This window comes from Carassius gibelio, chromosome A1 (genome assembly GCF_023724105.1).
Source record: "Carassius gibelio isolate Cgi1373 ecotype wild population from Czech Republic chromosome A1, carGib1.2-hapl.c, whole genome shotgun sequence".
NCBI classification, from domain to species: Eukaryota; Metazoa; Chordata; class Actinopteri; order Cypriniformes; family Cyprinidae; genus Carassius; species Carassius gibelio.
In genome coordinates this window covers 4,895,552-5,010,581 of record NC_068371.1, presented here as the reverse complement: position 1 = coordinate 5,010,581, position 115,030 = coordinate 4,895,552, and the positions used below count along the sequence as shown (strand labels likewise).

At 36.0% G+C, this 115,030-nt stretch overlaps 5 protein-coding genes and 1 non-coding gene across 13 annotated transcripts; 2 read left to right on the top strand and 4 right to left on the bottom strand.

Annotated features, from left to right (window-relative positions):
- Positions 1-4,803: 4,803 nt before the first annotated feature.
- si:dkey-192k22.2 (uncharacterized) lies at positions 4,804-11,534 on the top strand. 2 transcript variants are annotated; one of them, XM_052566339.1, is made up of 12 exons: positions 4,804-5,026; positions 6,382-6,579; positions 6,759-7,163; positions 8,125-8,232; positions 8,387-8,467; positions 8,549-8,596; positions 9,576-9,623; positions 9,786-9,821; positions 10,395-10,421; positions 10,646-10,720; positions 11,244-11,294; positions 11,390-11,534. In XM_052566339.1, exons 1-12 carry the CDS (start codon positions 4,948-4,950, stop codon positions 11,446-11,448), a joined length of 1,215 nt encoding a protein of 404 aa, XP_052422299.1. In that variant the 5' UTR covers positions 4,804-4,947; the 3' UTR covers positions 11,449-11,534. The 2 variants fall into 2 exon arrangements, with proteins under 2 accessions (XP_052422299.1, XP_052422360.1); XM_052566400.1 differs by having other exon boundaries at positions 4,811-5,026; positions 6,447-6,579.
- Positions 11,535-12,459: 925 nt separating this feature from the next.
- fam114a1 (family with sequence similarity 114 member A1) lies at positions 12,460-20,183 on the bottom strand. Of its 3 annotated transcripts, none has more exons than XM_052566162.1 (13): positions 20,060-20,183; positions 18,835-19,125; positions 18,645-18,735; positions 17,259-17,440; positions 16,968-17,102; positions 16,658-16,810; positions 15,753-15,918; positions 15,291-15,376; positions 14,976-15,185; positions 14,327-14,466; positions 14,173-14,245; positions 13,154-13,204; positions 12,460-12,999 (listed from the first exon to the last, which is right to left on the bottom strand). In XM_052566162.1, the coding sequence occupies exons 2-13, from the start codon at positions 19,117-19,119 to the stop codon at positions 12,874-12,876; spliced, it is 1,698 nt and encodes a 565-aa protein (XP_052422122.1). In that variant the 5' UTR covers positions 19,120-19,125; positions 20,060-20,183; the 3' UTR covers positions 12,460-12,873. The 3 variants fall into 3 exon arrangements, with proteins under 3 accessions (XP_052422122.1, XP_052422050.1, XP_052422197.1); XM_052566090.1 differs by having other exon boundaries at positions 19,999-20,157; XM_052566237.1 differs by having other exon boundaries at positions 15,792-15,918; positions 19,999-20,157.
- Positions 20,184-20,486: 303 nt separating this feature from the next.
- On the top strand, positions 20,487-20,558 carry trnap-ugg (transfer RNA proline (anticodon UGG)). The gene has a single exon. It is a non-coding gene; the product is annotated as a tRNA-Pro (tRNA).
- A 2,062-nt stretch (positions 20,559-22,620) lies between these two features.
- On the bottom strand, positions 22,621-35,673 carry klf3 (Kruppel-like factor 3 (basic)). The gene is made up of 7 exons (XM_052565962.1): positions 35,464-35,673; positions 29,759-29,798; positions 28,314-28,682; positions 27,100-27,223; positions 26,779-26,920; positions 24,116-24,264; positions 22,621-23,396 (listed from the first exon to the last, which is right to left on the bottom strand). Exons 2-7 carry the CDS (start codon positions 29,786-29,788, stop codon positions 23,215-23,217), a joined length of 996 nt encoding a protein of 331 aa, XP_052421922.1. The 5' UTR covers positions 29,789-29,798; positions 35,464-35,673; the 3' UTR covers positions 22,621-23,214.
- A 12,940-nt stretch (positions 35,674-48,613) lies between these two features.
- On the bottom strand, positions 48,614-95,643 carry LOC127964766 (TBC1 domain family member 1). 5 transcript variants are annotated; one of them, XM_052565471.1, is made up of 24 exons: positions 94,809-95,069; positions 93,144-93,447; positions 91,784-92,020; positions 79,342-79,629; positions 77,279-77,473; positions 74,834-74,923; positions 73,955-74,059; positions 73,645-73,777; positions 71,967-72,058; positions 71,292-71,408; positions 71,096-71,206; positions 70,798-70,884; positions 69,079-69,356; positions 68,629-68,727; positions 67,469-67,588; positions 66,490-66,626; positions 61,384-61,572; positions 59,457-59,618; positions 58,556-58,717; positions 55,095-55,339; positions 54,101-54,260; positions 52,012-52,181; positions 50,762-50,938; positions 48,614-50,235 (listed from the first exon to the last, which is right to left on the bottom strand). In XM_052565471.1, exons 2-24 carry the CDS (start codon positions 93,423-93,425, stop codon positions 50,023-50,025), a joined length of 3,849 nt encoding a protein of 1,282 aa, XP_052421431.1. In that variant the 5' UTR covers positions 93,426-93,447; positions 94,809-95,069; the 3' UTR covers positions 48,614-50,022. The 5 variants fall into 5 exon arrangements, with proteins under 5 accessions (XP_052421431.1, XP_052421089.1, XP_052421174.1 ...); XM_052565129.1 differs by lacking the exons at positions 67,469-67,588; positions 68,629-68,727 and adding an exon at positions 95,584-95,643 and having other exon boundaries at positions 94,809-95,047; XM_052565214.1 differs by lacking the exons at positions 67,469-67,588; positions 68,629-68,727; positions 91,784-92,020; positions 93,144-93,447; positions 94,809-95,069 and adding an exon at positions 89,252-89,419.
- Positions 95,644-97,037: 1,394 nt separating this feature from the next.
- LOC127965111 (phosphopentomutase) lies at positions 97,038-106,847 on the bottom strand. The gene is made up of 13 exons (XM_052565721.1): positions 106,612-106,847; positions 104,662-104,829; positions 104,031-104,222; positions 102,638-102,721; positions 102,356-102,549; positions 100,961-101,150; positions 100,756-100,853; positions 100,498-100,681; positions 100,312-100,405; positions 99,437-99,566; positions 99,150-99,339; positions 98,921-99,054; positions 97,038-97,885 (listed from the first exon to the last, which is right to left on the bottom strand). Exons 1-13 carry the CDS (start codon positions 106,684-106,686, stop codon positions 97,783-97,785), a joined length of 1,836 nt encoding a protein of 611 aa, XP_052421681.1. The 5' UTR covers positions 106,687-106,847; the 3' UTR covers positions 97,038-97,782.
- Positions 106,848-115,030: the final 8,183 nt, after the last annotated feature.

Here is a 115,030-nt window from a genome sequence, read left to right as displayed (position 1 = left end):
TGCAAAATTAGAAAATGGTTATAAAAAAGTGACTTCAATTGACTTTTCCTTTAAAAAAAAAAACTATTTTCATGACATTTAGATGCATAAATCTTACTAGATGCAGCAGTCGAGATCATTAGATGGGTAACAGAGGGAGTATCATCATTCATCCATTTGAAAGAGAAAACAAATGAGTAAAAACCCTTCATGAGTACATTTCTCAGACTTCTCTTATATAGGTCACAAGAGCTGAACTCAAAGACCTGCATGTGACAGTGAGCAAGACACACAAACTCTTCTTTTACGGAGTGTGTAGAGCTCCTGAGTGGCAGATTTAAAACATCTGATTCCCATTTTGAGAATGATGTAATTTCTATAATAATTGGTGTTTTCATACATAAAATATTGAATATTAGTTTCACATGCTGTATTGGTTGTCAGTAAAAATAACCACTGCTTTAATACAACTCTGATATTAACGGGTTTAATCCTGGTCTTTTAACATGTTGCCATGCATTAATTTATTCTTTCCTTGTGAAAAGACCCCTATAATTTGGGTTTTGTTTTTTAAAAGGGATGCATTAAATTAATTATTAGTTTAATTAGTTATTTCTTGAGCTCCAGATCAGCAAAATAAATTCTGAAGGATCATGCACTGAATGTGATACTGAAAAATAGGCTTTGCCATTACAGGAATAAATGTAATTTAAAGGAGCATTGCGTAAGTTCTGAAATTTCTAACCGTTACTGACGGCCGTTAGAGGAACTGCAGCCAGTCTCATGCTCATTCTCAGTGCGCAGAGGAGCACGCTCTTTTTTTTTTTCTTTTTTTTTACGTCGAGGAGTGTCCGTGGGTGTCTGAATTGTGCTGGAGGCTGGCAGGGGGCAAGGAACTCGACCGGAAGTTGAAGTCGGGTGGGGGCTGCCATCTTTTAGCAGAACTTCACTTGCGTTAGCATTCCCATTGACTCCCATTCATTTTGGCGACACTTTGACAGCGAATAACTTTACATCTGAGGCGTTTAAAGACTCCGTTTGTCCATTATTTATTTCTAAAGATACACGACAATGTATAAAGGGCTCCATTACCTTCTATGTTACATTATGGCTTCGTAGAAACAGTTTTTGTAAAAAATAGGCAAACGATTGCGTCATAACCACTCGACTCTCTGTCGCATTACCGTACAGACAGGAGGAGAAGCTCGCAGGCAATTAACTTAATATGGCGTACTGGCGTTACATTTTAAAATACTATACAAAATAATTAATCAGAATACTTACTCCTGCTCACTCACGCCAAAGAACTCCCCGCTCAAGCTCGCCGTCTCTGCAAGATTAACGATGGCAGTTTTCACGCACAGCCACTTAGAAGATTTACATCTGTCAGACAGGTTGCTGACGTCGTCAAGCTTCGTTTGAGTCTGCGCGTCAGAAACGGAAGTGCTAAAAAACGCTAAAAATGGGCTTCACTTGTCTCAATTGAGTTCCAATGGGGTCGCTGTGTCCATTTCTTTTACTGTCTATGGAGGCTGGTCGTTTCTTTCCATCAGCAGAGACCATTTGAAAACACTATTGCCGCTGCTTACTATTGAGATTGAGGAGTCACGTGCCGATTTGGGTTGATTTGGGAGGGGTCTGAGCCGGTCGGCCCTGATGGCAGGATACGCTATCTGTTGCCAGGGGCAATGCCTTCAGAACTTCACAGAGGCGCGACTAAACTTTTCAGAGCGCTTTAATTTTTGCGCATTTATTTTGTCGTCGGAACAGATCGAGACGGATCTACGAATATGTGAAAGAAAAGGAAGAAAGTAAAGCAATGCAAAAACATATGGCGAAAGAAAGGGGACTTTACAGGAACAAGCTCACACCAAGCGCAAAACAGCGGTGTTTGGAGAAGCTCTCAGGCAGCTCCCTGCAGCGACACACAGACCTGAACAATTTACCTCAGTGCACATACCTCAAATGGACATTGGGAATTATATTGTTTACAATGTAAGTCACTTTGCATTCACGCTGTTAATGGCTTTAATCTAACCAGGACATTTACATCTTGCAATCACACATTTAACTACCCTAGCTAACCAAGAACTGGTTTGTCCACTTTGCAGCCCCCCCCAAAAAAAACCTGGTACAGTATGTGTCATTGGGTTAAAATCAAATTATAACTAAACATACACAGCTTTAGCCTACATCAAAACATGTTGGAAACGTTCGTATACATTGAACATCTCGTTACAATCTAGTGTTCAGTCGCAGTTAAGTACTTTGTCATTTTGGTCAAGAAGTGCATTCTAAATGCAATGTAATTAAAATACGCTAAAACGCATGTGAATAAACTTACTTTGGCCAGTACAACACTGTTTTCATCACCTGCTGTAGATGGACCCATGCAAAAAGCCTCGTAACTTTCCAAAGACTTGTGGCTTTTAAACTCCTGCATTGTGTAGTAACTTAAACCAAAAAATAAATAATTCCCATTAATGTCCATATGTGTGCATAGAGGTAAATGGTCCAGGTCTCTGTGCCGCTTGAGACCTTCTCCAAATACCACTGTTTTGCGCTTGGTGTAACCTAAAAAAAACTATATCATTGTTCCTATGTTTTCCATATGTATCGTGTGAGGTACTGCAGCAGTAACTTCCAGGCATGGTAAAACAGTGCAGAATTGCGAGAACCTCCTCTTAACAACACATGTAAACAATCCTGTTTCCGCTTCTGCTGTTTCTGCTTCCAACATGGAGGAGACCGTGATATCGAGGGAGGGGCTTTGTACTATGACGACAACTTCTCATTCTCAATAATGGCTGGCGTGCCGTACGGTTGTAACATAGACAGTAAAAGAAATGGACACAGCGACCCCATTGGAACTCAACTGAGACAATAGACCCTTTTACAGTTGGTAAACAAGGTGACGTATTTGTGTGGGTGGGGCTTAGCTGGAGGCAGAAAGATTCCCCTCAACACTTGAACAAACGGTAACTAGCGAGTTTTCTTAGCTTGTTTTTTTTTTACAGTGGCTGGAGAAAATCTGAATATATCTGCTTTATCTGAATATTTAAGGTCGCTGACTGTCCGGGACCGCGATAATTATTTGAAAAAGTTAACTTTAACGGACGGAACCAGATTGGTCGACCCGTACACAATCACTCATTGGATGGACGATCTGACAGGATTAACGTTACCTCCGATTGAGTGGCCTGACATCCACACTTACCTGATAGAGAAACCGAGCGTGTATAGTAAAGAGAAACTGAGGGTGTATAAATCCTTAGATTAAATAAAGAGTGACATTACAGTAAAATTATTATTAAGATGTAAATATTTTCTAGAAATAAAAATTCCGAAGACTGCAAATTAATTATAAACTTTCTGTATTTATTCTTTCTTACCATGTTCTTAAATTCCGGTCACAATTAATCACAACAATGTATATAAAATGTTCTGCGTCGATTCTGGCAACCAAAAACACAACAAGATGACTTTTTAAGCTCCTTGAGTAGCCGACCCTGTGTTGGTTTGTATTAGCCGCCTCCAGTTTTCCGTTTGTTTTGCCTCCAGCTAGCGCCGTGATGTACCTGTGACGTCCGCGCAAAAGGGGTCTATTGAAGACCATTTTTAGCGTTTTTTAGCACTTCCGTTTCTGACGCGCAGACTCAAACGAAGCTTGACGACGGCAGCAACCTGTCTGACAGATGTAAATCTTCTAGTAGCTGTGCGTGCAAACTGCCATGTTAATCTTGCAGAGACGGCGAGCTTGAGCGGGGAGTTCTTTGGCGTGAGTGAGCAGGAGTAAGTATTCTGATTAATTATTTTGTATAGTATTTTAAAATGTAACGCCAGTACGCCATATTAAGTTAATTGCCTGCGAGCTTCTCCTCCTGTCTGTACGGTAATGCGACAGAGAGTCGAGTGGTTATGACGCAATCGTTAGCCTATTTTTTACAAAAACTGTTTCTACGTGGCCATAATGTAACATAGAAGACAATGGAGCCCTTTATACATTGTCGTGTATCTTTAGAAATAAATAATGGACAAACGGAGTCTTTAAACGCCTCAGATGTAAAGTTATTTGCTGTCAAAGTGACGCCAAAATGAATGGGAGTCAATGGGAATGCTAACGCAAGTGAAGTTCTGCTACAAGATGGCAGCACGCAGCCGACTTCAACTTCCGGTCGCTTTCCTTGCCGCCCGGGTTGTAAGCCCAAGTAGACGAGAACGTGCATGACGTCACATTTTGTGAATATTTCACAATATTACTATTTTTTATCAAATAAACACAGATTTTGTGAGCATTGAGAGTTCCAAAAGCATAAAAAAATGTATAGTGTTTTCCTCATGTTATGGTGTGAGTTTTAACAGTAAAGCTCAAGGGGTTTAAATGCAGCAGTAGTCCACAGCTGGCTCGCTGGATGATGCTGATAAAGTGTTTGGTGCTGAGAGCTCTCCTAATGCCAGTGTGGGTCCTGATGAGAACCTTCCTCCTGGCCTGCCATGATAACTGGATCCTCCTGTCCCTGATCAAATCTGTTTGCTTTGCTCTATGACACACAGCCTTACACACTCATTCTGCCAAGAGTTTATATATGTGTGCTGCAGAGGGTACCTGGAAAGAGAAGCATTTTTTTATTTACTTACCTCCTTGACCACACTTGATGTCAATAATGTACTACTTCAGCAACAATAGTAGTAGTGCTGAAGACAAAACAGGATGGGAAACACTAATATTATAGTAAAATATAATAAGGTCTTTCTGTGTTCAGAATGGCACAAAACAGGAAGACAGAGAGGAAGTGGTAAAGTATTTCATCATGTAATCAAGGCGGTATTAGTTGTGAAGGAGTGACACTAAAAAGTCTATAAAATAAATACGTATGATTATTTCAAACTACGTGAAACATCTGGAAAAGCCAAAGGGTGAGGTGTGAGGTTGTGTTCAGAGGTTGGCTGACCTTACAGTCTTTTACCATGACAAGATCAGGCGCTTTCAAACTCAGCATTGTCTTCTTTCTCACCTTAATCCTGTGTCTACCAGAGTTTTTTCCAGGTAAGTAAAAAAAAACAGAGTGGAAAGATGGCTTGGTGTGTTTAAGCAAGCGTGAGGGAGGGAAATGTGGTAGTAAGTGTGGGTTTGTGTGAGCACATGGACTCAGAGCAAAGATTGTTAAATGTTCCTATGATTGACCACATGAAACTTCAGGGTCTTTTTAGAGGTACACTATGAGGTATGTGCATCCTTACCTTCTGTATGTCTTTTTTCCAACAATATTAAAGCTCAAAACTGGATTAAAACATCTGTCACAGGTGACTACATCATTGTGGTCTGGACATGGTATGGTAAGGGGTGTTAAAAACCACTGAGAGTGTGTGTGTGTTGGATTCTGTGCACAAACACGCACTTAGCCTATACAGTATGAGTATATACTGATGTACTCATGGTTTTAGACTGCCTGTGAGCAAATTACTCATTCATCCTCACTCTGTCCTTTCCAAACAACTACATTAGGTTTGGTTTCTAAGACAGGAAATGTCACTCTAACTTACGAAAAGTAACAGAAAAGAGAAAACAGGAAGAACAACATCGCAAAATATTAAATACAGTTTTAAAATATGTGATAATGGGGTCAGATAATTGTGGAAGTAGCACAATTAGCAAGATATAATAACTTACACTTTTGCTGAAAACTATTAAAACCTGTTCTTTTTGTGTTTAGTGTCTGTGTAAATGATGTTGGATGATAGATAGGTCAATGATCTATTGATTAAACAGAATAATTAAAAAATATATTCATACATATGGTGGCTTGAATACACATGTTCTCTGACAACTTTGTTTTTCATTAAAATTTAATTTTGATGTTTTTTTAAATGATAATGGGCTCTGGTCACTCCGCCTCTCGCATTACCATTAAACACAAAACTAATCCACTGTGTCCTCAAACACCTGCATTGCTTACGAGACATATAGTTGTCACTAGGACATCTCAAACATGAAGGAAACGGCAGACAGCATACAGGTGGCTGAGGATTGAAATATGCTAATACAGAACAGTCCCCCAATGGTCCTGGGCGGGGCCTGAACTGTATGACTTAATACTTCTCAGAACATCAAAACGTTGATAGTTGAGACTGTTTTTTGAGGTTTTAAAGAATAGCACGAATAGATTTTTATCATTGTAGGGTGGCTTGTGTCCAACCGCTTAGACGCATTTATATGCAAACACCACGTAAAAGTGAATTTTGCATCTGATGTCCCCTTTAAGAACTTAAATGTTGGGAACATGGGTTTAAGAACTTTTCATTTCCTTTACTGTAGACACAGAATGTAATGCATTTTAAACAAAATGTGTGTTAAATTACTCAAATCTGAAGAGCGTCTTGATTTTTTCTTTTGGTTCTCAGAAATATCTCAAATTAAGTTTATCTGTGAGCTGTTTGACCCTTGCACTCCTGAAAAAGATGCACAGGTGTGTACACCAGATGACCCTCCATGTGCGACAGAAAAGATAAATGGCAGCAGTCAACACACACATGAAGACTGGTATCTGTGTAAGACTGAAATAGATCTGCAGCTTCTCTACAACAATACCTCAGAGTCAGGTGGAGTGCTTTTTTCTTATATTATATTATATTATATTATATTATATTATATTATATTATATTATATTATATTATATTATATTATATTATATTATATTATATTATATTATATTATATTATATTATTGTCTATAGTAATAACAAATAATAGTAACTGTGTGCATGTTGTAAATTTCATAGGAATGGATGTGAAAGTGGTACTGGCAATGAAGTCAGGCAATCTCTCTGGGTGGAACATTAGTGTGTTTGCTTTTCTCAACAACACTGATCTGTACACTGGACCCCAAAACGACCAGAGACTCTTCTCCTGCTACCTCCCACCAGACGACAGCAAATGTCCAGATCTGAACATAACTCTGCATGAAAACACCAGCACTCCAACACAAGACACCTCGATTTTGAAAACCATTACTCCTGCAAACCCAGCCACCTCTTCGCCCAAAACAACTACACTATCTTTCCAAGCAACAGCTTCTACAGATGAGCTGAAGTGCCAACCGAACAGCAGCAGTTTCCTCTTTTACTACCAACAGCAAAATGAAACAGCAAGATCAGCTGCATTATCAGCGACAAAAACAAGAAAAGGTGAGAAACTGTCAGAAAACTGTTGTCTGCAACAATTCTATGCTACACAGAAGACAAAAGACAATAAACCTGACCTTGACCTTAAGTCTAAGTCTATCTTTTCAACTTCGCAAGCAACATTGCATTTTTAGCATTTCCGATTTTTATTTTTACTTTTTTTATGTAATGATTTAGTTTCAGGAAAAAGGTTCAGACAGAAAGTATGTGAGGAACAGGAAGAAGATGTACATGCATACAGACATTTAGATCCATTATACTGAATTACAGTATTGTATTTTATATGTTTGATATATTGATATATGATATATATTCATTCTGAAATTAAAATGTACAACAACAATAATAATTTATAAAAATTTTTTCTGTTGTTGTGTATTTTAAAATCAGTATACACACACACACACACACACACACACATATATATATATATATATATATATATATATATATATATATAAACAACAATAATAAATTAGTATAAAAAATTTGGAACATATATTTGCAATATGTATCAAACACATATATTTTTCCTAAAACGTACTTGACTCCTTCTCAGCCAAGTCTCTCTACCTCCCTCATATATTCCTTCTGAAGGAGAGCTGAGACTGTCTTTTATCCTGTCTATTGATTCGGGCATGGAAAGAGACAGCAGGACTTCATAATTCAACCTAACGTTTGATAAATATATTATAGCCATACATCAAGCCAGTCTACTCACAGTGTTTGACTCATCCAAAACCACAAATCCTTTCAGACAGCACACTGCCAGACTCATACAAGGTTATCTGTATGAGGAACTTGGCAAGACTTAGAAGTCATGGGAATGGTGTAAACGTCTGATGTTTAAGTATTGCATTGTTATATGCTTTATTATTTCTTCATGTCTTATTCATGTTATGCTGTACTTGTTCTCGCTTTTAAGTTTTCTGTTGCGGTTGTACTTCATTTTCCTTGTTGTCAGCTGGCCGCTGGTGTGTGATCACGTCGGTGTGGTTTGCTCTGGTACTGACTGTGGTTGTGGTGACACTAGTGAGTGTGGGCAGTCTGATCTTCAAGAGCAGAAAACAGAGTGAGTATCACTTCAACCAAACAAATCTAGTCAGGCCCAACAGCCCATCATTGGGCACATCATGAACGTTTCAACCTGGAATCCATAATTCACAATGCATTTGGACATAAGCATATCTAAACAGATCTATCTCGTTTTGGTCTTCTCTCTTCAGGAAAGTCCCATTTGGCCACATCTGTGCCTGATCCAGCCAGTGGACATCAGTTCAAAGAGCTCAGGAAACAAAAAGGAAATTGTGAGTGACACTTTAAAAGTTTATAGAGTCGCAAATATTTTCAATGATTGCGCTGATGAATTCTTTTATTTTTACTTTCAGTAATGAGAGATGCCCCTGATGTGTCCATAGCAATATGCAGCATAAGTGGTAGGCATGTGTTTATGTTTAATGATTACTAGGCTAATGTGTCCTTGTTAAAGCAACTATTATTTGTTTGTGTAAATAAATAAAAAAAGTACTAGTGCCGTGTCACAGAAATGATATCAGAAGGTGCTTTGATACCATAGCATTGAGTTAATGCCATGTCCAAGGAACTTGGAGGACTACCATGAAGGCTACCATTGTATTAGCATAAAAACTATGTTAAAAAATATACTAATGCATACTTTTTGTGTATTTGTGATTATGTTTTTGTTAGTACTATTTTTAGTTGTAGTAGTTTCAGTGTCCAGTAAAGAAAGTGGTGATAAAAGCTGCAGTTGGTAACTTTTGACGCTCTAGTGGTTAATAAACAGAACTGCTTGCGTCTTGCGGAAGGACATCATAGCCGGAACTACTTCTCTCTGTTTATGTCTATGAAGAATCACAAAGGTACTGGGTTACTCCGCCGCAGTACCCCCGAAGCAATCTAAAATAGTCCGAATATAAACACTTATTATAGGTGCACCCTAGTGATTCAGGAAAAGCTAAAAACACGGTTTGGAAAATGGATTCATGGTGTACTCGCTTATTATATACATTTTTCTACATTTTGAACACAAACAAAGTTACGGAGCGCAGCTCCGATTGGTTGTTTTCTTACCTGGAGCGGATGGCTTTCTGCAAATGGCAATAGGACACTGGGAGGAGCCAGAGGAGCTTGATTTTTTTCACAGATTATCTGTCTCATATTCTACTGTCAGGACATAATGACAGGTTTAACAAATATGTAAAAAATATATTTTTACAAAAGTTACCTACTTTAAGTGAACTGGATATAGGAAACTGGAAATATTGACAAGGCATTATACATGTAGATTGCTAATAACCGGGAATTGTGCGTCCTATTTTTATATCGTTTTTATATTTCCAATTATTTCATAAGTTATTAAAGGCTGATAAATTTCAGTCTCTTTCATCTCTGCAGATGGTGGTGTTTTCTCTCAGATCTCTTCGGTGGAGAACAGAACAAACGGTAAACAAACAACCTGTTCTATCATTCTGCACTCTTTTTACCCAGAAGAGATCTGTGCTTTATCACAACTCTGAAGTAACCTTACATCTTTAACCAGCACTGAGTTTCCTTACCTGAATAGAAATTCTCCAGACCACTAATTCTCAATCTATACTTTACCAGAACACCTTCTGAAGGTAGATGACATCAACAAGAGAAGTAAGTTTTGGGATATTTTTATGCAGTGTGACAGAGCACAATAATTACAGGCGAAGTGTCCCTGAATTGATTTAGTAATGAAAATTCTGTTATCATTTATTCACCTCACGCTGTTCCAACCAGGTGACTTTATTTTCTGTGGAATATAAATAAAGCTGTTTTGAGAATGTCCGTGCTGTTCATTTCCATGTAATGAAAGTGAATGAGGTTCAGGGGACGGCAAGCTCTATAGTGACACAAAAGCACATATGTGACTCTTCTGGAGCAATAAGATAACTTTATGTGCCATGGGCTATGGTCATCATTCGCTTTAATTGCATGTGATAGCAGACATTCTGCTAACTGTATTTTTTGGTTTCCTTTAAGAAACTTTAAATTTTGGTTGAAATATTTCGCACACACAGACACACACACGTACACAACAATGTATGGAAAGTATGTTTGTAGATAGTCACATCCAGTATATACTGGATGAGACTGTATTAATTGTTTCTGTATTTAGTCTCCAGTATATTCCCTTATAGAGTCACGGTCTGTGTATTTAATATTTTATAATTGTCTCTCATCTTTTAGGATTGTCGCCAATCTATGAGATTACAGGTATGAATGGGAGGCACAATACATTTACATATTCTTTAAATCAACAAATCAAAATAACAGTACTTTCAGAGGCCTATAGCATTATATATATTAAATTGCATAATAAATGCAACCATGTTAATGCCTTACAAGGCACTATTTTTATCTGTAAAGTTGCTTTAAATATATACGTATTGAAAAAATAAATAAAATTATTTTAAAAACTGCTTAAAATTTGTTTCCAGATTCCTCATTAGATGAAGAAGAGAAAAATGAAGATGAGGAAGAGGGGCACTGTAACGTCTCAATAACAAAGGAAGGTAAACAAAACAAAACAAACTGTGCGCTTCATGAAAATGAAAATTATAAATCAAAGATGTGTATTGATTCGTCTCTGTAATGGTGATAATTTATTAGTTTGGATAAAAAAAGCCTCAAAAGCCAAAACCCTTAAGTATTTCATGTTTTTATTATTATTATTTTTTTAACATAGCATTTGTATGCTTTAAATTCAATGTAAGTAGAGACTTTACAAAGCAAAATGATACTTCAAAAAGTTATCCTCACTGATTTCTTCATCCATCAGCTGATGTAACACTAGACTGATGTCTGATGCTGTACCCTTAGCATTTTGATGTCACTCCAGTGTAGCCTGAAACAGTTTTTGAATCTTGCATAATGTCTCATCCGGTCACATTGATGATCACACGAGCTGATGATTTGATGCCAGTATGTTGCTCAGGGCAGAATAAATCACACTAGAGATGGCCTTCTGGCTGTCTGATGTTGCCATGGTTATAGAATTCTACAAGATAAGTTTTAAAATAAATATTCTTTTTACAGAGTTTAAAAACTCAAACCAGCTCCAACATCAGGGCAACTGTGAACCACCTAGTAAGTGACTGTTTCCAGTTTCTAAATGAATTATGTAGAAGCAACCAGTATTCATTTGATATGTTTGCATTCCATTCTGTTTTTTCCATCTCCAGCTTATCTGCATCATCGAAGCTTTTCTTGTTCCTGTCATGAAGACGATGTGGAGCTTTAACTATTTAAATCTAAGAGAAACAGCAGAGGCACTTTATTAAATAGATGTATTTATTTACAAAACGACAGGGACCAGTTAACTTGAGCATGCTTTCTTCATTCTAACATCAAACATCAGTTCTAGTACTGCCACCAAATTAGACAAGTATCCCGTTATACTCTTTCTTGACTGGTATCTGCACTTTGTTGTTTATAATGAGAGAAGTCAGCAAGCACGCGCGCTGCACAAAACACCGGCGTTTCAGCGATGACTCACCTGAAAACTGCTGATTGGCCACTGCATTCATAAAAACAACGGAATCGTGTGTGATTGGTTATAATGCGCACCGCTGTAAAACACGTAATATTATTAAACATAAGCGGTTCAAAATTTAATGTCACAACAAACACTTCTCTTTAACTTTCAATCACTACAGGCGTAATGGATTTAGTTAAATAGTGTTGTTGGACCATTTGGGTCCCATACCCCTGTTAATTTCTGCTCTGTGGTCCGCCTTACACACGTACGCTCTCAGTGCCCACCGTTTTGATATAACCAGAGTGACCAAGCAATATACCGTATTTTCCAGACTATAAGTAGCACTTTTTTTCATAGTTTGGCTGGTCCTGTGACTTATAGTCAGGTGCAACTTATCAAAATTAATTTGACATGAAGAGATTACCATCTACAGCTATGCTGCTCAGTGCTCCTGTAGTATACCACAGAGCAGCATAGAGCGCCCTCTCGTGGCTGTAGACGGTAATGATTTCTCTTGGTGCTTGGTTCTAAATAAATGCGACTTATAGTCCAGTGCGACTAAATATGTTTTTTTTCCTCGCCATGACGTATTTTTGGACTGATGCGACTTATATTCCGAAAAATACGGTATTTAACAAAGCAAAAACAAAGCAAGTTCAGCATACATTTTTAAGCACTTTCCCTTTTTATAAAATTTTATAAAAATATCTGAAACCACAAACAGTGAGAACTGAATGTTTCCACAAGAGACGCTGAATAAAAACCACACAGTACTGAGAATATCAGTCTTTAGTTTCCTGTTATTGAAATTACAGATTATGTTCTTGGATCGTTTTATTCAAAACAAAAACTGGTAATGGTGTATGAGTGATTGCTATTATTAGGTGAATGGCAGATGCAGGTGGACCTCCAATCTTCTCAGACAGTACAACACAAGATTAATCATCTTCATTTTTTGTAAAGTAACTTTGAATGGACATAGTATCAAGAAGTATGATAGACAAGCAGCTTCCTAAATAAGTTAGGAGTTTCAGTATCTTATTTTCCCAATTATCTCAGTGTAAGAGTCTATATATAGACTAGAATTGCACTTTTTTGATGTAAGCTCTCATACTGAAGCAACATACACAAACACAAAACATAAATACAGACAAATACAGACAGAAACACACAAACAGAATGAGGGCACTATTCTGTGGATGCTAGTTCTGGGGCTGGCTTGAGCGTCGTTCTGAAGGTCTGGATGTGTGAGACCTGAAGTACAGGCAACAGCAGCTGGAATGCATTGTGAACGTATGTAATGCTATTACAACCCTAGGGAAACAAGACACGGTGTAGTGATGAATGATCATCATTATCTTAACTACAGTCATTGTAATCATCAACATCAAGGCCCCTAATGCAGTCTCCTCATTTGTTAGATGTGCATTATGAAAAAAATAATAATAATCATCACAATCAGTTTTACCTCTAGCATCACTCTATCCACTAGAAGAGTTACTTCTGCTTTTCTCTGACTCTATAGGGACAAAAAATAGAGAATAAAAAAACAAATAGATGTTAAATCTAAACTTCAGAACAAAAAATTACATCATTAATACATTTCAGCAAAACCCATTTAATTTCAGTATATATACATATATATTACCAAAAGCAACAGTTCACACATTTTATTTATCACATTTTCTTTGGGGTGGGGGGGGGCTTGGCAATTCCATGGAGTAAACTAACTGGGGTTAAGTTTGGAGTTGTTGCAACCCAGTGTTATTTTATCATTATTCATATACTATATAAAAAATATACCATATTAGTACATACTATACCCCTATACTTTTTTATTTTCGTTTTAGTAATTTTGCTTTTGTCTTTTTTATTTTTATTTTTTTTATTAATTTCAGCTAGTTGCCAAAGTGGAAAATTAGCACAAAAAAAAGGTGTGGACAGTTATATTTGTGGTTCACCTTTCTGCATATGCATTTTTAGGAGTTTCCTTTTCAGAGGAGAGTGAGTGAATCATGCAAGATCTTTTACTACAGTTTGCAGCAGTCAGATTACCTTCATTTGCGACATTATATAATGCCTAATAAAGCATATATATTTATATGTCATTTTGGCAAAGAGCATTTCTCTTATGTTCTGACTTAATTTTGTTTTGACATCGGTTTTGTTTGTTCGTTTACATTTTTTATGTGTTATGCCAGAGTAGACATCATTGGTTCATGAAATGTCTCTGTATGGCAGGTGGTTGGAGAGTCAAAAAAAATGAAAAGGCTTGGTGGTTTCATCTAAATAATGAAAGTTATTTCAGAGGCTGAGCTATTAGTTATCGCATTTTGTTAAAGACAAATGATTGTTTTCTTGGCAAGAACATCAACTGATGAATCGTTCACAATAAAACTAGGAACATCCATTAAGAAATTAAAAAGGGTCAGTTATGTCATGGATAATGTTTTCAGAATGAACTGAGCTCAGGTCAGTTAGACTCACCCCTACAGCCATTAATGTGTCCGTGAACTTTCGGGCCAGGCATTTGACTTCCTTACACATGGCACTGGTTAACCTGAGCACACACAACCGTCACGAAACAGCTAACAAAATGACTTGTCAAATAACATCTTACGGAAATGTCTGAGGAACTCACCTGACCAGTATACTGGCCTGTTGACAGGCTGGCCTCTCCAGCTCTTGTGCGTGTAAAATCAGCTCGGCCACTTTGTGTAGCTGTTCTATACTACGAGCGGTCACCTCAGCAAGACTGCCCACTGATGACATATACACCTTCTACACACACACACACACATACACAGTTAACTACATAATGATACACAGATTATTAGAATGATTTCTGAACGATCACGTGACACTGAAGCCTGAAGTAATGGCTGCTAAAAATTCAACATTTCTATCACAAGAATAGAAATGTTACATTTTTAAATGAATTAAAATAGACAGCAGTTATGTTAGGCATTCATATTATTTCACAATATTACTGTTTTACTCAAATAAATGCACATAAGAGACTTCTTTCAGAAACATATAAAAATAATGTTATTATTGCAAATTGTATTTTTTTAAGAAGAAAGAAATTAATAATTTTATCCAGCAAGGATCAAATTAAACTGATCAGTAAAGACATTTATACATCAAATAAATGCTATTCATAAATGCTATATTCATCAAAGAAACAAATGCATCACAGTTTCCAATTATTAAGCAGCGAAACGTTTTCAAAATTGATAGTAATAAGAAATGTCTCTTGAGCAGCACACCGTTCAGACTTGATAACGCACCTCAACAGCGTCTGAGTTTCCATCCTTTGCATTACTTTCCTCATTCTCTCCTTCTTCTCCCTTCTCTATCTTTTCTTTGTCTTTCTGTTCCTCCTTTTCTGGTTCAGGGCCAGCAGTGGAGCTCTCTTCTATTAATTCCTCCGTTACATTCTTGATACGGTGGCGGGATTGCTCCACTTCTCGCACCCAATCATGAGCTTTTATACGGGCCTGCAAGACACAGGGTGTGATTAGTGTTTGTGTTTGTGTGCTGGAGAGATCAGGTCCACATTTGTGTTGCATGTGGATATGCAGTGTGTGTATGTGTGGCTGTACTTTGTTCAGTTTGTCTGGAGTTGCAGCCACATGAAGCTCAAAGAGTAGCTCAGTAAGAACTCTGACAAACTCCTCTCCATCAGCCGCTGAAACACACGGATCACGTAAGTTTAATCCCCGAGGGCAGAACGGAGGAGGACTGAAATATTTATAGTGCTCTGACATTGTCGCCTGTCGTATCAAATCAATGTTAGTTCATTGAGATTTGCTAATATTGGGTTTTCAGATACTTGGTGATTTCAATCAGAATTATAGCCTACAAAATCATTTCATAGTTACGTAGATTATAAAACTAATCAAAATCTGTGATTGCATCTTAAAATTAAAATTGCGAATGTGACCATCTACATTAATGCACAAATTGTAATATAGATTTATCAAGCACAGGATCTTGATTGTTGTCCGGGTTTGACTGAGATGATCTGGATTTGTCTTATTATGTTTTGCCATTTGAAGCCTCACAGAGTGGACTGGAACACTGAATTAGTGAATAAAGATCACTGCTTTCCCCTGAGGCAGCATCAGCTTCCTCCTCCTCAGGAGTGATGAAGATCTCTTTAATTGCAAGCAGCTCCTTCTTCAGAACTTCCAAATCTTCCTCCTCCAAAGAGGACAAGTATTCCTGCACCTGAAGTGAGGAGAGAAACAGGATGAAAAGAGGAAAGGAGTCTAACTTATTAGATACGCTGCATTTATTTGATCACAAATCCAGTAGAACAGTAATATTGTAAAATATTATTGCACTTTATTATTACAGTTTGTTTACTATTTTTATATATTTTACAAGGTTATTTATTCCTGGGATGGCAAAGCTGGATTTTCAGCATCATTGCTCCAGGCTTCAGTGTCACATGATCCTTCAGAAATCATTCTAATGTGCTGATTTGCTGCTCGAGAAACATTTCTGATTACTACCATCAATGCAGAAAACAAATTGATCTTTGCTGTGACTTATGATGAATTTAACCCATCTTTGCTGAAAAAAAAACATGTTATAATCTCTAAAAAAATACCTGACCAAACTAAGGCTTGTTTGTGAATGCTAGTTTATGTCAAAAGTACCACTCAGCCGTCTCTTTCTTCATGAGTAATACTGTACAATCATTTAAATTCATATTCATATTTCATGTCCATTTACTTATGTATTTGATAAGTAGCTGTGTAAAAGTGGTTAAACTGTACAGTTTTACAATTAGTGCAAAATAAAGTTTCATTGGTTTATTTTGCAATACGGAAAAAAAAACAACTATGAAAAAAATATCATATTATGTAGGACATAGTCTTGGAAGGAAATGTATTTCTGTTGACATTAATATTTGAGCTTGTTTTTAAATTAGTAACAGGTATTACAGGTGTGTGTTACTAACCCTTCCTTCACTCTCATTGGAAAGTATCTCCAGTGCCTCAAGATGAGACAAGCCTTGGTAATCATCAAACAAGATCCCGTAGTGGGCGGTTGGTTCTGTGACCATCTGACTGCTCAGTCTCTCTCTCTCCTTCTCCTTTGCTTCTTTTAACATCTGCAGACACACACAGCAGCAGCTAAGTGACACACAAGCATACACTGAAAACACGGCAGGATTTTCCAACAAAACCACCGTGTCTAAGGTAAGATGGTTGAAGGCACCCAATAATCGTGGGGAGAAATGTTAATTGAGCATTTGTTGACCATCTAACCTGAGACAGAGAGACAGTTCTCTGCATCAGTATTTTGGTCTTTTTAAAACCTGGGTCACTCTCTGCCAAGACATTCATGGTCTTCTTTCCAATGAACTCCAAAGCATCAAGGCCTCCTGTTATTACTGACTTTCCCTGAAAAGGGAAAGGAGAAAACATTTGTATGAACGTGACAATTGTTCTGTCTCAGCCGAGACTCATTAATATCTCAGAAACATCTTCAGATTTGAAGTAATGGCTACATTTCAGTGACGTGGTAAATCCTTGTGTTCCACACATGTGCAGACTCACAGTGTTCTGAACAGCGCTGCTGATGGTTGACAGGACTCCTCTGTGCACCTGCTCTGAATGAACGTCTTCTGTCGTCTCTGTCCCAGAATGCTCGTGGACCTCTTCTGCCTCCTCACATGATGAGCTCTGCCGGATCCGTAATGCCACACCTGCTTTCTCTTTTACAGAGCTTAACCCTTGACCTAGGGACAACCAAAGGATGGAAAAACATTCAGCTTTAGGGTTGCATTTACCCTGTATAGCCTAACACACAGAACAGATACTGACTGAATCTGATTTATCGTCCAGATAGATTATATTCACACAACTGTGACAATAACATCTACTAAGACACACTGAGCTGACAATAGACTTTCTGCATTTAGAAGTTAACCATTTCGTATTAAATATCTAACTTGTTTTTTTTTTATGAATCCCATCTAATATGATATTTTTTGTAAGTAATTGCTCTGTATGCTGTAAATTGAAGTAATACAACTTATGTGCTGTCAATAACCAGAAACCTTTCTTATTTTATATAAAATAAGAAAAAGGAAAATGTGCATACAGTAATGCACCTTAAATCACTTTACCTTGGTCCCACCGATGACATGAATGATAAAACAGATCATTTGAGATCATTGCAAAATTAAAAAAAATTAAAAATAAAAAAGTTAAAAGGTTTGGGGTAAGTAAGTTTTAATTATTGATTTTTATTCTGCAAAGACGCATTAAATTGATAAAAAATAACAGTTAAGAGTTTGTTTGTTTTCCAAAATAAATGCTAAACTTTCTATATATAAAATATTCTTTAAAAAAAAAAAGCATCAAGACTTCCACAAATATATTAAGCAGCACAGCTAATTTCAATATTCATAATAATGAGCATCAAATCAGCATATTAGAATTATTTCTGAACAAAAGACTGGAGTGATTCTTTTTTGCCATCACAGGAATAAGTTACTTTTTTTTAATATATTCAAATAGAAAACCCTTATATATATATATATATATATATATATATATATATATATATATATATATATATATATATATATATATATATATATATATATATTTTTTTTTTTTTTTTTTTTTTTTTTTCATTATTTCATAATTGTTTTTACTGTGTTCAAATGATTTAAAAAATTGCATCGACCTTAAACTTTTGAACAGTATTGCGTTTTTATTCTGAATTTAGAAAAACCTTTTAGTTGCCACGAATTGGATAGCAAAACATTAAATCTCATATGTATTTTTGTTGTTTGCATGCATGCAACAGAATCTGATCTGTGCTAGATCAACAACCCAAATGCTCAAATACTCTCTGTGACGATGTTATTAAACAGTTAACTGTGGAAGCATCTACTGTATGGTTTACTACGGCAGCCTCATATGGTGACTTACCCACAGTGGACGTAGCATTGGTCAGAAGTGACTTTCCCCAAGAACCCCAACTACTCCAGCCTTTAGATTTAGACTCATCCTCATCCACGCACTGATAACATGCATCCACACAGCCGAAAAATACACACAAAAGATGGATTTATGGATTTTGTAACATGACACAAACATAGATCAATCCTATTAAATGTACCTCTGTTCCCTGCACTTCTTCCTGTGTAACATCTGGATCCACACATTCAGTCACCTGTCCCTCAGGTTTTTCTTCTGATGGATGTACATGCATCATTTCAACTCTTTTAGTTGTACCGTGCTCTTCCACAGCATCACTGGTTGAGCCAGGGCTCGATGTGTCTCGTGAGAGTTGTGATATCGCTGGGATCTCATCTGTATTTGCTGCAGTTTCATCAGAGACAGTTGTCTGGAGGGAAGGGGGAGATTTTGTAGCGAGGTCTTCCAAGGTCTCGTCTTGCGACATGGTTCTCTGTTAAAAAAAAAAAAAGAGAGATAAACAAACAAAGTGAAGCAGCTGGCCATGACAGGTTGTGACTGACAACTAATTAACTGGTGACGAAACACAGAGACAGCTGAGCTCTGACTAAGGTTTGCAAATTACAACTGGAATTTAACGATTAGCAAAACACACCACAAGCACAGTGAATAGAAAAATGATGTTGCTCTTCTGAAATATTAAGTCACATTTTAAAATATGTTGCGCTGAGACTCGTTTCTCAAAAATGCAGATATAAGTTGACGTGCATGCAGAACATACTGGGTGTTAATATACCTTGAATATAATATGAATACAGTGACACCAATTGTATATGTACGTGTGTGAACAGAAAAGCACAGACACATCAAGCAGCAGAGCTGTCTCTGAATGGTGCAGCACTGTCAAGTGCCTTTGTTTATGCGGATTGCAGCGCCATCTACTGGTTGTTTTATACACGTACAAGCCACTTTAAACTCCAGTTTGTAAATACACGTTCTGTAAATGAATGAATACGCTGTAAATAAAGCAGATTCTAAACGTCAAGTTACACGTTACAGTTTCTATACAATAGTTTTATGATTTTAAAGACTGTATTTTTTCTAATTGAGATCAAACGCCAATGTTTGATTACAAATCGTTTATTCGTTTCACAGTTATTTATGTCATTTTTTATTGGAACTTATTTATTTGAATAATTATATTATATATACACTCTGCGTGCACTTGAAAAGCAACAATAAAAACAAATTTAACTTTAAAAAAACGACAGGCAAAATAATAACAACAAACGCGACAAATGCAAGTACGCTATATAAAGAGGCATAACGCTAAAATATAAAATAAACACATGCAAACCTAACATACGTGTTATTTCTTGCTTCTGAAATACAGTTTATTCATGGGCTCGTCCTTGGTCCTTTCTCACCAATTCTGCTGATGACAGTCGCGCTCGCGCAACCCTTCCGCTCGAGCTCGCGCCACGTCGGCAGCAGGGTCGCGTGCGGCTGTGGACGGTGACGTCACTTGAACTTTTGGCACACGGGAAAATAAATAAGTGCACAAATTCCAATCACACCTCGCGTTAAATTGCAGCTAAATGCTACACCCAACTATAATTGTGCTAAAAACAGTGAGGTGCTATTAAGGTGGCTTTGCGTTTCAGAGTTGTTTTTGTAAGTGGGAAAACTGGAAGTAATGAAATAACTGATCTATTGCAAAATGAGACAAAAAAAAAATTCCTAACGCTGCAATAAATAATAAAATTAATCATATTAATGAAATGATGATAAAAAGAATATCACATTCCACCTTAAACGTTTGTCACTTGATACACACATCGAACGTTTACAGGTGGCTCGTTGGTCTAGGGGTATGATTCTCGCTTTGGGTGCGAGAGGTCCCGGGTTCAAATCCCGGACGAGCCCTGGCTTTTGATGTAGCCTAATGCAACGGGTCAGAAATTGATATTTACTATTTACTATCTAGCTATTGAGTCTGTGTCTTCAAAACTATTCTGAGCAGTTGTTCAAAAGTAAGTCTTAGCTTTTGGATTCAGATTAGACCAGTCTACGTTTTTATGTAAACAACTTAAACACAGTTATGACCTCATAGAAAAAAAACAAATAAACACAGATGACTAACCTGTAAGACTAGTCAAAGATTGTTTGCTGCTGGTCGCACAGAATCTGAATTTGTCGAGCAATTTGGTAAAATGAAAACCCAATGACAACACATTTAAACAAAATATTCACCATAAAAAGTTTATTGAATGATACATATTGAAATCTATATAATACAAAAATTGTCTGAACAATATGCATATAATTCACAGTTTGATATGATGACAGCATAATATTCCCTTTGAACTGCAAAAAATATAAGTCATTTAGAAAAGACAGAAGATTCACATCTTTACAAAAAGTTTTGGATTAAGAATGTATCATAATCATGCTTTCTATAAATTGCCCATTCAGTCACATAAAATATATATCCATTATCCTATCCGATTAGTTAATTTCTGTTATGTGTAGGTTTATACATTAGACCAAGAAACATACGCTTCCTCCTTTTTCTCTGTAATTCTTTCTTTGACTCATCTCAACTTCTTTCCTTTCTCATGGAAGCTCCCCTTGTTCTTTTCCTCCTTCAAAATTGTCCTTCAGTTAAGAAGAAAAAAACAGGAACCGGTCTGTTACAAACTGTTAAACTACATAAAAAAATAAAAATAGAAAAAGAGAAAAACTGAGATACTGTACAGCACAAAGCTCAAAGCGATTCATGGACCCCCATTTACAGATATTTGCCATTTCAAATCAATTTTTAAAGTGCACTTTTTCCATTTACACATTGCCCTTAACATCGGTTTGTGTCAAAAAGATTTGCAAAACCAACAAACAGAAAAACAAGAGTACACTCGACTCGTCCCTGCATATATCTCACACGTTTAACAAATATCTCACAAACAAAGTGTTAACCGTAAGACAATGTTACCCATAACCTAGATGAACACACTCGAATTAAATAATGCCCCTTATTGAATGGTTCACATTTCTCCACCTAAACATCCCTCAGTGAAATAACAGTTTACCCTTTTGAGCCTCTGACACTGGATTTGATAAAATACAACAAGACACAACAAAATATTTGGGATTATATGGATATTCATGATTACAGAAATTATTCAAATATGAATAATGGTGAGATTAAGCAAAATAAAGCTTGCTATAAGTCCTTGCAACTAACATCTATGTGTTGGACGACCAAGCGTTCAATTTTTCGACCTGCCTTTTAGCATCATTTTGAACTTTCACACTTTCTTTCTACTTGTATTTTGAACATGTATGTAGGGTAAAATCATGATTATAATTTCATAACTAAATCTCAAATTGTGCATGTGCAAAGTTGCAAGAACTTACACAGTACATAGTACTTACTGTACAGTAATAAACTACACTATTAATTCATGATTGCAATTAATAAAACATGCCACTGTTTCACCAAGTACATTATAGGTCAGGTGCTCGGTAGCTACTTTTGGAACCAAAAACGTCTTGTCAAAACTCAACTCTTTAGAGTCACAGTATAAAGGCCCATTCACGCCAATGATGATAACTATAACAATATAATTTACAACTCTATAACTAGAGTCCACAATTACACAGATAAGGACACTTTACATATCTTTGGAACTGTTTTCATGATTTCTTCCAGCTTATGAATGATAAAAGCATTGACAGCCAAACACAATCCTTTCTGTTTAAAAGCGTATGAGCATTTAAAGTGGCTGATGACAAAACTGCAGCGCGTGCTTATAATAAACAGAATGTTATCGTGGGTTGGTGTAGTTATCATTCTTAATGTGAACGGGCCTTAACGACTGACTGAGCCAATCAAACGATCTCAGGAAACATATGAAGGTGTAAGACAATCAGCCTTGGTCCTTACACTGAAACATGAAACACACATGCTGAATACATATACAGGACCTGTGTATACACATTCGTTTATTCTGAATAATATAAAACAAGAGAAAAATTCACATTGTGCAGGTTTGACCCGAGTTGCATCTTAAAACAACATTTAAAGTGTGAAACTGTCCGAGGTGTGTGTGTGATTGTATATGTATTTGACTAGCTACTGATATACTGTAAATGTATTTTGCTTGTTTGTGTAGTGCTGTGACTGGCACAATGAACCCTCTGACCAGCAGAGGGGTAAAACAGAATGGTAGAGAGACATGAATATAGAGACAAGGGAGAGAGAGAGAGAGAGAGTGCTTGGTATCAAGGAAAGACATAAAGGTGCCTATTGTTCTGAATTTTGTCTATATAAGGGTCTTTCCACAGCACTATTAACATTTGTCCAAATCCATAGAAATGGTGACAAAATCCACTTGGATAATAATAATTTTCAAGAAGTACGAGCTAGCCATCATATTATCCATTAACTCTGTTTCCTGAACAGAAAAGGGGACGGGAAACACAAAACGGCCCTTAACATCACTGAAGATGACACTCCTGTTGAGCAAAGGTTTAATCAAAGGTGCAGTTTCTGCTCCGTTCACATGTTGCAGTATTGAGTTCACATCAGCTGGTGGCGTTTCTTGTGCAGGGCGAGGTGATCGGAGCGGGAGAAGGTTCGATCACAGTCAGGGCACTGGAAAGGCTTTACACCCGTGTGCTTCCGAAAGTGACGGGTCAGTTCATCAGAGCGGGCGAACTTCCACGTACAGCCTTCCCACATGCACTTGTAAGGCTTCTCTCCTAAACAGACACACAAAGAGTAGGGAAGGAACATTTAGAAGAGTCTTTATTTATCTGTATGAATAGTAAATGAGCATTTTCATCCGTATATCAATAACAATCTCTAAGATGATTAAAAACTATTTGATGATTTAAAAAAATGCATGAATCAAGTGATTAATTAAAACGTTGGAAAATCGTTGGTAACATCATAAATGCCTTTACTCCTTGCTGAACAAAATCATTCATTTCTTTCTTAAATACATACATACATAAATCTCCCCAAAACTTTTGAATGTTAGCATATCAGGGTTTTAAACTATGATAATAAAACCTTTTCTTGAGCAGGAAATCAGCATATTAGAATGATTTCTGAAGGATCATGTGACACTGAAAACTGGAGTAATGATGCTGAAAATACTGCTTTGACTCACAGGAATAAATTCAGTTTGAAAATAGATTCAAATATAAAACCTTTTTTTTAATTATAATAATAATTAACAACATACTGTTTTAGATCAAATAAATGCAGCTTTGGTGAGCATAAATGACTTAAAAAAATCTCAACAAAAAGATCAAGACCCATACAATGCAGAAGTGTACTTTATGCCGTTTTTGTGTGAATTGAATTTGTATTATATTTTTGAACTTACATCCAGGAAAAAATAAAATAAAATGAGCGTCACATTAATTGTGCATGGATGAACAAAGTCTTTGCACATATAGCCTATGTACTGTACCTGTATGTGTGCGTCTGTGAGCTTTCAGGTGGGAGCTTTTGGTATAGACTTTATTGCAGCCGTTGAAGTCACAGCGATGAATTCGACGCTTCTTCAGTGGATCTGGAGACTCTACCTTTCGACGTACAATCACAGAGTGTGTGTTTTCCCTGTTAATGACAAAAAGAGAGATAAATGTATTTGTGGTCTCCACAACCACTCAGTTTGAAGTGCACCTCTTGCTTTAACCACCAGGGGTCAGATCCATAACATACAGTCCACCTCAAAGCAAAAGCCAGTCCTTTGTGTTAAGTTACATACAAGTGGATTAATGACCTTAGAACTTGTCCATAGTGCCCCTATTATAAGTTCCTAATATTGTTTTGGGAGTCTCCTACAACAGGTTTACATGCATGCAAGATCAAAAAACACAAAGTTTTCAAATTCACCTCAGTTGATTCAATGATAAGTCTGAAGAAGTTCTAAGAATAAGTCTCTCTAAACCCCTCCTTTCCGTGAGTTAACACTGCTCTGATTGGTTAGATGGCCTAGTCTTTTGTAATTGGTCTACCGTGTACAGAGCATGCTAAAGTGTTTGGGGGTGGGGGGGGGGGGGTTGTTCACAGGCAGACAAAGTAGAGCTTGGGAAGGCATTAAGCAAATGGGTTACCCTTATTACTGCTCACATGTAGGCCTTAACCACAAGGAACTAATGTGGGTAACTTGTTCCATGCCGTTTGAGCTACACACATGAATAATGCATTAAATTGTGCGGCTTTGAGGAAAGGCTGTTACTTTTCTAAGTGAACCGACTCACGGTTTCCAACTTAAAGACAATAAACCAGTTAAAAAAACTGGTATCATTTACTTGGAACAGCTCTTACTGTAAGTCCCTGCCTAAATACACCCTGTAATTAAATACATCCTTATCTCTCTCCATTAAACCTCTCCATACACTTTACCCTCCCTGTACATATTTTCAATCTTAGATTACAATGTCACGTTCTGACATTTATTACAAAAAGAAGCTGTTTTCTGGCACCGCATCCAATATAAAATTAACATTCTACCTTCCTCCTCCCTGCCTCATCGCTTCTTTCTCTGTATTTCACCACTTTTTTTTTCTGTCACACAGTATGTCCGTAACTGATGACACCAGACCCACTGGAAGACATCCCACACATACATCCACTGTGAACCACGTACAAATAAGAATCCCTTAACGTCTAGTATGCACTTATATGTGCTCAAGCATGACCCCATGAGGGTTTGAAGAATACGGGGAGACACACTGTCTCTGAAACGCATACTAGGGGATTTTTATCAGACCCACAGCAAGAAACATCAGATACAGAAATATATGCATTACACCACACATACATACACACATGGATGAAAGAGAACTGTAGGCCAAATGTACTATAAATGAGATCCATAATAGACAGACAGACATATATAAAGAGAGAGAGCGAGAGAGAGAGAGAGAGAGAGAGAGAGAGAGTACATGTATGTGTACCATTTGTTTGTTTCTGTGTCTAATTACAGGTTTCTGTATAGAATCCAGTAGGCTGTTTTAACAAGCAGATGTACAGTGTTGACTGGGGATGAACCGCTGTAAATGTGTAAAAACATGCAACAAAACTCCTTAAAGTGACAAGCTGTGACCTGTGTCACAAAAGACATTCACAATCGCTTAGAAATACACAAACTTATTTAATTTAACCACAAGATTTTATATATATATATATACATATATATATTAGGGATGCACGATAATATCGGCACAACATCGGTATCGGCCGATAAAAGCTTAAAATGACCATTATCGGTATCGGCCGATATGAATATTTCTGCCGATGAGCCAAACCGATATTCTCCAAGTGAAATAATTGACCTGTTTTTCAGATGTGAATGTCTGTCTACATTTGTAAAATAATACATTTATGGTAGAATCAGTACAGAAGAGATACATGGATTTCTCTTCAGTAAAATTAAAGTTTAAATATATCAGTATATATTTGTAAATATATCAGTATATATATCGATATCGGTATCGGCATCGGCCAAAATTATTTAGAAAATATCGGCATATCGAATATCGGCCAAAATCCAATATCGTGCATCCCTAATATATATATATATATATATATATATATATATATATATATATATATATGAATAGGGTTGGAGCTAAACAGTGCACTGGACCTCCAGGGCAAGATTTGAGGAAGGGGGCTGTAGATTGTGCAGGGCTATCTGACATAATCCCATTATTATTCACATGATTGGTTTCTTTTCACATCAATAGCCAATGAGCTTGCTGCTCAACATTAAGTAGTGCTTCACAAACCCTCCACCTTCCCCAGCTCCACCTGTATAGATCTGCCGCAGGGTTATTTCATATGTATTATATGTGACGCAGCAGTATTTCTCACATGCTCACAGCAGCACATCTGTGGATGTCTTGGCAGTAGCAAATCTTTATATCAAATATTTGCTCTGAAACAGCAGCAGTGCTTAGCAGATCTATTCCACCAAGACCCAACTCAATAACATTGGCAGGTATATTATCATGCTGAAGAGTTGGCATGACAGAAATGCATGTCATGAGAGTATTATCCGTGATCATACAAAATAAATAATAATAATGAGCGTATGTGTGTTTTTGAGGACTCAGTACTCACTCATTATTCGGTGGGACAGTCCTGACGGGTGAGGTTAATTCCTGGTTGTGGGAATCCTGGGGGTGTTCAGGGTAGGGATCGGATTTGATTGGCTTGAGGAGCTCTTGGTTGTCTGAAGGATTCTCTAACTTCATTATAGGAACTGAAGACAAGAAACGGGAGACAAATCAGTCAGCCAAATAAAAGTATGTAATGCTATATTACTACAACTGTCACCCACTACAACTCATGAGAAGAGAGTGAGAGCATGGTTTTGGAAATGTCTTGCTTACTTTAAAAGTGAATATGGGTGTGTGTGATGGAGCATGTCATCCCACTTACACTGTTTGTGGTTAGGATCCTCAGGTGTGACGGGTGATATCATGATGGAGGAAGACAGGTGTAGGGCAGGAGGGTAGATCACAGAAAACGGCATAGGAAGTACTGGTACAATAGGTGTTAAAACCTGAAAAACAAGCACAGATGGATTATGACAAAAGAAATGTCTGTTAGTCATCACAGAGGTTCTTTCTACAATATACACTTTTGTTCAAATGTTCAGGCTCAATATTTAAGTTTTTTATTATGCAAGTATGCATTAAATTTATCAAAAGTAACAGTAATGATTTTTCATACATTTTCTATTTCAAATAAATACTATTTTGAACTATTGCAGCATAACTGTTTTCTAACATGATAATAATAAGAAAATTTTCACGAGCACCAAATCAGCATGTAAGAATGATATTAAAAGGATCATGTGACACCGAAGACTGAAAATGCTGCTTGGCCATTACAGGAATAAACTAAATTAAAAAATATATTGAAATAGAAAAAATATTTTAAATTGTAATAATATTTCACAATATTACTATTTTGCTGTATTTTTGATTAAATATTTGCAGCCTCGGTGAGCATAAGTGACTTGTTTCAAAAACGTTAAAAATCTTGTGACCCCGAATAGTATTTTCATCCATGTTAGTCACGTAACAAAACCATTTTTTGGTGGACAAAAAAATATTAACAAGCATTATAATTAAACTATTAATACAACATTTTAATATGTTTTGTTAAAAAGATTGTTTTCTATTAAAAAAAAAAATAATAATAATAATAATCTATTTTAAATTTGTAAAAAAAATATTCGTATAAAAAGACAATGTATTCTCTAATCTTTACACGTATAAATTGCATTTTTTATGTATTTTTGAAATTGTCAAATCATACGGACATATTTGACAGAGCTAATAAAATTAGAAAAGTATACAGCAGTCAACATTTGAAGTGGATCAAAATAGTTTATCAAAGTTGTCCAAAGACAAGAATGCATTTTTGTTTTAGGTTTTAGGACAACTTTGATGAAAGGTTTTGATCTACTTCAAATGTTAACTACTGTAGATATAGACCATGTGGTTTTTTTCTTTTTCTTTTTTGCACATGTAAATTAGATTACCATGTTGATACCATTGCAGAGGAATACAGTAATCATTCAGTATCACGGAATCACCACAGTGCTTTTTAACACAGCCCTACCAAGCCATCGTCACTATTCTTACCGGAGGAATGGGAAGGGCCAGTGGTGGGGTCAGCTGCCTTCTCTGAGGGCTTCCTGTTACAAAACCGGAGCCGGAGCCAGGGCGGGGATGTGACACTGGACTGGGGTAATCAAAAGGGGATGGGGGAGTGGCTCTGGGTGATGATGATGATGCCACAGACGAGGAAGGAGATGAAACGGAGGATCTTTTGATGGTCAAGTCGACAGGTTCAGTCTGGGACTGATGGACATCCTGGGACTGAGGGTGTGTGTGATGGGGGCTATATAGGTGAGGGTATAGTGGAGCTGTGGAAGTAGGGACCATGGAAGGTGACCATACGACTCCAAATGCCTCAGGTGTATGTTTAATCAGGTAAGTCGAGTAAAATGACTGAGAGAGAAAGAGAGAGAAAGAGACATTGAACATGCTGAACTCGCTAGCATAATTACACATTCACATGAACATAATTACACAAGCACTCATATAAAGCAGCTGCGCTGAGCAGCAGTCGAGTCTGGGGAGTATAAACCAACAAATAAGACTAACTTTGAATGACTGAGTATGAGCCAAATTCAACTTCCCACCCCATATAAACTCCTAACCTAATAAGAAAGGAATGCATGTCCATCTGTAACCAGAGGAAGAAAGAAAAAAGGGCAAGTAGGAGATGAGTTTTAGAGATACATTTGTTAAGATTTTAATGATATATTCTTATTAGTCTCTATCAATGAGTCTTGTGCTATTACTGAGAATTCAAAGCCTGTACATGGATACTGCACAAGAACAAGCACACCAGGGTGTTCAGATGGCCAAGTGCCAGGCAGCACATCGTGTGTACGTTGGTAAGGCAGGTTTGTTATTGGAAACGGAAAGAAAAGCATTGTTTTCTTTAAAATCACATAAACCGGATACAAAGAACTAGAAAAGCATCAGGAAGGTGGAGGACCAGTTCAGATTAGCCCCAAACCATTTCTTCTTGCTAATAGATTTTAATCAGGTTAGGTGTCATTTACAGCAAATGAAAATGAGTGTTTACAATGGCATGCACTGTACAAAGGTTCTATTTTTGGGGGGGATTTCCTTTTTTTTTTTTTCAGATGAACAATCGGTTAAACGACAGTACAACCCTCATTTTCATTCCTGTCAAAAATTAAATATGGCGCTACTCTGACTAAGGTATATACACTAGACAAAAAAAGGTGCTGTAAAAAAAAAAAAAAAAAAAAAACATTCACTCAAAAATTGTTTATATATTTCACAAATAATTACAAAGAACACCTTGAATTAAACTTTTTAAGCAGAAAAACTGAAAGTATGTTCTCATAAACTTTGAAACTTAAAAAAAAAAAAAAACATTTTTACCATGTAGAAGGGGTGTCTACAAAACCTTTCAGGAATTATTTCTACCATCATACCAACCATTTCTAACTTTATTTGAGAATATTTACCCTTAAACCCGTACTCACCATATCTGGCTTTATTGGGCCACTTATCATGGCTGGAATTCTGGAAAATACAGAGAACAAACAGTCGTATATCAGATAGAGACCAAAAATCTCTTATTAGAGACATGTCCAGAGTCATCAGGAAGTCATTCTTCATTCCAAGCACACAGAAGCAGAGAAGCATGAAACACTAACCACTTAAAGTACAGGGGAAGTCAGAAAGCCCAGGGCTATGAACGCTGTTAGTGTGTGGTTGTACATAAGATTGCAACACTAAGGAGTTTTTCCACCTGACCCACATGTCTTGGGAACAGAGAGGCCACATCCTACTACTGCTACTAAATACTAGCATTTCATCTGTAGATAATGATTCATTGATCTTACCACATCTTAGGGTGTTTCTTTAACTTGCCGGCACTTTTTGTCCAGGATGTTTTTTTTTACTAACTGATAACTTTCCTCCTTTGTGTTAAATGGCAGTTAGATGAAAACTTCTTTGGAAGTTTTTTTTTTTTTTTTTTTGAAAGAAATCTCTTAAAAACACAGTCAAAACAATAATATTTAGAAAAGTTTTGTCCTTTATAATATATGTTACATTTTTATTAGATCATAAATGTCTTAATGTCACTTTTGATTAGTTTAATGTGTCTTTGCTGAACAAAAGTATTGAACATTTGAAAGGTACTGTTTATAAATAAATACAATTTTAATTTGACCAAATAACATAAATGAATTGATTTTAAATACGATATCCTGATCAAAGAGTTGAATGCAAGTTCATCGATTTTACAAACGAGTCAAAATAAAATAAATAATTTCACACAACTTTTACTGTCCCCTGGATTTAAAAAGAAATTTCCACCATAATCCAAAGTTTATGTATTCAACAAAGCATGCTTGAAAAGAAATATGAGAGTATAACAAAGCAAAATAAATCTAGGAAATGAATTTTAGCAAAGACAACTATTTTATACAAAAAATAAAAAATCTCATTTCAACCACAGAATGCTATTAAACACAATACATCGTATGTGATGGAAATGTTTATATCAGAAAAATGTGATTGCAGTATTGTTTGATATTATTGGCAGACAGATTAAATTAACTAGTGATAGTTTGAAAAGTGTATTATAAGAGAGTTTACTTTGTAAAAGCACACTGGGTCAAAAGTAGAAAAATAACACACCTAACAAGTCTACAATCCACAAAGGAAGCTAAATGCTAAATATGAAAGGTCTACAGCGCTACCAGCTCATCAGATATCTTAGATATTGTCATGTTGTATTGCGAACACAAAAGAGTCAAATATGTTTTGTGCTTTACTCTATCTGTGTGTTTTGTGTGAGCGCACAAAGCCTGACACAAAGATGCAGGTACTACAGACTATACAGGTGATATAGGTGCTGATCAATTTCTATATCCAACAGTTAAAGTAAAAATGATCCAAGACTTGTTTCATTCAGGAACGAGATGTGGGACTTCATGATGTGTGAGTGCATTTACAGTCCAAAGTCTGAGAGAGAGAGGAAGAAAGAGAGAAAGAAAGAGAGAGAGAGAGGGGTGAATGTAAAGTCTCTTTTTACAATCATTAACCCAGGGTGGTGCTTTTAACACACACACACACACACACACAGAACAATCCATACTAGGTCCACTGAGTCCAGATCCACTCCCAGCAAACTGAACACTCCTCAGTCCTCAGACACACATATATAAACAGCACTACTATCGCAAGAGACAATGCCGATCACACACACACACACACACATACACACACTTGCGAAACACTCCCTTTGGCCCCAGGGTCAGGTGTGGGTTAACAAAACAATGTATTGAAGCGTACACACAAACACAGACATACTCATCCCAACCTGAAACCAACAGTATAGAATTCCATACAGATAAAGACACTCATCAAAACACAAGACAAGTCACAACATATGAATTAAACACCTCAGTTTGAATCCTTCACTAAGAGGAACTAGACTCTGTTTTCTTCTCCGTAGAATTTTAAATGAATAGTTCAGCCAGCACTTAAAGTTCTACCATCATTTAACCATTATCATGTCAAGCCTGTATGACTTTCTTTCTTCAATTAAAAACAAAAGGAAAAGTTTAGGAGTTCTTATTCATACAATGAGAGTGAATACTGTGATCGCAGGTCTACATGTGCAACTTTGTAGGACACCTCATTTATCCCAGCAAAAATAAAAGTGTTTAGAAAAATGGATGGATGAATCTTATTCTGTGTTCCATGGAGAAAGAAAATGAAAGTTACATGGGATTGGAATGACACGAGAGCGAGTAAATAATGACAGACTTTTATTATTGGTTGAATCAACCTCACATTTAGAAAACTGCACGTGCTGAACTCTCTTAATTATTTTGATGAAAATACGGGATGTACGGGGTTGTAAGGCCTCTATGTGCACTACAATTGAAAAGTTTGGGGTTAGGAAGATTTGCACTAGCACAGGTTTTCTCCTTAACTTGTCTGCAGAAGCATCAAGCTCTGCTAAGCTCCCTCTTGGGAAATCTTAGTCAAACAAACAGTCCTTTTCCAAATAAGAGACAGATTTTTTTTTTATATCGCCATCATGTCTGTTGCACTCGGACAGACTTCGCTAAGGAAAAATAAACACTGTTTTGATACATACATAGCTAGCTAGCTAGATGATAGAGGTGTTCAAAACTGTCCTCCGGGCTTGGCAAAGTTCAAGTGAACCTGTTATATTAATCATGAAGCCTTTTACCGTTAACAACGACAAGCACACACTCACATACACACACAAATAAACACACAAGACCTTCAATTAAACTTTACAGTCTCATAAAATAAAGAGAGTTTAGTACACACTCCACCAGAGGCGGTTAGTACGGAGAGATTGGAGTGCTGACTAACTTCATAACACATAAAACACCAATAATCATCGTTTTCTGCAAGCAATTAAATTAAGATGTTTAAATGCTTAATTTTAGTGTAATTATAGTCTTTGTGTGTTGATAACACAATCTCTTTCAACCCTCTATTTTAGGGTATCCATATCTGATCATCACTTCAATGTTAAGATGTAATGGTAATGATGAGGGCCCTATAAATCAGCTGAAAAATCTAATGTTTTAAAAGATCTTTTGAATCACACATTAACATCTTTATACTGTATGTTAACAAAGTTAGGCTCAGTTTAATATTTTTCTTGAATGCTGTGGTGTGTGTTCAACCGGTGTTGAGACTCGTCGAAAAACTCTTTCTGCCAAATCCACTATGTGTGATACCTTATAAATTACACATACTCGTCAATCAACACTGCAGACCAGTGAAGTAGCTAAATCTATTAAGACATACACACACACACACACACACACACACATACTCAAAACCACAGAATGCCAGTGTTACGCTCTAATGCAGTTTCCTAGTGGAGAGAAATGGTCTGGCTTCCTGACATGAAGAAAATGCAAAGACCAAAATAACAAAGTACAGAATCTAATAGCAAACCCATGTAAAGTCCAAAACCAAACTAAATGGCTCCGGTTCTGTGCATCCAACCCATCAATAACCGCCGTCGCTCTCAGATAAAAGGTTTTCAGCCAGGTGCCAGGTGTCTGAGAGATGCGTGAGATCTGAGTTTGATCAGGTGATAAACGGGATGATCGCAATGTGAACAACTTTACAGATAGGCTTCTATCTGACTGAAAGATTTAGACTGAAGACCAAATTTGGCAAGAGGGCCGCAATGTGTCTGTTATTGTTTCCATAGTGAGACCAACACATAGAGAAGCTCTGCTACATGGGGGCCATAGATTCCCTTCTGGCCTTTCCTCAAACTAAAGAAAAAAAGAAAGGCAGACGGAGAGCGAGAGAGAGGCTGAGCATTTTAACAATGGTATGCGGCTCTGAAAATGATCCTCTTTTGGTTGTAGTGGACTGTTTGTGTGTGTATTGTGATAACATCAGAGTATTGATCCAAGGATAGAGTCGTGTAAGTGGGTGGAGGGTCTAGGCATGTGTGTGTGAGTGTATGTGTGTGTGTATGTGTGTGTGTGTGTGTGTGTGTGTGTTCACTCCCCTCAGTTAGCCTCCCCTCAAATGCTGAAAACAGGAAAAGAGGCTCCATGTTCCAGATGGAATGTCTGACGCAAACCTCAGCCTTGAAACAAAGCTCAGAATACAACAGCTTTACTGACCCTGGGACTTTGACTATTAGTTTTATTGTATTTGAGTTGTACACCAATAATGCTTTGTCCACCATGCGCATATATGTACTCTACAAATAATCTTCATACAGTGCAAAATGTAGGGGCAGGATGTTCAAATTTGGATTTTTCATAATAAATGCAGGTCAAGCTGATTACACACCAAACCAATTACTGCAGAAGCCTACATAATTGGGCTTGGAGCCATATTAAATAATATTTTTGATTTTAAAAGTTAGAATTTTGTTTGTTATTCAACAAAAACTATGTATGCACTATCTTGGCAAAATTTTATTTGAATAATTTCAGTGAATAATCCAAGTAGCCTAATGATTAAAAGATCAGTAGTTCATGCCCACTCAGTAAATAAAATATATGAATCATGGTGACATGACATTTCTAACTGCTTTTAATATAGATTAACTGAAGACCTGTCAAGTATTTTAATGCAATACTGTTTTTGTTAACATTTAAACTTCTTATAAAGAGTTACAGGTCCAAACTCAGCAATGTGACAAATTAAATGTTAAGTTATAAAATGCAACGGAGCCAACATGATCCTGCACGCATGTTCAGTGCGTATAATTAACCTGAAAATTATATTTGCATATAAGCTCTAGGACTGATCATATGACTGAGAGACTGTAAATCATGACAATTATTCATGCTGATACAGAACAAGATTCAAGTTTAAGTCCAGCTAAGAACACAGTATCAGTACAACAATAAAAAAGGTAAGTGCAAAAAGAGAATTATTAATACAACTCACAATAATAAGAAAAAATACATGGCGATGACAGATCGTCAATGTTTTTAAGTTGTTCAAAAATAAAATAAAAATGCAATTCATGCAGGTAAATTACTTGAATTCATCTCTCATTTGATAAACATGTTTCTTAATTCAAATAATTTAGATTTTGTGTATACATTGACTGTAAAAAAATATTTTTTTTTGTATAATATAGAAATGACTCCTTTAGATGCCCTTGATTGCATGTCAAGGACATTAAATGTTTGTACAATCACGTATAAAAAATGTTTTTACAAAACTTTTAGACACTTTAGATCCATTAAATTCATGTTTGTATATAAAAAAAAGAAAATCCTACAAAATTGTTTAACTTTTTTTTCCGTTTAAACATTAAATACATAGATGACACTTCTGAAAACTTGGCACATGTTTTAAACTAGATTGTTAAAAAATTTCTCGTTGTCATCATCTCAAACATCCTTATTTGACACTGGTCCATGTCTGTCAAAACTACTGTAGAACTAGTTACTGCACTACACTACACTACACTGTGTAAAATAAAACATTCTAAAACGGACAAAAGATTAAAAAAAAAATATTCTATATAGGCTACACGATTCATACGTGTGTATTTTGTTTTGTTTAATTGAATATCAAATATTATTTTATTGAAATAAACAAATTAAAGATGGACTAAATTGTTTATATCTATAGCAGGACGGTTTGATTTTGACTGTTTGAAGTCAGACTATGGTGTTTAATGAATATAGCAACTTACTTGTCAGTAAATATTCCTCAAGTTAAAAGTGCGCTGTTATGAAGGACCGCAGACGACAGCAACAACCCGGATCACAATGGCATGAAACACATCCAGATGACACACTTTAGGCTGACGCCGAAAAAAAAACTTCACCGAGAGTTACGAAACAACAGCTTGTCCAAGTGTTTAAAGTGTCCTGAGTGAATTGAGCGTCTATCACATGATTAGGGCCGGGCGGGCGGGCACGCGCTCGCGGGAGGTGAGGGTGGGGCGCGCTCTTGGCTCCAGATACGCGCAACCGGAGACAGGAGGGGCAGAAGAGAAGAGAAGAGAAAGGGCTGGGTGTGTTTGTGCCTGCCTGCCTCTCCCTCTCCACCCTTTCCTTCCTTCTCTGTTTGTCTCTCTCTATCTCTCCTTCTTTCCCTTCCTGACAAGACACGCCTCACAGTTTCAAAGATCTAACAAGTATGGATAAAGGTCGCCTGGTTCTTTAACAATGGGTGAAGACAAATTACTTACATCGTTTACAAATTATACATTTTTATTTAAATGGGTCATATGATGCAATTTCAAATTTTCCTTTCTTTTTGGAGTGTTACAAGTTCTTGGTGCATAAAAAAGGTCTGAAAAAGTAGTAAAAGACTAAAGTCTCAAACCCAAAGAGTATTCTTTATAAAAGTTAAGACTTGTGCACGCCCCCCTAAAACTTCTCGTTTAAACACGTCCACATGTCTATGTCACTGTGTGGGAAGATTTGCATAACACCATCCGAATGTTCACGCAGAGAAAGTAGGCGTAACTTTTATTCTTGCTGTATTGTTGTTGTTGTATATATATATATATATATATATATATATATATATATATATATATATATATATATATATATATGACACTATAATAACACATAATAATTATATTAACACATTAAGATTATGCACCGAACCTGTCAGTCACGCAAAGATGTGTATGTATAGACTGGTTGCTGAAGTTAATGTACACTGGCGTTATGCCAAGTCATCAGTAACAATAACATATCGCATACCTGATGATGCCAGTGCACGCAAATGCATGCAGTGTCTATTTACCCGGAATAATAAATCAAACCATTCAGATTTACCAGACCTTTACTAGAACTACACCCGCCCCCAACACTCTCACTCTCTCACCCACCCACATCTCTCGATTTGCGCAAACCCGCAAAACCAATACTGCACAACTGTGAATTTATTATCTTTTGGCAGTTAGGGGCGTGGAAGTGGAAATGATGAAACTCCACGCTCTCAAGTTTGTTTTTATGCATGTATACATATTGTAGAAACCCACTTTGCATGTGTGCGTGGATTGCAGAGGGTGACAAATTATCTAACTGTTATACCTATCATTTTATGACTATAATGTTGTGTGTATGTGTGTGTGTGTGTGGGTGGGTGTATATACATGTATAGGCAGGATTTTTAGACAGCCTGTTTTTCAGTGATTGATCAGTGAAACAATAGCAGATGGTGTCATTTTGCTTGTAAATGAACAATAGAAAGAGCCTTTGCCAAAATATTTTCAGGTAAATCAAGTTGGGCAAAAATCGGTAATGAAAAAGATGCCAAATATCCGGAAACGTGCTTTCATTTGGTTGACGCTGTCAAATAAAAACTAACTACTATTGATAAATTCTAGATACTAAAAGAAACAGCAAACTTTACACCTTTTATGAGCCCAAAATAGAATGTTAAAATATTTTTAGAATGTTAGATAAAGCATGATCTCATGAGAGTCATGATGTCATCATAGACTCATTCTCTCAGCCAATGAGAATTATCTCAGGATGTCATGGAGGATGAAACATTTGCACTTATCTTATCTCATTCATTCAGAGCTTTGCAAACAATAAAACACAGTGTGTCAAGAACCAATAACAAACACACATTCTTAGAAAGATCCCAAAAACATTCAATAATCGCTAATTCTTGAAAAGTAACAAGCATGTGTAGCACACATATGAAACCAAACACCTACAGTACTTTATTTTTACTGCTAAACAGGCACACAGCGGAATTTTCTATTGAAATGAATACAAAAACCCCAAGGCAGTGATGAGGTTGGAAAATATGAAAGAAGAGATTAAAAGATTAGATGAAAAGAAGAAAATGAGAATGAGAAGATTTTCAACACTGAAATACATACGAAGCATGACGGTCTGAATTTTAACAGCACTATATTAACTTATGCCTACTATATTGATATTTACTTACTCAAATGCACATTTTTAAATACAGTTTGATTAAATATTACAAGGTTTTTAAATATTATTATTTTTAATGAAATAGACATAGGATAAATAGTTAATTAACACAATTAACAGATTCCAAACAAAACACTAACAATCAATATGAATAATGTAAAGTTCATAATACACAGCCAACGAATGTGTACTCAATTCTTATGTCATTTATGATGACCACACGTATTTTGGAGCATATATAAAAGATGAATCACAAACAAAACACCATATTACAAAATAATGAGGAAAACATTTTCTTCATCGGTTCAAAGTATTGTTTAAATATGGTGATTCTGATATGACTCTGATATGATGATATACACATTCTACAATTGTGGTGGCATATACTATCACTTTCACAGAGCAAGAAAGTTGAAAAAGTATATATGGTTATGAATAAAATAATTAATAGAATATGAATCAAGGACAGACTAGGTAAATGGACGGACTGATAAATAGCACTTCTAATTTGGTGGTCTGATTTTTTTTTTTACTTCAGGGAATGTCATTTGTATAAAAGGCATCCACCCATCTACAGTGACTTAATAGTTCCACAGAAACACATGGTTTATTAGAATGATGAATTGAGCTGGGTGGCAAAGTGATGCCCTCAGGAGAGAACGACATTGTCTAGAGTTTGTTTATAAGCCTGCCAAGTAACTTCATCTCACCTCTGCACTTTTAGTTTGTCAGGTGTGGAATTTATGGGGATCAATAACAATGTGTCATAAAAATTGAATTAGATACATAATGCTTTCAATTGTCCTCAACTGATTCAGTTCAGAGTAAGGGAATTAAGTCTGGTTGGGTGTGACAAACGCTGTTATATAGTAACTTGCAGGACTATTTTTTTTTTCTTTTTTGTCTCACAATTCTGATTTTCTTGCAATTCTGAGGAAAAAATTCTGAATAGTGAGATACAAACTTGAGATTTTAACTCACAAATGTGAACTTAAATGGTTTATATTCTGAGAAAAAAGTTGTAATTGTGAGATATAAACTAGCTATTGCTAAACTGTGAGATAAAAAAAAATCTGAACTGCAAGAATTCAGAATTCTGAGTTCATATCTTGAAATGTGTTTTTTTTCTCTCAGAATTGTAAGTTATATTGTCATTCTGACTTCATACCTCACAGTTCAATGTTTCCCCCTCAGAATTTTAAGAAAAAATTCAGAATTGTGAGAAAGCAATTTATTTTCCACCCGTGGTGAAACCGGCTTCCATAGTTTTGTGTAAATGGGTATTTGTTTATTCATTATATTGTTTTTCTATTGCGGTTAATAGTAAAAAAAAAATGGGTTAAGCAAACATTATAGGTGCTTTGCAAACTTTCCTCTTGGTTGAACATGTTCTACAAGTATTCTATTTCTGTTCTGCTGAACTTCTCAACTTTAAGGTTCTCTTTAGGATAGATCCAACTTCAGAGGGCAAAATAGAGGTTAACATGTTCGCTCTGTCACATTCAGGCATGTACACAAGAGGTTAAACAGGCAGTCAAGACAGGGAAAGCACTGCATGACAGCTGATATTTATTAGTTTCAAATCCTTCACAAACACAGCTCTTATTTCATGTCTATTGCTACACGTGGCCAAGACCTGACCAAAACCCATCCCTCGAGCAATGCTTACCCTTTAAAAGGTTATTGAAAACACCTACGATAAAGCCAGGACCGCACCCAAAACCATTTCTGAAGAATAAGAACCTCCTGGGAAGAGAAGCGGGGGGCTGGATCTATCTCATGTCTATTACCTCTCCTGGGTAACATATTTTTTGCCTGACAAACTCATGGAAATAGATTTGTTACTCATCGTAAAGAGAAGAAAAAGGATGAGTCATTCCGTGAAACAACCACAAAAAAAAAAAAAAAAAAAAAAAAACGTGCACACACATATACATATATATATATATATATATATATATATATATATAAAAGATTAATTATATTTTAAATATCACATCATGTGCTGATGACACATAAAAAAACGACATTTTTCAACTTTTAAAATACATACATAAAAATATTTAATTTGAAAACCAAGTCAGATAAATTATTTAAAAAAAATTATATCAACATCAAAACTTGTATATAATACATATTTTCAAAAAAATGAAGAGAATGGAGTATTAGTATGAAGAGTAAGCTACACAAGGTGTACACACACACACACACACACACACACAGATAGCCTTGTAGTCCGTTCATAATATATCTAACAAGTCATTCATATGTCTTGTGTATGTGCATAAAAACAATATACTACTTGACATCATCTTCTCCAAAACATTTTATTCAACATTATCCAAACTCTTTAACATTAATTGTGCCACAAGTAATTTGGAGCATATATAGAACATAAAATAATTCTGAGTTTATATCTCGCAATTCTGACTTTTTTTTTCTAGCATGTGAAATAAAAATTCAGATTTCCGGGAATTGCAAGAATTGTGAGGAAATAAGTCAGAATTTGGACAAAGAGTCACTATTACCTTTAGTTTTGCATCTGATATTTTGTGACAGAATTAAGATTTCATACAATGAATGGCATATACTGTAATGCAGTTTATCATTAAATAAAACCAGACTGCTCAAAATTCCATGTAATATAACAGGTTTACTGTAGTAAAAGGTTTTTTATGCACTTGTTCGAAAATTTAATGATTCATTTTTTTTTTTAAATATGTAAGTGTATGAATTTCCAAATTACCATGGCAGGGTTAAACTAATATACTGCTTTTGAGTTTGCTGTTTTGAGGGGTTATAGTTTAAAAATCAACCATTGGGAAAATAAACAATTAAGCAAACAAACAAACAAACATTACCATCAAATTACTGCAAAAAAATATATTCATTCTTTCATGTACAGATAACACCATCCCTGAGATTCTCCACTGTCATGTTCTTTATTTTAAAACCCTTTGTTTGAACACACTCCAGTCCCTGATGGGCAAAGTAAATTCCTGAGGTGTGATTGGAAACCAATCTCTTAGTACACAGATATTGCACAAACAGACACACACGCATCACTGTGAACTGTATCTACACTGTGTGTACACATTAAGTTCAAATTCATCACTGTCCGCAGGCTATAGCACAAACATTTAATGAAGCACACAGCAAAAAGTATCATCTGGTTGCTAAGGCCAATCACAATAACACAGCAATAACAATAGGAAAGTGTGTGAGGGAGGCAGACAGAAATGGTGACAGTGGTTAAAGATCTAAGCAGTTACCCAAAGTGACCATAGACGCTCCTGTAGTAAAAATCTGTAAGTCACTTTGGATTGGTCAGAGTCTGTAAATAAAGAGATTCCAACTTTAAACCACTTACATGGCATAAAACTGATTTCTATAGTGTTACTAGAAATATGCCAACATTAATCCTAATTTTTATTCGTACCTGCTATTCAACTTATATCGGGATGTGTTAATTTCACTCAAGGCATGAAGGTTACTGTGGGAATAATGTGAACTAAACATAGTTAGTGAGTCCAATCAATCAGAGAGACCTTACACTGATTGGAAATGAAAAAAGTTATCTTTTATTTTTCCACAATCTTAAAGTTTAGCAATGAAAGAAAATTAAACGTGTTGCAAAGAATATGGCTTCCAAATGTGTTCTTTTATTTAATAAAGGTATAAAGCTCACCCAAAATTAAATATGATGCAAACAAATACATACTATCATTCCAAAGCTTGGGGCCAGTAAGTTAATTTATTATTATTATTTTAAAAGAAACATACTTTTATCAGCAAAAGTGCTTTAAAACTGATCAAAAGTAATAAAGATTTATAAGAACTTTATTTTTTTATATATGCGTTTAGCAGACGCTTAAGCGACTTACAGTGCATTCAGGCTAACATTTTTTACCTAACATGTGTTCCCGTGGAATCAAACCCACAACCTTCCTGATCCACCGGAACACTGCATAATGAACTTTATATTCATCAAAGAATACTGAAAAATACAGTTTTCACAAAAAAACATTAAGCAGCGGAGCAGTTTTCAACACTGATAATAATGAAAAATGTCTGATGAGCAGCAAATCACCATATCAGAAATATTTCTGAAGGATCATGTGACATGAGAACTGCAGTAAAGATGCTGAAAATTCAGCTCTGCCATCAAAGGAATAAATTACATTTTACAATATTTAGAAAAGTTGTGTTACAGGGTTAGTTCACCCAAAAATGAAAATTACCCTGTGTTTTACTAAGTTTATGTAACTGCTAATTTTGAAATTTCTGGACAACACCCAGCATTTTTCCTGTAATATGCAAATTAGGCACATGGGTGTGGCTGCAGCTGGAAATTACGCAATCTGTGAATTCACCTACCAAAACAACTGTAAAATTTAACGCGGAAATTTCATACGCGGAAGCCATTAGCGGCGTGATTAGTGATGAATGTGTAAAGAAAACAAAACAAAACGCTGGTCATGAACTAGAAGCAAAAAATCAAAAAATATTTTTTTTTGGATGATTGCAGTATAAGCCAAGAGGAGACTGGTTTTTCTTTGTTAAAGTAAGGAAACTTTGGCACCTTAAACAAATTTGTTAGATTCATTAAATCGCGAGCGCGACGCATAAATCTTATTCTATCATCTGCCGGAACACTTTCAGCACAAGTGATAGAAAAGTGTTTATTACATTTGAAATATGGATATTTTTCTGACAAAAAGCATTGATTCATTATATGAGGCCTTTATTCACCACCGGAGTCATGTGTGGCACGTTTTACTACGGATGCGCAATACTTTATTTAAAGTGTTTTGGACTGTTGAACAGAAACACCCACTCACTAAAATGATACAGCTTAGAAGTGCAGCGCAAGGACAATTTTTTTTATAACTCTGAAAGGATTCATCTGAAGGCAGAGTCATATACACTTAGGATGCTTTGAGGGTGAGTAAAACACAAGCTAATCTTCATTTATGGGTGAACCAACCTTTTAAATTGTATATACAGTATATAATGGTTTTAGATTTTACAGTTGTTTTGGTAGGTGTCTTCACAGATTGCATCATTTCCAGCTGCAGCTCCACCCATGTGCCTAATTTGCATATTACAGGAAAAATGCAGGGTGTTGTCCAGAAATCTCACAAATAGCAGTTACATAAACTCAATGGCATCTATCCAAGACAACGGTTGTTTGTTTCCTTGTGCATATATCTTATCTGTGTTATGCGCTCAGAGGCTTATTCAGTTCTTTATTTAGTGATTACAATAGGTGTTACATAAGACCGACATGATGTCTCATCAACAAACAATATAATTTATTTACTAAATCTTTAAAACTAAATCACTGCCAAATGCAATATATGACCTGTTCTAGTTTTAGGTTTTTGGTTGTGACAAGAAATTCTACATTCCAGCTCAAACAGAGACTTAGAAAACGTGCCCATTTCCTCCGAGAGCTGAAGAAATAGACTTTTTTTCAGGGTGACTTCCACAGAGATGGTTTCAGATTCTAATTAGTTCTGAGTCACATTAGAGACATTCAGTTTAGCTGGTCCAACAGAGAAAGCAACAAAACTGGAAATGTGCCATTACTAATCGAGGCATTTATTATTATTAAACCAGACATCACTCTGAAAATCATAAATCATAAAAGACAGTTCCAAAACACTTATTTAAACTTACATAATGGAATGCGTGAAACAAACGCTTCCACAAACAGTTGTTATTAAAGGTGTCAATCTGTAATTCATAAAGAGATGCTTTGCAATCAAATAGTATTTGATAGTAGCAGTGTATATATGTATAAGAAATATAGAATCTTTAAAACGTTTAATATTCAGTTTCATTCATTCACCCAGCTGAGCCTACGATTTGATTGTTTTTATTTGTTTGTTGAAGTTATTCTAAAAAAAATGGTATCTTCCGTTTTGAAGTTATAATTCTAAATAACTATTCGAATTTATGCAAAGTTTATGACTTAAGAACTGTGACTTTGAACTGCTTTTATGATTTAGAAATGCTTATCTTGATCAAAACCAAAATGCAAAGCTACTTTCTGTCTAATTGAAAGGAATCAAATACAACTAGATGAACAGTGTCTATTGTGACACCACACCCTGAGATTTTTGCATAAACTAGAGGTGGTGTCTGATAACATAGGACGACAAACTGAGGCGATGTGCACTAACTAGTTCTAAATGCATTCCATACAACTCCTACTATCAAAAAGAAGACATTTGCCTGTGCTCGTTGTACTTCATTTACTTGCATTTTTAGTGTTGTGTCTTTTTAAGCTCTACACATAAATCTGATTTAAGGAAGCACTAAGAATGAACAACCTATATAATGAGGAAAAAGTTTTATGAGGCATTTGGAACAATATGTATATATAATGGTAAAATTTTAACATTTGTAGATCATTAGGCCTTTCATACATCTTTTGCCAGGAAACATTTGTGTCATTGTTGCAGATGAGCATGAACATTTGGGGTTGGAACCAATGAAAGTTGTATTACATCACACACAGGAGTATAGAAAAAACAGAGAAAGACAGACAAAAAGAAGGAAATTAGAGAGGGATGGGTCACTTGCCACATTTTGGATGTGGCCTCAATGTCCTGATCAGACATGCAGTGTTTTGGTTTTTTTTTTTTTTTTTTTTACTACGGGTCCTTCTCAGGATATGCTGACCAGGGAGGGTTGGGTGTGTCTCTAAGAGCAAAGCTATGTGTGTGTGTGTGTGTTCCGATGCTGTCCCAGGCTACATTTCCTCTGTGCACATAGAACTTAGGCAAGGCAGATTGTTTCCTGTCATAACCATCCTATATGAACGTATTTTTGCTCTCTGTGCTACTAAAATAAACTTTTACAGGTTAAATTACTGATTCTAATGGAATTATTACGGTATATTAATTAAAAACCTTACATTGAACATTTAACTACAGTAAATTAATTTAAACTGGTAAAAGTGTTGTCTTTTTTCATATCAAAATATCATAGAAATTTTAAATGGAAATCAGAAGCGCTGCTAAAATTGTATGATATGGACTAAAACAATGAGTAGGCTAGTCTTCGCTGTGCAAATTAAATGAACACTCATTTCTATTAAAGTTACAAAAGTGATTCAGCCGAAATCAAGATTTTGTTGTTTGATTAACATTGACACAATCAGCACCAAGTTTATAAGAATGCTGTCACTTTAAGACAGAATGCATGGATCAAGTATACTAATACACATTTTCTTTCTCAACTGTTTACTTTCACTTTTACTAACATAAACTGGTATTTTGACACGTAAGTGTGTGTATTTGACTGTTCAAGCCCAGTAAGATATCAAAAGATATCAGTTCCATACTAATGTGCTGTGTGAGAAGCAGCTTTATGTGCGCACACTCAAACTGTCTCTCAGACGGTCCCTCACAAAAATTAACTATGCTTTTATTATAGTAAAAGCAGAGTCAATTTTTTTTGTAGGATTGATTAAAATTTGTATAACCACAGTTTTACTATAAACTATGGTTAGTGTAGCAAACCATGGTTAAGTTGTGGTTTTTATGGTTTAACTACATAATCATGTTTTTCTTTTCCCTGCTCAAATGATTTAGCCTGTTAGCGTTCCACTGTACTTCCTGTGATACACTGCGTGTTTGTGATGGTTATAACTTCATTACATACAATAACTCAAAAACTAAACTAAAAAAAAAAAAAAAAACAAAGCTTACATTTGTAATTTGAATAATGCAAACCATTTTAAGATACAATCAACATCAGTCCTAGTCAGACCACCACCAAGGCTTCATGTTGAGATCACATTTGTGTTTTCCAGCTAACAGTTACCAGACATAGTCATCAGTGTAAAAAAAAAAAAAAAAAAAAAAAAACATTCATACATTTTCAGCGTGTTCAAAGTTCTATTACTCAATACCATTAAGACTTTTACAGTGATCCTGGGGTTTGTTGTGTTTGGTCTCCTTTCAAAAGACACCAATACCATGCATAAGCACCAAATGGTTCAAGAACAGCATGCAATTTACTTTGGGAAAGCCATTTTTAGGGTTTTTAGGCAAATTTTACAGGATTGCTAATTTGAAAATACCGTTTTTTTTAAACTGCAGAACTTAAAACACATTCAAATGACAGGGTTTCATGACAGCGGCACACGGAATAAACCAAAGTCTACACCGGTTGACAAATTTCTACCACATTTCTTTTCTGCCAGTAGAGTAGACTGGCCAAATATCGCTAATCATGCAAATAGTGTGCAAATAATGACATGCCTGAGGGCAGTACACTCTTAGAAGAGATTGAACCTTTAGAGTTCAAAAAAGAACCTTTAAGTGCAAAACTGAACTTCTAGCTATCAGAAAGGTTCAAAGTTGAACTTAAAGGTTCTATAATGATCCACTGGTTATTGGGCAGTTATTTTAAGAACTTTTGTTGTGGTAAAAGGTTAATATTAGAACCTAGCATAGTTAAGGTTCTTTCATGAACCTTTTCTAAGATGTACTATAAAGACTTTACAGAGTACACACTCAGTATTAATTAATTTACTCTTATTCAGTTACTAATTGGGATGTCAGATGCAGTTGTGGCAACATTGTTGATACTGTGTGTTTTGCCTTTACTCATGACCACCTCACATATCTCTAAAATGCACAATAATCTTTAGTGCACCATGTTGTTGTCAATTTTTAGAACACAAATTAAAAATCACACAAAAACAAAATTCAGTTTTATGTTCATAAATGAACCAGAAGCTATTCTGTGTTAAATGGAGAGGGTGAAGTGAAATTATTACCCCCTAAAAAATAAACTTTTTTGTTCAATAGGCTATCTTCATATTTTACAGCCGTACATCCTTTAAATTTTCCCCATACCACATTCAACCTTCAAATCTCAGATAGCCTACTAATTCAGCTCAGAACATGACAAGTGACAAAAGTTCATTATTTTAAATGAATCTGGTTGCAAAACACCTTTTAGACATGATCAGATCAGATGGCACCGTGATGTTCAGCAAGTTCCATTTTTGACTGGATTCCGCGATTCGATCACGGTCACTTCGCAAACACAGACGGGTAAATTTATGAGTGAAAGTTCTGACACAAAACAAAGTAGTTACGTATCCTCACGCTTTTTTAAGTGGGTATACGGAAATCCTTGGCCTTTTCTAGTGGGAATACGGCGTATCACAAAAGTTATACTACACCTCTTAGCAGAAGCATTTTCATGCGAGTTTAGGTTCGACACTAGGTTACATAGTTTTGCTTAAGGTAGAATGATATGGCTAATTATATGTGCATGCCACTTTCTGAAACAACCTTACACAGTTTTGATAGCGTTAATAATGAACACAATGTTAACGTAGCCTGCCTGTGATGAAATGCCGACTGTACACATACAGATCTTGGGGTTCCAAGACTTCCCTTGATCATCCTCACAACTTATTGCTTGTAGCCATTTTGTCATCCTTTCCTGTTCTGTATGTTTATTACGAAGTTTGTAGAACTTTAATTCATAATTTGGTAGTTTATTGGAGGTACAGAAAACGACACAGCAACTCTTCGGCATGATTGTCCCGTGTATTTCAATTTGCGCCAAGCCACTAACCCCTACGGGCTAAATCAATTCACCTGTCGGGGCATTTTCAGACCAACTGTCTTTATGTATGATGCAATGATGTCGTCATGAATATGCAAATTAGCGTGTGACGTCGTATAGCGACATTTAGTGACTTTTCAAGCTGACTTTAGCTACCTGCTGGTAATTTCTCGTTCCCACTCTCAGGGAACCAAGGTTATGGCAGTAACCGAAGACGTTATTGCACAAAAACAACGGAGCAAGATGAGAAAGCGTTATTGGGAGGATGTGTGCGTACGTGCAAGCAGACTTTGTTTTGAATGTATGATAAATGGTTAAACTGAGCTTAACTGGCAACTTGGCAAGTAAACTGGCTCTTTACAGTTCACGAGAAGATGAGGAACAGGCTCTAAAGCAATTAATCAGAGAAAGACTTCAAATACATGATTGTGAAATATATTTTAACATATAATGTTAAACTCATATTACACATAATAGAGCGGTGTTATTAATCAACGGTCCAGATAAGTCACTTCCGTGTTTTTGGAAGACATATCTAAACATGCACCTGTTAAGTAATGTGTGTCTACGGTCTTCTGACTTTGATCATAGTAAATGGATTTAAATGTTGGGATCTATTACACATCACACAGATTCCACTGATTCCTGGGCTTAAGTAAAAACACACTGTATTTGCACATGGTTTAAGAAATGTTTGTTTCCATGCATTAATATCTGTTCAGAAGAAGCTTTTATGGAATGGGTTTCCATGACTGAGCAGCTGCATACAAGCCTCACATCAGCAACTAGTGTTGGATGGAAATCGAATTCAAAATACTAAAACATTTTGGACAATAAGGTCCATAAAGACATTAAGTTGGATGAGTTTGGAGCAGAAGAACTTGACTGGCCTGTAAAGAGTCTCGACTTCAACCCCATCCAACACCTTTGGGATGAATTGGAATGGCGATGGAGAGCCAGGATTTGTCCAACATCAGTGCTTGACAGCACAAATGCTCTACTGGATGAAACTCCCACAGAAATACTCCAAAATATTGTGGAAAGCCTTCCAAGAAGAGGTGGAGTCTATTACAGCTGCAAAAGGGACCGAATCCACATTAATGTCTATTATATTTAGAATGCAATTAAAGTACCTGTCGGTGTAATGGCCAGGTGTCCCAATTTAGATCCAGGCAAAACCAGGTGCAATGTTGTATAACGAAACTTGTGAGTCTGATTCAACAGAGCATTACATGAAACTGCTCTTTGATACGACACAAAAGCAAACAAACACACACAACCAAAGTGAAACTAACCCTGTTTATCAAGTAAATCAACTTAACTAGCATCTCTTGAAAACATTTTTAATGCATATAATAAGAACTGTTCTCCCAATAAAAAATAAAACATTTAATCAATAATAATGTTTTAACAGTGTCCCTGTCTTTACAACACTGAGAAACACAAATGGAATTCTCCAGAAAAGCACAAGGTCAAAGGGTAAGTACATATCGTTATGGAAATGATGCAAGATGATCCGTTTTCTTTGATTGTTCACACACACACCTTTCCCAATGCATTTCCATCAGTCAAAATATAGAAGTCAAATACAGAGGTGACAACTCTTGAAAGTGCATTTAAAACAGACACTCGTGTACAGTGTACTCAGCCGACACACACATTTAAGCACCAGACACATGCGGTTTGTGACAGAAAAAGTCTTGAAATAAAAACATTAAGATCTTTGGTTCATTGGGTATCATATCAACAGCAGTGCAGCAAAGTAGCCAAAAATTCCATCATTAGGAGACCTCATAATCCAAATTATCCAAAATACACCAACTGGTGGATACTGTGCTTATATGTGCACTTTTGCATTTGTGTGTAATAATGAAAGTGAATGAATTGTGTCTGAATAGTGCTAATGTTATTTCGGGAAAATGTAAGTGCATAAGTGCAGATTTTCTGTTGAGAGCAAGTGATTTTTTGGTGATCGGAGTAAATCAGTAGCATTCAATCTCAGATGAAAAGAATTATGAAACAAGTATTTCTTGGTTTATAGAAACACACTCAGATTTGAACTCTTTGGTTTTTGTTAGAACAGAAGATTGTGCAGGTTTACAGTGTACTGGAGGGATGTCTTTTTTCTTTGTTTATATTGCACTGGAATATAATGGTAGATTTCCACATACTGTACATATATACACTCACATACAAAAATAAGAACCGGGTGCAAACAATACGGTGCACAACAAGAGTGCATTTATCCATAGCGGGCTGTCCAGTGCTTACTGGAGAACTGTTAATCTGATGTCTGAGGGGACAATCAAATCTACCGAAGAGGCTTTGTTGGGGTCAATGCCAAATTGACATCAGGGAGTGTAAAAGGGAGAGTATATTAAAAATGGTGACCTAAAACGTCTCTGTCCAGAAAGAAAACATCAGTCACAAAAGATGTAAGAACCAGAAAGCGTTAGCAATCTCAGCTATTCTTTTGAGCTGTTTTAATCTTTTAGGTTGTTTGATCAATTCAGGCAAGATCTGACTCTAAAAGACACCCGTTCAGCCCTTCAAGAAAATCTCCACTGAAGGAACGTCAGTGCCCTGAAAACCTACCTGTCCATCTCCACTAAGATAGCTTGTCTAGAGGACGACAGAGCCAGTAGGATGACGACAGAGGTGATGCCTACAGGAGGAGCTTGAAAGCAGATCAGGTGAAGTCAGTTGAGTGTTTAGAAAGACACTCCTCACTGGCACAGTTACTGGTTGTAGCTTGTGTTGGTGAGATTTTCCTGGTCAGGGCAGGGGCTGTTCACACCCAGACTGCTGAGGAGATCTCGGAGACTGGATACAGTCTGCTGCAGCTCTGTCCGTTCCTGTTGGAGAGTCTTTACCTCCGACTGAAGCTCAACCTCTCGATTCACCAGGCCGTCCACACGAGTCTCCAGCCATCTGATCTTAGCGTGAGCAACCTGATGGAAGACAATATTGACTTGTTCACTCAAAGTATAAAATATTCGGACACAAAATCTGCCAGGAAACAATTCACACTGTATATGATGCTAAATTTAAATAGTAGAAAATCAAACTGAATTTAAATAACTCATAAACAAAAAAAAAAAAAAACGAGCACACAGATCAAACCAAAAAAAAAAAACAAAAAAAAAGGGGATGCACCATTTCAATTTGAAATCTTATGTATAATCTTATGTTTGCAAGGAAACTATTTACACTACATCTTATGCTAAATCTAATAGGTGAATAATTAATACGTGAAAAAAACAAAGAACACAGGAAAAAAAACATAGCAATGAAAAACTAAAACAAAGTTGTTGTTTTTTGCAATTTTTGCTGGGTGGTGTTTATAAAGATGCACCATTTCGCTTTGAAATCTTTTTGTTTACATTAACATAGAAATTCAAATACAGTGTGAATAAGCCTTTAATCTACGTAAAGGCAAACATATAAAAGGAGTCTGCTTGTGTTAGGATGGGCCACCTGAACTTCCTCTAGGAGGTCTAAGTTTTGCTGTCGGAGGCTTCCATTGGTCTTCTCCAACTGGGCCACCCGCTGTGATTGGCTGAGAGTGGAGGGACCATCCAAGAGCTCGTCCTGAAACACATGATATTCCACCTCATAGGCCTGCAGCTGCTTACTGATATCCATCTCAGACACCTACACAGGGACATGTACAAATATACAAGAGAATGTCAAAACTGGACAAGTCAAAGCTTGTCTCTTTGTGCATACAAACTTCAATTTGTAAGACTGCCCTTTGTGTGCGTGTTCTTCACAACCTGCTTTTTATATAAAATACAAATAAAGTCTAACATATTTTTTTAAAATGTAATTTTACATGGTCTTGTAAGTTTTTATAATAGGTGATAGTACACAAATTAAAATTCACCATAAAACCATTATGCACTCAACAGGGCAAGATATTCATTGAATAGCAGCGTACATTTCAGCATGTTCCTCACACAAGTCACATTAACCACTTTCAAAGAGCTTGAATTTTCATTTGTGTGTCTACCCTAATATGTTTTAACCAATCCCTTACCAAAAATATAAAAATGTGTTCCTCTAGCCATTTCTTTATACCAAAATATCTTTTGGTACGTTTTACTTTTGTACTTTTCCCAAAAGTATTTTTGTTTATTGACCCCCCTTGTGAGATTTTCTAATTCTGACTTCTTGATTTCAATTGTGTTATAAAGACAGAAAATAAAATCAATAAAGGTCGCAATTACCTTTTTTATTTTTATTCAGTGGTGGAGACAAGCTTTCATACACTTGTTTTGTTGTTACTCTTTATTTCATTTCTTCTCTTGCTGCTAAATCTATTAATTGTACACGGTTGAGAATTATTTAAAATATTCAAGAGAACTTGTTGTGAATTTCTTGCACGAAACCCTTTTCATCGCTTTAGACATAAAACACATACATGCACAGACACACACTGAGCAACACCCATACTTTACTATTATTTGTGCCGAGTTCATGATGAAACTAGTACTTATGAAAACCACATATGAAGATGAACACAAGACACACCCGAGCGTGAGTATGTGTTGATTGTGTAGGGAAAGATACACATATTGCTGTTACCACAAAAGCACAAATAGAATCCACACCCAAATGTGTTACTGCCTTGACATTCAGCACAAGTGAAAGTGCGTATGTGTATATGTGAATCATATTTGCAGGTATGGTGCAGGCATGCACACGAACACTGATATATGTATTACCTGATTGATTGTTTTTTCCATTTGCACAAGGCCGAGATTGGGTAAGGTTGTTTTGATGAACTCCACAATTGACTCAAGATTTTCGTGCTGAAGAATCAGTGGCTTGTGGCTACCGAGAAGACTCAAAGCCACCTTGAAGATGACCTCCGATCCCTGAAGAAACAGCATGTCTGGAAGATATCAAATCAATAATTATTTTTATAATATTGCATGGTGATATAATACAAATATAATTTATATTCACAAATAAGGTTCAGTAGTCTATTAGCATCATGCCTGACAACAAATCAGTTATGGATAACCGACAAAAAATGCTTGCAGATAACAAAATTATAATTATTTCAAGTTATGCCACTAAATATGCAATATTAAAATTCTTTAAAATTGTCTAATTTATTTTACTTAAAATTGCCTAAAAAAACTAAATTAATAATTTAATTAGCTTTAGAGATTTGTTAAATATATTATTTATTTTATTATTTTTATTTATTTATTATTTTATTGTTTTTATAAAATAACTTACAACTAAGGAGCATTAGAGGGCAAAAAACTAAGAAGCATTTTGCCTCAAAATCATGCATTAAAATATTTTAATGCACACCAAGCTGTGGATTGTTTAATAAATATTAAAAATTAAAAAAAAAATTCCAATATGCATTAAAATAATTTCATATTTATTATATATATATATATATATATATATATATATATATACACACTTTTTTTATTACAATTTCAACGTGTAAAATGGCAGAAATAAATATGCAATTAAAAAATCCAAAGAAAAATTGTTGAGAGTCGTGTGTTTGTTTTTAAATGTATGCGAATGTGCAAAGATAAAAGACTGTCAATAGAAATGTGTATGTGTGTTAGTCAGTGTAAAATGAGATGGTTCAAGATGGTACACGATAGTTTGAGCGATTATCCTTGGAAAAAGATGTGAGTTTGTGTGTCACAAGGTCAATGACATTCTCCCTTATAATCATACCGCACACAGTCACGGTACAGTGATGAAGCAAAACAAAGTTAGCGCCAGTCGTTAAGCTTCAATGATTTTGAATAACATGCATAACTAACTTTAGCTTACGCATAGGAGATAAAGTGAGATGCAAGAAGGATAAAGAGAAGCAGAAAATTATAAATGGCGAAGGACATACTGTTAATAATAAAACCTTATCAGATTCCTTTTTCAGCAACATATCACAGAATGAATACACACACACACACACACACGTTTGTCATCTAATATTTCGATTTTGTTTAATTTCAGATTAATTTCAATTAATTAAATTTTTTATCATTTTAGTTAACAGTAACATTTTGGAAATCATAACTTATTTAAAATTAAGAGCACACCTCTCATTAATAAGCCGAATGATTTCATTTATCATCAATGTCTCTAATAAGGTGCAGGGCGAATAACGCACCAAAGACTTAGTGTAAGGCATTTTAAGAAAGAATGTGCATTAGCAAGCGTCACTTAGAAGACACAAATAATAAAGAAAGTCAAAAACCCAGGTGCAAAAATTCTTCCCCAACCTGTAACACCGCCCCCCAAGATAAAAATTAGTGCCCGCTTGCAACATATAATTAATCTCTCTGCAGACAGGGTGTGTCTGTATACATGCAGATATATGTGCACCTGACTGTATTTGGTAACGACAAAAGAAAGAGAATGCGCTGTTATGTGTGTGTGTGTGTGTGTTCCACAGTATCCTTTCAGATGAAAGAATGTCAAACATGTAGCCCATCTTCATAAACACTTCTGAGGAAATTAAGAGAATGGCAATCCATCACTATCTACCACACTGGCATCTGATCTATTAACATGGTTTTGATCTTTTAGTTCAGTAGAAGATGCTTTTAATCTGTGGCTTGGTGGTTAAACCTCAGAGCTGATAACAAAACCCAAGGATTGTAGGTAGTATGCAATTCAAGAGCTGTGACTATTGTGCCCTTCTGTGCCTGCTTTAAAGAAATGTCTCTGTTAAATGCATAATTACAAAAAGCAATAGGCAATCTTAGGAGCTTATTTTGATTGGGAATGGGTGTATTGTGAGTGTCAGAGAGTAGTAAAGTGTGCATTTACCAAACACTCGTGCCACGAATCCAAGCGGGAAGTGTGAGGCAAAGGCGGTGAGGAACCAGGGAGCAGCATAGAGACTGGGGCCGATCTCATACTGCTCCAGATGAGTGTAGAGCTCCCTGTGATAGTCATGAAGCAGACGAGACAGCTGATACATCTGAATCTGAGAAAGGAGAGAAAAACGGTTACTAACAATATCAGTCAGTAGAATACAAAACTTGCTAATCATTTAATTCAAATGTATATACACAAAAACCATCTCTCTCATCTTATGAACCAGGGATTGTCCACTTTCCTGCAGATATGAGCTCCAACCTGGATTAAACACACCTACCTGCAACTTTATAGTAATCCCGGAGATCTTGATTAGCTTGTTCAACAGTGTTTGATAGGGGTTGGAGATAAACTCTGCAGGAAGGTGGATGAGAAACTTGGCCCACAGTATTGGTTTAAATTCTTCATGCATGCTTAGCTGTAGAATGTTTTTTGCTTGATTTTTATCAGGGCTGTCAAAGTGTACGCATAATGTGATAAATTGTTAACCTGTTTTTTTATATGAAATTTAAAATTCAATTTAAAGGAACTCAATGCACTTCTGAGCAGGAAGTGAATTGCAAAAAAATATATATACACATACACACACGAGTTGTGACGGAAATTTAGTTTATAGAACAATGAACTGTACTCCGACATGTTTGTCTCAACCATGCTCAGATTCAGAGAAAACAAAGAAAACACATTTGGCTGGACAATCAAACAAACAAATGTTTTACATTTTGGTTTTGTAGGGCAGAATATAATTGATATTAATATCAATGTTGAAAACAGTCGTTTAAAAATTCTTCTTCCATTTTTGTGGGAACATTTTTAGGAATTCGAAATAGAAATCTGTTGCAAAAGCACCACTGAGATGGAAAACATTAGGTGGAAAACAAAGCGACTATATAATGTCATTGTCAATGTCATACTGTATGTGACAATGTCAATGTTACTGTACCTGCAGTATGATCATATCAGGCCTGTACTGTTTCCGCAGCCCCATGTCGTACATCAGGAATCTGAGCATGTGGAATGCATCCTCCTCACACAAATGGAGCAGCAACACGCCGGCCACGAAACTCAAGCCCTGGCAGTAACCCACCTCCGGGTCGAGCAGAGAATATGCCTTCAGTAGATTATAGAGAGACAGCTGGCCGGCACCCAGCTGAGCGCTGAAATACGGATGAGTGGGAAATGTACGTCCTGGGAGAGGAAGAAGAATAATCATTCAAGTGTACTTTTCTTCTTTTTTTCAGTGCAGACGGAGTAAAACAATGCTGCTGTTGTTGTTGATGTTGGAAGAGACACACATGACCCCCTCCTTTCAGCTCAATCTCCTCCTCTAGTGTTCAGACTCATTCAGAGGGTAACTCTCATGGGTGTGCGGCGCTTTAGCCACATGTAGAAAGAAATAACAGAGGAGGACAGAACAGACCAGGGCTCATTTATTTGACACAATATCATCAAACAAAATCTGGTGCAGGTTTTAACTTTTGAGGCACATCTACAGTATACTCCCACAATGCTTCTCTCATATAGGTTTAAACAGAGGCCAAGTATCTGGATACTTAAGACACACTTCAGTGTTTGAATATCATTGCATAACACGTAAATATCTGCAAAGAACTGATGCAAGACTTTTTTTCCCCCAGAACTTCACTTTAACTTTTTTTTTTTTAGTAATTCCTTTTTCAGCGTTGGTTGGAAGATGTTTTAATGCCATGCCAGCTTCCTTTGCTATTTCCATGGCAAGTAACAAGTTAAAATAATAGAAAAGAGCAATTTAAAATATTGTATAAAAGGTAAAAAAAAAAAAAAAAAAAAAATGAAGTCAGGGTTTACTCTTTTAAAAAATATATATTTTTTGTCTCAAGTTCTAGTTTCCAAAGTGAACTTAAACTATCACAATAAAAAATATAAAAAAATAAACTTTAAAAGAAACTGGAAACTGGCATGAAGACCATATCAGTGGATCTTCCTTTGTTATTGCTTGATTACTAAATGTCCAATTTGGCACTGTGTATCTATGTTTAATCCCATCAATTATTTAAAATAAAGATGCAATTTTAACCACCAATCGGGTTAATTTCATACAGCTTGTTGTTCGTACACAGACCCTATTCATTTTGTCTATTTGACGATGTTAATACGGTAGTTTTGAGATCAGTGCGTGGTATGGGACACTTTTCAAAATTTGTGGAAAATGCTTCTTTAGCAGCAGCATCCACTTGTTCATTTCCTGGGATTCCACAGTGTCCAAGTGGCCAACAAAAATACATATTCAATTTCAGTGCTTCGAGTTCTGACTATTGGAAAAATATTTTTACTTGAAAATGGAAAAAAAAAAAGACATTAACTAAAAGTAGACTGTGTGCATCTGAAGTGGCATGGGATGAAATGAAAACTAGCAAACGGTGTCACTCAATTGGTTGGAAAGCTGTAGAACATAAATGCATAAAATGAAGCACGCAAGCATCTCACGATAGGAATTTAAAGTATTGCATTGAATTAGAGCTTTTATGTTCCTATCTGAGAGGGCATCTTCCGAGAAACAATTTACATTCCTATAAGATTAGGTTTCTTCCAGTGTTGTAAAGCTATCCATCTCTCTTCCTTCCCACCGTCACTGTGCTGAGAGCCAACGACACTTCCCCTTTCTTCGTCTGAGCCTCCCCATTAATCTCTCCATCTTCAGATCTGTCCATCTCCGCTAGTGTCTCAACCATTCATGCAGCCTGAGGTTCTGCAGAAGTTTGTTCTCTATAATAATGCAGCTAATGATCGTTTTGCAAAGAATGGAGACTTGTGTGTATACTCTGATGACAATTTTTTAAAAAAAAAATCAGGGCAAGCGTGAGCATGTACAAGTTAGTGTGTATTTTTAAGATAGAAAAGCTGAATAGCTGTTTTTCAACATGCTAGAACGCAACATTAAGCAAGCCCACCAAATAAGTGTCAGGTTGAGCTCATCAGCTGAACATGTTTCTGTTCCTCAAGACAGATTTCTGAGGGGCAAAACAATTGCTGTTGACTACAAGAAGTCTACTAGACATTCAACAACCTTTAAAGGGGTGGTGAAATGATATTTCATGCATACTGAGTTTTTTACACTGTTAAAGAGTTGGATTCCCATGATAAACATGGACAAAGTTTCAAAAATTAAGTTGTACGTTTGAAGGAGTATTTCTGTTCCAAAAATACTCCTTCCGGTTTGTCACAAGTTTCGGAAAGTTTTTTCGAGTATGGCTCTGTGTGACGTTAGATGGAGCGGAATTTCCTTATATGGGTCCTGAGGGACTTCTGCCGAAAGAGCGCGCGCTCCCGTATAGCAGAGCACTGAGAGCACAACAGACTTCACTGATCAGAGCGAGAGCGTCGCGAAATGTCACAAAAGGAGTGTGTTTTTGGTTGCCAGGGCAGGACAACCCTGCACAGATTACCAAAAGAGAAACAGCATTAAGGGACCAGTGGATGGAGTTTATTTTTACAGAGCATCAACGGAGTTGTGCAAGTGTTTTTGTTTGTTCCCTGCATTTCGAAGATGCTTGTTTTACAAACAAGGCCCAGTTTGACGACGGATTTGCACATCGTTTATTTCTTAAGGATAATGCAATCCCAACGAAAAAGGGTCACGATCTTGTGTTGGAACCGCAGGCGGTGAGTAAAACTGCTTCGAATATCTCTGTGTTGTTAACTTAACTATCGGCGCATAAGCACATCAAGTAAACAACATGCGATGTTGTCATCAAACTGCACTTTCCACATGTAGCCTACAGCTTAAAAAAAAATAAAAAATTAAAAAAAGACGACAAAGTGGAACTTAGTCATTTTCCAAAACTGCTAAGCAAAAATATATACAGTTTCAGTACATACCACAGAGACGTTGTTGCTGATGCTGCTCTTGTTAAATTTCAGCCTCTGGATCTGATTCTGGATCATAAATATACGCTGAATCTGACTGTTAGCCATGGTTTGTTTTGGTTGGTTTTGTCCTCACGGTGTCACAGCTTCCAAACGCTCTCAACGCAAAAGCCTACTGGCGCTCGTGATTCTTTAGCTCCGCCCACACGTCACACCTCCAACCGGTCGTGTTTTTCCGGGAAAAATTGGTACAAACTATCTTTCTCTTATGAATATAATAAAACTAAAGACTTTTTGGCGTTATGAAGGATGCAGTACTACTCTATAGGTACTCAAGATTAACAGGATATTGAGTGAAAATGAGCATTTCACCCCCCCCTTTAAGTGTGTGATGCCCAGTATTTCCTCTTTGACTGTTTACAAAGTCGGTAAGTGTATGATGCCTAGTGTTTTAATATCTGCTCCGATTTTAAAAGTAATTTCCAGCCTTTTGTTCGATTTAGGAAGCAATGCATACCACTAGGTTTTGGGACAGACCATTGTGCTTGTAATACTAACCCAAGTCTATGAGGATGGCATGCTGCTGGGATGTGAGCTGCTTCAGAAGCTCTTTGTAAGGAGTGTCAATGTTGGGAGGTTTGGCGCTGGGCACCTCCTGCCTCAGCAAATACTGCTCTGAGAGAAACTTCCAAATCTCTCCTCGATGCTGCCGAGGAACGCCTGAGAGCGAGAGAAAAACAGAAAGGGGAGCATTTCATTTGATGGATCTTTTGAATATCTTGAACAGAACACTACAGTTTTCAGTGCTTTTTCAGTAGTGCGTGATCTCATCTGACTTGTAGATTGATGTCCATAAAATCACTTCAAGAAGACTAAGTCCCAAAAAACAGATCTTTGTGTAATTTCTGTGACACCAAACAGAACTGCAAATACTCCGCAGTTTGTCCCCACTGCAGTTTATGAAGCATTAATCATGCAAAGTGCAAAGAACTGGCCCAGATTCATCACGATAATGAACTCTATAATGAACATATCACATATTCATGCCACAGTTGCGCTGAACTCGAACAGGTGTGTGCTTGTGTGCATAGCTGTGTGCAATCTCACCAATCATTCCACAGAACTACCTCTATACAAACCTGACTATCAAAGAGACAGCTCCTGTATCTATATTAAACACTCCCACACACACTCTCTCCATAAACATCAAATATGAAAAACATACCCCCCTTTTTTTTCTCAGGAAAAGCAAATTAAAAGCTTCAAAATAAATGCACACAGTTAACTCAGTTTACACTCCTCTAAAAAACTGACATCTGATACATAAGCGATCTAAAACAGCCAATTATATACTCCTCACTCAATGTACAGTTCTAGTTCAGTTAATCCAGGTATCAAAAACTGACAAACCTCATACAACTCATCAGCTTCTACGTGTGATTGTGCGTGTGTAATTCACCTTGTCCCACAGCTGTGTGGATCTCCTCGGTCTCAAACATGACCTTTGACCTCCCAGTGGCGTTGAGCATTCTCTCCCAGACCAGAGTGACATCTTTCAGACATGGCGTGATCTCTTCATAGTCCAGCTTCAGTCGTCTGCACTGCAGATCACTCTCTGATGCTGTACACACATTGAATGAAAGATTATTTTTTTATTTCTATTCTATTTCTGTGGTAGCAAAGTAAAATGCTAACATTTACATTTAATCATTTAGCAGATGCTTTTATCCAAAGCTACTTTCAAATGAAGAGAACAATAGAATTCTATTAAGTCGCACTTATTGTACCAGCGGGAAATCCCCTTCAGACAAACACACAAACACAGCAAGAGGGGAAATAATACCCTCCCCAATCACCCTTACCCATGGGACAAAAATAAATAAATGCATAAATAGAAATTGAAGTCTCCAAAGTGTCAAACATTAATAAAAACTGTGATTGAAAAGTGGTAATATATACACAGGCTAGATGTAGGGCAGACAGTCTTCCCAGTCCACATCTTCTGACCCACTTCTTTACATCCACACCCTATTCAATAGGTCACGCTGCTTCTTTTCAAGCTTCTGTTCTTTCTTTTCAGGTCATGAGAAACATGACGGGGCATGGCAGGCCAGGCACGACACTGTCAATCATGAGCACACCCAAATTAGAGCGCATCTGTGCCAGAAAAACTCTTCACCTGTCACGATCATCTCATAACCTGCAGCAGTCACTTCCAGCTAAGGCAACGCATGGGTGTTTCAGGTTGTACAGAAATGTGTGTGTGTGTGTGTGTACTGTGTACGCCAGGCAAATCACCCGTTTGACAGCTGCACATGACCTTAAAACAGCTCTGAATTTCCAAGAACCACAAAAGGAAGTATTAATGCTGAATACCCATTCATTGAATAAATCCTAAAGGCAAGAACAAACTTAGCTTTATAATTACATAATACCTAATAAACTGGATGTTGTGATTTTAAGATCTTGTACAAGAAGAAAAACACTAACATTAACAAAAAGTAATAATCATAATAATAATAATAAACTTAAATAAGTTGACAAAGTATGGCCAATATTTTACGGCCCAAAGCCTTATAAAGGAAAACAACTAACGATTCCTAACACCGTGTGAACTGTGTTCCCATTGACATGGTCCCTACACAGTGTTCATTGCTCCCTACTCCCCGAGCAGGGGAAATCTGTTGAAGTTTACCTCACTACAGAACATTCATTCATGGATTCGCGCTGCACAACGTCTTCACACACGGACAAGTGTGAGATCATATACCTCTGTAAATTAATACAATTTGAATTCACATCTCGCACACTTCATTGCACTTTGAATGGAACATATACGTTCACTTCGAACTGAAATCATGGCGGAATATCCTGTAATGTCCACTTCGCAGGGCACTTAGGGCAGGGGGGGGGGGGGGGGGGGGTAGGGGCGTGAGGACTGGAATTGAGAAACAATGGAATAAATAGTATACGTGAGATCGTGGATCTCGAAAGTGATAGTGGAACTAAAAAGCGATCGTGTATTCAAAATGGGGGGGGGGGGCCCCGATACCAGCGCGACATTGTGATGTCCATCATCCAAAAGGATTATATTTTGTTGAATAAAATGAGTGCTTCACGTTTCAAAATTAAAATGCACCTTACAATCTTGTACCTTACAATAAAAAATTTCTCAAACTCAATTTTACGAAATGAATGGGGAGAAAAAACTAAATTGGCCAAACATATTAACCAACAAAATCAATATTATATATCGACCATCAGCTGCCCTGATTTCTAAATATCTGCATCGGCCAGTCAAAAACCTGTATCAACCTCTACTCATTTGTATGCTGAACTGACGGTATTCACAGTGATAATAGTTACTGCACGTGAACGTGTTTCACCTTGTAATTTCTGGTTCTCTCTCTCCATCCGCAGCAGGAGAATCTGTTGAAGAACTGCTTTCCTCCATAGCTCTCTTAGCTCCACCCCATTCCTTTTTCTTCTCTCCTCTGGGACCGCCCCCAGGGTGCTGTCCCCGCCCCCAACTCCACCTCCCAGCGCCATTCTGCTGCCAACCTCTAAGGTGGATTCTGAAAAACAATATAGTTTGTCACAACAGAACAAAATTAACATCACTTACATGAACTACATAAATTACCAGCAATAGCTGCAAACATCTATATAATCAACCAAGATGTTTGTCATTATATCATGACTTCGGCAATCAATACTAATACAAACTAAGTTTTGTAATTCTGAATTGTGGTATGTTTCTATTTTTTTGAAACCACATCATTACACTTCCAACATAAAGTGGAAAACTGTAAATGGATAACATTTTATGACAAAATAAATGCTGAATTTATGGTTGTAAAAACTATGAATCTATAAATTGCTATTAAATTCACAATTAAAAAACATTCCAAAAATTCCCTGTGACATCACATATGATTATAGTTCATTTAAAAAGTTTTTCTACAGTAATGAAATAAAGACAGAAATGATAAACAAAAAAACAAACAATATGAGAAAAGATAAAAAATAAACATTAGAATAAAGCATTAAATGTAAATGTTCAGAAATAAAAAAAAAGTAATGAAAGGTCAAATAATAAGCCTACTACTTAAATTTTAATTTTTAAGACTTACGAAGTCTCGCTAAGATAAACATTTTGACCAAGTTCTTTTAAACACAAATTTCACTAAATCAATGACACCTACATGAATTGCCAACATCACCATTAATTTTTACTGATAAAAAAAATCATTAATGTAAGCTTAAAATGATTCAGATAAAGGTTTATAAGCTTACACTAAATACATGTTTTGATTTATACATCTGTAACTGCTGAAAGAATACGTACAATTAACATGCCCTCATAGTACAAGATGAAGCTAAAAGAACCTGAAATATGTCTGTGATTTCCCCCCACTTTGATAAAGGGCAGGTGAGTTGGATAACAGCACGTCTTCTCCACAAGATTGTGTAATTTTCTCTCATGTTTGCAAAAATTAACACTTAACAAAAGAGCAAACCACAAAACACACAGAAATACACTCAAATACAAGTGTCCATACGCACAGGCAGAGGTGTTAAATGAACACCACCCAAACTATAGGGCGGATGCGAGACCTCAAACTACCCTCTTAACAAAATGAGAAATTGTGCATAAAGAAAAATAAAGTGTTCTTTTATTTGTGGTATATATACAGACTGAGATCACCTGATAGTGCTGCACAATAACAAGGAAAAGAAAAATCAAATCAGAGTGCTGAAATAAAATGGCATTCACCCACACACTTTAGATCTTTCTTTAACTCCGGGTTTTACTCCTGTAACACGCTGTACAAAACCAGAGCTTGTCTAAACCTGCTGTAGTTTAGTCCTCTTCCCACCCACAGATCAAAACAGACAAAAATTGATTTGCATTTAAATGTTCACGTTTAGACAGCAGTTCTAATTTGATATCTCAGCTCATCTGAAGAAATATAAACGCTTCAGAAATGTTTATCACCAACTCTAACTGAACAGCTTTTCAAGATTACAGTAAGGGTTACAAGATTTACAAATATATAAAGGTGTTTGTTCCTGTAGCTCAAGTGGTAGAGCATTGCATTTGCAAGCGCAAGGTTGGGGGTTCGAATGCCAGGGAACACATATTAGGAGAAAATTGTTAGCCTGAATGCAATTAAAGTTTTTTTTGGATAAAAGCGTCTGCTAAATGCATAAAAGTAATTATATATATACGTGTGTGTGTAAAAATGGCAGATGGGCAAAGATCTTAATTCCCAGCCAATTCTTGAGATTCCTGCATACACCGTAATATACAAGTCAAGTACAACTTGTCAGACACACACACACACTTGGTCTTTGTCAGTCAATGTCACATACACACACACACACACACACACACACACACACACTTGGTCTTTGTCAGTCAATGTCACATACACACACACACACACACACACACACACTTGGTCTTTGTCAGTCAATGTCACATACACACACACACACACACTTGGTCTTTGTCAGTCAATGTCACATACACACACACACACACTTGGTCTTTGTCAGTCAATGTCACATACACACACACACACACACTTGGTCTTTGTCAGTCAATGTCTCACACACACACACACACACACGCACACACACGCACACACACGCACACACACTTGGTCTTTGTCAGTCAATGTCTCTGCATGGCATAATTCAAGACTTTTTCAGCACAACTTCTCAAAACAAAACAAAAAAATTCATGTTAGGAATTGTACACACACCAGTTACAGTGGGGTGGAGTAGCACATGTGTTTGAGTGTATCTGTCACTCCCTCTGCCAACACACAAACACACACACTGGCAGGGCTCTAGAGTGCGACCAATTTGGTCATTACTTTTTCAGTAAGTTACCTTTCTTGTAGTATTGTGCTTCAAATAAAGAACATTATGTTGACCAGATTGTTAGTTAATCATTTAGGCTACAAGTCAATATTGTCTATATGGACAGCGGTTTTAAAAAAAAGTGAACTTGTAAAACTGCGGTGTTAAATGCGCTGCAGTCGTAAATTTGGGTGCACCTAACTTTTGTGCTGGTGCACCGAAGAAAAAAAAGTTAGGCGCACTAGTGCAAAAAGTTAGTCTAGAGCCCGGACTGGCCACTCCCTCTGTACATAAGTGGTGTTTCTGCCCAGACCAACGCCTTGCGAGTGTGCAAACACACACACATGTAAGTGGGTCAATAAGGCCGGTTCTTTCCTGTAGATGTCTGTCAACATGACCTCCTGTAAAACTCCACACCCAACACACACGTTACCTCATTAATACAAGAATTACTTCATTCAGACACACACTTATCAAGACACACCCAAATATACAGAAACACACTCATACAACAACAGCGCTCTTGGCACGCATTCTACTTTAAGGAAGTGTACTCATATTACTGCACATACATCAACATGTACTTTTTTTTCCGTAATCAAAAAGAAGGTCAGTTCTCCAGAATCAGATACTGGACACCTTTTAACTGAATACACAAACATAGTTCACACTACTGTACACATGCCTGCTTCTGCTTTAAAGAAAAACACAACATGTTTGAAACTTTGTCACAACAGTAACCTTATTTCTCCAAACTGTAACTTTATTTTAAACTTTCTCAAAAACACCTTTTTGAATTATTTGTAACCACCATAAACCATAAAACAAGTAGTCTTGTAGCCTATATCCTAAGTCTTCTGAAGCTATCTGTTAGATCAGTGTTATGAACACAGCAAAATGCTTTTGTCATTCATTTTTATATCCTTCTTTCCAGAGTAGACTGTACAATAGAGACCCACCCAGGTCTTTTATTTACACACTTTTTGTCCCCATCCAAGGTAGATATTTGGTTAAAGTCAAATTAAGCCAATAGGTTTAAGTAAACAAAGCATAATTAAACTATGTGAATTTGTTGAATTACTAGTATTCAAGGTAACATTATTGTTTCATTTCATCGGTCGATTTATAATACTTTCAAAATATAGTCTTTATATATAAATTACATTTCCTCCCGTTTAATTTTTGTAGGTTATTCGTAATATCATTTTTACTTACATTTGTTTCTGCTACCATTTTGCTGTGTCTGCTTTTTATGTTGTGTTTGTAGGGGACTTATTTAAAAAGTACAATAAAAAAAAAGCATCTCACAGTGTCAGCATGCTCGCTTCATAGAGCAGAAAAATATGGTCGGTTTGCGTCGGAGTGTCAAACTTGATTTCTGGAGGACCGGAGCCCTGTAATGTTTAAATCCAACCCCAATTAAACACACCTGATCCAACTAATCAAATACTACATGCTATGTGTGTTGGAGCAGGGTTGGAATAAAACTGTGCAGGGCACTAACCCTCCAGGAACTGAGTTTGACACCCCTGAGACCTCATATGGAATCAGAAGAAATTATTATCAGCTGACTCTGATAAGTGGCTGATCATTTGGAGCCTTTACTATGAAAAGGCTTTTTTGTGTACTCTGAGGTCCTCACAGATGCTGTTCACATCTGCCCCAATCACTGATTTGGGTTAAACCACTTGTTACATTTGCATTATTATTATTATGTTTTTATGTACTTTTTGAAGCTTCAAAATGTTGAATACATAAACTTTCAAAAGCATTGACAAAAATAATAAAATCATTTTAAAGAAAATCTTTATTTTTGTTCCAGAGCTGAATAAAAGTCTTTGGAATGACATGAAGGTGAAAATGATCATTTTCATTTTTAGATGAACTATCCCTTTAAGAAATTCCCATTAACTTCTACATTGATGGCCATTAAAACAGGCTATTTGTAGTTTGTAAGAACTGTTACAACCTTTTTTTAGGCCTAATGAGCTACACAAGAGTGTGGATAATTAATGATCATTTCTCTCATTCACACGCACACCTGAAGGGTGTTTTGACATCTGATATTAACAAGTCTAATGAGCCACCAACTTCAAAATAACAGACCTCATTTGCTGTTCTGCCAGTTCAAAAAAGACATAAAACAGGTCAAGAAAAGCTAAGTGCGGAGGAAATGGGTAAAGTGCTAATCATTGCAATTCTGTTTCTCTGCCAAAAGAAACATCAAGTCCAAGCAGGCTATCAGTTTGCGTACTCATTCACACTTAGCAAATCATTAACAGCAAGAGCGCCACCTACAGGACACCATCAGTAACAGTGGCATGTAGTACATTAAATGCACTGTACACCGTAAAGTACAGTTGATATAGATCAGGGTTCCTCAAATCTTGCCCTGGAGGACCAATGCACTGCAGAGTTTATTTCCAACCCTGATCAAACACACAAACCAGTGATTTTCTAATGATCCTGAAAACACCGATTCATATTCTCAGGTGTGTTTGATTATGGTTAGAGCTAAAGTCTTCAGGAAAGTGGATCTCATGGGTGATATTTGAGGATCCCTGCTATAGATTATGTTTGGTATCAATGTACCCTACTTGTATATTTAATTAGGGTGCTACCTTTGGAGTCTGAGCCCTTCTGTGGTGTGGCGACTCTTAAGAAGATCTGTTGTCTCCAGGAGTGTCTCCGGTTACGTGATGGACTGTCATCCCCAATGACACGCACCACTCCAGGACTGGACAGGGGCGCCACGTCACTACACATAAACATACAAATACATAAGCATAGGTGTCCATTCATACAAATATATACACACACTGACAGACAGTAGTCACAGACTTGTGTCAGAGTAGAGCCAAATTAAATTAGAAAGTTGATAAAACTAGACCAAAAAAAAAATCCTAGACAGATTCATTACTAGTGCCATTTTGAGTTTTTTTTTTATTTTTATTTTTAAAATATGATATTGTGTTCATAATATGAAATAACCCTGTAGTAATGGTGTTTTTCAGAAATGATTTTTATACAATAATTTAATATTTTCCATAATTTTATACATTATTCAACTATGTTGATATGCACAATAAAGTATATTAAAGATTTAATATTTGTATATGTATTTTTTTATTTACCCCTGGTACTATCCAACACTCACTTAATTTATAAAAACACTAAAACATCACTGTTAAATATTATCTTTAGGAAATCCCAAAATGTATTATTATATTTTGTACATTATAATGTTGTGATTTATTTATTTTAAATATGACATTGTGTTTTATTCACAAAGATTAGGCTATCCATTTTTTATGGTTTCAAAATTAGCATAACATCTTAGCTAACAAATGAAGCTAACAGTCTAAGCTTTTCTTCTGAAAAATATAATAAAATACGCATTTATAAAAACACAGCTGCGCAACAACTAAATTATTAGATTTTCTGAGCACATCCAGATTCATTACAAGAAAATGTACTATTTTCTTATCTAATGAGTCCTTAACCACATCAGCCTCTGTGGCAGGTGCATAAAAACAACAGAGATGGAAGACAGGAAAATGGAAAGATGGATTGGAAGAAAGTAAAGAAGAAACAGAGTACCTCTTCTTCTGAGAGTCACTGGTATCATCGCTCTCCACTACAGGGGCCAGAAATTGGAGGAAATTCGGAACAGAGGAGGAGGAGTGTAATCTCGCTCTAAAGCCACTCAGCCCTGATGGACTGAGAGATAGAGCATGAGAAAGAAAGAGAGAGAGAGAGGCCACAGAGTACAGGAGTGAGACAGAGAGTGACTGTAAGGAATAGCCTCATTAGACTGAAACCAGCACAAAAGCGAAATCTATCATCTTCTTGTTGGAGCAGAACTGGGAACATTGAGGTGAATTCACCAAACAGCTGGGCAAATTTAATGTGTGGTATTTCATGTTTTAAATTTTCTATGATAACTGAATTGAATAATTAAAATAAAGCTGAAATAAAATAAAATATAAACAGTAGATAAAAAGCTTAAACGTAAACAAAAATGACAATTGTTGCTTGGCGACTAACTGAAATAGGTGTAACTAAAATAAAAGTCCACATGAAATCAACTGTATTAGTGCATAATTAATCTATGCAAGTTAATCTGCTGAAAAAATTGTTTGTTTTGGTAATCTTTAACCAAAATCTGAACATTTGCTGCTGCTTTAGAAAGGCATTGCTTCTGTCAGTTTGACTGCTTGGGCAGAATATCCTTAACCACGCCCCTCTAACCTTTAGGCTGTTATGAGTGACAAAGAGGCGGAGCTCTAAAACAAAAACCGCCCACTATTTAATATTAAAGTATGTCACTATTCTGAAGCAATGTTGTTGTGCAAACCTAATCTTTAGACAAAGGCAAACATAAACTGATCAATCATAAGAAGTAAACTAAAACAACTTGGAGGCTATTTTAAAATGATGTTCACTTTCATTTAAACTGTGGGCAAACCCAGATCTATGCAAATGAACCCCATTCCAAAAGCTGCCAGAATTGACACAATTAATGCCCACAGAAAACTGACAGTATTTTCTTGAAGGGGATGTTTTCTATTGATCATGGCATCAGTACTGATATAAAAGAGAGGTCTTACTAGACCACATCAAGGTCATCTAATGCATACTCAACAACCAAACACTCAGAATCAGCCTGCAAGTCCAATTTGTTTTCAGAGGAACTTCCGAGGAAATAAAAACAGAAAACAAAATGAAAAAGCTCTGTTCTACACATACAAACACCTCACCTCCGCTTGAGGGGCTGGGAAGAATGATCAAGAGCAATAGTATGAGGCCTCAAAGGCCGCTGACACACAGAAGAGGAAGAGGCCAGAGGGGAGGAAGGACTGATGAAAACACAGAAAGGATGGGAAAAAATTAAGTAGGGTGCAAAGGGATACAAAAGCAAAGATGCACAGAATAAAAAAGGTGAAGCACACAGCAAACTGTATTCGCACTGCAGACTAAAAAATGTGATGATGTAAGAACTGGAAACAGTATTAAAGTGTGTGACTGACAGGAGTCTGTTGCTGACATCGGAGTACATGCATTTACAAATGCAAATATTCAACTTTTATTTGCAACACTACAAAACACAGTTGCATTTTGAATTTACAACTGGTGATTTGAATTAGGATAAACACAAACTATGCACAGTGATCAAAAGAAGCAGCTAGCACACACACACACAGTCTCACTTGCTCTGATGTGGAGAATCTGTGCTGACGGAGTAGTGTCGGACCAGTTTGGGCTTGGTGGCGGCAGTGTGTTGTAGTGGGGGAAGGCTCGCCTCAGAGGTCGACAGCATGGGAGAGTGACTAATTGTGCTTGCGCGTCTCCTAAAACCCTGAGGCGGGCTCTCAGGACCCTCCTGACCTCCCACTGAGCCTTCTAGACGCTTCAGATCCCCTGTGGAACTGTGGGAGCGGAGTGGACTGGAGGGAAGGAAAGAGCAGAGGGGCTCCTCCAATGTTTCCTTAAAACAAAATAAAAAAAGAACGTCAACAATCTTGCTGAAACAGAAGCTATTTTGAAAGCATTAAATATAACTTATTATAAGTGTGAATAACACATCTTATATGACAGATAGCTGTAGCTCTATAACCACTGCATGAAATACAAAGCTGTGAAACAGTTCAACTAATGAAAATTTCAAATTATTGTGATTATTAGCACTAATAAAATGTATTCTTGTTTTGCACACACTGATGCATTTAGTTATATTGCTGCTGACACTATAATTATATAAAAGCATTAAGCTGGTTAGTTATGGGCTAATTATGCACAAAACATCAAATAAGCAGAATAAGTGACCAACAGTTGATTCTATCTACATTAACACTACTGTTTAAAAGTTTGGGATCAGTAATATTTTTTTTTAAAGAAATTAATACTTTTATTCATCAAGGATGCATTAAATTGATAAGTCCATTTGAAGTCCAATTCAGCCTGAATGATTTCTGAAAGATCACATGAAATAACGGCTGCTTTTCATCACAGAAATTCATTTTAAGATATACTGAATTATCAAATGGTTGTTTTGCTTTATTCTTTAACCAATCAAAGGGATACTCCACCCCAAAATGAAAATGTTGTCAGTAATCACTTACCCCCATGTCGTTCCAAACCCGTAAAAGCTTTGTTCATCTTCGGACACACAATTTAAGATATTTTGGATGAAAACCGGGAGGCTTTTAACTGTCCCATAGACTGCCAAGTAAATTACACCGCCAATGTCCACAGAAGTATGAAAGACATCATCAGAATACTCCATCTGCCTTCAGTGGTTCAACCGCAACATTATGAAGAGACGGCAATACTTTTTGTACACAAAGAAAACTAAAATAACAACTTTATTTAACATTTCCTCTCCTCTGTTTCTCTCCACATCCCCACAGCACCATTTTGGAGATTATGAGCTGAACACAAGGTTGCGCTGTTTTCTTTCAAATCAAAACATAAATATACATAAAAAACGTATTCTTGTGGCAACGCTGATACAAAAGTGCGTACACTACAGCGCAGATTCTCCAAATTGGCGCTATGTTGATGAAACAGAGAGATTTATTTCATTATTTTTTATTTCTTTGTGTACAAAAAGTATTGTCGTCGCGTCATAATGCTGCGGTTGAACCACTGAAGGCAGATGGAATATTCTGATGACGTCTCTCATACTTTTCTGGATATTGGCGGTGTAATTTATTTGTCTTTCAACAAACAAACCTTTCACGGGTTCTGAACGACATGGGGGAAAAAGTGATTAATGACAACATTTTCATTTTGGGATGGAGTATCCCTGGTCTTATGTGGCCTTGGTAAGCGTTTAGAAAAGTGGACCCCCCATCAAAATCATTGCAAATTTATTGTATATGACATTATGACAGAAAACATATTGAAGATGCTGGTGTTCTGCAGACCTGGTTTGTGCTGTTCAGTGTGGTGGAGCTGGAGGAGTTGCTCTCTCCATCACTGTTCTCCCTCTGGGATTTGGACTTACTGCTGCCCTATTATACAAAAACATCCATTTTTCCATAAATTACATAACAGTATTAGAGTTTAGCTGATTTGTTCAGTTGGACCTACTGAAGCTGCAGCAGAATACTTTCCTACAAATCATACTGTATGTCCAATACTCTACTCAAAGCCTGCGTTTCTTTAATGTTAGAAGCATGTCAAAATTGTAGATATGGCCAAATGCATAAAATGTTTGCATACCTTCCAGATCCCCTCCAGTGATTCTGTGAGGGATCTTTTTGCTCTAGTCTTGAACTCCTCCAGACGCACACGACTCGAACTGATACTGCTTTCAACATTCACAGCAACCTCCTGCGAAGTCGAACACATACATGCATTCAGTATTGTACACGGACAAAATAAAGGAGTCCATAAGGACCGTTAAATAGAGGTGTACCTTTTTTGTTTGTCCGTTGTGTGTGTGAGTGTGTGTCTTTTGTCGCTCCTCGTACAGTTGTCTTAGACATGCCACAAACAACTCGTTCCCTTCCTGATCCGACTTAGGCCTGGCTTTCTGTTCAAACACACTAACAAAAATTGTATTTCTGCACATTTCCACAAGGTGGCACCATCGATGTAACAGAACACACTCACTGTCAGTGAGGAATGAGACCAGCAGAGAGCAGAAGGAATTTATTCAGTAGACTTCTTACACTATTTTTCAAACACACACACACACAATATTACATATTTAAAAGTTATGTGGGGGTATATTTAAATTATATTAAATTATATTAAAATCAATATTGTAAACTAAAAGCAACTTTCTATTTGTTGCACCCCTTGATGCTGAAACTAAATATAAACCTATGTCTGAAAGTCAAGATTATAGATAAGCAATACTCTGAGTATATCTATCCGTTCATGGGGTTGTTCAGTCATTCAGGTTTGATTGAGGTTTCACGATGCTGCACTAGTTGACAAACTGGTTTAATCTATACCAGTCACACCCTCTGAAGAAAAAAACACCCAAATTCTTTGAATGCCGCTCTTTAATCCTAAGAACAGGGGAGCTAAAGCATATTTGTGTAGTGTGTTATAGCGGTTTTAAGATTGGGATAACTGAACTCACCGTGGTGCTCTCAAACACAGCTGCCTGCTCCTGATTGTCCAGACCTGCCAAATGCTTCTGCAGTTCCAGCTTAGCTTTGGATGGATGAAGACCTGTACATAAACACCCAATCATGCCATGCACAGTCAAACAAACACAGGTTCATTGAACCCAAAGAGAGATACTCTGACATTCCTCTCACTGCTCTTTCCATAAAATGAAAGTATATAGTAACTAGGGGGATGAGAAGTGCCAAAAAACTAGACTCTTTGTTACTCAGGACCTCTGACAGGTGTGAAACATTAAAGAGCCACACAGATGGGAAATCAAAAATTACCTGTATTACAGTGTATGATGTAGCTGTCCATCAGTGTAAACAATGTGCAAAGTAATTAAACCAAAAAGTACACGATTTATAAAGTTATTGGCTTCTTAAGTAAGGAGTCGACTCTGAATCACTGAAACGAGTCGTTATAGATTTCAAATTTTTTGCCCATCTCTATGTATGTCACTAGGAACACTTTGCATAATAATCTCCGCCTACCGTCTTGGGAGAAACAAAACTCTGACCTGCACCCCCCCCCCACACAGACGATCTGGTTGTTGTGATAGCATCATGTCGAGGAGACAGTGTGTTTTTAATTGTAAAGACAAGTTTGTTTTATTTTCACTGCCAAAGAATGAAAATCAGAAGAACCAATGGCTAAAATTCATTTTTACCACAATACCAGAGCAGTACAACAAATCCCTTTTGTTGTGTTCATAACATGTCACTGATGACTGCTTTTCTAATCTCGGTGAGTACAAGGCGGGATTTTCAAAGCGTTTGGCCATAAAAGAGGGTTCATTACCAACTTTATTTAGAACAACGAGCATCTCCGAATCACAACGCGAAGTATGATTATGAAGTTATGTGTCTGTTTTCTCCCGAGCGTCTTATCAGTTTGTGTGCTGTCTGCAGCCTTTCTCTGCGCTGATCTTCATTTACAAACACGTCATTAAAATGAAGTGTAACTCCGTGAATACTCAACGAAGAGACATGAGAGAGATATCTATAGAAAGCTTGACATGTCTTCTTTAAAACTAAACAAGTGCTGCTGAAAATATAACAGATATTCTGTGATAAAGTAATCCATATGAAAACAACGCGATGTCTGTTTTTCATGTCTCCCTTGTTATATGTAATGTGACCACGCCCCCGCGCTGAACGCGCTATTCAGATTCAAACTGAAGCGCGCGGCTTGAATACACCCACACAGAAGAAAAGGCAGCGAGACTGTTCAAGTTTTTTATTTTACTGTTTGTTTCGCGGTGAGAGGAATAAGACATAATTCACCCCAAACAGATGCTAAAGCATAGTTTACCGTGGAGGTGTGTGCGGAACAACCAATCAAACCTGACTATGTTAGTTGACCAATCAGAACACAGTATGCAACCGAAAGGTGGGGTTTAAGGAAACTGAATCTTTTGAACAGCTTCGCGCGAACCGTTTGGGGATCTCTGAGAATTGAGGTAACTTTAAAATGATGTTTTGACAAAATGACAATGTTTTTTGGATGGATTTAAACCTAATGTACAGGACTTATAAACAGTGATAGGAAGCTTAGAATTTTCATCTTACTGGCTCTTTAAGTAACGGACTGAAACAGGGATAAAGCATGATAGACATGAGTGATATGACAAACGGTAGACAGCTCACCCTCTATTCTGTCACACAGTTTGTGCAGCTGCTGCAGGGGACAGCTGTCACACTGCTGACTCTGGGTCCTACTGTTCTGCTGGAGGGTGGCCACCGAGAACGCCTGCTTCAAAGTCAACATGATTTCATCCACCTGAACATGAAAGAGTGACACTGACACAGAGCTCTAATACTAAGTATTTTCAATCCTCACTTGACTGAACAAGAACATCACAACATTTCTGTCCGCTCTACAGCAAAATATTCTGAATATGTTCTTCAGACTGAAACAATGCATTCAGCCCTCCATCTGTTTATCCATGGTTCTCACCAGAGCTTCGCTAGCACACTGGAAAACATAGCAAACAAACTGGCAACTTCCACATTCCACCGATTCCCTGCATATGAAGCCAAAGTGGTCCACGTGACGGATACCCTAAAGAAAGAAAAAGAAAAATTAATTGGGGACACAGCTAAACTACTGATCAAAAGATGGAGTCAATATAGCCTTTTAATATCTTTGAAACAATTTCTTTAGCTCACTCAGTTTGCATTTATTTGGGCAAACTGCAATACAAATTAATTGCGAAATATTATTACCATTTAAAATAATTGTTTTCTATTTGAATATATTTTAACTCCAGTTTTTAAAAAGCATTCTAATTTGCTGCTCAAGCAACATTTCTGATTATGATCAATGTTGAAAACTGTTGTGCTGTTCTTATGGAAACAATATATTTTTTGGATTCTATAATTAATAAAAGTTCAAAAGAACAGCACTTATTTGAAATAGATGTCTAAATGTCTTGAGTGTCACTTCTGGTCAGTTTAATACATCCTTGATGAATAAAAACATTAATTTCTTAATTCAAATGCATTCAAAATATGTTTTTTATATAACAGAAACATTTAATAGTGTGAAGCACCCACTTACAGGCTGTAAAACCTGACTTAGCAAATATATGTGTAAATACTACATTCAAGCATGTGAATAAAAATACTTTGAAAACGGGTCTGGACAAGTGCGAGGACAAAGGGCTGATTTCTTTTCAGCTTTTGTTTAAGCCATTTTAATTATGTTTTGAACTCAGTTAGCCCGAGTTCCTGCTCAATCATGTCTGATCGGTGATCAGATCTCTATTTGAAAAAACGTCATTATGTTGACGTGAGTCAATTAATTGCAGCTCAGCATCAACAAGACAGAACAGACCTGAGAACAGAAGGAAATCTCTCTGAAGCTCTTCTCTATGGCCACCTTCTTAGTGTCAGGACTCACAAGAAAGATCTGAGAGCAGCCAATCTGCAACAGACAGAAGTACATTCATAAATGAATATGAATGTGTGTAGGTACAAAGGATGGAAGGTGAAATTCTCTTTGTGTAGAGTAAACATTTGCATTAATGTGGTTAATGCTAGCTCTTCCTGGGATGCTGACTAAGTGAGGTCCGAGCTGAGGCTGCTTTACAGAGTTAATATCATGTCTGAAATTCAAATCAGTGTTTGTGTTTTCACTAGATGACCATGCACATATTTGCTCCATGAGACTAGACATCTTTGTAACCACTAGATTTGACCCTCAGTAGTACTACAGATGATAGTTTTAGATACACAGAGCGATCATTCATTCAGGTCATTGATTTAAGAGCAATGTGTTGTCTTGTTTAAGGGTATAAATACAGGGTGATCAGAAACATGATGAGAAGCAAAGCCACTTATTACATACATAAAATAATTAGACACAAAATATTGATTTGAGCTAAAATATTTTATTAGCTCATTAAGAAGAAAACAGTGCCTAGCATGCAGCTTTGGGGCCTAGATGAACAAGACAAGTGTTTAAGGGATACTGTACAGTCATATCACTTATTATTGAGGCAAATGGTTAGAGAGTAAGACTTGTAACCCAAAGGTCACAGGTTCGAGTCACGGTACCAATTTGTGATAATGACTGACTGAACATCAAATGATCTTTAATATATTCTAAACAAAACAATAATACTTTTGGTACCTTTTTTAAAAAAATGCATCAAAATCATTGCCTAGTCATTAAATGAGAGATGTATATTCAGAAACACATCTGACAGATCCAGTGAGCAATTCTTGCTGAATTTATGAACTATCATTTCAAGAACCATTGAAATAGTTTGATCATGATGAATGTTTGCTTTCTGCGTGCAGCCAGTGAAAGTGTGTTGTCTTTGTGACTGGGTCCTACATAATAATTCATTCAATTCAGACTTCAAACTCACAACTCAGCTAAAATCATTTCTTTTACAGCACAGCCACTGAAAAGAGTGCAGGAAACACAGCTCTGATTTATGGGCTCAAGTTATCCTGTCACTGTGAACAAGATCACAGACTATTCACATCATGAACAAAACATGTGTGAGCATTTCTTTCCCCATGGTGATTACACAATAGCAAACACACACGCAACAGAAAGGTGTGACTTCCTTATCAAGAAAAGACCAAATAAATAAAACTGGAACATAGTGGCCAATAGAGTGACCATGTAAATTCATAAAAGTAGGGCTGCTGTCGCAGGCAATTTAGTGTTTATTCTAAAATTGTTAACTGTGATGCTCATCATTATTGCTAGGCCATTTCCTGCTGAGGAGCTGACAGCTTCCTCTCAGTCGGAGAAACAGGAAGTGCTGATCAGATTTGGCCAACACAATGTGTAGCTTGCCGATTGTATCTTTAAACAATAAATTACACAGCACAATCCGCATTTTAAGCTTTCGGTTCAGACTATAACAATATGAAAGTGTGCAACCTCTAACATGTTCATGTGCACCAATCAAACTACAACAAATGAAACAAATCCTTAGTTAATTATTCTAACTTAACTAATTAGAAACATAATGAAGCTTGTATTGATGTGTTGGGTATTGTTGCAGTGCCTAATTAAAATACCATCTACAGTAAATCCCTATTGTGACATCTATCTGAGTGTAATGGCTCATAAAAACAATAATGATATGCACGGTTACTGCACCATTTCTCATGTATGATTTGTGTACAAATTCTAGTTGGGCTGTAATTGATTTGTTTGAAAAGAGACAGTGATGGTTTTAGCACAGACTTGTTTAATGACAATCACCGTGTCCTTCAAGCAACAACATTGACCATCTCACACTCCACTCGGGTGGAGGAACATGGAATTCAAAGTCGGAGCGACAGAGAATGAGAGAGAGCAAGGGTGAAATGAGTGTAAGACCATAAAGAACATTTGATTGGTGCCTCGTAGTGCTATGACCATGAAAGAGCCACATACAGATAGATAAACGCCTGCTCAAATGTCTATACATGAACATGCATGCACACAGGCATAATGCTGTCAACATGCACTTTATATCTATTAAGACGAGCTCCTTTGAAAACCTTCAGGAGATGTCTAAAGAGGTTTCTGGGCTAAACAAAGATGTAAGAGCTGTAGTGACCTCAGTGAGGAACTCACAATAACAGTACAAGCGATAACAAACATTAAGACACCAGTTTGCTTATTTGCTATTATCTAAACTAAAGTAAGGATACAATCTAATGAGAAAAAGAATCATCATATAATGATGCATGATTATACCAGCACAGTCCTGCCTCTGGATCAGGTGTTTATACTGGCACATGTGTGAGGGGGAGTGTGTGCGTCACTCACCATGAACAGCATGGTTCTGTTCTCCTGGAGGCTAGTGGCTTGGACCCCAGTGGCTCCGTCTGCGGCCCGTCGCTGGAGCTCCGGTGAGAGGCCGTTCTCGTCCAATGCCTGCAGAAACGGAAAAGTCTGATCTCTTTTCAAAAACAGAGTTCGCTTTCCTCCTCCATCTGCTCCCTCGTTTGTTCCATTCACCACCTGAAAGTCAAGCATAATTATCTGTTAAAGACAAAATATGATTAAAAAATATATATTTTAAAATAATAATAATAGTATTTCAAGATAAAGAGGATGATGGTGGAAAAATTGTATATGAAATATTTTCATATGAAATATTTTTATTTAAATATAAGAAAATGTACACAATTGACATTAAAAGTATAGATTATGTTATTTAATGTAATAATATAATAAATAAAAAAAAATAGAAAAATGGTTAGACTAGACAGATTAAGTTCAGAGTGTGGAAGAGATGTTTTATTATTTAATTATTGGAGTAATCATTAACTTGAATGTTTTTCTGCAGTTTGCAAACATAAAATTTATTTGATCAAATGAATTTAATAGATTGAAAGCTCTAATATTAAAAAATATTTTTTTTTACTGCATATGAATTCTCCTGTTCATTAATTCATTGTGTATTTATTTTTTGTTGTACCGTTTTGTCCTTTACTGCATATTCTTTTATATTGTCTTGTACTTTATTGTATATTCTTTTGTCTTTGTAACTTATTGTCTGTTTCACTTCTACCCCGTCTTTCTCGACGGTAGATAACAAAAGAAGAATTTCATTGTACCTAATACATGACAATAAAGATTTTGAAACTTAACATAACAAAGAAGAACATTTGAATAAGCTTATACTAGGGATGCACCGAAATAAAAATTATTGGCTGAAACCGAAAATCGAAAAAGAATAAACCAAGGCCGAAAACTGAAACACCGAAATAAATTATGCCAATTATGAGTACCATTGCATTTATTGCTATGATGTGTACTAACTTTACTAAAATCAAGGCATTGCAATTGCATAAATTAATATTGAAGTTTCAAAGAATGAATAAATTACAATTTATGCAAATATTTATTAAGCACATTTCAACAATGCACAGTATAAAATAAATTTTTTTACTAAAATCTGACCCCACTCATGTGTGTATTAAATAATAATGTACAGGCCTACTGGCCTGCAGAAAGGTTTTAAAATGAAATGTTCTCTCATAAAAACAAACTGCATTTAGGTCAAGTGCATTTAAGTTTTTCTCTGTAGGACTACTACAGGAAAGTGCATTACTTCTCCAGTAGGCAAGAGGGTTATCAGTTCTGGGGCTGGGGACTTCAGACAGATAACCATCTAGCTGTTGAGCGGTTGTGCTCATATATAGTAGCCTAAGAACAGAATAGCCTACGTATTATTATTATTTGAGGCACTTTTTTGCAGGATTTCACTGAACATATCAGAAAACAAGGGTGCATGCCCCTCCAAGTAATGGTCTTTATAGCGCGGATCAAGTATAGTCGCCATGAAGTGCAGAGGATCTGAATAGATCTCAGTGAAACCCATAAGTGAAACTCTATAAGAGTGTACTGTTCTTTGTTTTCAATCCGTGGTCCGTCTCAATCTCTTTGTTAGGAGACGCTTTAGTGCTGCGATTAAAGGAATAACATCCGCTACAGATGCATCAGAGGAGCTGATCTCTTGCCCTGCTCAAAAGGGGCAAGAAGAGAGAGGATGTTCTCTATTAAGACCCACTGATGTGAAGTGAATGTCGCGGGGAACTCGTGGTCTGCGCTATGCAAGTGCATGTGCAGGTCGCGGTTTCTGTTTGCGTCATTACAACATTTCGGCCATGTTGTTTCAGTGATAAACGTCTTTCTTTTTTACATTTTAGGTGGCCGAATATTTGGTGCATCCCTAGCTTATACCTAAGAAAATCAGCAACATTCACAACACACAGTATTTTCTACATCAATGAAGAGTCAGTAAAGATCTCAAATGTTAAATCTAGTATATCCACAATCTAGTTTTAGGTTAAGAATCCAAAAGCATGAATGTTGAGTGTAACCTGATTGAGTGAGAACGCCCGTCTGATGCCCGCTGCTAGTGATCCTGTGACGCTGGCACGTCCAAACTTCTCAATACACTCGTCTATCAGTGCAGGTGGTGCTTTCTTATGGGCCACCACCACTCGCCCACAGAACAACACCTCAAACTTCTTCGCGAAGGCTATTGCTGCATCAGCCATGGAGTAGGAGTCATCTGGCTGACCATTGCTGGGCAGAGATGAAGGAGTGTCTTCTTGTCGAGCAGAACTTTTGCCAGCCTGTCTGAGAGTGCTTATAATCTCTGGAACCTGGAGGACAAATGTAAACGTGAATGAGGTCATACTATACATTATATATACATAGATTATACTATACAAAATAGTTCTTTTAAAAACTGCTTGCTTTGGGGAATTCCAATTTGTTTGTATTTAGCACTAAGAGAGCATTATTTATTTTTCAACATTAAGAAACACTGATTAGCATTAAGAAACATTAAGAAAATGAATAGCAGTTTTTGGAGAAATATGTATTTTATCATTGCTAGTGTGATAGCTGCTGGAGGAAACATGATTTCATAAACTGCCAGAGTTACTTTCCAGAGGAAAATCTGAGTGTAAATGTCACTCCAGAAGAGGAGGGTTCAGGACTACTGTATAAACTTCAGCAGCAGTGATGGTGTGACAGACACACAATCACTGCCTAAAACCATGACTTGCAAAACATTATCACTTTCGAAAATTTATTTCATGCTGAGAAACATGACAGCTGAACAATTAAGCCACACTTAAATTTCCTCACAATGTTATTAGTAGCTGGGGGGTGGTATGCATCGTCTGATAAAATCGACATGCATGTACAGTAGATGCATGTTGAGTGGCTTTTCGGTGGTTTTGGCTATACTCCTTTTTTGTCTCATGCAGGCACTGCCTACATCCGAGTAACAAACAAACAAAAAAACAAAAAAAAGTGTGTAATATTAACAGACGAACTATGCTCGTATTTCCTAACAATCAGTAAGCAACAGGTGCTTGGAAACGCTGTTGTCGGGCTGCGGTACGGTTAGCTGAAAGCAATGCTTCTTTGCCGCTCACTGCACAGAACAGACACAGAGAGAGACAACACTGCTCTGGGAAAGTCAGACCTCACACTCGCGGGGCAGTGCTGCCGAAATCTCCCAACTTAATCATAGATAAGGTTCATCCCAAAAAGTTGCTAGGTTTGTAGACAATTTTTTAAATAACTCCAACTGAATCCGTCTGAAAGAAGAAAGTCATATACACCTAGAATGACTTCAGGATGAGTAATTTATGGCTTCATTTTTGGATTGACAAATCCGGTATTAAAATAACACTGCTTCAAATATAGTTTACTGACACTGCACAAATGATCACCTCATTGTAAAGGGCGGTAGAATCCATCTAAGCTTAATGCTGCAGCTGGTTATTTTTCTGCTTATCATATCTTTAATTCACTGGTATGCGGAGCTAAGTCTATTTCAGCAACGTCTAAAGAAAAGAGAAAAAACAAAAAGCCAAACAGGCTGGCCCAAGTGAAAAACAGCGAACCTTGGGAAAATACCTTAGGCTATAGCACAAGCTCAATTTGGAGTTGTTTCATAAGAACTGAATGTGACAGGCTTGTGTCCAGGAAGTCAATGTAGTTCTACCACAATCTACTGATTCTTGTATATTGATTACTTGTGACCACTTTGGATGGTCTTTTATGGGACACAGTGAACTTTATAGTAGGCTTCTACAGCTGACTGTATGTGCAGTGACCCCAAAACTTGGAGACACCCCATTTAAATATGCTGCAACTGATTTAGTTTAAGAAAACTATCCATTCAGACCAGCCATTCTCTTCCTTGAAAAGTTTTGCATGTTGGGTTGGGTTGGCATTGGCAAGAATGAAAAATGTCATTTAACAAATAGGGAGAAGCAAAATTCACTAGATGATGGGTTGCCTGAACGGCTGGTTTCCAAATCAAAGCATTAAAGGGATAGTCCATTCAAATATTCTAATTTATCTGTGGAACACCAACGAATATGTTTTGAACAATGTTGGTAACTAAAGAGTTTCAGTTCGCATTGACTTTCATTATATTCACTTGACCATAAAATGGAAATCAATGGGAACCAAAACTATTTGGATAACAACAATCTTCAAAATATCAAAGAAAGTCATACAGGTTTGGAACAACATAAGGGTGAGAAAATGAAGACCCCACACTCTAAAAACCAATACACTTTCACACAAACATACTCACACTCAAAAAAAAAAAACATTTTCTCTGCATTTCTTCAATTCTCTAGCCTGCTTACTAATCTAGTTGTCTAATAAACCTGACATTACGAATATTCTTTGCCAAACTTCTATGTTCCTCTTTTGTATGTTGCTTTGAATAAAAGATATTGCTAAATATATAAATGTCAATAAATTACGTAATTTGTATTTTTGTGTTTACTATCCCTTTAAGAATGCACAAAGACAACCAAAACTAGTTGACAAATATCAAACAATAGTTAATCTATTTAAAATGAAGACACAAAGTAATTGGACGCTTTCTGGTTCTTAAATGTTAGTGGAATATGTTTATAGATGATAACACCTGCTAGCAGACCTTTGTGAACTGGAAGGGAACTGACTTCCTACATAACAGCAAAGGACCTTGGTTAAAAGTGAAGTTAGGTGCAACTTAGCTTGACATTTTAATTGTTGCTTAAATTGTTTAAGTATATATACAGACAAAACGGCTAGTATATTAGGACAGGGAGCATAGTAAACTGTGTGTATATGTGCTGGTTTGAACCTACTGCACCCTTAGCTATCTGATGGAGATGTTGCCCAGTAATCTGATCAGCTGAATCACTCTTCAAACAGCTCTTTGGCTAATCAAAGCTATCACACAGCTGAAGGTTTCTGAATGAGTGCTTTTCATTACAGCCCTGGTCAGAAACCAATCCAGTGCATTTTCTTTTTTCTTATTCAGCACACGCTAGCGTGTGAGTCAAAGTGTGTGCGCATGTTTATGTGAATCTCAGGATATGAGATCAGCATATTATGTTGAATACTGACTCATCATCTGTCTCAGATAAAGGTGTTAAAAGACAGTAGATCACAAAAGAAAAGAACAGAAAAGAAAAGAAAGTAGATCCGAAATCTCCGCTCTTTTTATAGCATTCACTGCTCAATTTATTTCAGAGTGAAACTGGATATTAAAAAATATCAAATTTTCCAACATGACTTTATCCTTCAAAATAAGTTGGATAATGAAAAAATGGGCTCTCCATGCTAGAATGGAGCCAGACCAGAATATGAATTTGCAGTCTACTCTCCTGAATATCGGGAGGCTTTTTTGACCAGGATGTGGAAGCTCAAAGCCACAGCCAACTGGTAATGTTTTTTCCAGTTCTATTGTTGGCATAACCTTAATTTCATTACTGTTAACTACAATGAAAAAAGACATTAATTGGCTTTTGGTTAACAATAACCAATAACCCACACAGCCTAATTGGCATAAGCCTATTTTAAAACAAACTTTAAAAGAGAAACGACTTATAAGTATAGCATTCTTGTAGCTCAAACAGAAAATCATGGTGCTAGCAACCCCAATATCATGGGTTCAATTCCCAGGGAATGCTTGAACTGATCAGATGTATAACTAAAACGCTATAGAAGTCACGTTGGATTAAAGCAAATGCATAAATGTAAATGTATTATTCTGATGAACGATTACGAATAATGTTACAAAGATTACAAAGAATTTATATTACTTTTAAATAATGTGCATTGATAAACTGAAAATTTCTGTCATCATTTACTCAACCTCATGTTGATGACAGATTGTTTATTTTTGAGTGAACTTTAAGTAAGTTTGGATCCAAAGCAGACCTACAGTTTAACACTAAGATCTATCAGCACACCCATAGAGTTAATCTGAACTTGGTTTTGTGAGCTGTGACCAATTTTAACCTTCCAAAATAACCGGAATAGCCTTTAACTGCGTTTCATATACATGCAATAATCTTTAATCTTACTTCTGATCTGCTTGTACCTTGCTTAAAGGGTTAGTACACCAAAAATGGGCTTTAATCTATTTAGAGTAGCTTTATAAAGGAATAATTTGATTGGCTACCACAGTGTGAGAGTGATTTCATTGGCCGTTTTTATAAGAAGAGGATGACAACATGAAAACAACTAAATGGGAAGAAATGACAGAAATGGTGAAAGCGACAGAAATCCAATTGATGTTCTGCAATGGAAACCACATGACAGAAGGTCATTAATCATCAAATGATACTTAATGGACTTTCAATCTATGCAAAACAAGTCACTTCTTTTTGTTAATAATCTCACGAGTCCAAGGTTGCAAGCTTTTCTGCCAAAGATGATGAACTTGTAAATTCAAGTATCAACAAGACTTGTCTTGCATAACGGCCTGTTGCAACCAGGAATACCTGAGACTAGTTGGTTTCTAGCTACAACTACGCATAAGCAGACCATAATGTCTTCATTCTAGCTAAGATGCCAAATTAAAATAAACTAACCACACAACACAGTTCAGACGCTTCAAGGGTCAAAGTTTTGCTCCCATGCAGCCTAATTGCTGAGGAAGACAACAATGGAAGCATGCTGTCATGCAAATGACTAGTAAACAAATAAAGGATGTCTAAGGAAATATATACAGATTATTCACAATACATTGGAAATGTTGTGATCATAAATAACAACGAACACTTTCTCATACACTTGTATAACTCACCTGGCTGAGCCATCTACGCAGAGAAGGCATGTCCAAACCTGATCGTCACCTTCCTGGGTTCTCCCTCATCCCAGCTTTCCTCACTTTTTTTACTTTTCTGCGTCTTCACCTTTATTTTCCTGTACCTTCAGATAGATAATGTGAGTCCCTCAAAGCTTTCTCTATTTTTTTTAAGTCCCACCCTCACTCTCTCTCTCTCTCTCTCTTAGTTTTTCCTCTGTTTTTTAGGACCTAGAGCTGACTCTGGCTCCGCCTTCCCTGCTGATTCAGAACAATGTGGTTCAGCCAGAGCGCCACACTGTGACTTCTTTCTAGGAAGATCACCTTTATAAACACAGCAAAGTTACAATCTATCATACTCTCCTCCTCCCTTCTCTTCTCTCTCTGAGATGGCTTTATCTGTGGTAACAGTATCGGACTGTGTGGAGGTTTGCTTACAGTATAAAAACACAAGAATGGAAATTCTGGCATGTGTTCAGGGGTGAATCTCATGAGAACAAGTCTAGGTCACTTAAACACAATCAACTGAAAAATAAATGTACTTTATATAAGACAAATTATTTAGGCTAATAAAAATGGATCACTAAGAATAGTAAAATTTATTTTTTTGCATTTTGACTTTTTTATATTTAATATAATGATAATTAACAGTTATGAAAAATTTCCCTTAAAATTCAAATTTCTGTAATGCATCTGAAAAAAAAAATCAGTTTATTCACACTACTGTAATATGTTAACATTTTATAATAGTATTTGGAATACAGTAATTAATTTAAAGACAGTAAGCCCATTTATTCACATAATACCATGATGTATTTACATTGATTTATTAATCTTAGTTTATGGTAATTTCAGCATTTACTTATGCATTAAAATCACAGGTTGTATTTGTAAACATTAATGCACTGTCTGTGCAACTAACATGAATAATGAATGACTCTATTTTTATTAAACTTAACAAAGATTAATAAATTTTGTAATGTATTGTTCATTCATGTTTGTTAATACATTAATGTGAATAAATGACAATTTACAATCTTATTGTAAAGTGTTACCATTAAAGGGGGGTGAAATGCTATTTCATGCATACTGAGTTTTTTACACTATTAAAGAGTTGGATTCCCATGCTAAACATGGACAAAGTTTCAAAAATTAAGTTATACGTTTGAAGGAGTTCGCACAAGTTCCAGTTTGTCGCAAGTTTCGGAACGTTTTTTTTTTGAGTATGGGTCTGTGTGACGTCAGATGGAGCGGAATTTCCTTATATGGGTCCTGAGGCACTTCTCCCGGAAGAGCGCACGCTTCCGTATAGCAGAGCACTGAGAGCACAACAGACTTCACTGATCAGAGCAAGAGCGTCGCGAAATGTCACAAAAGAAGTGTGTTTTTAAGGGACCAGTGGATGGAGTTTATTTTTACAGAGCATCAACGGAGTTGTGCAAGTGTTTTTGTTTGTTCCCTGCATTTCGAAGATGCTTGTTTTACAAACAAGGCCCAGTTTGACGACGGATTTGCACATCGTTTATTTCTTAAGGATAATGCAATCCCAACGAAAAAGGGTCGCGATCATGTGTTGGAACCGCAGGCGGTTTTTAACTTAGCTATCGGCACGAAAGCACATCAAGTAAACAACATGCGATGTTGGCATCAAACTGCACTTCCCACACGTATTACACCTTTAAAGAAAAAAAAAAGACGACATGAAGTGGAACTTAGTCATTTTCCAAAACCACTAAGCAAATATATACAGTTTAAATACAAACCACATAGAGACTTCCTGATGTAGTCGTTGCTGCTGCTGCTCTTGTTCAATTTCAGCCTCGGGATCTGATTCTGGATCATAAATAAACGGCTGAATCTGACTGTTAGGCATGGTTTGTTTTGGATGATGGTTTTTCCCTCACGGTGTCACAACTTCCAAACGCTCTCAACGCAAAAGCCTACTCGCGCTCGTGATTCTTTAGCTCCGCCCACACGTCACACCCCTCCAGCTGCTCATGTTTTTCCGGGAAAAATCTGTACAGACTATCTTTCTCTTATAAATATAATAAAACTAAGGACTTTTTGGAGCTATGAAGGATGCAGTACTACTCAATAGGTACTCAAGATTAACAGTATATTGAGTGAAAATGAGCATTTCACCCCCCCTTTAATATTTATTAGTATTTTCTCTCTTGTTATTTCATAGGAGCTTCAAAGGAGATGCAGAAAGGAAGAGTCTTGTGCCCTGCGTTTATCGGTAAGTTTATGTTCGTTGGGTAAAAAAAAAGAAAAACTCAATAAACAAAGTATAAAATCATTTAACTGATATTTTTCCCCACAATGTTTCTATAGATATCACAATATATCAATATCATGAATTCTTATGGCCACAATAACCATGATATAAAAAATCTAATACCGTGACAGCCCAACTCAGCACTATTTTTTTAATAGTTGTTTAATGACTTTAACGGAACCGGAACCGGATCCGGATTCCAAACCCTAGTCAAGACTGTGCAAGATGCACCTGTTCAAACTTCTGCTTCTGCTTTTACGCATCCCTCTCTGTCGTGAACAAGACATCACAGTTTTCTGTGCCCAAGAACACTTAAGACAGACAAACACATGGTCTGTTCTTACTCAGTAACACACACATTCACTCACTCACTTACTCACACAGAGGAAGTCTGGAGGGTTGGAACAGTGAGTAATCCAAAAATAAAGAGAAGTCAGTGCCCTTTCAGTTTAGCATGAACACAGAAGAGCAGAAAAGGCCCTAATAAACAGCTCCAGTCCTTCAGTGGATGAGCGAAAGCAGCAGGCATCTTTAGCTCATTATTAGCAAACAAAGCACCAAGATCTGAACTCAATCAACAACTTAAACCAGTCAAAGTGAATGGAGAGTGAACTGCTTTGGGCATTTTAAAACACAAATACCTTGACAGTCAAGTTGATGAACAACTTTCGTGAGTCACAAACAGCTTAAAAGTCTTTTAGTGCTGGTATAATCATTACAAAATATGTTGCAACACCAAACCTATTAACATCTAAACAAGGGAGGGAGAGAGAGAGATACACAGAACACAAGGGGGAGTGCCACACAGCTTTGACTTTATCCAGACACACACACACACACCTATACACACAATGCTGGAAAACTTCTGGACAAGAAGGACAAACAATCCAGACAAATGTCAAAGATATATTACTTGAAAATTCTTTTAAATCACTGCGTGTCATTTCTCAAATATTTACATTAATGTATCTGTCATGTTTCACTGTGCTACACACTTTTAAAACAACATTATATTGCAAACAACACATTTCCCATGAGTACAAAACCACCGCACACTCGCTCACAAGCCCACTCACAAGCCCATCTCAAAGTTCAGGTTTTTGAGGTCAGGAAGTCACAGGAAGACAGAGGAAATACTAGACGATGATGTCATGTAATTACCACAACTCAACGTAAATAGCATAATTAGTCATATATGATTATGAGATAAAACAGGGTAGCTTGTGACCACGATGTCCTGCAGTGTTAAATGTTATATAGCATTATAAATAACATTATTTTAGGATTATTACACATGCAATTTTATGACATCCTGTTTTAATTAAAATTAGTAAAATATTTAAAAGTGAGAATTTATTAAAAAAATATGGCCAATTCTGATTCTGACCTTCCGATACCGATACCGATTTTCTTTTTTGCAGATTCCGATTTTCTTTGTAAGAACAATTACTGACAACATCGATTGGTGCATCACTATTTAAAAATTAAATAATCAAAGAGAATTTCCAAAAATAGAATAGTTTTATTAAAACTCAGACTAACAGCGTAAAAGTGATTGTTTTATGTGAATAATAATAAAATACATTTTAGAATAGTTACAATAGTTTAAATTAAATATTATATTTATATGTCTATATATATATATATATATATATATATATATATATATATATATATATATATATATATATATAGCAATAGCAGTATAAACAACACACACATACAAAACTACAGGTTTTTAAGCTCTGCATACACACACCAGTTTAGGAACTTTTTAAAAGAAGGAGGGAGCATTGGTCACATGAAGTGGAACTGAGAGTGGGACACATGACCATCTGTGACACACAGCTAGAAATGAATGGTTTACTACTGAAGAATCTGTGGCAGCCAAACACACAAAACACCACAGGAAAACCTGATGGCACTCCTGAACTACACTGAGCACAACACATCCACAAAGTTACAGAAACCAGACGGTCAGATGACCACTACAAAACTGAACACAAAACACAATATGACAGGCTAGGAATGAATGACTAATTATATTCACTGCCCTCCTTCATTCATGTGCAAAAACAGCTTTTATAGTCTATGTAAATGATTGATATCCCTTGTGTACACTTCCCCATCTTGTTCTTGACGTTCCTTCCTCTCACACAACACATCTGACACTGCATCAGTCTCACTCCACAATGCTGAGTGTCATTAGTCTCTGAACAGAATGCTGTTTGAAAGAGCACACTTATACAGACTGCACCACCCTTTTCATCTCAACATGTTTGATACATTACATTGAATTTGATGACTGACACATGATGCACTTTTTAAACCATCTCAACTTCAAAAATCAGCTTTCGATAAGCTTGATCCCTTCCTACATGAAGATAAATGACTGTATCAAATAACCACCATCAAGTTAAGTTACTTTGATTAATGTAGACCAGAAACGTTATGTACAATACGACTGTTTGACCTTAACCATAATATTCGAAGTAATACCTTATTAGAAAACTGACAGACTATAAATGTCTCTAAAACACAGTGAGCTGCCTACCTAGACAGCATTGTAGTCATTATGAACATTTGAATCGATGCCCAAAAATGCTGTCTAGATAGGCAGCCTAGTATGTTAAAACAGATCCATAAAGGCAACTTCGCAAAGAAAAAATGAATTATCTATCGTTAAATATACTTTATAAGAGGTAATATAAACAATTAGTTTTTCGCTCTTCACAGGATTAATTAAATTAAATTAAATAACAACGGAAAAATTATTATTTTTTATGTTCGGTAAACTCTTATTAGCGGCTAACCGAGTAGCTACGCATGCTAACACACGTAAAATTCCAACGTAAATTCCAAACAAACGTTATAAAGGTAAGTTACTCACGCGCTCCTGCTCGCTTTTCACATCCCTCCGCAGTAAATGAAAGATGTGAAAGCGCGCTTTCCTCGCTTCAGCCATCCAGAGCTCATGGAGACAGTCAAACTTCTGCGAGTTTGTGGTGTGTGTGAGTGAGTTAACTGGGTGGGATGTGACGGCAACATTCACATGATGAGAGAAAATTACACTGGAGGATCAGATCATATCACATCCACGGGAATACAAACCTGTCTAACAACTATCTTGTGTTTGGTGGAAAGTGTTCAATTGTAAGCTTACAAAATAAGTTTCATTTAGATCCCATTGGAAGGGAGTTGCAATAATAGTAACTAGTTGCAATATAAATAAAACCTTTTCAGTCATGTTAAGACTAGGGTTAAGATTATTTATAAATAATAATATTAATGGTTGTGGGCTGAAATAATTATTCACTCTCTGCATAATAAATGTTTTTCTAAGATCAGGATTTGACCACCACCTGGTGGCAGATAGGATTTACAGTCACTTGGCAATTTTTTTCTATTTTATAGAACATTTTTCATCACAAATTATCAATTATGACACTGTATAAACTGACAAACTGTAGGAACATATAGCTTTTTTTTTTTTTTTTTTTTTTTTGTTACAAATAACAGTATAAACTGACGGATTGTAGAAGTTAGCATTTTTTTCTATTTAATAAAATATTTATAATTACAAAATGTAAATTAAAACAATGTATAAACTGATGGACCATAGAAAAATTTTCTCGAATGTAATACTTTTTCATTTCAAATTATACGCCTAAAAAATTTACATTCGTTTTTGTATACTAAATATAATTTTTTTTAAATATATTAGTATTTATGTCATTTGCTTTAATGAAAGCAAAAATATCTATCATTTTCAACAAAATATTTCAAAATATATCAAATCTTATGCTGTCATATGCATTTCGTATGCTAAACTGAAAGATGCAGAATTATGTCTCTTTGAATTATGGTTAAATTGGATGCAAAGCAAACATGGAAGTTGATCATTTATGGATAAATGAAGATTCCATTCAACAATAGTTTTTTTTATTTTAAAAAAATAACAGAGCATGTGAAGTCTACATCTCAGACATTGAGATATGCATGCATAAACTGATTTTGGAAAGTGGAGGGTGGTTAAAAGACAGTGACACAAACACCTGTCTGTCTCTATTTCTGTTAACCACGACGATAAAGAATCACCAGGAGTCCGTCGCCACATTGTGGCTGGCTCACTGACACAGGAAACAGTTACCATGACAACTTAGATCTACATCCTGCCTAAATGCAGGAAGCTTCACAACTTGTATCTCAGACACTCCATCATCACGAGCCGATATCAATGAACATTCTAATCTCCACTGTAACAAACCACCATAGTCTACCACTGCAATAAAGACATCCTTTTGTTCTCTTATTTCAAAAACACTATTTAGATCTGTACTGGGGTTTAGCTTTAGTACAGATAGCAGAAGTCATGTGAATCTGCCATAGATGTCATGTGAAGCTGGAGTCAAAGGTCAAACTCTTGTAAACCCACACACACATAAACTTCTTTTTATAACTTCTATGGTAATTGATAGCCACGTTTATTAAACTTGACATGAATATTGCTCTCTTTCATTAATTAACCTTTATGATTACTGGTGTTTGTTAAGACAAGAATCACAATTATTATTGCTTATACTTTAATGTTAAACTATCCCTTAATAATAAGAAGCCACTTAGCAACCCTCTAAACACTTTAGCAACTGCATAGCAATGGCTGGCATCTACCTGCAACACTCTAGCATTGTTGGTGAAATGTTTTGGATGGACACCACTCATTCTGGTTGTTCTCTCTGATTGTCTTCATGCTGTTATGGTGCTGTGTCTTATTTGCACAAAACTCATGCATGCACAGATGCACACACACCCATGAGGAGGAAGGGATGGCATTTGAACATCTGAGCTTTCCCTCATTAAACGAGATTCACTTCAAAGTCATATGTGAGAATAACACCTGTGGTAAACCTCTAACAGTTCTAACACCCATAAACACAATAATCTCAAATCTACCAATGCTAATTCATTGTTATAGTGGCAAGGCTTGGTGTGGAAGTTTCCACCACAGAATACAAATCTAAAAAAGGTAATTATGACCTTTTTATCTCACAGTTGTGAGGTTACGTCTCAGAATTCAGACTGTTTTTCCCAAGGATTGCGAATTTTTAATCTTGCAGTTGGGATTTATTTGGGAATCTCAGAAATTCTAGATTATACCTTGCAATTGCGAATTGACATCCCGCAATTTTGACTTTTTACCCCGACATGTGCAAAAAAAATCTGAAATACAAGATGTGAATTCAGATTTCTGAGACAAAAAGCCAAAATTGCAAGATGTAAACAAAAACAAAAAAGGTCAGAAATATGAGATATAAACTCAGCATTGTTAGAAAAACGTAATTTGAGATTGCATTTACCTTTTTTAATATTTGTATTCTTTATTAATCAATCAAATGATGCTAATCAAAAAATGTCCCCTTACCTTCATGTGGTCCTGGCAGCGGAATACATAGCAGGATGCTTTTATCTCCTCTCTGAGCAGACAGCCAAAATAGCTGGGCTCTTGGCTGTTGTGAATGAGTTTGGTGATACGATGAGGCTTGTGATCAAACAGAACCATGTGTTGCAATGGGTCCCATGGCTTCCCCGGGCCTGCTGTCTCCAGAACGCAGCACACTTTACTGGAAGAGATCTTCAGCACCACAGGCTGATCTCGAACCTTGGAGCATCAGAGAGAAAAAAAAATCAAAGTTAAGAAGTACCAAAAAAGAAAAGCACCAAAAAGTGTCATGATGTGAAGTGTCATATGTACATAATATAGTACAACAAAATAGTCAATAATATGTACCATAGTATATTTTCCAAATAATACTTCTTTGTATACTTTCTTTATGAAAATGTTGTGGTCAGTAAGAATTTATTTATATATATATATATATATATATATATATATATATATATATATATATATATATATATATATATATATATATATATATATATATATATATATATATATATATATACTTTTATTCAGCATGGATGCATTAATAGATCAAAACTGAGTTGAGAAATGTGTTATGTTTTCGGTTTCACATAAATATTCTTTTCAACTTGCTAAGAATCTTGAAAAAAATATATATCATTGTTTCGAAGAAAATATTAAGCAGCACAACTGTTTTCAACATTATAATAATCAGAAATGTTTCTTGAGCATCAAATCAGCGTGATTTAAATTGATTTCTGATAATGTGACACTGAAGACTGAAGTAATGATGCAGAAAATTCAGCTTTGCGTCAATAAATAATATTTGAAAAATATTTCTCAATATTATTGTGTTTACTGTATTTTTAATTGTATGCATAAGATACTTCTTTCAAAGACATAACAGACTAACAGACCCCAATTTTTAAACAGTAGTGTATCTTTACAGTACATTTACATATAGGCTTTACATTGTTGTTTTTGTTTTGTGTGTGTGTGTGTGTGTGTGTGTGTGTGTGTGTGCTCTTGTTTTTGTGACACATCAGGACTCAACTCTGTATAATGACATGGGTATGACACAGGTATTACAAGGAGAGGGTGACTTATGAGGACATAACCCATGTCCCTATCTTTCAAAAACTTATAAATCATACAGAATTATGTTTTTTGAGAAAGTAAAAATGCACAAAGTTTCCTGTGAGGGTTAGGTTTAGGTGTAGGGTGATAGAATATACAGTTTGTACTGTATAAAAACCATTACGCATATGGGATGTCCCCACTTTTCACAAAAACAAACATGTTTGTGTGTGCATGCTTTTTTTGACATAGATTTTTAATATCGCATTTAAAAACTGACCTCTGGAGATTGAGCACCATTTAATTCAAGGTTCCTGTTCTTTTCCCCCAACCGGGGCCTCCGTATCTCAGCCACAACCCAGGGGAGCATCGCCATGGTGGTCTGTGGATGGATGGCCAAAGATCCTACAAGAGTTAGCTTGTACTGAATCTCCTCTTCCCCTTCCTCTTTCTTGCTCTTATCTTCTGATCCAGGAAGTGATTGTACACAGAGAGGGTGAGCTTTGATTGGGTCATCTCTGGGTTTGACCTCAAAACAAATGCCCTCCATGCTCTTAATCATAAAATGAGGAACTATGTGTAACCTTCAAAAGACAAAAAACACCAACATTAAACATGCATGTGCAGATACATGTAGGGTCTAACACACTTCACTGTCTATGACAAACCCTTTGCGTACAACTTCATCAACTTTGCCATTTGCAGAGGATTAAAACAGCTTATTCTGCAAGTCCCTGCGAATGTTACAGAAGGACACAGGCAAAGAAAACTTCCCATATGAGTCTCTTTATAAATTACAAGACTGGGAAAAAGTAGTCTTACTGTTTGTACAATAATACTGAATATCATTTAATTAACAGAAAGTAACAGAATTAAAATCATTCAAGCATTTATTATTGCTTATTTAATCTTTAAATGTGCATTAGATGAGACACAAGATTATATTTTTAAATAAAAAAGATAATATTTTAATAATATTTTAAAAACACAAAGATTATCACCAAATCAAAAATAAATCAATAAAAAGTCAAGTAGGCTAAAAACCACGGTTATTTTATAATAAAATATTTTTAATTGGCTTTTGAATAATTTTAAGTTTCATCTTAATTTTAGTTTAAGTACTTTTGTTATGTACAGTACTTTTGTCCTTTTATGGGTTATTTTTTTATATTTCTACATTATTTTTAATATTTCAGTTTTAGTTTTAAAATTCTAATTGAATTTATTTACATTTGTCATGACAACTTGTCTGTTACATTCCACTTTTTAAAGTTTTTCCATTTAATAATATTTTGTTTTATTTAAACATTTTTTTATTTGTCCAAAAATATATATTAGATGACAATAACAACATGTACTTCACGTGGTATCATCTAAATTAAATAGGCTAATATAACCTAGAACTGCATTGTTACACCATTAAAAAGTCATTTTTAAGGATCAAAGCAGATAGAACTAACAATTGCTCTTTTTTATAATGCCAATGGATGCATTATATTGGGAGGCACCCAAAGGACTTCACTAATAACTACATAAAGGCATAAAAATAAGAGTTATAAGATAAGATCATGTCAAGGTCACATTGTAAATCTGGTTTTGAAGCATTGGGAGATATTGCCCTCTTGCACTGATCTGAGACGTTCCCCATGTGCACAAATCCACTGGAGCCAACAACAGTGAGTATAAATAGCCAAACTAATAAGAAACAACAGAAAGTTTATCTGATGGCAAGAAGTCAACATAAAGATACAAGAGAGGGGGGTCATGGAGTCATACAGAAGCCTACCAGCAAACCAGGTCATCTAAAAATAACACACTACATATCAAGATTTTAAGGACAGATGGCAAGGTCATATTTTGTTATAAACAGGTCATTTTAAAGTACGCATTTCTATATACAATCAATGAGCTTTAGCATAGAAGACGATTTTTAACTTTCACTTACCTTACACACAATGCACCGCCTTGAGGAAGTGCTTGAATAACAGTCACGTTAGTTTTTGACAACGCAGACTAAACTGGTCCTTCGGAACCTGATTTTCAAGCTGCCTTTGATCCAAAGTAGTCGATTAATCACAGTATCTGTCGCACCCATAGCAATAACACGGAGTAGTGTGAGCAGAGAGCCTGTGATTGAGGAAGTCTTCAGCTCTGACGCTTAAATGAACTTCTGATGATGCTGTTCTGTGCAGATCACGGAGAGAGTCTTACAGCATCAACAGGAAACGAATGAGAACTCATCTTTTTTTAGTCCGGGTGTGCTTTTCAAAATCCACTTCGCATGTTAAAGCTGCGAAGTTTGTTTTTTTTTTTTTTTTGATAAGCTTCACCACAGTTTACAGTCTTAGTTTAAAAAGAAGAAGAAGAAAACGGTCACTATTACTCATGCTGTTTCCCTTGTGACTTTCTTTCTTCTGAGGAACTCGTAAGGAAGTGTTCAAACTGATGTCACCATTCATTTTCAATGCATATTTTTATGTTTTTAAGTGAATAGTGAACAGAGTGAGCAAATATGTCAGAATTGTCTTTTTTGGTGAATTTCCTTTACATTTTGTAGTCACACAGTGCGCGAGATTATTAAAAATCCATGTTACTGTACAACGTCAAAGTAGCTAGCTAATGTGTAATAGTATATTCTTAAGCATTATTGCATTTAATAGTAGGCACAGAGACTGCAAGGTCAAAGTGTTACCCCAAATAATAATGTATCATGTACCTACCCCAGTGCGCGCTCACAAGCAGCTTCTGCGCTTCATTTATGACACAGTTGATGTCCTCGGGTTAGCGCGAGCTCCACACACACACACACACACACACACACACACACACAGTACAGTCACAGCTGTGCAAGGCTATATATAAAGAGGTGTAGAGTGACCGTGATTGCTTATAACTGAAAAGTTTAAAATAATTATATTGGATAATTATAGACTAATAAAAAAAACAAATATAGACTTTCACTGGACAAAAAATAATTGGTCTAAATAGGTAAGTATGTGTATATATATATATATATATATATATATATATATATATATATATATATATATATATATATATATGGATTAAAGGTGTTTGTCTTGGCTGCAATAGTATATATATATATATATATATATATATATATATATATATATATATATATATATATATATATATATATATATATATTCTACAGTAGACATCAGAAACTGAAACATAATGACAACAAGTAATTCCCAAATAAAACCAAAGTCAACAGAAGTATTAAGACTGAGACTACCCCATCATTGTAAGTGTAGTGTATATGTTGGAACTTTGATGTATTTCTGATCCGGTTGGCCATGTCCACGCCGCAAATGTTGATGTTGTACTCAACAATTGCCACTGGACACCTAGACGTACTTTCTGTCTTTCTTAGACCGCTTACAGCACGTGTCCTGATGCTCATTGCTGAAGGCAGACGATGTCACAACACTTAATGATATTGAGTTCAGGAGAACTTTGTGCGACCACCATCTCTGATGCTCTTATCCCTTTCTATTTGATGGTCTGATCCTCTATAATGTTGCACTCCTTTGGAATTCTGCTCTTAATGAGAGTTCCAGTGTCCAGAAGGTCAGCCGTTTTAATGAACTGGTCAAAGAACCAGTGGGTTCCTCTGGGAACCCGGGACTCAGCCAAATGATACATGTGCATATAAAATACAACAATTATTGTAAGAAACAATTTACTCAATGAAAATGAATAGGCACTTGCTTTTTCTTCTTTTCATTAATATCATTTATTAATAAAATATTACTTTGTCAAATATATAAAAATAATGCTGACATTTTCCAAGCATAATTTTTAAACGAGTATAAAATAAAAAAAAAATCACTGAGGATGCTGAAAAGCTGTATAAAAAAAACATTAAAACAGATACAGTCATGCAAATAAATCATAACCATGAATTTAACAAGTTAAAAATAAAATGTAAGTTTTGCGATCACCTATACACTCTGCTGGCTGTAAACAGATAATACATGCAACTTCCTTTTTTATAGTCCAGTTTATCTCTCATACTTCATGAAAACACAGTTTAAGGAACCCATCAGACCAAGGGCAATGAATGTTCAAATAACATGTATCTATATGTGTCATTTGGTATATTAGTTTTTTACTTCTACACACACTTCCACATAGATGAAAGACACACTTTTGGTTACCACTTACTGTTTATTGATGCAAAATAAAGACGCAAAAACAGCACTGTGAGAAAAGTATTATACTCAAGAGCACCTGAAAGGTATTAAATCACTTTATACAAAAAAATGACATTCTGAATGAATTATCTAACTAGCTGGTTGAGGCTGGCATTCAAAATCGAATAAACATTTACAAACAAATTGCATGTAGTCAAAGAGTTACTGAACGGAGATAACTGAATAAAGATGCAACGGAATCATGTGAATGTGGAAAACTAAAACTCACTTTGTTCCACGGTAAGGCTGTCAGGTCCCTCTAATTTCTTTTAAATTATTATTAATTGACATAAGCTGGCTTTTTGATTTCTGAGGTTATTCGGTTTGAAATTGAACTGAAATTGAATCATTTCTGTCAATCAACTCAACTAATAAATCTGCTGAAATGAATAACCTTTATATTAATTCAAATTCACTTTCTTTGCTATGTTAGCACATTCAGAGTTCCCTACTGTTGTTCAATAAGGCAAATGAAAAGGTCTCTCGTATAATATATATTTCATTCGATAACATTGTAGACTACAAAACAGAGGTGAAAAAGGAAAAAGGCAATTGGCATGTTCAAGTGGCACCAGATTTGATCTACACTTCCTGAAACAAGAGCAAGTTTATAGTTGATATGAGAATGGTTATGTGTGGCAGGTTAAGACTAATAGCAGAAATAGATCAGGTCCTTGTAATCCTGAGCGATACGGTCTCTCACTCTGGTCGAGGAGTCAGGTTGTTTTTCTCAGGTTGGTAGAAGTGTTCCACGATGGCATCAACCAAGTTATTCAATTCAGTTTTCAGTTGGTTAACATCACTAGAGAAGAGGAAGACATAAAGCTTGTTTTTACATGATTATGAGCAATTTATGCACCATGCGCCGATACAAAGATTTTAGCAAATGCCAAGACTATGATTAAGGCTCTATGGTCATGATGATCAAACTACAATTCTGCTCTTATTATTATTGTATCGTACTGTGTGCACAATATGCTCAATTTTCTGTATGTACAGAAAACCCTTATGACCCGATACCTTAATAAAATAAATATGCTTTATGAGGCAACAGCAAAGAAGGCCACTGTTGGATTTTACCATGTAATACTGTTATATGACATATACAGAATATATTTTTATATCTGTTATTATACAATTTGTTTTTTTACTCAAGCACGTGATCAGCTAAAACAAAAATAAAAATCCCCCCCATTCAATATGAATATACATTTTTTTAAACAACACTAATTGATTACATAAAATAAAATACTAAAGTTATACATAATTATATCTTATAAATTATTATAAAACATATTTGTATTTTAGTATTTTCCTTTTTTTTTTATAAACTAAACAAACCAAAGAAATATATTACTATTGCAACTATACTATTACATTGTATTAAAAAAACATACACACACACATAAATACAAATGTTATACAGTATATACTAATATATATATATATATATATATATATATATATATATATATATATCAACATAAATTATATTATGACTAAAGTAGTATATAATTAGATGTGATATATTATTGAATAGTCAAATTGAATATTAATAATAATAATAATAATAAAATGATAATATATTCTATATATATTATAACATTCATAGTAATTATATGACTATATTATATATTACTATTATTATATGTACTATTATATTACTATATTATTATTATTATTATTATTATTATTATTACCAAATGTAAAAATATTATTGCAATAGTAAAATTTATTGGATTTGTTCATTTTGATTAATTAAATAATAATAAAATTAAAAAACTTTTAAAAATAACTACAGCAATAATTGTATGTAATAATGAAGCCGTCTGAACACCTGTTTCCTGGTGCAGCACAGAGCTCAGTGTAGTATTTGATTTTAGGCTCTGTGCCGCTGGTCCTCATTGTAGCCACGCCCCCGCTAGCAAAGGTGAAGGTAATCATCTGACTGCTTTTATTGGTGGGCAAAACCTGTGAGGAACAGAAACAGGCTCACAGATATAGGATAAGAAAACTTTACAGAAGATCAACTATCACAATACTTCTAATCATTATGAGCTACGCACAGCCTTGTTGTCTGGCTGGTCGCTGTCAAAGCCTGTGGTAAGATCTCTCACTGCTGTGATGGAGAAGCCCCCGCACTCTTTAGGGTACGAATGCTCCCCGTCATAGTTCCGAAGACGCTCAAACAAACGTTTAATGGTGTCTTGGTCGTGACAGATGAAGTAGGAGTTCTTGGAAATGTGGTAACCATACCTGAAAACAACGAGCCAACGTGAAAATAGTGATTAACAAGAAGATACAGTACACAAATGATTAGAGAGGTCAATGGCAAAGTTTTTGTGACACATACTCCTCATAAATGGATCGGAGTTGATGGGCCAGAGTTCTATTTTTGGAAGCCAGGTAGGAGACAAACTCGCCAGCAATGGCAGCCGCACTTAAGCCATCTTTGTCCAAAACTGCAGGAGAACACATGTAACCTACAACAACAAAGCAACCAAAGAACAACATTAAAGCTTCTCAGGTCTGCACAACTGTTTTCTAGAATAGTGAGAGAGAACCATTTCATTTCATACAGAGGATGGTTAGATTTAAGCTGAAAACATAACGGGTTCTTATACTACAATTTCTGGATTGACATTGTATGAATTGATATCATGATGCATAAATATTCATTAAATCATAATGATATGTATTAGGGCTGAAAAGCAATTAAACGTCAATTATAAATTAGGACATACTGTGTCTAAAATGTAACACAATATTACATTCTTGTTTACTGAACAATCAATATCACATTTGCAATTGTGCAGATATTCGAGGAAAAAACAGCACTCCTGCTTGTGACACTTCTAAACAATATATGATATAAATATAAGACAAAAACCCATACAGGGGCATTATTATTTTAGGGGCATATATTTATTTTTGAATTTATAAGCCAGTACTTCTGCTATAATTATAGCACAGCTGCATGTCATAATCTTTTAACATTTACAGGAAAAAAAATATATTTTCTTAATTTTTTTTGTATGTTGTATGTCAAGTTAGATTATTTTATTACAAATACTATTCATTAGAATATTTGAAGCGATCCATTGGCCCCCTGGTTGACAAACACGTCACTAGGGTCTGTGGTTTGAACCCAGGATCAGTGGGTTACTCATCCTGACAGAACGACACACAGATGCACATGAATCTTTAGTGGTGTGGATGTCAGAGTACCAATAGCTTCTTCAAAGGCAAACAGAACAGTCTTTCCCTGCTCCATCAGCTCTTTGGCCCGGTTTCCCATCCATTTAAAGCCTGTTAGAGTTTCCTGCAAAATAGACATGCAGAGAGACAGTCAGTAAAACATCAAGAATGACTAATCACTTGCTTTTTTATTTTTATTATTAGAAGCATATGTACTTCAAAGTGGAAGCCCTCTTTCACAGCGATGGCACGGAGGATTTTTGAGGAGACGGTGCTGGATAGCATGTAGACATCCTTAATGAAGGCTTTTCCATCTTCTTTCTGCTGCTTCCAGCATTGGAAAATCCACCATCCGAGCAAAGCACCCAACTCATTCCCAGAGAACACCCTCCACTGACCACTGCAGGAAGAATTATTGCTATTCATAGTGACACACTGAATGAAAATCCACACAGAATGCCAAACAACACTGACCTCTCCTGCTTCTCAGCAATAGCCAGTCGGTCAGCGTCAGGGTCATTTGCCAGAATAACAGTTGCTCCCTCTTTATCTGCCAGCGCGAAGGACAGCGTCTACATACACAAACACAGCTTACTGCATCTGGCTTTACATAATAAGAGCAAAATATTTTTTTGTTTGTGTGTGTGTGTGTGTGTGTATGTGTGTCAGTGTATTATACCAAGACTCCTTCTCCTTCCTCAGGGTTGGGGTATTTGACAGTAGGGAACTCTGGGTCAGGATCCTTCTGCTCTTCCACAGCATAAGGAGGGTGAAGGTCAAAGGCCTTAAAAGCAGCCTGGACAAAAATATGGCCCACTCCATGAACTGACGTATGGACAACCTTCACCTTTGAACTCTTATTCAGCTCCCTGTGAAAACACAAGACGAACAAAAAAATGAAAAAAAGACTATAAAGTATATATATATATATATATATATATATATATATATATATATATATATATATATATATATATATACATATATATATATATATACTGTATACACAGACCAAAAGTTTGGAAACATTACTATTTTTAATGTTTTTGAAAGAAGATTTTTCTGCTCATCAAGCCTGCATTTATTTGATCAAAAATACAGAACATTTTTTAATATTGTGATATATTATTACACTTTAAAATAATTGTTTTTAAAATTATTATACTTTAAATGATCATTTATTTCTGTGATGCAAAGCTGAATTTTTAGGATCATTATCACATGATCCTTTAGAAATTATTCTAATATGATGATTCATTATCAAAGTTGGAAACAGTTCTGCTGCTTAATATTTTTTCAGAAGATGTGATACTTTTTTATGATACTTTGATGAATAAAAAGTGAAAGAAAAGAAAAAAAAAGAAGCTATGTTTTTAAAATATAAATATTTTGTAATAACAATATACACTACTGGTCAGTAATTTGGGGTCAGTAATTTTTTTACTTTCTTTTTTTTTTTTTTTTATAAAATCAATACTTTTATTCAGCAAAGATGTGTTCAATTGATAAAACTGAATATATTAGACAACAATATATTTTATTCATCAAATATATCAGACAGCAGAACTGTTTCCAACACTCATAATAAATCAGAATATTAGAATGATTTCTAAAGGATCATGTGATCGACTGATGTTACATGTGACACTGAAGGCTGGAGGAATGATGCTGAAAATTCAGCTTTGCATCACAGGAATAAATAATTTTTTTAAAGTATATACAAATAGAAAACTATTATTTTAAGTTGTAATAATATTTAACAATATTACAGTTTTTTCTGTATTTTTGATCAAATAAATGCAGGCTTGATGAGAAGAAACTTCTTTCAAAAACATTAAAAATAGTAATGTTTCCAAACTTTTGGTCTGTACTGTATATATATATATATATATATATTTATATATATATATATATATATATATATATATATACACACACACACACACACACACACACACAAGGTAAATATAAAGGTATCCGCTGGATGACAGCTCACAGATCACTGATTAAACTGATCTTGGAATCTTTAAAGCGTCGTATCTGTTCTGTTCTGTATACAGATCTGCGTGAGTACCTGTGAAAGCAGTGCTGTTGTATGGTCTGGCAGTATTCTCTGTGTATGTCCTGGTATGGGTCAGTGAGAAGGGAACTCTGAAGAGCTCCATCAGTGTCCCATGATTTAGGCCACGGCTCAAGGTTCTGTTCTATCGCTGCAGCGATGCCTGTATCATGGGGAGGAATGATCTGAGCTCCGTTTGCCCAGTACACCTTAAACACACACACAATGAAAAACGGGTCATATCTTTAAGTCTATATTTCATTCATATCAAACATATTATTTAGGGATGGATGATACCTTGTATCCATTGTCTTGTTTGGGATTATGGGAGGCTGTTACCATGACACCAGCACACAGTCCTAGATGTGATACAGTAAAAGGCTAAAAGAAGAGAAGGGAAGAGAAGAGGCTTTTTTTTACTTTTACATTTACACAAAATGTTGGGGTCGGTAAGTAATTTTTATGGTTTTTGGAAAGATGTCTCTTACAAAGGAAGTAAATATTTCAGTTAACAGTAATATATGACACAGAACGCTTGTAAAATCAAACTTAACTGTCCAATTTATTTCATTTATTTATTAAGCGGATACTAGGATACATTTGATAAATGGACATTTCAAAAGAACAGTGTTATTTGAAACAGAAGTTTGTAACAAGTAAAAGTCTTTACTGTCACTTTTGATTAATTTAATGCATCAATTTAATTGGTTAATTAAAATATTAATTCATTTCTTTAAAAAAAAATATCTTACCGACCCCAAACTTTTGAAAACATTTTATTATTATTATTAATGTTTTGTGTGTGTGTGTGTGTGTGTGTGTGTGTGTATGTTTCTTTTCTCTCTCCTTATTTAATTTGCGGTCTATCTCTGTTAATTTCAGTCACTGTATACATTCTGGCTTTACATGCAGTATTTGTATAAATCTGTAATCTGTGTTTCTTATGATATTTTCATGTTAACAATAAAACGCAAAAAAAAAGAAAAATGATTTGCACCCAGACCAATGCTTGGCTAAAAAATGGGGAAAAGACATTTAAATACCACTGGGCCACTAAGTTACAGATTTGGAAAGATAAAGAATATGTCAAGTTATGTGGATGGCATAACATTTTCCCGCTCAAATTCCAAGAAACATGACATTTTTGACTTTTTAAATAAATGTTTTTTGAACAAATACTTCATTTTAAATAACAGTTTTTGGGCTAGAGGTAAAACAGAATGCTGTTTGAGGGCTCAGAGGGAAAGGCTGAGAGAGTGATAGGAGAATGAGTGAGAGCATGTCCATGTATTCATGGGAACAGAAAAGTTGATGAATGGTGAAGCATCTTCATGAACGATTCTAGTCTCTTATGCAACAATCTCACAATGTGCTCCTGTGCAATTGTGTCTCTCTCTCTTCTTTCTCATGCGTTTGGTTGTTGGTTTGTGATTAGTTCTTTGAAGCTGGACGTAGCAAAATTGCAAAAAGATGACAAACCTCTAACCACAATGAACAGCACTTCTAAATAATAAACCAAAAAACTGTACAATGTTACAATTTAATATTTCTGAATATGCTCCATAGATATTTCCTAAATATATGTACCATCACAGTAATATCATATATCAATACAATATCAATAATAGCATATCAGAATTAGTAATACACCTGAACTTTCTCTCCATGACTACAGAAGGTTCATACGAACCACGTATGGAGTGGGTGTGATGTCACTGAAGAGGTGGACCGGGACGCCTCGGCTGATCAAGACCGAAGCAGCAAGACAGGCGAATCTTTTACTGCTTCCACCACTAGGAGGGTGAGCGCGAGCATCAAACCCGATCACCACCCCTCTCTGCTTCAGATCTGTAAAACACTGCTCCAGGTACACACAGAAACCCTATCAGAAGCAAAAAGAGAGAAATAAATCTCAATCAATATCCTCACTTACCACAAAATGTACTGTGACATTGTGAAAACTGACAATGTGACAAATAGCTTTTGGAACGATGATTATGATTTTGCTTAAAAATCTCTGTTTGTGTTCAACATAAGAAAGAAAGTGCTATACATCTGGGATGGCGTGAAGGTGAGTAAATAAGTGGAGTTTCCCTTTAAGGCCTGTTCACACAAAGATGAATCTTGGTGCGATCTAAAAAGAAGTCAGATTACATTACCTAATAAAAGTAACATAGATTACGCTATGAACTCTAGTTTTCATCGTGTAATCAGTAACGGACTACAGTTCAGTAAGTCATCTACCCAGCGCTGATTACTATGTATTTTTGATTTTCTTTAAGCGCCATCTACTGTCAGAGAATGAATTTACAGTATGTCACCTGTGTGGTCTGTATGATGGTGAGGTCATTCATGCAGGACACTCCCGGTCCCATGACGGCCCTCAGTCCCGCCGTGCCGAACTCCATACGGGCCCCGAAACACTTCTGCAGCTCTGACACGGCTCTGTCCTTAACCATAGTCTGCACCGCAGCGGCCGTCTTTGGATTCTGGAAACACACACAAAACTATTCTATATTTACCAAAAAAAATTTCAAATAACGTGCACTCGGAAAAATCACAATAAGACCAGGAATGTGTATTTTTTAAAAAGTAAATTAGGTCAGTTTTGTTATTTAAAAGTTTTCATAAAAGTAAGAGTGGGGGGGGGGGGGGCCTCTATGTCTCCAGACACTTTGTCCTGATGATTCGGATTAGTGTTGTGTGTGTGTGTGTGTGTGTGTATAAATATATACACGTCTCCTGTCCATCATGTGAGGACAATATGCTTTCACTCTCATGATAAGTGAGACCAAGTGAGGATGCAATTGAAGAGCCTTGATCCACTGCATTTTATGATGTCCTTTCCGAGCAGCACATGGGCCAATGCAATCATTTTGATGAATACACAGCCAAAATACAGTAAAAAAAAAAAAAAAAAGTTACATTTTTATTGCACTGTAAAAAAGGTTGAAATCATCTGAATATCCAATTCTGCTTAATCAATTACCTTCCACTTCTGCGTAAAACCATGTGACCCAGTTAAGCACAAGACTCCAATTACTGTAATGGCACTACACAAATATGCATTGTAATGACTTGTATGGAGCTGTTCATTGACACTGATTTACATGCTATTTAACGGTTTCAGTGTAACTGGGACAGTCTAGAAACCGTTTGCGCCTGTTTGTACGTTTCTTTGTTTTTAAAGCATAATGCTCTTCGCTGTGAGTTCAGGCAGGTTATGTGTTTGTAGCAAATAAAAAAAATAAAAAATCAGAAACACTCCTGATGATTTATCATCTCAAATGTTTTTCTTGAGGTTAAATGAAGGCTTATTCTTAAATCTCCTCCAGCTTCTCAGAGTTTTCTACTAAGGAAAAGAACCCAGTGATCTGTGACCTGCTCAGATTTACCAAGATCTGCAAAAGTTTGTAATATGAAACACCCAAACCAAATCACCAATTTGAAATCTACTCTCCTGTAAACGTTTGCAATCTGCTTTTTCAAAAGAAATTAACACTTTTATTCTGCGAGAACATATAAAATGTGATCAAAAGTGACAGTAAATACATTTTATACAAAAGATTTAGATTTCAAATAAATTTTGTTCTTGTGAACTTCTATTCATCAAAGAATCCTGAAAAAAATATATCCTATTTTTCAGGATTGATAATAATAAGAAATCTTTCAAGCATCAAATCAGTATATTAGAATAATATGACACTCAAGACTAGAGTAATGATGCTGAAAATCCAGCTTTGCATCACAGGAATAAATTCGATTTTACAATATATTCAAAATGAAAAATTATTTTTATATTGTAATAATATTACTGTTTTCAATGATTATTTGATCAAATAAATCTGCCTTGGTAAACAGAAGAGACTTCTCTAAAACAGTAAAATCTTACCAACCTCAAACATTTGAATGGTATTTTTAATTTTAATTTTTAGTTGTGAGACAAATTAGAGAATAGAGCTAAAAGGATTTTAGGAGAAACATTTAGGCAGAGCTGATTAATCTCAGAGCAAAAGTAGATTTTAAATAACGGCAGATCAGTAAGGATCTGACTGAACAGAAGTTCAGATGGCATTGTGTTGAGTATCTCCTGTAAGTTAGTTAAGAACACTTCCTGGAAGCAGGATTACTTCGACTTTAGTTGATCATCACAGGGTGTTCCTGTCTGTCAACGAGTCACTTAAAATTAATGCTTCAAGCCAGCTTTACAGCTGAAGCACTAGAGATGTCAGATCTCACACATTTAATCTCACACGTGTGTTTGGTCTTACCTTGTCATACTGCAGCCACTGCGTGACAGCCTGGTCCAGACGACTGTCTCCTGTGCTTTCCAAGCCGTTCTCCATGTTGATCGAACTCGGAAGTAAACCGTATTTCAACCGATAAACAAATGAGACGGTCGCTATGCATGAATTGAATGACAGTGTGATCCGTGAATGTTCCTGTTCGACTGTATGTATGTAGCACGTCCAGTGAACGGAACTGAGTGGGCGGGGTGTTTTCCTGAAAGGGGCGGGGCACATGATTGGCCCATTCCATTGCGCAGCAGCTCATTGATGGAGCATTTGTAGTTTCGGGAAAAGCTTTGGCCTTTTCTTTGGCCTGTGTAATTTTAACTTTTCTAATTCTAATTTAGATTCTATATTTAACATTTTGTGTGAAAAAAAAAAAAAAAATAGCAATACATTTTGTCTATTATTTAAGATATTTCTGTGTTCCTAAACGTAAATTGATATAAATAAAGCAGTAGAGCAGGTATTAAATTAACATAAAAGCTCGTTCAAGTATAAATTATCCATACTTTCATTGGGGTCCTAAACTGCACTTGTTTATATTATTTCATACAGTAGAGGGCGCCAAACTCCTGTTATTAGTGGCACTGAGGTCACTTCAGTGTGAGAAGAAACATTAAAATGATGTGCTGCAAATTGATTTTATCTGTATATAATTAGTATTTGTAAGAGACTTCAGATTGTAGACTTTAAATATCTGTTGCAGATTACTGACTCTACAATGACTGAAAGAGTATAACAATCAGAACAGAATTCATTCTTCAATTTGTTTTTTTACTCATACAATGTAAAAAGATTTTATAAAAATTAAATTTTAATTTCACTAAAAGCAAAGTTTAAGGAATATGTTAATTTTCAAATTCTATATAAATATATAACAATGTATTTCATTATCTATATTCTGCATTTTCTGATATTCCGATGAAAATTATTTTACAATAAACCTTAAGTTAATGTGATGTTTCAATGGAGACTAAAAATATTTGGAATTTGTAAGACATTGTGAGGAATGCAAAGAATGCTAAGATATATATACACAGACTTGTGGTCAACATTGGATGATATTATTTGCAGACTTTTCATTAACTGTTTTGAGAAAAGTATATTAAGTCCAATTTCAGCTTTGCAAGGGATATTAGTTTATCACAAGGCTATTGCCTCTAGGTTTTGCTATCTAGTTGCTCTTTTTTATGGAATATATTTGTGAATTAAGCCTTGCTTAAGAATTCATTATTATGTGCCCCAAACCTTTTTAACATAAAACTCTTGTGGCACATACAAAAATGACTGAAGAAAGCATTTAAAAGAATCATGATAGATAGTAGTTAGATAGACAGATCTACGGAAGGCACATGGGGCCAAGACTCTTTAAACAGAACACATGAATTTAATGCGACACACACCGTTTGTCCATTTTAACCTGCAAAATGTGTTGTATTCGTTTACTAGAATGGTTAGCGGTCCCCACATGAGCAGAGAAAGACTGAAACCTTTCAGGCAAAATATTAAGTGTTGGAAAAATTACATAAAGTGTTTAATTGGCCATATTACAGCCAATCCATTGTGTCTGTGATAAAGCAAGCACTGGGCAAGTGCTACAAATAAGTGGAACACTTCAGATTTGTTCCTCCCTCAACTGAAACCCCACCTTCAGCAAGACAAGAACTGAATCAGTAGCCAGGGCAGATCAACTAGTATCGAATGGTAGGGTAAAAAAAAAAAGCCACACAGATTCATCTGAAAGGTTTATTTCACTAAAGATGAGGGCAAATATAACTCATTTTCATTTAGATTGACAAGAGCTCGCCTCAGTGCAGAGTAATCCATCTCGTCACTGACACTGATCAAGTCAGTCATCCTTCAGAAAGGTCTTCTACAGAAGTTAAACTGTGGGCAAACACCCCACTTCAGGTTAGGGTCAGTGTCTGGTGGTCGGGAGAATCCCCCTTTAGTAAAGTAGTTTGCCATCTCACAGCTCTCCACAGCTTGCCCTCGGTGAAGATCGTTTATGCCTCACACTGCTTCTCCTGTTCGATAGCTTGAAACAGGGGAGAGGGAACAAGAAAGCCCACTTAAAACAAAAAGGGAAACTAAATCTACACACAAAGTTGCTAATAAGAACAAAAAACATCATTCAAGGTTTTAAAGGGAAGCGCGGGTGTAAAACTCAAACTTACTCTCTTTAGTGGGAAGGGTGTTCTTCTCTTGTGTCTCGGTCTTCTTCAGCTTGGTCTTGTCAAACTGAGAGACCTCGCTGATATCTGGTTTGTCAGCCATTGCTTCACTTCAGCTTTCTGAGGGAAAATAAATTGGATAAACAAAGATATTAAAGACAAATATGATGCTATAAGAGCCAGAGAACGAAGCACTGCACAAATCAGCTCACTTTACTGCAGAAGAACAACAAAAAAAATGCAGAAGACAGAGTAAAATTGCTCAACTAGCGATTATATATCTTATCACTTATCTAAACAATGCTGTCTAAATGCTAACCAAGGAACAATTTAATTACAAGTGCAGGTGCAAGTTGTTGACCATTCTGTTCCTGCATTTTCATTGGTTAATTGGTCAATTGCTTGACAGTGTGTTTTCCCAGTCATGACACCTCGTGTGATTTCCCCAAAAGAATAATTAAATCTTGATTAAAATGCTAATATCTGGAATTTAGACTACTGTGAATGCATTTGATTTATTTATTGTCTGACTTAAAAAAAATGAAGACAAATGTAGGCTAAAACGTAAAAATGTATAATTGTATTTTTTAATCTACAATGATCTTTAGCTTATTGTTGTGCTGTTGTCATGTGAGCTAAAACCAAGCGCTTTGTAATCCAATTAGTTGATTTAGAAAAATAAAAAATAAAAAGTAGTAATTTTCCAGGACTTTATCCTTTGTCCATTATCCGTTGTAACTGAAAAAATAAAATAAAATACAATGCGTAATTTAAAATGCAGGTAAAAAAAATAATAACCTGTGAAAAATCTATATGGAAAATTCCTTCATATATTAGACTATTTTTTACTGACAGTGTAGCATACTAACAAACTACTAATATGCTGCTTGAAATAGTAATACTCCAATTGATTTCTTTTTTTTTTTAAAGCTTATACTTAATACAGCTTAATAGGACTGCATTGGTTGTTGATGACATAAAAATAATTCAGGAAAACTCACTATTCTGCTTTTTTCAGCCTTGTTGTGTTTATAATCACGCTCTTGCAAATGATTCTTACTAAAACTTCCAGGGAAATGTTCTTTAAATAAAGACCGAAAGAGTTGTCAAAAGATTAGTGACTTTGAAGTCATGCTTTTTTTTACTTCTGGCTTCAAAACTTATTTATGATTATGATTCTTATATGTTTTTTAGTCATCATAATAAACTTTTGTCAGTCACACTTTTCTGCAATTATCCTAAAGCCAATGTAAAATGCTATTGGTTTTTTTCCAAGGGAACCAAAACTACATTTTGATAATTTTTTAATGTGTTGAGTTTGCTTCTCAATTAAATTTATTTTGATGGCCTTGTTCTGATCCTACTCAGAAGTTGCCCAAGCAATGCTTTTTCCTTCAGTTTGCGTGAAACAGTTAAGGAACTGCTCCCCAAAGCCGAGACAAAGGCAGAGCATTTGGATAATAATCTTGTATGTGGAGGGCTTCTGGAAGTGGGTCTCAGGGGGGTGTTTTACAGATTGGAGGGGAGTTTCAGTCCTGCAGGGTGATACTGACAAACGTTTTGAGAGAGAGGAACGGGAAGGTGAGCCGTCTGTTTTGGGGTGTGCATTTGAACTTCTAGAGATCTATTTTCCCATGGGGAATCATATGAGCTTTTACTGAAAACGCTCTGATTGAGATGAGAATAACAAAAGCATACACTACTCCGAAAGAAAAGAGTGGAGAATGAGTCTTCCTCGCTCTGTTTATGCTGCTAAACATACAGCATTAAAAAAAAAACACATGCTTATAATTAAAGTGCAATTATTAAAGGGATAGTTGACAAAAAAAATCTGTTTTTATTTCTTCATCAAGGCTAACTGAAAACACAGGGAAAGGGAAATGTTTGATTTGATCATTTTAGCAATATATCAAAACAATTAACGTGATGCATAACCTTTGAAAGGTGAGCAAGATTTTTTAAATGTTTTTTAAAGACATCTCTTGTGCTCACTAAGGTTGCATTTATTTGGTCAAAAATATAGTAAAAACTGAAATATAGTGAAATATTATTGCAATTTCAAATACTCATTTGAATATATTTTAGAATGTACTTTATTCCTGTGGTCAAAGCTACATTTCCAGCAGCCGGATACTCCAGTCTTCAGTGTCACGTGATCATTCAGAAATGATTTTAATATGCTAAGAAACACTTCTTATTATAATCAATGTTGAAAACAGTTGCACTGCTTAGGATCTTGTATAACTCTAAATCTGGTTCAGATTGCTTCACAAACCATTCAGCTAGTTTTTGTGACCTGGATCCACTGATTCATTGACAAATCAGACTTAAAAGAACAATGAATTCATAAATCAGATGTTTGTTTTTTTTTAATGAGTGCTTATAAAAAGGGAATATTTAGTGAATAATATGTTTGATTTTGGAGCCTAAATTCACTTTAACTGTACTGAAAAGAATGGCCAGGATGTTCCCCAAAAGTAGAAGAAAATTTTTAGCTGAACTGTCTCTTTAATTCTTCATCTGACTGAATGAATGATCCAGATTTATGAATTTGATTCAAGATTGAATTAGCACACACATGAGAAGCGAGTGGTGAGAGAGACAAGGTATGCTCTGATACATTCTGAAACATTCCCAGTATCCTCTTTTTTAAACTGACTGTATTGTGGTCTCTTAACCACTAAGTATTCAGGTCACTATGTATTTCATTACAAGGGTGGGAATGTATTTTATTTTTATTTTTACCACCAACTTTAAATATAGTTTTGCTGAGTTAGCTTTGGTGTAGCCAAAAGCTGTAGACTCCAGTAAGCATATGAAGACTTCAGTTCCAGTCCAAACATTGATTATTCATCTGGAAACCAATAAACACAAGAGTCAGTTTGGTGTGTGTGGTCTCCGTAGCTTTCATGTGGTAACAGAATCATCCCATCTGAGCCAGAATTCTTCATGCTTTTAGTGCCCATGAAGCTATAACAGTTCATTTCAATGACATAAGCAATGATTTGGTCATGTTTGGTTTGTGTTTCTCATGCACTCAAAGCTTCTTTTGAATCAGTCCCAAATATATATAGGGATTTTAAGAAGGTGAGACCACAGACCTCAGCTGACGATGGCGAAGGGCCAAGGTGCACTTTGGATGATATCGGTTGTCTCTGTAAATGCAATTTGTGCTCTATTTATTTCTATTTACACTTCAATTTAAATGTACAGAGTCTATAATATTTTTACAAATATTTTATGTATTCTATGTCATTAAACTGGAAGTAAACACATCTAAATGAGTTTGTTTTGATTGGAAGGACTTTAAAGTCTGTAATGTGTGATATAAATGTCTTCGAATGTATATGTAATAAGCAAAGACTTTGTTTGGCTTTGTGGGCTTTTTAAAGAAAAAACATGACTTTATGCAAAAATATTGTATACAAAGTAATTAAATGTAACTTATTGAATGAAATGTGAAGACGTATATGTATTCTGATCATGTTATTCTGAAATTAAGATGTTTAACATTTAACATTTTAAATAATGCCACTCTTTTTGTAAGTAATTTGTAATAGTTTTTTATGATCTTATGTGCATATATTAATATTACTTATATTAGTACATGTTTAAATGTAGTAAAATAGAAATAAAATGTATAAATTATAGAAAATTATTCATCAAAGTGAACACGAACGCATTGCTGAAAATGAAGAATGGAAAGATGCGCTTGTTGCCCCAAAGTGGCATTAAAAAGTAGCACTGAAGAGGTGAAAAAATACCTTACTTTACCACATAGTGTAACTCCTCTTTTTTACGTTTTTGCTTATTTACCTGGTATTACCTGCTGAGTTTATTATTCAAATTCACATTTAAAGTGATTTATATAATTGGTAAAACAAGTGTTAACCAACTTAAGAAAAAATAGGTTAAAATGGTTAATATTTCCAGATTATCATATGTTTCCTATTTCCTATCACAAGTCTTTTTAATGTGGCCCACAGGTAATGAATATGGAGGAATCACACCAGTGAGAGCAAACACAGGGAACGTGAGAAGATCCTCTGATGCTCGACAGAATCCTTTTGGACCAGAGTGGCTTCAGCAGGAACCTCTGGGACCAGGCAGGATGACATTTACATTTACATTTAATCATTTAGCAGACCCTTTTATCCAGAGCGACTTACAAATGAGAACAGTAGAAGCAGTCAGGTCAACAAGAGAACAACAACAGTATACAAGTGCCATGACAAGTCTCAGTCTAGTACTGAATGCATAGCCAGGTTTTTATTTTTATGTATTTTTTTATAAATATAAAAGACAAGAAAAGGAAAAGTGGCAGTATAAGTTGGTTAAGTGCTGGCGAAAAAGATGAGTCTTTAGATGTTTCTTGAAAACGAGTAAACGAATTGAGATTGGGAGGTCATTCCACCAGCTGGGCACAGTCCAGGAAAAGGTCAGTGAGAGTGATTTTGAACTTTTTTGGGATGGCACCACAAGGCGTCGTTCACTTGCAGAGCGCAAACTTCTGGAGGGCACATAAGATTTAACCTGTGAGTTTAGGTAAGTCGGTGCCGTGCCAGTGGTCGTCTTGTAGGCAAGCATTAGTACCCTGAATTTGATGTGAGCGGCTACTGGTAGCCAGTGTAACCTGATGAGGAGAGGAGTAATGTGAGCTTTTTTTTGGCTCATTGAAGACAACAATGGCTGCACCATTCTGGATCAATTGCAGAGGCTTGACAGTACATGCAGGAAGAGCCAGGAGAGCATTACAATAGTCCAGTCTGGAGAGAACAAGAGCTTGGACAAGAAGGGAGGGTCTAATCTTCCTAATGTTGTATAAGGCAAACCTGCAGGACCGGGTCGTTTAAGCAATGTGGTCTGTGAAGCTTAACTGATGATCCATCACAACTCCTAGGTTTCTGGCTGTCCTCGAAGGAGTAATGGTTGATGAACCCAGCTGTATAGAGAAGTTGTGATGAAACGATGGGTTAGGTGGAATCACCAGGAGTTCTGTCTTCGTAAGGTTGAGCTGAAGATGATGGTCATTCATCCAGCTAGAAATGTCACTCAGACAATGAGATGAGAGCTCTGGCAGAGTCTACGACAGGAATCACCATCATGACAGGAACATTTGTGGTGGAAATGACATGGTGTGACCCTGTCAGGAACCTCTGGGAAGCTTTGAAACGGGAGCTGTCATGACACGGAGCTGTGGAACCGTAGCAGGTTCATTTAACAATAAACTCTGAGATCTGGGAAGCTCTGAAAAAAGACACCCTTTCAAGCAACCTCTGTGGTGTCTGTAATTGTGATCTGACAGGATCTTTGGGACCAAGCTGTGGCAGGAACCTTCGGAGCAGCATGTTGATGTCCCGGGAACAGCACATGGCAGCAGTGTCAATCATATGCTATGTTTTGTATATTCAATATGCTTATCATAACCCTCGTTTTAATGGAGACTGCACTAAACACTGGTCTCCAACAGGAGGCGACGATAGCATGGCTGAAACAGCTCCTACACACAATGAGAAGGTACATTGTTTCTTCAGTCGCAGTCTGACATGCAGAATCACCTATAAATAATTTATTTCTGTTGATTTCACTTTAAAAAGGAAAACTGTGTATTCTCTCTATGGCGTTATAAAAACATTGCTGCTTGTTTTCATTTTAGAATTTTTTCCCCTAATTGTTTAATATCCAAACCAGCCTTGGCATCTTTTTTTTTGCAATTCACTGAAAGTTAAAATAATAATAATTAAATTCCATAACATATGTAACTTAATTTCTGCTAGTTATTGAATACATGCTCTCTATATATTAATTAGGACAAGTTAAGCCTAATTAAGGCCTTCAAAGACAACATTTGATACAAATTATTTGTAACATTTTTTATCTAAATGATATTCTTTGCAGCATAAAAAAATGTCACAGACCAACTTTAAAATCACATTGCCTATTGTTATTACCTTACTCACACGTAGACCTTCACTCCCCTTTATCACATTATCTCATACATTTCAATGAGATTTTCATATCAAACAAAAACATCTGCATGTTTGAAATGACCCTCATGCCTTTGTGTTTTATGATCTCACAACACATTGTTTGAAGTGCATCGTCCTCTCATGCAGTGTGGTCTGCAGAGCTGCTGTCTCTGTAAAGATGAATGGACTGCTTCATTACTCTTAGATAGCATTAGCTATTAGCCCAGGCTTTGATTAGCACAATGACATTAGCCT

Bases quoted from the DNA above. Each gene is read 5' to 3' on its own strand.
- si:dkey-192k22.2 (XM_052566339.1), top strand. From the start codon at position 4,948: ATGACAAGATCAGGCGCTTTCAAACTCAGCATTGTCTTCTTTCTCACC. The intron at 8,233-8,386 runs GTGAGTATCACT...TTCTCTCTTCAG, and splicing joins CTTCAAGAGCAGAAAACAGA to GAAAGTCCCATTTGGCCACA. The intron at 9,624-9,785 runs GTAAACAAACAA...ATACTTTACCAG, and splicing joins GGTGGAGAACAGAACAAACG to AACACCTTCTGAAGGTAGAT.
- fam114a1 (XM_052566162.1), bottom strand. From the start codon at position 19,119: ATGTCGCAAGACGAGACCTTGGAAGACCTCGCTACAAAATCTCCCCCT. The intron at 17,103-17,258 runs GTGAGTCTGCAC...TTCCCTTTTCAG, and splicing joins GCAGCGCTGTTCAGAACACT to GGAAAGTCAGTAATAACAGG. The intron at 13,205-14,172 runs GTGAGTCTAACT...TTGTCCCTATAG, and splicing joins ACACATTAATGGCTGTAGGG to AGTCAGAGAAAAGCAGAAGT.
- klf3 (XM_052565962.1), bottom strand. From the start codon at position 29,788: ATGATAAGTGGCCCAATAAAGCCAGATATG. The intron at 27,224-28,313 runs GTAAGAATAGTG...CTTGTTTTTCAG, and splicing joins TGGCCCTTCCCATTCCTCCG to GTTTTAACACCTATTGTACC. The intron at 23,397-24,115 runs GTACAGTACATA...GTGTCTGTTTAG, and splicing joins TCACAGACGCACACATACAG to GAGAGAAGCCTTACAAGTGC.
- LOC127964766 (XM_052565471.1), bottom strand. From the start codon at position 93,425: ATGATTAAGAGCATGGAGGGCATTTGTTTTGAGGTCAAACCCAGAGAT. The intron at 59,619-61,383 runs GTGAAACACGTT...ATGTGTGTACAG, and splicing joins AGAGAACCAGAAATTACAAG to CATCAGAGAGTGATCTGCAG. The intron at 50,236-50,761 runs GTGGCCCATCCT...GTCTTCCATCAG, and splicing joins ACCTCCTAGAGGAAGTTCAG to GTTGCTCACGCTAAGATCAG.
- LOC127965111 (XM_052565721.1), bottom strand. From the start codon at position 106,686: ATGGAGAACGGCTTGGAAAGCACAGGAGACAGTCGTCTGGACCAGGCT. The intron at 104,223-104,661 runs GTGACATACTGT...TGCTTCTGATAG, and splicing joins CCATCATACAGACCACACAG to GGTTTCTGTGTGTACCTGGA. The intron at 99,340-99,436 runs GTATGTGTCACA...CGTTGTTTTCAG, and splicing joins CTCCGATCCATTTATGAGGA to GTATGGTTACCACATTTCCA.